At 46.9% G+C, this 144179-nt stretch overlaps 1 protein-coding gene across 1 annotated transcript; it reads left to right on the top strand.

The window, feature by feature from the left end:
• The first annotated feature begins 31714 nt into the window (after positions 1–31714).
• LOC119372218 (saccharopine dehydrogenase-like oxidoreductase) lies at positions 31715–119803 on the top strand. Its single transcript, XM_049420151.1, has 13 exons — positions 31715–31918; positions 73668–73774; positions 74623–74703; positions 77934–78063; positions 83133–83182; positions 87432–87574; positions 94260–94377; positions 99292–99412; positions 104457–104509; positions 105918–105974; positions 112559–112682; positions 115443–115524; positions 119497–119803. The coding sequence occupies exons 1-13, from the start codon at positions 31741–31743 to the stop codon at positions 119597–119599; spliced, it is 1347 nt and encodes a 448-aa protein (XP_049276108.1). The 5' UTR covers positions 31715–31740; the 3' UTR covers positions 119600–119803.
• Positions 119804–144179: the final 24376 nt, after the last annotated feature.

Here is a 144179-nt window from a genome sequence, read left to right as displayed (position 1 = left end):
CAGCAAGTTTTAGATGCGAAGGCATCTCTTGCTCGGTGGTATGTTCCGCGGTGTGCTAGTCCGCACTCACACTACGCATGCGCAACTCTCCTCCTTCCCTCTCTCCAACAGCTGCGCGTTACTCTCTCCACTTAGCTAGCAGGACCTGCTTGCGCTTCCCCTGCGTTCTCGCTTCTGCTCTCGCGGCGCATGCGCTACTCTCCTCCTCTAGTCTCCTCTCCTGTGGTAGAGCGTTGCGCGTGTTCAGTTTCCGTTGATTCCTGTGAAATGCGAGCTCGACATGCCGAAATTCCCTCCTGCGCAGCGCCGCGATGAGCGCCAGCGCATGCGCGTCCGCTTCCCCTCTCTCTCCTCTCTTACGCTGCAACCCTCTCGCACGCCTGTAGACCGCGTTCCCCGCTCGCCCTGTGAGAGTTAACGGCCAGGCTATTGGGAAGACACGACGCGCGTAGTGTTCCTATTCGCGTTCCACGACGCGAGGTCGGTAGCATTCCTAACGAACGCAATCGGAACGCGATCGTGCAAGTGCTCGGGCTTCGCATCGCCTCAGGGGCCCCTTTAGCGGGAGATGGTGTAATTTTTTTGACGTATGCCGCGCCAGGTGATCCTTTTCCTGATCTTTTTTTTTTCATCTCTCATTGGTGCTTTCGGGAATACGAAGTAACAGTCACGCAATCGCCGCAAGACGAAGCGAACGCTCAGCTCGAGGCCCGTTGGTGGTCATGTCACTTTATGCGGAGGCACGTGAATTCTTTTTTCAATTGTTTCGTCACTCGAACGCCGCAAACACGAAGTGATCACGCTCACAGCTCGTGAGCCTAGAGTCTAGACGCGCGCGGTTGAGTTTGAACAGCCGAGCTGTTTAAAGGGCCCCTCACCAGGTTTGGCAATTTTGAGCTGACGAGCGCAATGCATGCACTAGGCGTTCACGATTACGTCTGCCAAAATTTGCAACGCTACGCGCCGCGTAAATGGCTCAAATTTCAAGCTAAACGCTGCTTGCCCTTCTCGCGTCCACGCGCCCAGAGAATGAGGGGATGACGTACATGAGAGAATGGCCCTACGTAGATAGTAGTGCTGTGACTTCGCTCCTCTACGTAGATGATTGTGCTCTGACGTCGCCAACAGTAGCACGTGACACTGCGATAATTATTTGACACGACGCGTAGTTTTTGTAATTTGTTGCTTGAATGGATGAATAAAACTTGAGAGCAATAATAAAACACACAAACGGAATGTGTGCGTTTTCTTTTTTAATTTTTACTACGAATCGCAGCGAAATTCGAGACTAATCTACCTCCGTTTCGCACGCGTTCGTGTTCTCGCGCTTTGCGCATCGTGCAGACGCCACCCTTTACAACGAAACTAATTTTCTACCGCGTTCCAGTGCTCATTAGGCTCATTTATCCTCCCGCGTCTAACTAGATGTTCATGCGACACACCGCTAGTCTCGCGTCCGCACAAATGTTGCAGCTTTCGTGCTCAGTAATAGGTTGAAAGCCAAGTGATCGGCGAGGGCGCATTCGGCATAACTTGCAGAGATGAAGCGCAAAGAACGCCGCCACAACACCGCTCGCGTCTCGGGGGCTCAGGCTGGTTCGGACGCGTCATGCGCTCGTGACATTTTGTGCGCATGACGTGTTCATGCGTAAGCGTTATGTGATCCTTCCGCTCGCGTGCCGAAGAGGGCAGGGAAGGAATTTGGCTTGCGAAGGCTACGCGGGGCGAGCGGCAAGGGTTTGCAGCTCGCCTCCTCGCATCATGGTTTCGCGCCGCTACAAATTATTGTTTTTCTCAGCTTCTAACCGACCGATTAGAAAGATTTTTGTGGCATAATGTTCTTTATTGGGCTCGCAACAACTTGAAATGTCTAACTAAAATTCGTTAGGTCACCTGGTGAGGGGCCCTTTAAGATTTGAGTAGCACTATACGTCGTCCGCTTGAAACACGGCGGGTATGCGTCACAGAAAGCGGGTTTATGCCAAGCAGCTACTACAATAGCTTAGTCATTCAAATTATAGTGTAGCGTCGTTATGGGAAAGGGAAGTGAGGGTGAAGAGAAGAGATGTGGAGGTGAGGAGCAAGAAAAATCACAGCATATCCACGGAGTGAATGATGATGAGTGGGCGAAGCTGCGGAGGTTCATCGGTAAACCGTGAATCTTCCGTGAATTCTGCCCAGTACATCATCACCGACGTGAGATCGGGCGCGTTTATACTAAAGGTTCGATGAGAGTTATGACGACTTGCCGCTCACTTTAATTTTACATGTACGCTGTGAATTTTCATTGTTTAGAAAACCATTGCTTTAGAAAACACCTGGCGTCTTTCGTCAAGCAGCTGGCGTCTTTTCGTTTTGCTTTAGAAACATCTGGCGTTCTTTCGTTTTGCTTTTAGAAAACATCTGGCGTCTTTCGTTGGTTTATTTCATCAATCAACGGCGTTTTGAACAAAATTTTTATTGTTTAATCACGCACAGGAGAAATCTCACCAGGCACTACCTTGGAGGTAAACAATGGCTGCTAATGGGAATGAGAGACAGAAGAAGTCGGCTTTTAGCTAACACTTACACTTCTACTTCTACTAACGTTTGCTACTGGAACATGCCAATGGCTGCTAATGGGGAATGAGAGACAGAAGAATTCGGCTTTTAGTTAACGCGCACGCTGCGAATTTTTTTATTGTTCAACAACGCACAGGAAAAATTTCCCACCGGCACCACCTTGGAGGTCAAGATCTGGTACTAGCGTTACGACTGGTTACGCACTACTACGACGACGAGGGACGAACCGGTGCCGCCTTAAGGAGCTTCACCCCTAAAAAAGACAAAGAATACCGGGCACACCTCGCATCAGACGCCTCCTGTGGTAGGAGACGCAGAGGGTCACTCTACGCGCCGCAGTTTAAAAGAAGAAGAAATATCTAAGAGCGTCGAAATTGTAAATTCCCCCACTTATATTAACCGCCGGTTTCTTGGCCAATCCCCCGTAGTGGGTAAGAGCCAATAATTAAAGGCCAACTCCGGCGATTATTCGAGGTCGATGGATCTCAATGAAATTCGCTGGGTACGTTCCTTTGCACGTTTCCGTCATTTATGCCAAATTACAGGTTTGAGACATGCGCAGATTGTTTGCAAATGATTTTTAAAGATTGTCTGCAAACGCCCTCCTCGCTTCCCACAATTATTGGCAACATTGCGTCTGTGACGTCAGTATTGGGAAGGCGGCGGAAGTGACGCAGCCGAGGCCACCGCTAGCTTCGGCGCTTCGGCCGGTACAGCGAGCGTCTGCTGTGCACAGGGCGACAGACAGCGTTGGTTTGGCCGGCGCTTCGCTGGTCGTCCCGACTGTCACAGTTTCCATACTCCGCGCCGGCGTGACCGGCATGCCTTGCACGACTTCCGGTTCGTTCGTAACAACGTCTACGTCATACGTAGACAGTACACTTGGTTGGGTTTCGGTTTCGGTGTTGCGCTTTTTTGCTTATTTAAAATTATTCTCCAATTTGCCGAGTATTTCTGCTATCGGGCCCGTAACAGGAGCGTCTCAAGAACATAAAAGCACCATTACTTTGACATGGCCAAAAAATCGCCGGAGTTGGCCTTTAAGGGTCAAGCAAGCAAGCGAGCGTCTGATTCTCCATTGTCGACAGTTGCAACGGGTTGCTCAAGCACATAGGCGTAACAACTGTGACGGTTGTTAGTTCACGCTTACCCTGTGCATGCCTGTGCGTTCATTTAGGGTGTCCTTCTTTGTGCTTCAGCGGCACGCTGCAAGTGTCGAGCTGCTTGTGGTTCTTCGGGTGACATTGCGATTTCTAGCTATCGCATTCACTGCTTCGCCCTTGCGGTGAAACTGACTTTTTAGATGCGAAGCACATTATAGCAGAGTTCAAACCCGTGGTGGTGGTGGTGGTGGTGGTAGTATGTGGCGTGACCACCCTTACTGCCCAAGCGCAAACCCTCTCCACTCTCCCCTTTCTCCCTCTCTTCCTTATCCTCACCACTTACCCTCCCCCTCCCCACTCCACCTCTAAAACAGGGGCTCGACATGCCGAAATTCTCTCCTGCGCAATGCCGCTATGAGCGCCAGCGCATGCGCGTCGCCTCCCCCTCTCTCTCCTCTCCTACCCTGCCCCTCTCTCCCGCGCCTGTCGACCGCGTTCCCCGCTCGTCCTGGGAGAATTAACGGCCAAGCTCGAGGAAAGACACGACGCGAGTCGCGTTCCTCTTCGCGTTCCACGACGCGAGGTCGGTAGCATGCCCAAAGTGCGCCAATGGAACGCGATCGTGCAAGTGCTCCGGCTTCGCATCGCCTTATGGTCCCCTTTAGCGGAAAATGGCGTTTTGTTTTTCTATATGGTACAATGTGCTCTAACGCTTGAAAGCGCGCAGCTGGCCATAATAAAGATCACAATGCTTACAAGCGACAGCGGACTGATGCACAGTGCTGATGGAGCCAGATTATCCTTCATCAAGGCCACAAGTTATCAAACAGAGGCGCAGCAATTGCTTTGGTAAAAGTTGCAAATATCTCATAACTACAAATCGAAGGTATGATCAATCATAATCGCAGAACTGTCCTTGTGATCGTGACAGCGCTCTACGAAAGCATTTTAGTATTATTTGTCAGGACGTCGCCTGAAGACGTCATCATATGTCATCGTCGCTTGCTCAAAGGTGAGCCGATCGCGGAGGCAGTGCAAAACCACGTCTGGTGCAGAAACCTTTCGGAGAGTGGGCGTGGTAGGGTCAATACATCGACTGGGAAGAAAAAGAAGATGGCTTTCGCCTTCGAGTCGTCTTATAGGGAAATGTATGGCGCACCCTGTGATTTTTTGCTTTTTTTAGGGGCGAAGCTCCTTAAGGTGGCTCCCGTTCGTCCCTCGTAGTAGTAGTAGTGCGTAACCAGTCGTAACGCTAGTACCAGATCTTGACCTCCAAGGTGGTGCCAGTGGGAGATTTTTCCTGTGCGTTGTTGAACAATAAACAATTCGCAGCGTGCGCGTTAACTAAAAGCCGAATTATTCTGTCTCTCATTCCCCCCATTAGCAGCCATTGGCATGTTCCAGTAGGAAACGTTAGTAGAGGTAGAAGTGTAAGTGTTAGCTAAAAGCCGACTTCTTCTGTCTCTCATTCCCATTAGCAGCCATTGTTTACCTCCAAGGTAGTGCCTGGTGAGATTTCTCCTGTGCGTGATTAAACAATAAAAATTTTGTTCAAAACGCCGTTGATTGATGAAATAAACCAACGAAAGACGTCAGATGTTTTCTAAAAGCAAAACGAAAGAACGCCAGATGTTTTCTAAAGCAATGGTTTTCTAAACAATGAAAATTCACAGCGTACATGTAAAATTAAAGTGACCTGCAAGTCGTCATAACTCATCGAACCTTTAGTATAAACGCGCCCGATCTCACGTCGGTGATGATGTACTGGGCAGAATTCACGGAAGATTCACGGTTTACCGATGAACCTCCGCAGCTTCGCCCACTCATCATCATTCACTCCGTGGATATGCTGTGATTTTTTCTTTTTTTGAACATGCTATTTACACACCACATAGATATAGTAAAGTGACTAAGATAAATACATTTTCATTACTATTATATTGTATGGGCGCTGGAATTTTTTTTTTTGCCGCGGAGTAAGCACCCCCAGAAATATATTTCTCGCTACGTAAGTGAACCCCGCCACACCAAGATCTTGATCGCCTTCATGCATTTTGATTCGTCGGCCGGACCGGCTCATTATACGGTGATGTAATTCCTAATCCAATTAATATTTCTTCATAACAGGTCACAGTTTCCCCACAAGCACGAAGAAATGAATGCGATAACGAGAAATTGGAATGTCACACTCAGAACGAGGAGCAGCTCGATACTTGCAGCGCGCCGCTGAAGCACAACACAAAGAAGGACGCCCGAAAAGAACGCACAGGCACGTGTCGCAGTTGTTACGTCTTTGTGCTTGAGCAACGCGCTGCAAAAGTCGACACTGGAGAATCAGATGATGTTGTCGTTGTTGTTCCATAGACACTTTGCGCAAACCACTTCGGCGGATAGGCGCAGTGAGATATCCCTCCCCGCATGTTAATCAGCCGACAGGGACGTGTACTACGGAGTGTCAATGGAGCCAAATGAATGAGCGCAAACCTAACTCCCGTCATCCCGAAAGCCTCTGTGCTCGATCTGGTTAAATCGCCGAATTGTGATATCTATTAAAAACTCTTTGCTTGTAACTTGCACAACGAAAACACAATGAAAATCTCCATGTTGTAAGAATTTACTTCCATCGCAACGTATCCCACGGATTTAGATAGTCATTGCTCTGTGGGGGAAAAATTTAGCGCTGCTTCCACTAAGTCGATCAAGGCGGGGTCACAGCACAGGTGGTGAACACTTAGCTGGTCATGGCTTGGCTAGGCTTTTACCCTCACACCTTTCTCTTTCCCACCCCTTGCTGTATTATGCTACACATGACTATGCTAGCTCTATTTTTCTGTTTTCTCTCTGTTTATTTCTGCTCCTTTATTTCTCTTCCTTCCATTTCGTTCTTGCTCTCTGAATTGCGCGCTTCCTATTTCTATCTCCTTCTCTCCCTCTCTCTATTTCTTTCTGTCTCTCTTTTTTTGTTCTATCTTTTTATTTCTTTTCTAGGCTTAACTCTCTACCCTCCTCCTTTACCTACGCCTCATCCTAAAAAACGCCAGGCCTGCGCTGAAACCGCAGCACCGTCACAGCGAAAGCTGGAAGAGCGGCGTTTCTAAAGCACCGTTGTAAGCTCTCTTGGGGCTACTAATACAAGTACACTAGCAAGGCACCCATTCCGCCATAAATCACAATTTTTGTGAAGTTGGGAAGCACCTACTAAGCAATTATCCGTCATTCTGCGGAGAAGCGAGGCACCAGCTACAGGTCTGTAAGGCATTATGTGCACTTTGTTGACGCGACGACTGATGACGATGAAGAATTATGGCTCATCCCTTTGTAATGGGTTGGAAGCTTTAAACGGCCCACCAGTTATGTAATTTGCATCAGGTAACGCCCGGTCGCTATGTCCCTCTCCCGCCATGCTGTATAACATACGTTGACGTGGGAAAGAGAGGGGGGGGGGCGAAGCATTTTACTGAGACCCCCAAGAAATGGATCATGCGCTTATGGGCTTCCTTGGCAACTAATACAAGTGCACTTGCGAGGAACCTGCTATGCTATAAATCATTGTAATTTTTGAGAAGTAGGAAAGCAGGCATTATGCCATTTTTCGTCATTCTACGGAGAGCCGTGGTACCTGCTAAACGCATGTAAGGCATTATGCGCACTTTGTTGATGCTGTGCCTGATGACGATGAATAAATATGGCGGAGCCCTTTGTAATGGGTTGGAAGCATTCAACAACATTCTCGTTGTGTAATTCGCATTGTGTGACGCCTGATTACAGAATTCGCGTTGTGCGACGCTTGGTGTTTATTTTACTCTTCTACCACGCTATATTGCATATGGTAATGTGGTTCCTTCACGACATGAAGCCTGTATAGGACCTTTTTGCAAAGCAGTTTAAAGCACCGGCATGGCTCAGATGTTCAATACTGGGATCCCGCGCAGAGGGCCCAGGTTCGAACCTCGTTGCATCCTGGAATTTTTTTCTTATTTCGAGCGATAGTGGTTACGGACACCGGCGGCGGCGGCGGCGGACAACTACGGCGGCGAAACGGCCGGTTAAACGATCTCATAACAGCTTTCGCTGTAAAAGCTCTCCTCATCACCCTCAATTGCCTCTCCAACCCCTAGCTATACTATACTACGCAAGGCTATGCTATGCTCTGCTGGTATGCTGGATAGCCGAGTGGTTACGACTCTCGCCTGCAGTTCTAAATCCTGCGCCTAATGCAGCTCCACTATCGGGTCACCTGAGGAAGGGCGTTGCACGAGCGGCCCATCGGGTGCCTTGGCAATCGCGCCCTCTCTTGCGTTGCGCGGGTTGCAGCCGTATGCTACCGATGCGTTTTTCGCGATTTTCGGCAAATTATTGCGAATGATTGTTGGTGATTTCTGTAGTTTATATTATTGTAGACCTTGATAGTTTATTATGCACTGGTTTTCAGCATTCTGAGCCTTGTTTTAGGTCTGTATTGGCCACTGCGTGACGGTTGATGGGCGACAAGACGGGCCCCAAAAGTACTACGCGTCTAAAAGGCGAAGATGATGACTTTCGCCGTCCAGTCGTCTTCGGGGAACGCGTCAGGTTAAGTGCCACTTTTTGAAAGCGCCAGATTGAAATGCAGATTAATCGAAGAAAAAGTAAGCATCGATAGTCATCAATGGCTCAGCCGGTGAATGGTTAGTCGTTAATCGAATAAAGAGTTATAAGGCCATTCCTGGGTCAGAACGCTGCCTCGCGGCATATCGCCGGGTTCGCTCTGCCTTTCACGCTGTCAGGGAGTTGGGTGCCTTCTACTGAATCACCTTCCAACGTTCGGTATACGATCGCTCGTTTTCCGATCGCTCGATTTTCTAACAGCCACCTGCACGCCCTCGAAGGTAACGTATTTTACATTTCCTGTCGAACACACTGAGCCATTCAATAATATTGCATTACCGCAGATAGGACTCACGGTAGTAAGTTGACGACTGTGGGAAAGCAGTGAGATATCCCTCACCGCCTGCTAATCATCAGATGCGATTCTGTAAGCAAATTGAGAGTGGAGCAAAAAAAGTAAGGGCAAACCTAGCTTCCGTCACCCCGATAAGCCTCTGTGCTCGATCTGGCTAAATGGCGGAGTTGGGATGTCTATTCAAATAGCTTTGCTGGTAACGGGTACAATGAAATTACAGCAAAAATAGAACTACGTTTCCATTTTAACCATTAATGAAAGGAATGCAAGATAAAGAAAATGATGAAACGGTGCCGTTTAAGTGTCTGCTCAAAATTCCTCATCATGCAAAATAGTAGGTTCAACCAGAAGAAGCCACGACAGCCATAGCAATGAATCGATCGATCAATCAATCAATCAATCAATCAATCAATCAATCAATCAATCAATCAATCAATCAATCAATCAATCAGTCAATCAATCAATCAATCAATCAATCAATAAAAAATCGAAGCAGAAGCTCCTTTGCGAGTTGGCTAAATGATGAGTAAGCGTGTAGCTTTATTGTAGGTTACAACATTCCCCAGAAAGCTGTATCTAGGCGGCATCGCTATGGCGCCTTTGATCTTCCTAGCATGCGTGAGTGTCTGGAAGGGCTCCACTGTAGCCGCAACCCGCGACCACCGAAACGAAAGTTCGGCGTTTTAGCGAAGTACAAAAGTTGCCTGATATGTAAAATCCCCAATGTCCGCTTGAGATCTTGTCCTAGAGAGAGCCTTGTAAATGCGTAAGCACTTCTATGCCGACTCAGCGAGAAAAACTGTCTCTTCGTCCGTTCCTCTGTCACGTAGGGGGATCATGGCTATTGGCGGCGAGATCGAGCACAGTCGGCACCTAGCGGCGAGCGGACGAAGCCCCGCGGTCTGGATGGCTCCTTGCGTCGTCTGCTAGCCCCGCCGTGTTCGCATGTGTGCGTACGCCATGCGCGTCCTTAGATTTGAGCTTATTTCGTTGTGCTAGCACAGTATCAAATGCTTGTACGTATGCCTACACGATATAGATAAGCATTTCGTGTTAAGAGACTTGTATGCACTCTAATAAGTGAGTACATGCCCGTGTCGGTATGGCGCTAGGTCTAACCATCGTACTGTCCATTCGCCAAAATCATTTCAATGTGGCTTCCGCTTTCACGTTCAAACACGTCACATTGCTCATTCGGCGTCGTCCTAAACGAGAAAAAAGTACTAAATGTCGAGGTGTGAACGTAGAATTTTAGCGACATCATCTCGTGATGTGTTGGCGATTTGCAAATCCTTTTGATACCGCAAAGCATGAACTAGCGTCTGCAGAGGATGGTTAGCGGTAAAGAAAGACCTGAAGCCACGCATTTCTACAGCAGTACGCGTATTCATCCAAGCAGAAAAGCAGAGTGCACAAAGTTTTACGTAATCTAATTACGCAGAAATACAGGCTCCCTTTCTTTGTAGCCGCTAGAGCAAGAAGTAAATACTTCATTGGCTCAGCCGCGCAACATAGTTTATATTGTGGTATAGGCAAAAGACAATTTAAACATGCGCAAATAAACCAAGAAAAGAATTCGGCAGATCCCACGTACCGTGGGAGTCGATGTAATGCGAAGCATGCGGCGGGAAGGTGACTGTGGCGTAATTTTTTACTGAGCGAAACGTTACAAGAGGCCGCTAAAGATTTTTATAAATTTTATACGCACACATATACGTTGAAGAGCTGCATATTTGTTACATAACCAGTTTATAGTTGCGTAACGCTGCCAACGGCAACGTGGGTATTACAACACCAGAAGCGGTAAGCTAGTATGTAGTGCTTATACTTGTCCCTTATGAGGGAGAACGCACGCACGTTTCACGAACCCGTGTGCCTGTGTGGAAGAAGTTCTTAACAGTTCTTGAACAAGGTAATCGTCGCCGTGATCACTGCGAAATCGCAGCTGGTGATGACTTGTTATCGGATCCGGTCGTGATCGCAGGGACGAGGGGTTTATGTGTAGTGAAGTATGAGGTATAGTACAGCTGCATGAATTCGTGGATGCCATGGTCATTTGGTCGAAAAATTGTCTGTCGATAGAGCCGGCGACATGTCGGAACCTGAAGCCACCCTTGCCGTTGGTGAGGCTGGTAGGCCTGGCTAGTTCTACGTAGATACACATCAGTGGGTGGCGCTTGTGGTATTCGTAGACTACCTGTGCGTATGTGGCCTATCTAACCTAGTCTCCTAAGCGGCTGTCAATCAATCTGACATCACCCTCAGTCAGCATGAGGCCATTGCCCAGCCTCGTAAGAAACGAAGCGTCGTTCTGGCGGATTAGGTGCACTTTAGGGTGCGGTGATGTGAAGATCATACGTAACTTTCGTTAATGTATCCCTCCTGAGTCGAGCAATGCTTCAATATAGCTTGCTGAATTATAGGAATGCAAATGTAATGTTTATTAGACTGCTCTAAAAGCGGAGCCAACACTGGAACGACAGACGTTAATCTGATATGACGCCTGTATCGCAGGGGTACACTCACAGATGTAGAGGGAGTACTGCAAGAGTAGAGCGACTGTATTACTCTCGCCAGAGTTTTTTAACGCCGTGGAGGAGTAGTGGAGAGTTAGCCGCGGAACTTACCCTTTCCTTGAAGGCAGAGTAAAAGAGACCGCGAACTCTCTGCTACTCAGATAGTGTTCCCAATCCACAGAACTCCCGCCCCGACGTAGCGTGAACAGGGTTGGGAACTCCCTCCTAAGCAGACGGAATACAAACTAGCGTGAGCTTCTGGCCGACGCCGCACAGCGATATATAACTGTCTCTTAACCATAATCCTCCGAGCGTAGACGCCACAGATGTCACTTTAATGTGCAAGTTCATAGGATAGCTTTCCGTAATAACAAAAATAAAGTGTTTGTGATCGTGAACCTTCGGTTTCTGAAACGCCAAGAGAGGCATGCTTCGAAGCCTCAAACATCGGCAACTTCTAACGCATCGCCAAATTAGTTTACGACACAAACTAATTGCCACTGGAATAAGGTAGACAGTAAAGCATTATTGCAATAAAAAAAAAGAGCCGTGAAAAAAAAAAAAAAAAAAAACGTCCGGCAGGAGGAATCGAACCTGCCACCATAAGATTCTCAGCCGAGGTCTCTACTACAGCACTGCACGGGCCGGATTTTACGGCCCGGGCCCGCTTCATGAAGCCCGAGCCCAGCCCAGGCCCCTGGTTTCAAGCGTGGGCCCGGCCCGGGCCCGGGCGTACATGACCGAACCCAGCCCGAGCCCGGCCCGGGCCCAGGCGTACTTGACCGTACCCAGCCCGAGCCCGGCCCGGCCTGGGCCAGGGTGTTCATTACTAAACTAATCCAGGGCGTGCTTGTTCATCACAAGGCCCCACCTGGGCCCGCTAGAGGGTATTAGTTGTTGATGATGAGTATTAATGTTGCCGTGTGCTTTGTAGCGTGCGATCGGACGGAAAATCCGGTGTGTACATGCATCGAAATGTTGCTTTGCCCGCGGTGGTAGCTCAGCGGTTAAGCTGTTTCGCTGTTAAGTCCTAGGACGCTGGTGCGATTTCCGCGGCCCCGGCGGCCGCAATTTGATGGGGGCGTAATACAAGGACACCCGTGTATATACTTATCCTTAGGTGCACGTTAGAGAACTCGAGGTGGTCGAAATTGATCCGGTGCCACTACGGCGTGCCTCGTAATCATATCGTGGTTTTGGCACGTAATACCAAGGAATATAAATGGAATGTATCGTATGTGCCATCCTCGAATAACAGACCGAAATCTTTATTCCTCCCATGGGAACAACCGTGATCTGGCCCATTGTTACTGCTGTTAATATATATATATATAGATATATATATATATATATATATATATATATATATATATATATATATATATATATATATATATATATATATATATATATGTATACGTGATCTGGCGTGTTTATTAGGAAACCCACCACGATGTACTTGTTACTTTGACAAAGCCTGGCCCAGCAGACGAAACGTTAGTGAAAATATACAGTGCCAATCTATATCTATACTGGTGAAAAAAATTGCACTTCAACTGTTTTGCATGTTTTATTGCTAAGCTTTACAAAGAGCCAGCTCTTTGCACGTGTCACTTCAGCTAGGCACAGTACCTTAGACCATGCAATGCATAACGTTCGCGTGTGCTCGAAGGCCCGACTTACGCATTTTAATGAGCGGGTCAGAGCCGGACCCGGCCCGCAGCCTCAAGCCCGGGTCCGGCCCATGCCCTAGGCTTTAAGCCCGGGCCCGGTCCGGGCCCGCACTTTCAAGCCCGAGCCTAGCCCGGGCCCGCCGGAAAACTCTTCGGACGGCCCGGCCCGCGGGCCGGGCCGGGCCCGGGCTGTCGGGCCGGCCCGGGCCCGTGCAGTGCTCTAGTCTCTACCATTACGCCACGCTCCAACGCAACGCTCTTGCCGTAAAAAGACTAGTCAAGACAGAGCTCACCGCTCGACTTCAACTTTACGGGTCGCATACTGAAGATAGACGCGATTTTCCTTTTCAAATAAAATTCGCGTCTTCATAACACACAAAACAGCTGACGACCACGAATGACATTCAATAACGCGTATTTTCTCGCGCCGTCGACGATACACCCGCACAGCGCCCGTGTCAGTGTACTGATTTGCATCTGAATCGATAGGTGCAACTACATACATAACCGATCGCAAACACCAAATTGAACGTGCAAGAAAGTATGCCATCATGTTAGTTCAACAATGCGTACTAATTGACAAGTCTGTGTCTGCAAAATGCCGGCGAGTGCGCCCGGCGGCTTTCGGTGGCTGCCGGGGTGCGTTTGCTGAAACGGGCGTCGCAACGATGCCCATCGCTTCTTGTACGAACACCTTACGCAAGAAAAATTGGTTCATTCAGGTTAGCCGATACTAAAGCTCTACTGTACACTCATTTTTACACGTCAGAATTGCGTATCCTTAAACCCAGAAGCGCCGAAAGCATGTACACACGGACTCGGCAGTTGCGCTAGGCCTACCTTCGCTGGGAGCCGTACGGGTCATGTTGAGTGCGACCGATCTCGGCGCAAGTGGCTGACGAAGGTTGAAGAATGCGCATTTTATCGTCAAAAGCTTTTCCCTGTTACATTAAAGTGCAACCGAGGTTGAGCGAAAGTGCGAGACTCGCCATAGATGCGTTTCCATCGTGGTTATGTTGACCGGCGTTGCTTTTCTGGCGTACGTGCTGCGCCTGCAGCGGCACCGCATGTCCGATCGGGCGCCAGATCGTAACGTCGTAAGGTTATTCATCAGGCAGCCATGGTAAAAGATCGTCGCAAGTGTATTTGTAAGCGCGTGGCTACAACTCTCAGACTTGGGCATGAGCGGCTGTACGGCATTGAGCCGATATCGTAGTCCCAGCTGATATTTGGAATTTACGAATGAAAACAGGTTGAATATTATGCTGTTTTATAGTAAAAGGTCGATGTGCCAACAGTATCCCAATAGATCATTAGATATTTACACGTGTTCCTTGCATATTTGCTGTGTAAATACGCACAGCAGAGCTGTTGCCACCGGCACTGGAAGGGGGGCAAAACACCATGGATATATATACCGGTTACCGGGTGTGTGGTTGTGTGCTGCGCCAGTAGTGCATATGTTCAGTGTTGCTGTGTTGTGTATGAATGAGTGCGGATGTGAGTTCTGTGTATGTGTGAGGAAGGCTTGAGGCATTTGAGCCAGGTTCACTGTTGCATTGAAGAAAACGCACGAAGGTTTTCTTTTTTTTTCCCTTTTTTAAACGTTAGTTCTAGCAGCAAGAGTGATTCTACTCTTGGAGGGAGTTCACTCACTCTAGGCCTACCAGCATTGTGAAACTCTGCGAGGGAGTAGCGTAATTCCAGCCGAGAGTGTATGTACTCCATTTCAAAAGCATGACATTACTCTGGCGAGAGAGCTTGTTCACTCTCGTTCAGCCAGAGTACCAGAACTCTGTCGAGAGAGTGTACCTACTCTGGGCAGCAGAGAGTTCCCAGCACTCCTGAAAAGGGAGTGAAATATGGGACAAGCGTTTACTCTCGCAAAGAGAGTTGCTAGCACTCTCTTGCCGCTGTGAGTGTACACATCGTAGGAATATCATGTGGTGTTTATTGCTTTGTTGTAAAATTAGATAGCAAGCACCACAACCACAATTGACGTTGCACCGGTATTACGCCTGCATAGGCTGTTTTTACAAACAAGTTTTGAGACCTGACGTGGCTCTGTGGTAGAATACCTGATTGCCAGGCAGAATGCCTGGGTTCGATTCGCACTGGGATCCTCATTTTCATTTTTCTATTCGTCGTGTAAACACTGCCGATGTCAGTTTTAGATGCGAAGTATCTTAAGGCGGAGCTCAATCCGGTGGTGGTGGTGGTGGTGTGCGGCGTGACCGCCCTTACTGCGCATGCCCATACCCTCTCCACACACCTCCTCTCCACTCACCCTCTCCCTTTCCCCTCTGCACATACCCTCTCCCCTCCCCTCTCCACTGCCCTTCTCCCCTCCCCCTTTCCACTCTTCCTCTGAAACGCAGGCTAGACATGCCGAAATTCTCTCCTGCGCAACGCCGCGATGAGCTCGAGCGCATGCGCGTCCCCTCCCCTTCTCTCTCCTCTCCTACGCTGCCCCCTCTCGCCCGCCTGTTGACCGCGTTTCCCGCTCGCCCTGTGAGATTTAACGGCCAGGCTAGGTGGAAGATACGACGCGCGTAGCGTCCCTCTTCGCGTTCCACGACGCGAGGTCGGTAGCATGCCCAATGAACGCCAACAGAATGCGATCGTGCAAGTGCTCCGGCTTCGCATCGCCTCATGGTCCCCTTTAACGGGAGATGGTGTAATTTTTTCTTAACGCTCTCGCATTTAAGTTACCAATGTATGTTCTTGCCGTTCCTGGGTAGATATAAACTCTCTATCACCTGTGGTGCATACCCGTACGCCGCGGCCCGTGGTAAACGGGTATGTGCCACACGTGTCTGGAGGAAAGGGTTTGACGACGTACGCGACAGGATTTTCAGGTTATTCATGTCATGACCCGGCAGTCATATTCGTGAAATGCTCTTACCCTCCCATGCCAATTTTGGTCTACACCAAGTTAAGGAGGCGATCATGAGAGCACCCAGACGTAGGCGGCTAGATAGATGATAGACAGATAGATATATACGGAGATAGAAACGCTCAAAGTGCCAAAGGTTCGCAAAGAAATGATTTAAAAAAGGTGCGGCAGTTGCGTCAATCTGAAACACATGGGAACCAGCGGGAACAGCTCCGTCCACGTTGGCAGTAGTAGACGTACAGCCACGCACCTTTATAACAATTAACAAACAAAAAACGAGGGTTGCGGCGTGCGCGAGACGCTGTGTCCTGTCATGTAGGTGCATGCCGAGGAGGCGCTGCATTTCGAGGTACACTCGAACGACAAGAAGCGATGTCAACATCGGCTACTACGAATTTCGACACTGAATGTCGAAATTCGTGGTAGCCGACGTTGAATAACGACACTGAATATCGTTAAGGTCCAAATGATAAAATAAACGATCATAGTTTTTGAAGAAAGTAGTACATCCAGGGGATTCATTGCCAAGTGTTCCAGGCTCCTTAAGAAAGAACACAACGACACCTGTGTTCTCTGTAAACAAGCTTGCTGCGTGCTGTCTTGTGGCGCCACAGCGGAAATGGGCTCAAGCAGGCGGCTCGCGCAATTTTTGGGGCACGCAGCAGGCGACACGTTTTCTTTTTACCCACTGTTCATGAAAGAAGTTAGGTCTTAACATAAACATGTGGTAGTGCGCGCTGAAGAAAAATAAGAGGCCCTTAACCTGTCGGGAAATGGCGGCAAGTAAAGCTACGCGTGCGCGTGCTCACCCAATTTCTTCCTTTCTTTCTTTCTTACTTTCTTTCTTTCTTTCTTTCTTTCTTTCTTTCTTTCTTTCTTTTGTTTGCTACTCCCGAATTTATCCTTCCTACACACTGCGAATTAAACATTCACACATGTCCTTTGCAGTGCCACACTTCTGTTGCTATTGGCAGCAATGCCGGACATGCGTGAACCAATGAAACGCGAGAAGAATGACATAAAACGTATAAATGACAAAAGCACATGTGGTAAATATTTACACCGGGAGGAGGCGTGTATCTCTATCAAGAAAAGCAGGGAAATGAAGTGCACTGCACCGCTTTGCAGTTTATCTGAAAGATTCGCCGTCAGATCGCTTTACTGCACTTTTGTTGGGAGGTTGGCATTTGTCATATGATTGCCCAACTTTGCCAGAAAGAAAAGGTTCAATGAAACAAGCCATGAAAAGTATTGAATAAACCCTGCGATAAACATAATTTTTTACAAATGTGAACATTCGCGAAAAGTGGCAAGGCAATTGAACGCTTATGCGGTCTCTAACAAGACGCGTCCTCGAGTGCATTCTAGAAGCTCGCCCATCGATTCCGGTTGCGAAACGCAGTGCATGAGATGCCACGATAGAATGTGTTTCGCATTCTGTGCGCCAGCACCAACAATGCATGATAGAAATTCATGCCATGAATTACGGTGTGATGCGCATGGAGCAATGGTGTTCAGGAGCGTTTGGCATCGACTATGCGACAACGTAAACGTCATCAGATGCAATTTTAATAACTTGGAACACCTAAGGCCCGGTCTGCGAAAGCTCTGCAGGACCACCAGTAAAGTTGTTACCAACCAACTGTTGCAGTTTTAGGATGCTCTGCATGACCCATATCCAGGGATTTCTTCGTCTCCATTACCAGGACAGTCTACTGAAGATCACACACAAATTAAAGCGAAAAGTGACGCTGGTCCCATACGAAACATGCAATTTTTCATGAAAATTACGGAAGGAAGACATACCAAACAACAGTTTGCACCAATGAAAAAGCAATAAAAGCATCCAATACCAGTAGTAGATAAGGCATGTTCCGGAACGGGAAGTACATTGAAAGGAAACAGCGCAATAGAACGTGGGCAAAAGAGAAGAAACACAGGACTAGCGCTCATCTTGTGTTCCCTGTTCCTTCCGCTTCGTCTAGGTTATTGCTCCTTTGTTCACGTTCATCATGTACCAATTCGCCCAACCTTCCATCCGAATGTGTAGTACGTAACATTCACCGCACGCTTTTCCCGTTAAATATTACGGTCCCAGGGGCTGCAGTTGTCGGGAAGTGGCAACTGTCGCCTATGAAGCAAGTAGGGACGTTACCGCACTTTGCAGGCGCCTAAGAGTATCTCGACTCGCTTCCAAATAACGCGGAATGCTCGCCAACATGGCATGTTTTTCGCGATAAAAATTGCGGGACAAGAAAATGCAACCACGAACAATGACCCTGTGTGAGTAAACGGAAAACTAAAAGCAGCAGCGATAAAACACAAAAAGCTTTGAGGTTACAATAAATGACGTCACGTGCTCAAAAAGTGCATCGTTTCTTCACTCACCTGAAGCAGTCCGTTTTCCAAAGGCACATTATCTAGCCCCAAGAAATACCGAATCCTACGCACTGTGGCCGGAAAGATTGGCATATCAATAAAACTCACAGGGTGCCTTGTGCATTTGCCTAAGACGACTACAACAAAAGCCGTCTTCTTGTTTTCTCTTATTTGATGTATGGACCCTCCCGCGACATGAAAACTCTTCGTACCTTCCTTAGTTTTGCACTGCCTCCAAGATGAGGGACATCGCAAACTCACTGCACGTCATCTGGTTTTGCACTCCTTCTATGATCGGCCCAATTATGACCAAGCAACGATATCGTGTGATGACATCATCATGTGACTTCACGTTATGGGACGTGATAGTACCGTCATCATCATATGACGCCAAAGCAAAGGTCATTTTTCCTGTTTGATGAGGCATCCAAGGCGGTCGCCTTAAAACCATACCTAACAAAGGATGTTCATGTGATTGGCACGCTTCTTAGTCCAGAAAAGTGCGCCATGTTTACCGTGATATAAAAGTGTGATTTTAGATGCTTAGCAGCTCTTTGACTAGCCTGCGTAACGCTGTCCGTTCGTCCGCACAAACGCGAGGCAACGCGCTTCCCTCGGCGCAGGTGTTGGAGCGGTGCCAAGTAGGTCACGCCGCAGCTTGGCGTTGACGTCACGCACCCCTCGCACGCTTCTCTCGCAGGTGCGCGCGTACGTCACTCTCTCGCTCACCCGCTGGAGCGCCGCAGCTGCCGGCTCCAACGCCCGCTCACCTGCCGTGTCTGCGTTTGAAACAAACGTTTTAACCAGTAAACGCTACACCGAGTTTCGCTTCAAACGAATCTTCCAGCGCTCACCGCAGCACCCGCGTTAGCGCCGTTCAACCCGTGACGCCACCCGCGCGCAACGCTACTGCTTCGCATCCCACCAGCGTTCCCTTCGGGGAGATGGTCCAATTTTTTGATGGCCCTCGAAAGCAGGAATTTGAACAGGTGGCCTGAAACGGCATTGCATCAACTGTGTTAGGGATGTGCAGGGGTTGAATGAGAAATATTTGTAGGAGTTAACATTTGGACCAATAAGTTATTCTTAGTGCTACAACAGTGATGGATTTAACTGTCGTTGCGATGTGTTCTACAACTACTATGATTCACCAGCACACTCTGTTCTACAGTGCTGCGCCCATCTATGTCACTTTCAACACCCTGCGCCGTTGTAATTTTACCGCGTTTTATATTTGCCCCAACATTAGACAGTTTGTTAAGTGTCAGCATGAAGTTCCCTTTCTACATCTTTACCATGCAGGAGAGTTGCTTCGCTCTTATGCATGGTATAGATAAGAAAACAATAAAAGACAGACTGTCATGAAAGTCATTCCAAAACAGCTTTGAGAGGTTATGACACAAACGGAGAAAGTAAAGCTATGCAAACACGCAAGACTGAGACCGTCAGAATCTCATATATAATGTCTAAAGAAAAGTAACGCATAGAAGCCAGAAGAAATAAAAGTCACTCTGATGTAATCTGGTGTTTCTTCAAGCAGTTGCAGAAATACTTGTCATAGGTGAGAAAAAAACAATGCAATGGGTGCAACGCTGTGCATATTTCAGGATGCACTTGTCTGCAATGGGAAAAGTGTACTGTTTAGAAAAACAGGGGAAAAAATTCGAGTATTTGTTAGCGCTGTACTGTGTAAGAGAGATGTGAGAAGTTTCCTCTTTTAGGTGGAAGAATACGGAACTCGTAGAACTTTCTCGCAACGTGCTTCTTTGGGTGGGAAAGGCAGGGGGGGGGCATAAAGATCACTAAGGTCTCTATTGTGGGAGAGGGATAAGCGGCCTCATCAACAAAATTGTTTAGAAAGTGACTGACGGTTCGCAGTACTATACATTGTCATAGGAGAGAAGGGCAGGCCCTCCAGACTCTAGATTTCCTCCTTGAGAAACGTTACGGCATTTGTTCAGAATGAAATGTGAAAGACTCGATAAGAAAAGTCGCTAGGGATTTACGAGGATTCAAAACCACAATGTGATTATGAGGCACCTTGTTGTACGGGGCTCCAGGTTAGTTTCGACCAATTGGGACCCTATGAAGTGCAGCTAAACCTAAGCACATTAGCCTTGTTTGTATTTCATCCGTATCAGAAATAAGGCCGCCGTTGCGGGAATAAGATGAGGGATTCACAGTAATACAAACAATCTATGCCGTGGGAGAGCAATAAACTGCAACTGAATTGTTAAGCGGTCGTAGCACTTGTGGCCGCGGAAAACGAATTGTATTGCCGATTACTAGGTGAAAGAACAGTATAGGGCACTGTGAATGGAGCCAGATTAACGACGATTCCCAGGTAAGGGTCATTCGTTTCCTGTTGGAGCAAATTCCGCGCTCATGAAAACCCAGACATTGCCACACTGGTCGTAGGAGGCGCGACTTTCGGATCAGGCCTTGGGAGGCCAACTGGCAACCCTAGACCAGGCGTGGCGAGCCGATATAGCCAGTGGAGTACTGGACGAAGGGCCCCGTCAACTTTAATTGCAAACAGGAACTGCTAATAAACGTTTACGCTCTCTCTCTCTCTCTCGTTTTACTCCCAAAAGTAAACTATAACTGGATTCGTAAGCGGTTGTCCCACTTTTTGTCGCGCAAAACGAATTGTTTTTCTGCTTACTAAGTGCATGAGGCTCCGTGAATACCCTGTGAATTTAGCACGGTGAAAAGTATATAATCTTTAGGTAAGGACACTCGCGAGACGCGAGACTTCAACACAAGAATGTGTTCCTTTAGCGACTGGAGCTTCGCGGGAAATCTGAATTTCCTAGTCGGCGAACGCGGTTATGGCATGCCAGCAACTCATGTTGGGAACGCATACCGCGTTTTTCACGATGACAAACGAGACATGCGGCGGACACCGGCGTTGCCGCCGAACACGTCGGTTGCTATAGCAACGTTGCATAAATCATTTTCTCTCTTAAAGGGCCCCTCACCAGGCCACATAGCAAATTTTAGTTAGACGCTGGAAGTTGTTGTGTGCCGAATGAAGAGCAGTATGTCGCAAGTATTTTTCAAATCGGTTCATTACGAGCTGAGAAAAACAATAATTTGTAGGCGCGCAAAACCACGATGCGAGGAGGCGAGTTTCAAACCCTTGCCACTCGCCCCGTGTAGCCTTAGCAAGCCAAATCCCTTCCCTGCCCTCTTCACTTGACACATACGCATGAACACGTCATGCGCATGCATGGTCACGTGCGCATGACGTGACCATGCATGCCATGACGTGCCCGAGCCAGCCCGAGCACGCGAGCGGCGTTGCACGGCCGCTACCTTTGTTTTTATGTAGCGGCCGTGGGCGTTTTGTCGGCGTTCTCTGTGTACTGCCTGTTTCTGCGGAACGGGCATGAAAGTTGAGACATTTGTACGGGCACGAGAGTGGCGGTATCATGAGCAAGTGCCGCATTAACGTTTACTTGGACGCGGTAGAATAAATGAGTCTAATGAGTGCTCGAACGCGCCAGAACATTACTTTCGTTTCCAGGGCAGGCGTCTGCTCGATGCGCTAACCGCGGGGGCACGAACGCATGGGAAAGGGAGGCACATTAGCCCCGCATCTCGCTGCAATTCACGAAAAAAAAATGAAAAAGACGCACAAATTCCCTTTGTGTGTCTCATTATTTCTCTCAAGTTTTATTAATCTGTTCAAGCAACAAATTACAGAAACTACACATGTCGTGTCAAGTAATTATCGCAGTGTCACGTGCTACTGTTGGCGACGTCAGAGCACTGTCGTCTACGTAGAGGAGCGACGTCTCAGCACTACCATCTACGTAGGGCCATTTTCTCATGTACGTCATCCCCTCATTCTCTAAAGCGCGCGCCCGCGAGAGGAAGGGCAAGCAGCGTTCACCTTGAAATTTGGCCCATTTCCGCGGCGCGTAGCGTTGCAAATTTTGGCAGACGTGATCGTGAACGTTCAGTGTATGCATTGCGCTCGTTAGCTGAAAATTGTCAAACCTGGTGAGGGGCCCTTTAAGTTGCGTCGCCCCGCCGGTAGACACCCGCTGCGGTCACCAGACCAACAGACGCGCGCCGTTGTTACTTAATCTGGTCGAACGCGCTCTGCATGCAAGCCGTTGTTGTTGACCCGTTTTTATTCACATTTGTGCCCTTGGAGGGCTGCGGTGAATATAGGGAGAGAGAAGGAATAAATGCAGAAAAGCATCTGTACAATGGAGCCAGCTCTACGAGAATTCTCAGGTAAGGGTCATTATTTTTACTACCAGTAGTGGTACAAGCTTCTCTACGATTTGTTTGTATACTAGAAGCCTAAGCTTTGCATTAGCGCCATTTTAGGAAACCGTGAGGTGACATTAGTAAAGCAAGCACTCACCTATATAATATGGTCTTCTACCTGCGATCCTAAAGCACGCTTTTTGCCTAACTATGACGCCTCAAAACTTATCAACTCCTCTTAAAATAAGACGAAAAATTCGTCAACAGGGGAATCTTTTCGCTAGAGACGGCGCGGTCGATTAAACGCAAGCACCGACAACGACGCTGTGAAAGTCAAAGCGAAACTCAACTATGTAGTTATGACATCTGATGAAGTACGGGGTTACTATTGACCGCTAGATCGAACTATAGGCGGCAGCAGGGTCGCCGCGTTAGTGTGGAGAGGCGGTCGGAGGCGCGTATACAAATGCACCCAGCGGCGCTTCGTTGATTGCTGCTTACTGGTAATATATACACTCCTCATTGTTGAATTGATGCACGAAGATCATCCAACGTTCCTATTACTAGTGAGAGAAGCGCAATCTGCAGATAAAAGGGATGCTCGCCCTGGATGACAGTGTGCGCTTACGCACTATATATATATATATATATATATATATATATATATATATATATATATATATATATATATATATATATATATATATATATATATATATATATTGTGGTTTTCTCTGTACCTGTTTAGCTTGTGTTCTGTGTACTACGCACTGCTGTAGCACGACTGAACTCCTCAAGTGTTTACTTTTTGTTCAAATGTATACCAGCCCATATTCCTGTGTAATGAGTTCAATAGCACTGTTCACGTGAAGACGCATACGCAGGTAAGAGTTTAGCACAGAGCTTTCGTCGATTGATTACGTGCGCAACAGTGATGCAACAAAGGTCCGGTTATTTTCTGGAATAAGTGTCTGCTTTTTTTTTTCAAAATAATAATCTCCGCTGCCTTGCATCAATTTATAACAACTCCACACAAACGCTCAAGATAATGAGAAAAAAAGGATGAGGTTTTGCGTGAAATGATACGACAGAAATGTAAGGCACGTCGTCGGGATTAATTTTGAACATTTGGGTTCTTCAAAGCGTACCTAAATCTAGGCACACGGGTGGTTCTGCATAAATTTCGCCCCAAGTTCAAAATGCGCGCGGCAACACCATTTTATCACTGCCGTGTCAATCCATTGTCGTTTTCTTAGGGACAGTTTGAGTACCGAAGTCTCAGACGTCACTCGAGAGAAATATTTCGCCGTAGCGGGATCACGACCGTAAAATAAAAGGACATCTTAAGCGCAACTAAAACTCGTCATGAACTATATACAGTGCCACAGTTATACACCTAACAAGAAGGCGAAAGTGCATGAGCCTCGTTTTTTTTTTTACCATGGAGTCGCTAAAAAGCTGCATTCACACACAATTTAATGTTCCTCATGTTTGGGACTATGCCAAGCGCACTTTACGATGTGCTTGAACGAGAAAGTGGCACCAACACTGAAATGATTCTGGCAAACGAAGGGTACGACAGCAATACACAGCCCCCTCGAACGTCGCACTCACTGATCTTATTACAATGCGCATGCAGCCGAGCAAGCCCATTTGCTTCTGTACACAATGTTAGGTATACGTACGAGCAGTTAAAATCACGCTAAAATAAAAAATTCGGCAGATCCCACGTACCGTGGGAGTCGATGTTATGCGAAGCATGCGGCGGGAAGGTGACTGTGGTGTAATTATTTTTACTGAGCGACACGCCACAAAATGTCGATAAATATTTGTATAAATTTTAAACTCACACATATATGTTGAAAAGCCGTATATGTGCTATACAACCAGTTGTTTACAGTTAGGTTACGCTGCCAACGGCAACGTGGGTATTACACACAACAGAAACGGTAAGCTGATATGTAGTGCTTATACTTGTCCCTTATGATGGAGAACGCACGTACGTTTCACGAACCCGGGTACATGTGTGGCAGAAGTTCTGGACAGTTCTTGAATAAGGTCATCATCACTGTGGTCAGTGAGCACCAGCCGCTGGTCATGACTTGTTAGAGGATTCGTTCGTGATCGCGGTGACGAGGGGTCCATGTGTAGTGAAGTATGTGGTATAGTAGAGCTGTTGGAATTCGTGGATGCCTCGGTCATTTCGTCGACAAATTGTGAGTCGATAGAGCCGGCGACATGTCGAAACCTGAAGCCACCCTTAGCGTTGGTGAGGTATAGGCCGTCGAGGCTGGTAGGCCTGGATAGTGCTACGTAGACCAACATCAGTGGATGGCGCTTGCCGTATTCGTAGACTACCTGGGCGTATGTGGCCTACGTTGCCCAGTCTACAAAGCGGCTGTGAATAAATCTGGCATCATCCTCGGTCAGCATGAGGCCATCGCCCCGCCTCGTAAGAAATGAATAGGACACTGCGTCATTCTGGTGGACGAAGTACACTTTACTGTGCGGTGATGTGGATATAATATGTAAATTTCGTTAATGTATTCCTCAGGGGTCGAGCAATGCTTCAATATAGCTTCCTGAACCGTAGGAATACAAATGTAATGTTTATTAGACTGCAATAAAAGCGGAGCCAACACTGGAACCACAGACGTTAATCTGATATGACGCATGTATCGTAGGAGTATCATGTAGTGCTCATTGCTTTCTTGTAAAATTAGATAGCAAGCACGACAACCACAATTGACGTTGCACCGATATCACGCCTGCGTAGGCTATTTTTCCAAACCAGTTTCAAACCAGGCCTGGCTTGGCTCTGTGGTAGAATACCTCATTGCCACGCAGAATGCTTGGGTTCAATTCCTGCTGGGATCCTAATTTTCACTATTCCCATTCGTCAAGTCAACGCAGGCGATGTTGGTTTTTCTTAACGCTCTCGCGTTTAAGTTACCAATGTCTGTTCTCGCCGTTCCCGGGTAGATATAAACTGTCACTCACATGTGGCGCATACCCGTACACCGCGGCCCGTGGCAAACGGGTATGTGCCACACGTGTCTAGTGGAAAGGGTGTGATGACGTACGCGATAGGATTTTCACATTATTCATGTCATGACCCAACAACCATATTCGTCAAATCCTCTTACCCTCCCAAGCTAATTTTGGTCTACACAAGGTTAAGGAAGCGATCATGAGAGCACCCAGACGTAGGCGGCTAGAGAGATAGATAGATAGATAGATAGAAACGCTCAAATTGGCAAAGGTTCGCTAAGAAATGCTTCGCATTTAGTAGAACAAACCGCCCTTTGAGAATTTGCAGGACGTACGCACACATGCAAACGCGACATGGCTAGCAGACGACGCAGGGAGTAATCCACACTAGGCGCGCTTCAGCCAGTAGCCGCCAGGCGGCGACTCCGCTCGATCTCGCGGCCAATAGATATGAAATGGTGCACGTAATTTGGAAATGAGCAAGGGCCTAAGCGCTAAAATACACTAATGCAGCTGTGTACTAGCGGTCACAGGTCATATTCGGCTTGAAAGTAAATACAGTGGTTTCAAAATAATTTCCGCCCAAAAATATCCTCTCTGATCCATCTAAATTAGGTGTAAGAGTTTGCAACTAAACGCCAGTTCTTCCGTCAACGCGTGACGCTAGGTTTGCTGGAATTGTTACGTCATTGTTAAGAGCGAAGTGAGCGTGATAATGAACTATGATATCAGAACAAGATCCAGTTATACTCGGGGACAACTTTCTGTGACAATGAAGGGAGAGCTACGGGGGCGGAGCGTCTGCACATGTACTGCTACGCGATGTAGTCCGGTTTGGCGCGCGTCTCGTAACGCCGTGGAAAGTTATGGCTAGCGTTGCATTTCGACGCAAACGCTGCTTAGCGTCTAAGGTACGGGTAAAAGGCGCGACTTTTTCACGCACGCCAAAACGCAAAGTGACAACGCATAAAGTAAAAAAAAATACATATATCCCGCTGGTGTGCGCTGCGTTCCTTCTCAAAAAGCTACATGTAGAAAATGAAGGAGTATTTTATATATCTCACGCAAAAAATATGGACGCAATTGTGGGACTACATTCATTAGCGGTAGGATAGCTGCATTGTGGCTCTGTAGCTTTCCCTTCATTGCCACAGAAAGTTGTCCTCGAGTATAGTGTGCCCTTTATTGCCGACGTCACCCAGTATCACGTGCTTGTACTTTTCACGTATATTTTGCGTCGCGGCCTTCAACAGAACAGAACAGAATGTATATATATGTCATGCAAAGGGCGTCTTTCGTCGTGTCGTTGGCCTTCGTTAGCGTCTTGCTGTGGTTGCGCCGGTGCAGAGAGACAAGTAATTCTTGGTGGAGAGAGGAACTGGAAATACCTTCATCGTTACAATACGCGCACATGCTCTGCACCTTCAGGAAACGAGTGCGTCATGGAACCCAGTGCGCAAGAAAATCGATTTCGGAGCATGGGCTCGTAATAAGTTGAAACTGATTACCGCAATCGTTTTGTGCCCTTTAATATACTGCGGTTTGTGTTGAGTTGAGTTGAATAAACTTTATTTGCCCAACGGTGGATATTGTGCCCGGGACTAGGCTGCCAGGGATCCACCATTCGAGGAACATGTTTCGAGGACCTCGGCGACGGCCCTGGCCCGCTGGACGGCCCACCCCTGGTCTTCCGGGGCCTCGCTGAGAAGGGCGGTTCGCCATCGCTAAGCAAGGCACCTCGCTTCAGAGGGTTTTTCAGGTGTTCTCATCCTTCCTCGCAGTGTATCGTCATTTCCGTCGCATTCCCAAAGTACATGGGTCATATCGGCCCGTCCGTGCTCGCACCACGGGCAGCCAGGCGATGGGTGCAGCGCGGGCCAGAGGAGGTGCAGGTGGTAGGGGTTGGTGAGAGTACCCGTCTGCAGCCGCCTCAGGTCAACCACCTGCGACCTGTCCAGACGCACGTGGGGTTTCGGATATATCTTGCGGTCTTTCCTATAGTGCCCAAGCACATCGTGGTACGTGGCCGGGAACTCTTCGGCATTTAGCAATCAGCGTATATCTGGTCCCTTGCTCCTTGCGCCACGACTTCGGTTGCCGCAACAATGGAGGTGGTGGTGGTGTCAATAGCGGCGGCGCCGGAGCCGGTGGCCTCCACCGCCGTTCCTCCACCGGAGTCCCTCAACACAATGGCGGCGCCTGCTCCCTTGGTGACCGCGTCGCGGCGGGTAAGTTGCCTCGCTACGAGGTGGGCGCGCTCATTGTGGTTGGGCAGGGTGCCGGTGGGTCTTTGGCCGTTGGCATTGCGGCTGTTGCTTTTATGGCTGCTGGTGTAAATAGCTGCAATGTCCCCCATGTGTGCGGGGAACCACTTGAGGGCTTTGTCCGTAATCGCGCCTGACCTGAAGTCCCCAGCCCTGGCGTTTAGCATGCGAGCCACATCCTCGGACGCCCAGCCTATGGTGTAGTTGCGAATCGCTGATTTTGAATCGCTGATAATCAACGTGTCTTCCGCACCTCCATGGAGTACCACGAGGGCTATGGCCATCTCTTCCGCAGCTTCGGCCGACCGCAGCCTCGCAGATGCCGCGACCCGGACCTTTTCCTTCGTATCCACGACCGCCATGGAGAAAGCAGGTACCGCCGCTGTTGGCTGGCCTTGTCTTTGATGTTGGCGCTGGCGCTGTTGCCGTTGTTGTCGTAGCAGTAGTAACGGTGATGGTGGTGGCACCCCAGTTCGTCTCGCACGTTCTGTTGGAGCGGTGGTGGTTGTGGTTGTTCCCCGTTGCCGTCACCGGAGTGCCGTGAATACCTGGCCGCATCGACGAAGAGAACGCCCTCTCGTCTTCCGTGCTGCTTCAGGATCGCTATCGCTCTGCGTTTTCGGCGTTGCAAGTCGTGCACGGGGTGCATGTTCCTGGGGATGTTTTCTGTCAGTATAGCATCCCTGACTTCTGGTAGCAATGTTTCCTTTAGTCCCCGCGCCTCGTGATATCGAATCCCGAGCTGGTCCAGAATGCGTCTTCCGGTTCTGGTGCCCGACAACCTCTCGAGCTGCGCGATTCTCTGCGCCTCGGCGATCTCGTCGAGCGTGTTGTGCACGCCCAGCTCGAGGAGCCTATCAGTTTCCGTGTACTGGGGCACACCCAGGGCTGTCTTGAAGGCCTTGCGAATCGCCACGTTCAGCTTGAAGGTTTTGCTCCTGTTCCAGTCGGCGTACGCGGCGACGTACGCTATGTGGCTCAGCGAGTACGCATGTAGCAGCTTTGTCACGTTGTGTTCCTTCACCCCTTTCCTCTTTTTCGCTACCCGTCGCACAAGGTGGGTGGCGGCGGCCACATTTCTTCTGAAGTCGCGCAACCAGCTCGCTTTTGGCGCCGTTCTCTTCCAGCCACAGGCCGAGCACTCGTATTTTGGACACCATCGGTGTTCGGGTCCCCTCCTTCGTCTTGACGTGGATTCACAAACGACGGGCGTCCACTACAGCCTGCGGGTGAGGTCCTTTCTTGCGCGGTCTATGTAGCAGGATTTCCGATTTATCTGGAGAGCAGACGAGCCCCGTGTCTTCGAGGTGCCGCTCCACCTCCCGGACAGCCCGCTGTAGTCTTTCTTGCATTTCGCCGACGCTCGTATTCTCCGTCGTCCACACGGTCACGTCGTCTGCATAGATCGTGTGATTGATACCCTCTATCGCGTCAAGACGCTCCGGTAACATTAGCTTTTCATCAATGGTTTTTTTTTATTATACAGCTGGGCAATATACAACTTTAGTACAGCCCAAGAAGGTAATAGGCGACAAGCACGTGAATACGTCCTTTTAATAGTGTGTCCGGAGGCGCTCTGCCGACGCTCAAATAACACGGTCTAATATCGTTCTCCACGTCCGCGATTCTTGGACTCCCAAATAACAGTGATATTACCGCTGATACGTCGACAAGAAGGAGCGGAAAAATATTTAATTAGAAACACCCATGTAGCAGAGCAGAATTCACTAAGTCATTACGACTAATTCTTTTAGATGGTTCCGTACCTCACACGCAGTTGCGCATTTGTTTCTTTTTTTATTAGGTTTTAGCAAAGTGCTTGTTGCGTCTTTGCGCTGACGCGCGACCCAAGTTTGGATCCAAGTAATTTTTGGTGAATTCTTTTCGCTTTCATTTATTAATTTTTCATTTTTTCTTTTTTTTTGCACTTTCTAATGTGTACATGAACATACATGACCTGTATTTTTGATGGCTGGCTTGCTTGGACGTGAATACTTTGTCTGTGAGTGTGCGAATATAAAATTTTCACGTTTCAAGTGAATTCGAATGATGAGAACCAATTGTAAATCAAATGAAAATTTTTGAACGCTTTCGCATACGAATATTGCAACTACAAACTTCTTCGAAAACATTTGTTTCGCCAACCAGATACCTAAAAGTAACTTGTTGCTCAGCAAGTAATGTACAGGAAATATCGTGGAGAGTTGTTACCTTGGGGGCTCAAAGCGCTGGGGAAGGCAAATCGCCTAGCTGACAATAAAGCGCAAAGGAGTTGATGAGAAAGCGAAGTGGGTCCCTTTGGCTTGCCCCCAGGCCATCCTCTCAGGCGCGGTACCAGGGAGCATGCGCGCCTCCTTAGGAAACGACCAAATTGCGAGGGTGAAGAACGAGGAAAAGCGAGCAGGTCAGACGATGGAAATGCGGCCGAGGAATGACGCAACCATGCTCTATTTTTTTTCAGCCAGCTCTGGAAACCGCAGGCGTACCGGCCGTCTCATCGCGAGATATCCCAGTGAACTAATCCTGCCCACCATCACTCTCTGCATGAAAGGCATAAGGAAAAAGAAAGAAAATACCCAAGGCCACGATGAACCTTCGGCGCGCGCCCTTGGCCTTGTAGCTGCGTGCCGGAAATGCTATGACAGCAATCTCCAACTCCGTTTCTACTTGATAGTTTGGAAACATTTTTGTGGCATCACTGATGCCGTGAGGCGATGTTTTCGAGCTGCGAGATTATTTCAAGGCTGCATGGCTCCAGGGCTGCTTCAACGCCGATACCGCGGAGCTATTGCAGCACCGTCGCTACATTACGTTATCACCCGCGTAAAATGTGTTTGCCGCAGCAAAAGCGTGCCCATGCCGAGACATCGCAGTTTGGAACTAATACCGGTTTCAAAATTGCCGTACGTTTAATGCCGGGGCACTACGTACCACGATATCATGCGACTCACGTGGTATTGGGACACTCTGGATTGATTTTGACTGAGTGGAATAGGTGGATAGCAAAATGACGTCTTCCGGTTCTATGCCTAGCTCTTCGATGTTTCAAGGTGTGTGCCGTTCAGTGTAATCGGGGTAGAAAACACGTACTTTCTGCGACGCGGTTGTTACCAGTTATCTTGCCTCCTCCCCGATTACACTGAACCGCGCACAACCTGAAGCAGCGAAGAGCTGAGCCTTGAAGGTTCCGTGAACCGGAAGTGCTGTTGCAGACGACGCGTCCGTTTTGCGATCCACCTATTGCTTAACGTGCAGCTTATTCAAAATACAGGAGTGTTTTCGCGCTCGTCGCAGCGCAGCCACCGTGGTCGGGAATGGAACCGGAGAACAGCGCAAAACCACAGTAGCCTAGATACTGCGGCGTGTGAGGCGAAAAGAAACCTACAAAAACAAATAAATTGCTCAATTTAAAAGGAAAAGAAATGATAAAACAAACCACTAAAGGTAATGTGAAAATTTAGAATAATCTTACTAGAAGCAACAGGACTGGATGTACGGTTATAGCATTTCGACAACTTGACGGGACTGTATATACTCACCTCCCTAACTCACCATTGTCATTCATCAGTCCTTTTCTTCCCCTTTCCCCTCCCCCGGTGTAGAGTAGCAGGCTAGAGTATAGGGTCACTGTGGCCGACCTCCCTGCCTTTCTCTAAATAAACATCTCTCTCTCTCTCTCTGAAGAATAAAAGAAACAAAATATATTTCAAAAGACTTATAAAAGCAAATAATGCTTACGCAGTTGCCTGTGAATTCGCGCGCAATATTATTTATTGACTTATGTTACCAGCTGCTTTGGGCACGTAATGGTGTTATGAATATCTGTGCAGTAAACGAGCTTCCACGAGCTGCCAGCTCCGAGACTGCTCAGCTGTGCTGAGCGCTTGTCTCTGTTGCTTCACTTGTGTGTTCCCGAGTAGAATATCGCGCTGTTACTATTGCACATCACACAGCTGCGCTAGCCCTGATCGTCACAGATGCGTTCACCCGTTCATTGCCTCAGTGACAGAGCTTTGCGAAATTTAGGACACGTGTAACAGCCGACTGCCTCGTGTGCATCCTTCTACACAAACAAGCAAACGACGAGAAATTCTCGAGGGGCGCTGCGCTTGCTCAGGCGAGAGGTTTGCGAGTGGGACGGTGGCGATAACTTCCGCCATCAGAGCGAGCGAAGCGTGCCAGGCAGCAGGATGCATGCTTCGCGGGAGCTGGATATCGTCCTTTTCGGAGCCACCGGTGTGACGGGCACCTACGTGGTCGAGGAGCTGCACCGCTCGTCCGAGGGTCTTCGCTGGGGCGTCGCGGGAAGGGACGCCGACAAACTTCGGCGCACTCTGCGCGCTGCCGCCACGAACCTCGACATGAAAGGTAGGAGACTCCGGGTCTGGGCAGAGCTTCGTAGACGTTTCGACGACTGAGCAGCACGTGCACGCGCATGATGCGGCCGTTCAAAATTGCACGTTCAAAATTATAGTCACCTAAGTGTGCTGCCGAAATCACCCGGCACGGTGATATAGTGGTCATGATGCCCGACTGCTGACCCGTATGTAGTGTTGTACGTAACGCATTACAAGTAATCGATTACCTATAATAAATTATATTTTCTTGTAACTTTGTAATATAGAAGATTACTTTTTTTCGAAAGCGTCACATCCTGAGTAATTCAATTATATGTTCTTGTAACTGATTACCCTTAATCAATTACTTTTTTTCCAAAATCACGTTGTAACTAGTCTTCCGCGGCAGTTCTCATCCAGAAAAAAAAGCGACCGCTCTGTAGGGACCTGACGTCCTGTTAGACGGGGAGTGCCTGTGGAGAGCCTATTTTTTCACGTTATAATTGGCGTTACCTCAATGCCTTACCCGAGCCCCAGCAATAGCGAAGCGCGTCACCTCAAGTGGACATGGACACTACCACGGAAGCACTGGGCAACTACGAACTGGTGCGCAAGGTGTTCCTGTGTTATAATACCGTCCTTCCCTGCAGTGCATGCATTGAGATAGTCATCATTGTAGCAGCTGGCCTCTTAAGGAGGAAGCGTAAAAGAATCAGCGATGACAACTTTGAAAAGCAATTGCCTTTGAAAGTAAATGTGTAGTACTATATCACAGAATCCACAGCAAGCCTCCCAGGCTTCACGCAAGCATCCAGTCTTCTCTTTACCATGCAAGCCAAAGTAGTTCGTTGTAGACTCGTAGTTTGAGTAAAGTTGTGTTATTGTGTTGCGGCACTTAATTTTCAAGGAAAGTAACCCAAAGTGATCGGTTACATTTCTGTATTTGCTGAGTTTTTTTCCTGGGGCCGCAATTAACCTACGTAGTCGATTACATTTTAAAGCAAGTAATTGTAATTATAATCGGTTATTTATTTTCTGTAACGTGTGCAAGGCTTCCCGCAGGTCGTGCGATCGAATCCCCGCTGTGGCAGCCGCATTTCGATGAAGTGGCGTAGGCAGGCTATGCTACACTGGTCACGGGCCCTTTCCACCGGAAACAAATTTCTGCTTACGCCACTGTTTGGATGGAGGCTAATGCTGGCAGCCCGTGTGCTTAGATTTAGGCGCACATTAAAGAACACCAGGTCGTCGAAATTTCCCAAGCCCTTCACTACGGCGTCTCTCGTAATTATATCGTCGTTTTGAGATGTAAGACCCCTACACTTGTTATTATTAGTAACGCTGCTCAAATCACCCGCTGCGTAAGAGGAGAAGAGCCAGATTTATGGTTGTGCACCAAAGTCTAAGCGGAAAAACATCTACAGTATTAGGCGCATATTATAGAAACACAGGTGATCAAAATTAACCGTAACCGAACCCCACCCGACTCCACAAACACGGCGTAATCTCGGCAAGCGAAACCCGGCAATATTATGTAAACATGACCTCGAACAATACACCACTTTGTACTATAAACCAAATGCATAGCTGCGAAAAACTACGCCAAATAAACAGGGACAGGTAAGACACACGCACAAGCGCAGACTAGCAACTGGAAGTTTATTGAAGGAAACACAAATATAAGTAACAAGAAACACCACGTGAACGATTAGAGGTTGGCGGTTAGATAATATATCTCTAGTTTGTGTAACATAACCGAAGGCCTTGCAACTCACATGCTGACTTGTGGATGTAGAATGCCTCAGCCACTTCTCGCGTTGTCCTATCTTTATGCCTAGACAGCACCTTTGTTTCAAGAAGCAACGGGTGACATTTGCAAACTTTGCAATGCAAGTACAGATTTGACGAAGGCTGAGCCTTCAGCGAAGCCCCGTGATCCATTAGACGATTGTTCAAACACCTCCCGGTTTTGCCGATGTAGCACTTTCCCCAAGATAAGGGGCTGTGATAGACAACACCCTTGCCGCATTCAACTAACCCCTCCCGATGATTTACTTCACATTCATTCCACTTTTTTCCTTTGCCTTCGACTTTCCTATCCACTGCTGCGCAGACTTGGCCCAACTTGTTCCTAGAGGAAATAACCATCTTAACACAAATGCCGGTTTCCCATCTTTTTCATACGTTGGGAGAAAGCATGAAGATACGGAATGCAGGCGATGGCATATTTTTATCAGTGGCCACCCTGTCGCCACCGCCCTTTCGTTCCTGTTTGAGTTTGTTCAATAATCTTTCACTAATACAGGCCAAGTTTCTTTCAGGGAAGATTGAAAACCTAAGTCTTTCGATCTGCTTATCGAAAGCCACCGACATTTGATGCGGGCACGACTTGCACAATACAGATTCTAAGCACTATGCGGCGATACCGTTCCTTACTAACTTGGAGTGACAAGAATGGAATCGAGAATGCGCTTAACCGACCGAGGCGAATACAACCAACACGTGTGCTCCGGCCCAATCTTGATTTTCAAATCCAAAAATTGAATACAATCATCTTTTGAAACCTCAAAAGTAAACTTCAAACCCCGCCCCTTCACCTTGAACATTTTCAGCAGATTGACTCTAGCATTCACGCAATTGTTCGTTTCAATAAAAACAAGAAAATCATAGACGTAACGCATAGTCTTAAGTGCTACGCATCCCAAGGCCACTTCGAGGTCACGATCAATCCTACCTAGGTACACAGTAAAGTTGAAAGTTGGGCGAGTGGGTGATAGAAGCTCATCTGAAGACCTAGTGTCTTCAGATGAGCTTCTGGCAAGACGGTACCATCCAGGAAGGCTATTTTGGCAGATGGTCCTTGGGCTTTCTTCTTTTTCGGGAGCGTGGGCTGCAGAGTGTTCCAAAGGAATTCCGTAACTCGGGACCTTGTGTCACACAATCCTCGGTAAGCTTGCGGCTCACGGCTACCTGCCGGAACACCACAGTGGGTCCGAAGACAGTCTTCATATAGCCTCGCTTGCCTCCACCACTCGGACTTCAGTATCTTACAGATGCGCTTGGCATGCCGTGGTGACGGTTCAAACCTACCGCACAACCTCTGAACGTCTTTAGGGCAAGCCCCCACTTTTACGTACCACGAGGCGGTCCTGGCTCGGCACATGCACACAGCGTAAAGTGCTACCAAAACTGCAGGGTTAGAAAAGGGAAAGTTAACACACGGACAAGAGCCCATACAACCAGTAATATACTTTACAATATGCAACTGTTTACAATATGCTGCTAGTAATATACCTGTCCCTGTTTATTTTGCGTGCGCAGTTTTTCGTAGTAATGGAGCACCAACTCGCCCAACGCTCAGTCCTTTTAAAATGTATAGCGTAGCCGCATGATGATCCATTGAAAAAAGTCGAAAAAAAAAGCCCTTGTTGACCTTTCCGTGATAGAAATCGGTATGAGACGAAATTGAACCGTGTCTTCACAGGAGTTCACTGTTTATTAACGCGATAGCGTTACAGAGTGCGTTTCGCGAAAATTCGGGGGTCAGCGTTGTTAGTTGTGATCGAAAAATCAGCGTTGTCCGTGAGCGAAAAATCGCAATCGGCGCAAATAAAATAACAAAATTGTTCGTTTCATGTGAGCATCGTACCCAGGACTTCTGTGTGGCAAGCACGTGTTCTACCCGCGACCACCTCTATAAACTTCCGACCTGCTCTTGCCGCGGCTCCCCGTGTCACCAGTTTTCATTAGTTATCCAAACTGCCGCCACCCGCCGTGGCGCCACAACTGACCTCCACCTAGGGAACCTAGATGCGTCCGCCTCCTCGGCTACAGAATGGAGACAGCTTTTGTGGGCGCCATCTTCGCTCACACGTTCCCGTTAACTGGCACTGCCTAGCATGCAGAGATGGAACGCTTTCAGTAAAAAAAATGCCAGGCCTGCGCGGAAAGCGCAGCACAGTCACAGCGAAAGCTGGAAGAGCGGCATTTCTAGAGCCCGTTATAAACTCTCCTGTGGCTACTAATACAGGTACATTAGCAACGTACCCACTACGCCACAAAGCGTAATTTTTGGGAAGTTGGGAAGCACCCAGCACGACATTATTCGTTGTTCTGCGGAGAAGCTAGGTACCATATGTAAGCGATTATGTGCAGTTTGTTGATGCGGCGGTTGATGACGATGAATAATTATGGTTGCGCCCTTTGTAATGGGTTGGAAGCTTTAAACGACCCACTAATTACATAATGCATATTGTGTGACGCCCGGTCGTTATTTTAACTGTCCCACCACGCTTTATAACACACTTTAACCGGAGAAACGTAGAGCGAGAGAGAGAGAGAGAGAGAATTGACTTTATTGAGACCCTGAGGAAATGGATCATGGGAGCCTTATGGGCTTCCTTGGCAACCAACAGAAGTGCACTTGCGAGGAACCCACTACGCTATAAATTATTGTAATTTTTGAGAAGTAGGGCAGCAGGCACTGTGCCATTTTTCGTCATTCTATGGAGAGCCGTGGTACCTGCTAAACGCATGTAAGGCATTATGCGCACTTTGTTGATGCTGTGCGTGATGACGATGAAGAATTATGGCAGAGCTCTTTGTAATGGGTTGGAAGCATTCAACAACCTACTCGTTGCGCAATTCGCATTGTGTGACGCCTGGTTACAGAATTCGCGTTGTGCGACGCTTGGTGCTTATTTTACTCTTCTACCACGCTATATTGCATATGCTAATGTGGTTCTTTCCCGACATGAAGCCTGTATAGGACCTTTTTGCAAAGCAGTTTCAAGCACCGGCATGGCTCAGAGGTTGAATACTGTGCTCCCACGCAGAGGGCCCAGGTTCGAACCTCGTTCTATCCTGGAATTCTTTTCTTATTTAGTTTTTTTTCTTATTTCGAGCGATACTGGTTACGGACACCGGCGGCGGCGGCGGCGGCGGACAACTACGGCACCAAAAAACGCCAGGCCTGCGCTGAAACCACAGCACAGTCACAGCGAAAGCTGGAAGAGCGGCGTTTCAAGAGCCCGTTGTAAGCTCTCTTGGGGCTACAATACAAGTACACTAGAAAGGTACCCACTACGCCATAAATCAAATTTTCGTGAAGTTGGGAAGCGCCTACTAAGCCATTATTCGTCATTCTGCGGAGAAGCGAGGCACCAGCTACACGTCTGTAAGAGATTATGTGCACTTTTGTTGACGCGACGACTGATGACGATGAAGAATTACGGCTCAGCCCTTTGTAATGGGTTGGAAGCTTTAAACGGCCCACCAGTTATGTAATTTGCACTGGGTGACGCCCGGTCGCTATTTCCCTCTGCCGTCATGCTGTATAACATACGCTGACGTGGGAGAGAGACGGGGGAGGGGTGCGAAGAACTTTACTGAGACCCCGAGGAAATGGATCATGCGCTTATGGGCTTCCTTGGCAACCAATACAAGTGCACTTGCGAGGAACCCACTACGCTATAAATCATTGTAATTTTTGAGAAGTAGGGCAGCAGGCACTGTGCCATTTTTCGTCATTCTACGGAGAGCCGTGCTATCTGCTAAACGCATGCAAGGCATTATGCGCACTTTGCTGATGCTGTGCCTGATGACGACGAAGAATTATGGCAGAGACCTTTGTAATGGGTTGGAAGCAATCAACAACCTACTCGTTGCGCAATTCGCATTGTGTGACGCCTGGTTATAGAATTCGCGTTGTGCGACGCTTGGTGCTTATTTTACTCTTCTGCCACGCTATATTGCATATGCTAATGTGGTTCGTTCCCGACACGAAGCCTGTATAGGACCTTTTTGCAAAGCAGTTTCAACCACCGGCATGGCTCAGAGGTTGAATACTGGGCTCACACGCAGAGGACCCAGGTTCGAACCTCGTTCCATCCTGGAATTTTTTCTTATTTCGTTTTTTTTTCTTATTTCGAGCGATACTGGTTACGGACACCGGCGGCGGCGGCGGCGGCGGCGGACAACTACGGCGCCAAAAACGGCCGGTGAAATGATCTCATAACAGCTTTCGCTGTAAAAGCGCCGAAACTTGCCTCAGTTTATCCCTTCTAATAGTAGGGCTTGCACATATATTGGTTGTTACCGATAGGTTTGGCATTTATTAATAAACGCGAAGCATTTCATGGTGAAGTAAAGACATTTTGAGCGTGCCTTTCTACCTATCTAACCGACCGCCTTCGTCTTCGTGCCTCGCGGTTGCTTGATTATCTTGATGTGTATCAAAATTGCACTGGCATAACAAGAGCGCATGACAAACATAAATGACTGGTCCTTACATGAAAATCATGCCATGCATGTCATGTCCGTCATGACACATATGACTCGGTCATGATGCTCTAGCGGCCGGTTTATTAATTTAATGTGCACCGAAACTAGCCTTGCATGACTGGCATGACAAGAGCGTATGGCTGAAAATAATGCTTAATCATAAGACCAAAAACATGACATGCATGTCGTGTACGCGATGACATACATGACGCCGGTGATGGTGCTCTAGCGGCCGTTTTATTTACTTGATGTCGACCAAAACTGGCATGGCATGACATGAGCACATGACGAACATAAAATACTGATCATAACATGAAAGTCATGTCAAGCATGTATAGTACGACGTGACAAACATTAGCCGGTCATGGTGCTCTAAAGGTTGTCATAGTGCTCTAGGAGTCGAAGAGTTTTGGCGGGACCTGGTCTCGTGGTTAGCTTCGCGATGACATGTCTGAGCTTTGCGCAGATTTGGCGGGAACGGCTGTCTAACTTCACAGGGGCCTGTAAGTGATGCTTTGGTCGGGTCGCTCTGTATTGGCTTAACCTGGCCATCCTCAGTCATAAAACTGGCAAGCTAGGGTTAAGCTCGGCAAGTTGGTTCATTGTGCAAAGAAGGGAAAACAGCGCTGAATTTTTGGACGAAGACAAAGGAAGACAGAAGACGACAGGCGCTGTCGTTGTCTGTCTTCCTTTGTGTTCGTCCAAAAATTCAGCGCTGTTTTCCCTTTGCAAAACTGGCAAGGCAATCTCAACTCATTCAAAAGTGACTTGCACGGGATTAGCTTAACCCAGATAAGCTTAACTCGGCTTAATCCAGATTCGCTTAATGTGACCATACTCAATCATCCAACTGGCTGGGCATTCTCAACTAACTTCAAAGTGACTTCTTCAAAACTCGCTTAATCCACATTATCTTAATTCGGATCTGCTTTATCAGGGTTAACTCAATGCAGCCCAGTGTAATCTACCTAACGACTAGGCCATTTTATCTTGTCCGGATTAGCGTAATCCGATATAATCCACACTAATCCGGCCTAACCTAGCTTAGTTGGTATCGATCAGTATTGATTGGTACCGACTACTGCTGATTTACTTCTGAAAGCTTAATTAGGCCGCGATTACTAGCTTTACTAGACTTTTTTAAGCTTAGCTTGGCTTAATCTGGTGGCTTAACTGATATTGATTAGTACCGATGATTATTGATTGGTATCGGTTGGACTTGATTAGCTTGACTAAGCTTATTAGCCTGAGCGATGAATAACTTCTCTACTAGGCATAACTAAGCTTAAATTGGCTTAAAGGGACACTAAAGAGCAAAACGATTTTTCTCATATTAGTAAAGTACTCTTTCACGATGTCAAAAACACCAGGCGTCGCTGCGAGAAGACGCTTAGTAAGCGAGAAAACGAGCAAAAACAAAATGTAGGTGGCGACGCCACCTTGAAGTTTCCGCACCATTCAGCGTGACGTCACAGGTTTTGACGGCGCCTACTAGGGAATACGTAGTTTCTAATCGGTAAAAATGAAGTACATTGTCCTTTGAGAGGGCCATAGACTTAACATACCAAGTTTCGGGTTATTTTGTTGAGCCAATGTCGCCGAAGTACGATAAATACGCTTTGAAATTCGTGATGTGACGCGCGGAGATTTCGGCGCGAAATTTAAAAATGAAACTTCGAACTTAATTTTTTCCTGTGTTACAAACCTATGATGGCGAAATAACGACATTAGAGTTGACTGAGCACAGTTTATCGACCTAAACCGATTCCTTGTTTCTCTTTTGTGTCCCTTTAATTCGGCATAGGCAAGTTGGGCCGAGTTTCTGTTGACTCCGCACGGTCTGCTTTATAATAGCAGCTTCACACAACAATCATGCTATGCAGCTATAGCGAGACAAGTATTTAATTCGTGTAGAAATTCGTTCAACAGCATGCTCATGGTCAGTGAATAAAAATGCACGGCCGTATGCTACGTCAGCAACTAAGCTGAGCTCGCAAATGATCGTGCTGTCTGTCGGATGTCAGTGGTTGCACTCCTCATGTACCTCCCATTTTTTCCTTTGGTCGCTCTTACGAGGGAAGAGAAACATCCGTTGTCCTTTCGCATGAGAACCAGTACAGTCACACACAGCAGCCTGCCATAACGGTCAAAGAACTGATATAATACCCTAATTAAACACCAACGCGTTTGCAGCACCGTCCCGTTCTCTTGTCGGGGTCTTTCAGCAATGACCGTGGTAAATTGCGAATATATATATTATATAAATCGTATATATATATATTATATATATAGATATATATATAATATAGGAATGAAGATGACTCTCAAGGGCAGCGTTTTTCTTTTTAGACACAATATAATGAGAACTATTGGACAATAACGCCCAGTAAGTATGGGTGTTATTTGTAGTATTTAGAATATAATGGGAAGCAATAAAGTGACGAAGTAACTTGCCGCCGGCAGGGACCAACATGCGACTTCGAATACGCGTCCGATGCTCTACCCTGAGCTACGGCGGCGGGTCGTCCTCCAGTCCACTTATGGGGTAATTACTTTCATTTAAACCTTGGAGTGTTAGTCAGCGCCATTCACACAGCCATGGCGGCGCGTGTGGCACTCTTTTTCTGCCTTTCTGTCGAACGTAGCACGTGTCTTTTTACGAGCTATCAGCTACCAATAATCCCTCGCATACTTCCTGAGGCATCAGTCTGGCCAGAACCGAGACCTTGCTAGGAATAGAGGAAAGAAGAATGCTCTTACTCGTGTTCTTTGTTAGAAACAATAGTTAATGATAACTAACAGACAATAACGCCAAGAAAGTGTGGTGCGTTATTGTAGTATTTAGAATATAATGTGAAAGAAAGAAGTGGACGACAAAGATAACTTGCCGCCGGCAGGACCGAACGGCGACCTTCGAATACGCGTCCGATGCTCTAAAAACCACTAGATACGGCGGCGGTCATCCTCCAGTCCCTGATGGGTATATACTTCATTTAAACTTGAGTGTTATCAGCGCCAATTCGCAGGCATGGCGGCGAGTGGTGGAACACTCTTTTCACATTTGTAACAAATAACACCCCCTGTACTTTCCCTGGCGTTATTGTCTGTTAGTTCTCATTATATATATATATATATATATATATATATATATAGTTGGTAGAGCATCGGGACGCGTGATTCGAAGGTCGCAGGTTCGGTCCCTGCCCGCGGCAAGCTATCTTTTCGTCCACTTTTCCTTCTGCACAATTAGCTTACATTTATTACTTAAAAACATGCCCTATACATTCCTTGGCATTATTGTCTGTTAGTTCTCATTCATATTGTGTATAACAAAGAAAACGAGCCCTTCAAATTAACACTTCTTTCCTTTATATATATATATATATATATATATATATATATATATATTGGCGCTGACTAACACTCCTTGGTTTAAATCAAGATATATACCCCAGAAAGTGGACGGGGGGATGACCGCCGCCGTAGCTCAGTGGTAGAGCATCGGACGCGTTATTCGAAGGTCGCAGGTTCGGTTCCTGCCGGCGGCAAGTCATCTTTTCGTCCACTTTACTTTCTTCACATTTATATTCTAAATACTACAGATAACACCCCCTATACTTTCCTTGGCGTTATTGTCTGTTAGTTCTCATTAATATTGTGTTAACAAAGATAAACGAGCCCTTAGAAATCATCTACTTTCGTTCATATATATATGTATAAACAGGACATTTACAATCTGCGGAAGAGTATGTATATATCGGTCAAATATAGAGGGGAGCCTAGTCATGTCAAGCAGCTTTACCGTGAATAGCCACTGTAGCAACGCAGCGGTGGGCCGGTGGTTTTGCATCACGGTTTCATCGTTTGAAGGTCGCTAGAGCAAGGCGGTTTAAACAACCACTCCCAACACTATCTTCTACCGTCATCTGTGGACAGTGTACGATAACGTTACATTGCCGCGAAGCATTTTACTGTTTGCATTGTGGATGCCGATAAGCGCCGGCTCGCAGCTTTATCATCGAAGTTCGTGATACCAGATGTGCCGCGCTTTATCTGGAATGATCGCCGTCCCGCGCATTGGCTTCGAGATAGTTGCCGAATGTATTGGCTGTTTTAGGGGGCGTATCTCGAACGTTCTATGCCGTCTTTAAATTGAGCGCTGGCGACTACAGCGGGCATTTCTGTTCGTCACCGATATCCGTGCACGTTGCTTGCTGCCGCCGCAGCAGAGTTGTAAGTACAGTTTCGTTTATTCGGTGCAAGTCGGCCTAATAAACATGTTCTCTTCTTTTCTCTTACGAGCCTTTCAGCCTCCTGTCTTCCGAATACCGTCATTGCTACGTGACTATCATTAAACAGTAGATTTTTCCGCGATAATGCACCGGTCAAGAAGACTATCCCAGGCGACCACTCATGTAGTGTTTAGTCGTCGTGCAGAATCTCGGCTTTTCAGATGAATCCAACGACAGCCCCTGGACGAATTACTTTTGCACGTACAGTGTCAATTTTTATGAAAGGGAACACGCGAACGCGTGGCCTGCGCTCTGCGACGGCTGCCTTCAGCTCCGTCAACCGGCAGCTAACGAAATCTCGCCCGCTTTGGCGTCATCTATTGGCAAACAAAATAACAAGTCATGGCCGGTTGCGAAGCGCTTTTAGATAACGCTGCATCTCGGCTCGCGTAACGGGCAATGCAGGCAGCGCGTCGTCTGCCTGTCAACAAATCGAGCGTGGCGCGCCTGCACTGCGTAACGCGAGCCGAGAGGCAGCGTTATCTAAAGGCGCTTCTCAACCAGCCATGATTCGTTATTTTTTTAGCCAATAGATGACGCCAAAAGCGGGCAAGCTTTCGTTAGCTGTCGGTTGACGGAGCTTACGGCAGCCGCCGGAGCGCGCAGGCCATGCGCTCCCGTGTTCCCTTTCATAAAAATTGACAGTGTACAGCTTCACAACGATGTTGTAGGGCGTCACTGCCCGAAGAAACCAAAATAATATAAAAACTACATTCTCCAGGTCATTCTCCGTACATTATGTTTGATTAAGTTTGTTGCCTACGCGTTCCCGCTACCCGCACATCGGCGGAGGCGTAACTGAAAGGCGTTTGCGCGCTTAGATTTTGGGTCAGGTGGTCATCATTACTGAGGAGCCTTCTACGCACGCAGTGTAGTACGAAACGGCGTTCTAAGGAACAACGTTACAGAAACTCATTCCTTTTGGGAAGAACGGAGGAAAGCCACCGTTCCATTCAGGCTCGGTAAAACTGTAACGATAACTCGTTACGTTTACGAAGGAACGGCAGAGGGAATGGCGTTACTTCCGTAAAAGTTCCACGGCATTGAACAAGTGCACGTACGCAGCACATAATGTAGAACAGGGCGGATGGGCGACCACGCGAGGTGCAAGAATCTACCGCTTGCCTGTCACGTGACTACACATGACTCATCCTGGTTTTCACCTAAAAGGCGACCGCCGGGGCCATTGTGATGAGCGTGACGCCGAGACCGACCACATGCGGGAGGAACAGATTTTTTTTTCTTTCTGTCTGATCCAGTGTGACAGGAGCCTTTCTTGAGTGTCTACGCACCGTGGAGAACTTTTACTGAGTGTTAGAAAATCATCGAACCTCACTGTAACGCCGCCGCCAGGAAAAGGCGCGCTATTTTTAACTGCGAAGCATTTCTTAGAGAACCGAAGGCTCTGTGAGCATTTCTATCTATCTATCTATCTATCTATCTATCTATCTATCTATCTATCTATCTATCTATCTATCTATCTATCTATCTATCTATCTATCTATCTATCTATCTATCTACGTCTGGGTGCTCTCGTGATCAGCTCCTTAAAAAAACTTACACCATCTCCCGCTAAAGGGGACCATGAGGCGATGCGAAGCCGGAACACTTGCACGATCGCGTTCCGTTGGCGTTCATTGGGCATGCTACCGACCTCGCGTCGTGGAACGCGAAGAGGGACGCTACACGCGTCGTATCTTCCATCTAGCCTGGCCGTTAATTCTCACAGGGCGAGCGGGGAATGCGGTCGACAGGCGGGCAAGAGGGGGGCAGCTTAGGAGAGGAGAGAGAAGGGGAGGGGATGTGCATGAGCTCGAGCTCATCGCGGAGTTGCGCAGGAGAGAATTTCGGCATGTCTAGCCCGCGTTACAGAGGAAGAGTGGAAAGGGGGAGGGGTGAGGGGGATGGGAGAGGGAAAGTGGAGCGTGGAAGGGGAGAGGGGGAGTGGGGAGGAGGTGTGTGGAGAGGGTGTGCACATGCGCAGTAAGGGCGGTCACGCCGCACACCACCACCGGATTAAGCTCCGCCTTAAGATACTTCGCATCTAAAACACACACAAATTTGTGAACTGATGCAAGCTCGTATACAGTAGCAACTTAGCCTTAGAAATATTTTGTAACGGCAGGTTTTAATACACTAGTGAATATAATATTGAAGCTGACACTTTGTCAACAGCTTTTACATAAAACTCATACATAAATATCAAACAATATTCGTGAGTAAATGTCCTCATGAGTGTGATGATGAAGGTAGTGGATTGAAGACTGTCGCTTCGGCGACACTGGAGTTTTAAAGGGGCCATGACACGGCCCCCCAAAAATTCGAGTTTTTCACCGATAAATAGAAGTATAGGGTCCATTGTACCTACACATATATGAAAAAAAAATGGTCTGTAAAAGAATATTTCAGTGCAAGATAAGCCCTAGAAGTCGCCGGCTAATAACCCGACGCACCACCGGGGACCTCCATTTTGCCATGGCGTGTGTTACGTCGTGTGCTGCATGGAACGAAGCCATGATCTTCCACCAAAGTTTCAGCCGCTGAAAATCGTGAAATTTCAATGCCAAGCTCAAGAAACGTGAAGTAGCTCGATTTCGGGCGCACCTGACCAGGGGACAATATCGTTCGCCGGAACGCTGACACTCGCACAGCAAACAGCTTGTCGCGTCACGGTTCGCAAGTGCACCAATGTTGCCCAGCTCTCAGGCTGTTCGCGTGCTTATAAAAATATTCGATTATAATTTAAATGCTCGACCGAATGCGCTAAAATTTCGCCAGCTTTTTTGTGAACGCACTAGAATTCATCCACATAACACAGATTATGATAAAAAGTTGGGTGTCATGGCCCCTTAAGAAAAAGCGCCTTCATCCTGTAATCAAGACAGCGTCGATGGTCGCTTTATACCTTAGGCTGCATGCATGTTGATAATTCAATGATTAAAAAAAACGTTACCCCGAAATATTGCAAAGCGTCCTTCCTTTGAAGCTTTTGCATCGGAGCTTATTATTAGAAAAATGCTCAAAAAATATTGGTATCTTCATATTCACTATACGATTCGAGTACCGTATCGGCTAGAACTCTATTAGACTCGAAATTCTCGAATATTCGCCCACCCTTACTCAAAACCAGTGAAAAATTAAGTAACATGGTCTAAATTTATGTAATCTTCAGAGGTAACTAAGAATTAATCGCAATAATTTACCTGAAATTGCGAAAAACGCGTCTGAAACATCGCGCTGATAGCCGCGCCGTGCTAGAGAGGGCGCCACCGCCTCGGCAAGAGTGCGATTGCCGAGGGAATTGCTGGGTTGCCCTTGCTATGCACTTCCTCGGGTTTCACGGTAGTGGAGCTGCATTAAGCGCAGGATTTATAACTACATCAAGACCCACACAAGAACTACATTATCGCAGGATTTTTTCTCGTCGCGTGGTCTTTAGCGGCTGGCGCGTTCGTCCCTTTAGTATCTCGTGCACGACGTCGATAGCTGCCGAAAACTCTGCCTCTGACCCCCAGTTGCGTGGATGGCAAGGTAGACGACCGAAACGCAGTGGACGCGGACGCCGCAGAGGCGCCTATTCGGTGCCTTCAATGGTTGGGTTTGGGCAGGCATTTTTTCAATAACAGACAGCTGAGCTAGTTGGTAAGTGTTCATTCTAAAAAAAAAAAACACGGCGTTTGTGGTGCCCTGACTTCTTTCTTGTGTCCGTGTTTGCACGCCCTGTCTTTTTAGAATGCATTCTTTCAACATGCGAGTTATCTCCGCGGCTATCGGTCTATCATTTTATTATTGTTCAGTTCTACAGCCGCCGCACGGGTAATGTTTCTGTCGTGCGATAAACGATAGGCGAACATCCAGCGCTACATTATTGTTGCGCCCGCATGCAGACCCTGCTCTTGCCCCTATGATCTCGGTGGACTTTGTCCTTATTTGTGTATAACACGGCAGTAGCCTCAAGGGCTTCCATGGAAAGGCTCATCAACATCGCCAATTAAGTGCTGAGAAGAAAACAGGCTCGTGTTTCGAATACCAACATCGAGATGCAACTTTTGCTGAGTGCGGACAATCTACTTGATACTAAGTTGCGAACGTGTATCCTGCACATTATTTCTACTCACACTGCAATACTGAATCAGCACTCATTAAACGCGTATATGTATTGTTCATTTCGATACGGTTTCCTGCGCAGGAAAGCTAAGTATATTGTTGCATGTGTGGAAATTTTTATTTGAATATATGAAGTGCAGTACCTTGACTGCGCATTTAAAGACCGATGTGAAAAGTGCCACATGTGTTGCACTTGTAATAGACCAGCACGAAAGTTGCAGTTAGACGTGCCTGTACTAAGGCCGGTGCTCTGTAAAAAATTCGTCTAAGAGCGCTTCATTTGATTGTTTTTATCTATATATAACGTGCTGTCGGCGATGTAGAATTTATATGACATCTGTAGCTCGATGTAAGCTTTAGAATATTCACCTGATTTTGCCTCAGGATTATTCGACGCATTATTTTGCTTAAAAAGTCAAATCTAACGTTAATGTAACGGCACGTTCCAACTTTCAAAATGGAACTGGAACGCCTTCCTCTCGCCATAAAGGAACTTGCAACGGGAACTCGTTCCAAATGGGAAGGAACGGGGAGCGAGCTCTCGTTCCTGTTTTAGAGGAACGTGTAGAACACTGCACGTACGGTGCTACGGACAGCCAGAGCGTTGCTTTGAGACGTTAAAGCACTGAATCAGTAAGTGTCTACGCTTGAAACTTGAAGTAAATCAACAATAACGCGCGCACTAGTGCGTCAGGACCGCCGTGCGCTCTATGTAAACGAAACCGCAGCATCGTTTGCTATTGGCGTACACTCTAAAAACTGAAACTCCTGCAGTGAGAGTTACAGAGCTGTGTTACTCCCGCAGATCACATTATACTCTCTCTCAGGGAGGCGCTTTACTCTCTTTTGCCAGGAGGAGTGAAAAGGCCTTTCACTCCTCCTGGCGAAAGAGAGTAAAGTGCCTGTTTCACTCCCGCATCTCACGAGAGAGTAAAAGGTTCTTTTACTCTCTTGCCATATAAGAGCTTGTTTCAGAGCTTGTTTTAGTCTTGCAGCTCTCCAAATATATGGAGCTGTAAAGAAAAGTTCGTGCAGTCTAAGATCTTTGGCAGTAGCTCAATCGATGAAGTGACGGCGATACATTCCTCGTCAACTTATCGCGACGAAAACCGCTGACACGCACAAAGAATCTGCGATCATAAATGTACGCGATTATACTCACACGTACGCACACTCTGAGTCAGGTCCTAGTTATAAACTGACTAGAGAGGCACGCTGCGGCGTACGCAATAAAATGCTGTGGACAGAAAGCCCGAGAAAAAAAAAAAGAAAAAAAGGGGGGGGGGGGATTCTTACGTTTCGCCTTTAAAACGCGACAGCGATATCCGTACACACGCATGCGCGCGCGCGCACGCACGCACGCACGCACGCACGCACGCACGCACGCACCACACACACACACACACACACACACACACACACACACACACACACCACACACACACACACACACACACACACACACACACACACACACACAATATCGCCTTCTCAATCGCGTTAGCTTGCCTTAGCTTCTCGTTGGAGACGTGTACACAGTGCCGCAAGAAAAGCCAAAGTGCAAACGCCCTCTCTCTCTCTTTGCATCTACCTCGAATTTTCGCTCACGACCAAGTTCCAACGCTGCCTCTTTCGCTCAGAACCAATGACGCCGACGCCGCCGACACCGGAATTTCTGCGCAACGAGCTCCTTGACGCTCTCGCGTCAAAAAAAAAAAAAAAGATATATATAAACGCGACTTCCTTCAAGCGGCCGCTAAACGGGAGGGCTGTTACATGAGGCGCCGAGAGAGATATACGATAGCGCAACTTTACGACGCATGTGCGAGCGAGAAAAGACAAATAAAAAAACACACACACAGACACACACACCGACGCGCACACCAGGAGAGGAGAAGCGCGCGTGCTACAGTCGAAGTCTCGCCGTCGCCCGTCGCTGCCTTCGCCATTTTCTTCCGTTGCCCGGTCATCGAAGTTTCCGAATCGCTCAGCTGTGTCGGCTGTGCGTGCCCGTGTCCTGTGTGTGCGCGACTGTGATCTCAACGCTGGACGTGAACGGCATTTAGCGACGGCAGTGCAACATCCCGTACTGTGAGCGTGTTCGCGTTGGTTTCATGATGGTCTGGAGACTCAAGCGAGCTTGCACCTTCGTGTATGCGTGTTCGGCCAGCACCTGGTTAGGCACAGTCGCAAATGCGAACGGTAAGTGGTGTTTCTGTGTTCTCAGTTTTGCGTCGCTCACGTGTGTAGTCCTGCACAGTGTGTCGCGTGGAAAGTACCATAAAAAGCAGAATGGAAAAGCATTTCGCGCATATACGTGTGATGCCTGATGCGCGTTTAAAAGCTTTTGTGAAGGCACACGCTTCGCACGGCCTGTCTATCAAAGAGCGCGTACGCCTCAATGAAGACAATTTGTGCTATATAATTTCTTTGCTTGCCATAAAGCCTGAGTGCGGCAGCGTGCTTTCAGAAAATATAAACAAGCGAGAGACCGCGGTTATCACTCCGTCATGTGTGCATTAAGGCTAGCTTTTGTTTTCATTTGGTGCAGTTGAAGTTGTCAGCCTCGGTTGTACGATGGTTGCGGTCAGGGGCGTAGCCAGAAATTTTTTTCGGAGGGGGTTCAACCATACTTTATGTATGTTCGTGCGTGCGTTTGTATGTGTGCGTGCCTATATACGCAAGCAAAACTGAAAAATTTCGGGGGGGGGGTTGAACCCCCCCAACCCCCCCTTGGCTACGCCCCTGGTTGCGGTGCTCGATTGCCGACCCGGAAGTCGCGGCTTCGATCTCGGCCGCGGCGGTAGCATTTCGGTGGAGGCGAAACGCTAAACGCCTGTGTACTCTGCGTTGTCAGTGCACGTTAAAGAAAAATAGATGGACGAAACTTCCGGAGCCCTTCGTTGCGCCCTTCACGTTTTTAGAAAAACGCCCATTTTCATAATTCACTTTCGGTAAAACACCCCCCTCCATCAGAATTTCGCTCCCCCCCCCCTTCCCCTGTGGCTACGGGCCTGGCTTACGCTATTCCAGAACTCCCTAATATTAGTAAGTGGGAATACTTTTCGATAACAATTTTGCATTGCGCACTTTGTTCGTCTTTAAGACAAAAAAAGAAACAGCATACCATAGGGTAATTACGTCATTAGGTTGGACTGGATCGAATAATTTATGCTGCAGAGATATGATTATGGCCATACTATGTGAAAGTTGTCTGCTATGTGACAGCGTTTATGGTGAAGCACGCGCATTTTACGATATTGTCACTTAATTAGTGACAATTTCGTGACATTAGTGACATCTTGAACTCTCCTGGATTTCATGCGAATATTCTCATCGAGTTCAAGATGTGTGAGGTGTGCCAGGCTTATTCAGTCACATCAGTGCAAGTCAGCTCAATGCAATACTTATGGCAGAGGGACAATCATTTAAAAAATGTGACTCTCATAAGACTATTATGAAGCTTTGAAGCAAGGCTAAGCAGCCATTAAACATTATCACATTTTAAAAATCTAATGTTCAGCAAGGACAGAACACCTTTCGTCATTTCTTATGGTTTACTTCTGTAAGTCTTATGTAAGCTTCCTACCTTCATGCTTCTTGATGAATGTAAATATTGTGTTTAGTGCAGCACCAGAAGCAGTAGACAATGGCGCGCAGATCACCAGATGACTCTATCGCAAATTCTCAAAGGATGTGCTGTTGTGCACCTTCTCAGTGCTTTATCGTGCTTTGCTTGGAGCTCTTTCATTAGAATGATACACGGCAAACAACTTAATTTATCAGAAACTCAAATGCTGTGTTTTTGACGAAATAGTAAGTGTGGAGTGAACTTGAAACCGCAAGTACTTGCTTTCTAGTCTTGCACAGGCAGTGAAATTTGTGGTTGGCTGTTGTTGTAGGTTATGTTGGCTGTAGGTTGGCTGTAGGTTATGAATGTTTGTGCAGTTGGCAACACTACACTACTGAACTTGATGTGTATATATGTAAATGCTGCAAGACTTAAAATGAAGGAAGGAAAGAAAGAAATAGATGGGGAAGACAGGCAGGTTAGCCACTTTTTAAACTGGCTGGCCATGCTGTGCAAAGGAAGAGGGTACGAGGAATAAAGGATAATACAAAAGAAACTTTACAGAAAAAGAACAAAACAGGAGAGTATGGTGCCTCGTAAAGTCTGTCTTTAAGCTCACTTTTGCATAAGAAGCACAGCAGCACTTTCAATGCTAACATCAAACGGGAGCAGCAGTGAAACAGCTCTGGAATCTGTTTTCCCTGAGATAAAAAAAACGCTTTATCTACCTGCCAGTTTTGTATTATGTACTGAATTAGTTCTTGGTGTTCGAGTGCATTAGGATAATAAATTTAGAGTTAAAAGATTGTTAGATTGTTTCATGCATGGACGTCTAACTGAATTTATGCCGGTTATCTGAATTGGGTATTGGTGTGCTTTACAGCTGTTTAGTGCAGCATGAAATAGTGAGTCACTGCAAAAAATCTGTACATTTCTCTTTTTCTTTGCAGATGGTGCTCAAGATGGCACATGCAACGCTATGCAGCTGTGGACACCAGCAGCTTGATAAGAACTCTCGAAGCTCATCTGGATGCTTCACAGAACCTGGGTTGGTAGCAGCAATCTCGTTAGGACAGAGTGATCAAATAGAATCCATTTCTGAATTGTGCAATGCATCCCTGTGTTTAATGAAGCAAGTTATTGATACATTGGAAACATTGAGAGTATCACTATTTTGAGTCCAATTTCATGGTAGCTCTTATCTCAGTCATCCGATACAGTATACAGAATATGCACCTGCACTCTGTCACGCCTATAACACTATATTGAACTTATAGTGGAGTGCCTCGATAATAGACACCTGTGGCATGATAGCGACTGTATTGTGAGGGATTCATAGTGTTCCTGGCGAAATGGTCAGTACTTATGTAACAGCAGTGCTAAGAAGACAAGGACAAGAAAGTGCACAGCACAAGCGCTTACTCACAACTGAAAGCCTTATTGCTTCAGCAGAAAATATATACCTAAAGTTGAACCTCGCCTATTACCCGCCAACTAGCTCGCATTCCCGTTTTGCTTCAAACGGTCAGTATTGTGATGCGTTACCTTAACAATGAAGTGTCATGTACATCGATATACATTGAAGCTCACCAGCGCATTGTTATTATGGTGTTTAACTTTATTTTTGTATTCGGTAGTTGCAAAACCGTTCACAAATTTGCGACACAAATGTTAGTCCTGTTGTGAGTCACAACAGGACTAACATAGGATGGGCTGCATGCGCCTTGTGATTTAAGTTATCACTGTTAGGAAAATTTTTACATTCATTTCCACTTGATAGTTATATTAATTGGTTGTCTAGTTTGTGTTGGCTAGGGGAGATTTAAGGTAATAGCAAGCAGTAAGCAGCATAGAAAATTTTCAGTGTGCACGCATTTCATAGTTGGCAGAAGCAGGATGGTGCAGTGCTTACAGGCAGGTGCTATGTGCACCGCTGGTTTAGTCCGAAGTGCTGTGAGAAAGACATCTAGATGCTGCTTTGGCATAAACAGAGTTTGATATTTAAATGTAAATTAAAAAATCGAGGCTGTCCACTGTGGCATGCCTCATAAGTACTATATATCTATATTTTGTCCCGTCTAGCCTAGGGAGAACTTGCACTAAGTTTTGAGGATAAATGAATTATTTTTGTAATAGGAGTTGCCTCCACAAAACAACAAGCAACACTGCACACTAGCTATTGTACCTTGTTCTCTTGCTAGGTGTATAAAAACATGGCAGCAAAACATGGACAAGCAAATGAGCCTCGTCTTTATTATAATGCTGCGTCTTTCTAGATATTACAAGAATGAAAGTGTGCTGCACACTCATTGCACATCTCACAAGAAAATACTTGGCAGCTTCTTAATTTTGTATTTTTGTGTTTTTTCGGAAAAGTCGTAAGAGAAGTCAAGTGGGTATTTTGTATGGATGCAGGAAGCTTAATGGACTTCTTTGCTTGATATCTTTTTCAGGAAGACTGAACACTTTTGGCAAAGCAGCAACAGTTCTGGCCCATCTGTTTGTCTACAAGACGGTCTCTTCCGTGAACACTCCTGTGCCTTACAGTATACTATACTGTTGATCTTGTACATCTCTCTGTATTTAGGATTGTCAGCACATGGACTGCTGCATTGTGTTATGCACGGTGCCGAGTCCAAACTTTCCAATAACAGTGTGCATTTGAAAATTTTACATGCTTTGAAAAGATGCTGAATGTTAACGCATTTAATTTACTGAGCATGGTTCTTGACTGTTTTACAGCCATTATTTATTCCCTGTTCAATTTTTATTCAACCTCATGGCATGTCCAGTCCTTGGCTCTAATGTGCCAAGCCACCACCAGTATTGATGGGCAATTTTTAATTCAAAGCATGTTATTGCCTAACTCCGAGGTAACTTTCCTGTCACGGTATTCGGATTAATTTTCAATGTGGTACTTCTGCACGAGCCATAAATTGAGCTGTTGAAGGTGATGAAGAACCAATTTTCCGGTCGAATTGGATGGCACCAGCTGGCATGTAAATATTGTAAGCATTGGTCTACTACCTATGCATAATAATACGGGTGAATAGGGTTGCGAAATAATGCCATGTTCCCAAGCTTAACCTTATAAATTTACATTATTTCTTAAAAATATGTGAATAAAGGCGACTGTGTTTACAAACCTTGGCAGGTGGATCTATGGTCGACACCACAGGTCTTTATACAAAAAATTGAACTGCACAATCATGTGTAACATGTTTTCATGCCTGAGGGCAAACTAATGCAATATACAAGAAAAATGGTACACCACCATGCCTAAGTGTTGCAAGCCTTTATTACTTATCGAGTTGCCTTCATGTGCAAGCAGACACCAAGTTCTCTGTGCATCAGGGGCATAGGCAGAAATTTTTTTCGGGGGGGGGGGGGGGGTCGTCTCCTTGATTTGAAGTGGGAGCCGGGCAGGCAGATGTGTTCAGTTGTCATTTTGGGCTCTGTATGCCATAGCAAAAAAAAATTTCGAGGGGGGGGGGGGGGGCGAGGGAGGCCCGGATGTGCCCCCCTGGCTACGCCACTGCTGTGCATGCCATCTCATTGGATTGTACTTGCATACTGGCATTTCGAAGTGTGTGTGTCTTGCTTTGTGATGAATTTTCGAACTATACTTTCATAATATTTTACTGCTGTGAATTAGTGCTCAGGTTGCATTGTGTATGTTGTTTCATCTGTTCACTAATGAGCATAGGATCTGTGGTAGATGAAAATGTATAATTTACATTGACATTGTGAATGTTATTGTTTTGATTCTAATAAAGTGCTACAACCAGCATTTATTGTATCATTTTAAGAATTTGTAATGCATTCAAACAAAAAGTTTTAAGAATTTGTAATGCATTCAAACAAAAAAGTCCTTGTACATGTAAAAGAAATTGTTCAGGCTCTGATATATAGGTCGTGGTTCTCAGCCATGGATGTTTTGGAGACCCCTTGTGGACTGGTGGAAGTGATGAGGGACCCCTTGCAGTGAGAAGTAAGCAGGGGGGGGGGGGTGAGGGCTTATAAATTAGCACAACATGCAGCGTGAAATAGGTGCCTTGCGTTTCTCCGTGGCAAAGAATGGTCAAACTAAAGTGCCACGCCAATTCAATCTCAACAGCTTGTCACTAAGCTGTGCGATCTGCCGCCACACTTCAGCTGTTTCTCACTACGCTTTCTCTTCAAATATGCAAGCCTGGAAAAGCACATGTGGTAGAAAATTGCAGTAAAAGCTTTACAGCCATCTCATGGAAAGCATAAGTCAGCTCCGCCGCAATGCATAACCGTTATGCGGTGAAGCAAAACAAAAAATAGTGGGGGCCGCTGTCATTGGACATATTGTTTCTTCAAAAAAGGCGTATTTTCTTTTTTGTTCGAAGATGCGTTTCGTGGACCCCCAGAAATGGCTTCGTTGACCCCCCCCCCTCACTTCTTGAGAACCACTGCATGCTACACATAATGCTTGCATTACTAGATGGGTTTAACCGATGATTCTTGCAAAACATCGTGCAAATAAGCGACAGGCAGTAAACGGAAACAGATCAACTGTGATCGAACATTGATGGGTTGATCATTTATCAATGGTCGCATAATTTGTAGATTTGAATTCAACTACAGGTACACGAGGTAGTAGGAGTGCACATGGCACCCACTTTTTTCAGTTTTTATTTATCTGCTGCACTCATGTTCGTGCTATGTGTAATCATGAATCACGAAAAAGTCAAGTTGTGTCGTGCGGTGACAAAAATATCCTAAATAAAATGACACCTTATTTTCTGAAGAACAGCTGTTTCACTCAGGCATACAATAATGCTTTTTTTTTTAATAGGTACTGCACAATCTCTTCAGGAGTAGTGCCAACTACACGCGGACGTTCGCAATACAGAGGCGCAACAGTATTATCTTTTATTTATTTTAAGGGAGACATGTCACTCGCGAATTAATGGACATCGTGCTTAACCTTGGTGGACGCCTTCGACATACATTTTAACGGCGGCGTGATACGGAAGAGTAAAGGTTACTTAGTAAAAGGTAGCCAGTCTCCGGGTATAAAAGCAATTAAATACTGACTATGACTAATTCAGAAGCACTGTATGTCGTGCTTCAGCGCGCGTAAGTGCTCATCACGCAAATATTCGTCTAACTGCTCAGAGGTGCCGCTGACCCTGCGTGCAGATCGCAACAGCACCTACACGCGCAATAAATGCACATGCTTGTATAGGTGCACGCTAAAATACCCTTGGAACTCTGACATCGACGTATGTAACAAAAATATGCGACATATGATGGTCTTCGAACAGCTGAGAACGCACTGCCGACACTTGCAGCTCGCGGCAAAAATAACCAAAACTGCTCCAACAGCACACGCTCGTAGAATACACATACGTGAGTTTCGCTATCTAAAGGTACTTTTCACGCCGGTATGAGCAAATTTTTGGGCGAGCGAGACATCCACGATGTATGGTGAACACGCAAAAAACACCCGTTTATCATTTCTCTTGCGGCACGACAAACGACGAACAGAAGTCGGAGCTGAAGGTGCTAACGGTGGCCTTCGTGAGTTCATGGCGCCACGCTAACTATTTACTAACCTAATCCACGCGCAAACACACGCCGGTGATGCAAAAAAAGAAGTAGCAAGCTCCGTCCTCGCGTTGCAAACCACTTTGTAAATATATAAGGCCGTGAAAAGTCAACGAAGCATGCGGTGGTTCTGTGGCGTAGTGATTAGAGTGTCTGCTTGCGGTGCTTGTGGTCATGAGTTCGATTCCTGTGTCGTGTGCGATTTGTATGTGTTGTCATATGTGCGTGTTTACATTGATGTCCATTTTCTAATTACCCCTAGAGATAAGCATTACAGAAGTTATTCCGTGAAACGCTGTTAGAGTGCCAAAATTTTTCTTTTTCGCAGCCGCTTTGTGTGCCGTAGCTGCCGCCACGTCAAGTTGCGCCAGCTATGGAGGATAAAAACAACTAACCGACACATAATGTATGACCTTCGAGATTCCGGGATTGTCACTCGCTAAGCCTACATCGTTGATTATTTGAGTATGGCTCTCGAAAACGGTGCCGAATCGACACGAATACCTTGCTGTCGAAGCTTAAGGACGTGAACCTAAAGCAAATAAAAGCATCAGTTCGGCGATAACGAGCGACAGAGCGTGCGACGGCTACTTGATAGATTCGAGGTGGGCGGCTATCGCTTTCGGCGGCGCGGCCATGTTTACCGGGCGTGCGTATGCGCAGTTCACACCCGGTATTCCGGTGCAGAGCATTTTGCGTATAGCGGTGTGCCGGACAGACTAAAATCCTCTAATGTATGCGTTTCGGTTGCGAGCTCTCTACGTGTTTTGGTTGCGTGAATGTGTGCGCGTATGAATGTGCCATTTTTTGTGCTCGATTAATTTTATTTCAAAGCTGTTTCAACGTGATAGCTTTACTCCCTCGGAGGAGTGCTTTCACTCTATCGCAGACGGAGTACTGTACTCCATGAGGAGGCGTTGAATCACTCCCTGTCTAGAGGGAGTTGTTTCACCCCAGAAAAGGGAGTGCCCAGCGGGACAAGCCAAAACTCTCATAAAGGGAGTGCCCCGACGCCCTTTGTTTTAAGAGTGTAAGTGCTGGCAGCACCGTCGGTCTCTATCCGCTAGCTTTGAGGACCGCGCGTTTCCGTAGAGGCAGCGCCGGTGAACAGGTCGTAAGCCTATAGAGGAGGTCGTGGTTCTATCACAGAGCCACGCCACTGCTTGAAACAGCTTCAGAAAAACAAAAACTCTATATGAATGTCATGTAGTTGGAGGAGGCTCCTTAACGCACGTCATGTTGCGTGGCAAAAGCTTAGAATCGCACCAGACCTCAAAACATGTGAATTGCGCAAGGAGTGGGTGTTGTAAAGGCCCACCCATTTCAAAGCGCTCGGGCATAATTATTCATTATTGTCCGCAGCAGCATCAACAAAGTGTGCAGGTGCGCGTGGCACCTTACGGACGCGTAGTGGGTACTTCGCCGATTAGCGAAATGAAGACTTAAGGCTCATTCACACTGGGGAATCCGCCTGCCACAGCGACCGGAATTCGCGCGCCGCCGAAATTCCACATTGTTTACATTACTTAGCAACCGCACCGCCGAAACTAGGGCGTCTAGTTGTCATCGTCCCTTCGCGCGAAGGAACGCTGGCTTTGACGCGCTCCGTGTTGCGTACGCGTTTCGTTATGGCGAAGCGCATTAACAGGAGCAGGGTCGTCGAACTGCTGGGCCTGCTGCAAAGCTACTTTCTGGCGATGTCTGACGAGGATAAACATGCATTCGCCAAACAAAAGAAACGACGCAGGCAGTTGTGGTTGGTTCGTCCTGATTTGCCAGACGCGAGAAGCTTGGTCGAGCCGAGATAATGCCACCCGTTTTGCGATATCGCGATGATGCTAATCGCGACAACACTTGGCAGTTGTCGAGAGCTACAGGATGATTACGAAAGACTTCGCTGTTGCTGCGGGCTTCGACGACTGCGATATCGCAAGCGCGCCGCCATTTTTTGAATGTTCGACTCGCGTTCCGATTGGTTCGCGGTGAGGGAATCCGGCGGCAGCTGCCGCAAAAATCGGTCCAGGACCGATCGGCGCGGAATGGGCTTTTCCGGCGGATCTCGCTGCCGCCGAAGCAGACTCCGCGCGCCCTCGCTGCCGAATGTCTCAGTGTGAACGTGCCATTACGGCGTAGTGCGCAGTTCGCAAATGTTCGTGCAGTAAGTTTCTACGATAGTTTCAGACGGCTAATGTTAGGATCGCGGACGTTCGTTTTCTTGCTACACGGTTGAAATGTCCACCGAGAACGGAAGCCAAGTTAGCATTTGAGAAGGCGATGCGCACGGGGTCCGATTACGCTATCGCGACCTGCTCTTGAAGGCGAAGCTCCAGCGTCCTCCAAGGTTTTCGTACATTGATGTATGAGAGCTTGCACAATGTCTATTCGTGTATGGCAGCTATAGAGCCGTTTGACTTAAAGGCACCCACGTTGCGCCTAGTGGCACGTCTCCACCCTGACGACTAACGTCCCTGATCATGACTGAAATCTTGTGGTAGCTGAAGTAGTAAACATACACCTGGGCACTGCATATTGTGAACCCCGCACAAATAAGGCGTCAACAAGCAATTAATAAACACTGGTGCTCGATATGATCTCATTCAAAGCGTCGTCATTTGTCGAGAGAAAAGCCAAGGTGTGCTGTCCCCGGTAGAAAGGTAACCGTACGCTTGTGGTCATGCGCATAACACACAGCGCTTGAGGGATGCGAGAGGCACAGTTCGTAGCTTGAGTCGTGAACATGGAAAGGCCTTGTGTTTTCCGCTGCCGTGTGCCTGGCTTCACCGAAGCACGCACTGCGTGACATTCGCGCGTCGAATTCATTGCCTTTCTGTGGCACCAATGACAGCAGTTTTATTAGTCAGGGCTATCGCACTCGAAGCAGCCGGCAACGAAAAAACACCGTAATTGCATGTAAAAAGTCATGTACTCTGGCGACGAGGCGTCACTCGGTAACATGACACGAAAGGTAAATAACGTAACTGCGCCGTCATGTGGTAGCAACCCGTCATATTGTAGCGGGTAATAAAGGTCATTTAGAGCAGTCGGGACAAGGGTAAGGTTGATTTCCAAAACCAAGCAGTGTTAAGCTTGTGAAGTTTCCTCCATTTGGTGCGACGTCATCTAGAATCCCTTTATGTCCAAGTAAATTATGATGTTTTATTCAGAACAAGGATGTGTGTATCAGGTCGTGCAAATACACTTTTGTGGAGCGACCTGTCTCTATAGGAAAGCGAGAGAGTCTTACAGCACCAGTTCTAAGGAACCCAAGTTCTGAGAGTCTTCAGATATGGGGACGATTTCCTAGTTGTCTCACGGTGTGGTGCCTCGGGATTGCAATCTGGGTTGTCAAAATTGTCAGAATATTTGAAGAATGTCTATCCCACCTGGTCATGACACATGATATTCCACTCAAGGATTCCACCTGGTTCGTTAACCTGTGGAGATAGGCTTGCACTAGGCTTACCTGCGAGCGCGACCGTGTAGGGACGCGACGTTCTCCACCGCCGCTGCGTGCGACGACGCTGCGGCCGGGTTCGTCGTTTTCACCGACACGGCGCAGAAACCACGCACGAGGCAGGGTAACAGCAACAACGGGTTTATTAACCCAAGATGCAGCACAGTACGACACTCACGGGCTTGGAGGCCGTATAGGGAACTCCGCAAGACCGAGCAAGTACGCTTGCCAGCGGCGCTACGACTCTCACACAACGGGCCGAAGTCGAGCACACGAACGAGAAGCCGCCTGCTAGAGCAGCGCGTCAACCTCTCGTGCTAGCCTGAGAGCATCTGCCGCCGCGAGCGAATCGTCGGGCGCATCTTAGCTCGTAGGAGAGGAGGATGTCACCAGCGGCCCAATGGGGAATGGCGCTGCGTTGTGACGTAGGCCCGCGCAGCACGCCAGCGTAGCGTGCCCAGACATGCCAGCGCGGGACGGAGCCGACGCTTGCCCAGACAAAGAGGCGCCCTGGCCGCCATCTCGGCGATTGCCGGTGCCTAAGTGCGCCCGGGCTACGCGGCCGGCACGCGCGCGGCAGCTGGGGAACGAGGCGCCAGGTAGGAGGACGCTCTCGATCCCCACAGACCTTATGCTCGCTTTCACAGTTGATCACGTTTACTGGAAATATGAACCATGCTCGAAAACGCCAATTCTAAAATTCTCATCTGCGCGCAGTAAACTTTCCAAAAGGGTTATTGTTCAGGCTTGCTTCTCTAACGCATTAAACCAGTCCCGCTGCCACAGAGTAGACGCCAGCTTTCAGGCACAGCTTACTCGCCTGTGTCAGGATGGATTGCTAATCTCCGTGGCTTAGATAATCCGCAGAACAGGAAGCATTGACAACAGCGAGACTGCAGTCCCTTGAAAGCAGACGGCGCAAAATAACTGAAAGGTCGCTGTGGTTGCGTAGTGAGAGCAGCATTTTGAGCAATTTGGTAATTCAGAACTTCATTACGACTGCACAGCAGATAAAGACGCGGACAACAGAGAAAAAGAGACGAGCAGCGCAAACTTTTAACTAAATTTATTGTGCCACTGAATCTGTTTTATACTGACAAAGTATACATTACTCATGCGTGAACATAGACGCAATAAAGACTGCACAGGGGTGTACGTTGAATAAAGAACACGTTACGAATTGGAAGATACCGCTGCCAAGAAGACAAGTCCTTTGTTGGTGAGGGCCAATGAAGGGGAATGACACACTTATCACCCAAATTCACAATCGCCAAATCCTCAGTGACTTCGCGAATCAGCTGCGTTCTGGCGCGGGATAAAATCCTGCAAAGATTAAGTGAAAGTAGCCAGCTACAATCTCATAAATTAATCGCCAAAAAAACCAATGGTGCCACTTCTCACATTATTGTGGTGTTCAAGAAGCCGGTCAGAGGCACCGCCCGGTTTGCCCAATGCATTGCTTCCCACAAGAAAGTTCGAGGCTGTACACTGCACGTTCGGCACACTCAGTGAATTTGTTTCGGTGCCGCTTAGTAACACTGTTACAGTTACAGTTAACTAAGCCAAGAAAGTAACTCTGTTACAGTTGCAGTCACAGAGTTTTCAAAAGTAACCTGTTACAATAACAGCTGCTGTGAAAGAGTAACTTGGTTACTTTTCCGTTTCTGCATAAAATAAGTAATACATCACAAACCAAACGATAGAAATTTTTAAATGAAAACTTACGAAGGCATGCGGGTAGTGAACATTGCACGCGGTAAAACCCTAGACGAAGCAAACCGAAAATGGGCGCCCGACACAAGCAATCGCTGTGTAAGCCTCATTTTGCGTCAATTTTTGACGGCGAAGCTGCTTAAGCCGGCCGTAAAAACTATGGTGTGTACAAATGCCTACAAAAAAGTATCATCATCGTGAACGTGTTGTGCCGCCGAGATTGGGCAAATGCCCCAACTCACCGCTCGTCCGCTAAAAATGAAGAAGGCGCAAGACGTGTGGAAAACACCAATTAAGGTTTCCAGGCAGACGAAACCAGTATTTCCGACGAGCTTCAATAAACCGTCGGAATTAATCCAGTGATAACCAACGTGGCCGCATGGTTCAGCTTCGCTGAAACATGTGTACGGAGTGTTTCAGCTGTTCGTACCAACGAGAGCATACTAGGAAACGGGAAAGGCAGCGCCGGATGCGAGAAGACCACGAAGCGATGGAAATCCTATACGCGAACGACGACGTGCCCGTAGATCTATGAGAGGTGCGAACTCTCGGTTTCAGCGCGAGTTTCTATCTCTGGAGTTTGGACATCCGTGTAGTGTCTATGAATGCCTGTGGTTTAACTCGAACCTCTCTGCGCTGATGATCAATGCAGAAGCAACCTAGCATCACCTAGCTAAAGCCTAGCAACGACCAAGAAGCAACCAGATTAGAATTCAGAATCGCCTAGCTTCGCTGTTTCAAGACTTGCGCGAGTTAGTGCACGCTTCGCAATTATTTTAGCTCATGCTCCATTGGTGAAAAGGGAATCTATTTGCAAAACTCGTTACAATTTAGAATTACTTGTTTCTGAAAGTTGGCATCGTAGAGCTTCCCTCTCTTGGTGAAGAATACGTCGCGTCTTTTAGTGAACGTAAGTTCAGCCGGCGCGCTGGAAGGAATTCCCGAATTTCGTTGGATAAAAATCTTGATCTGGGGGACTTCGCCGGCTTGATGTAATTTCGTTAAAAATTGTTGTGTTAAGTTGGAGAGAATCAGTTCCAAAGAAGCTTTAAAAAATCGCTTCGCTAGTTCACGGCATTTATGGACCTTAGCCGTTTCGCGCTCTGCTGCTTTCAAGTCACCGGTCAAACATGATTTGTTCGGAGCGTCAAACCAAGGAGACTGTAAACTTGGTGTCTAAATGATCCACCGGTACACCAAGAACAGAGCTTGATGCTAAAGTGACAAAAAGAATACATATTGCAAGAAAAAAAAAAAAAACGGGCGCGAACTTGGCAAGCTGTTCAACTGCAACAAGATTGATTTACGTATGTAGTTTACCAGTTAACTTGAAGTTGCGTTAAAGCCCGACCGCCGTCATAGGTCATCTGCCGGGAACTTAATCTTCTTAGCAACCTCTTCTCGCAAACTGTGAGGGCAGCCGTGTTGTAAACAGGTGAAAGGTGTGGGGGATATGGGAAAACAACTGTATCGGTATTTCCCGTTATAGTTGCTGTGTAAAAAGTAATAGTGTAACAGTTACAAGTTCATCTAACTCAAGAGTAACTAGTTACAGTAACAAGTCACTGAAAAAAAGTAACTAGTTACCGCTAACGCGTTACTAGTAACTACTCACTTCCCAAGACTGGCACCGCAGAGACCCCGCTTACGGATTACGCAAGCTCGCTTCACTCGGCACGCAACAAATTCCGCCGGGAGTTAACGCGCGAGCATCTTGACGCACGTGTCGCCGGCGGAGGCCCTCCTCCTCTTCTCCCAGCAACTGGTTTCACCCGCCGCGAGCGCGCCTTCCTCCTCGCCCTGAGGACCGGTTTCGTAAAGTGGCCCGCGGAAAGTAAACATCATGTCCGCGGCGCGGCTGCACCGAGCTGCACCGATTGCGGCTCGGTGGAAACAGCGTGCAACTTTTTGTGATTGCCCTGTTCTCGATGATGCGCGGCAGTGGCTCGTCATGAAGTACTGTTTCGTCGGACTGACTTGTGTGACACTGCAAGACGTCCTCTGTCCCACTGGCTTGCGAGGACCGTCGCCGCTCTGCCCTTGCGACCCTACCCTGATTCCTTGTTGGCGCGACTTTCCTGAGCCGCTCGCCACGGTGAATAGGGTGCTTTTGCTGCTGCCTTCACGCGAGTTTTTACCTTTTTTAACACGAAAGTGTTTTATGCCGGGGTCCACCAAGTACATCCGTCACGGATATGACGTTGATAAAATGGACGCCAACGGGTTAGAAAGAAACCAAGAAAAAGATACCCCCGCTGGGAATCGAACCCACGACGTTGCGGCCACGACGGCAAGCGCCCGACGCGCTACCGACTAAGCTAACTCGGGAGATGGTAGACACGGCGCGAACGCGCCTTATATCTTTCACACATTCTCTTTCGCGGCGGGCGGAGCGGGACGGTGCCGCCGTCTGTGAGATGTGAAAAGAAGTAATGCTTCACGATCGACACTTACTAGCGCTTACTCCGAGATTGCATGCGATATCGGAGGTCATGGTTAAAGCGTCTCGATACCAGAGAGCTAGACTGGCCGCGCTGGCGTCGCCGAGGCACCCTTGACGCAGTTAGGTTCTTTGCCTTTGGCTTCGTGTTAGCGTGCGTCGGCTCATCGGAGTAGTGTAGCTTCCACGTGCACGAACGGGATTTCTCTGCCGCCGACTGCTTCAATTGCGAGAGCACCGACTAACAAAACTGCTGCAATATGCGTCGCAGAAAGGACGCGATTTCGACGGGCGAATGTCGTGCCTTGGTGGAGCGAGAGCAGCGCCTGCGAGACAGAGGTCAGCGAGACGCACGCGTTTGCAGCTCAGGCTACGAACCTCTACCTCCCGTGCTGCTGAAGCGCAATGTGTGTTATGTATGCATGAGCACCGGCGTCGGCTACCCATTACTAGAAAGCGCACGCCATGCCGTTTCTCTTCTTAATTGACGACGCTTTGAAGAAGTGCATACCGGGTACCAGTGTTGATTATGAGCTTGTTGATATCATCCTTACGCGGGATTCACGATTCGCTGTGTCCAAATATATGTTCACACCGTCAGCTACCACAACGGTTTAATCACGATCATGGGCTTTAGTCGTCGCGATAGAGACATGCTGTCAACATGGGTGCATCCACGTCAAACGGTGCTATAGCTGCCAAACACGAATAGACATTGTACAAGCTCTCATATATCACTACACAATAAGCACTACTTCTGTGAAGACACGTTTCACTTTCGTGTTATACCGATTCCTATGTCGGAGGGATCAGCCATGTTTTTTCCTCCCTGTTTTTGTTCTTGTAGCGAGAGACGTAATACGACGTTTCGACCCCCCTCTCCTCACCTTGGTTTTTCACGTCCCATTCTGTTATTTTTCCTCTCGTACCTTTTTCTTTTAGGTTACTCTCTTTTCTTCACTCTCACTATCCTTCCAATGCCCATTCCTCAGCGAGTGTTTCGGTTGAGGTGTCCTCACTTGAGTGACAGTTATCAGGCACCCCCCACCCCACCCAGTCAAAAAAATGGAAAGAAACAAAGGCCAAGTGGCATGAGAAGCGCATGAAGAGATTTGATCGTCTGATGGATATACTTTCGAAGCATCAAGGGGCACGATATGACCATTAAAGATGTATAAAGAAGTGAATTTTGAGGCCTCGGTTGTGTCATTAAACCTGTGTTACACTGGCGGTACATAATCCATTTGGTCCATTACAAAATACTGGATCTACAGGCGACAATGCACTTTGCAAAACATTTCCACACTCCTAGCACTGTTCTAGCATATACTCCTAGAAATGTTCCTTTGCGATGAACTCTTGCAAAAACTGACTGTAGCCACGGATACTGCAGTCAAAACTATATCCTTTAGGTTCATCGTTGCCCACACCATCTTCTCGTGGCAGTGTTGCGAGTTTTTCAAGGAAGTCCCTCTCATCAACTCGTTGTGCAACCCACATGCAGTCATACTTATGCAGCAACACTGCTGCACGCCACAGCCATCTGCACGATACAGCCTCCTGAAGCACTATTTGAGCAGTTAAAAGGTGCTTTCTATTGACACTCGTTGCTGCCTGCGTGATTCCCTGAAACTCTTTCTTTCGTACTGGAAAAGAGCTTTCATTGTCCCTTAACGGTGACATGAGCCATGGAATTATTGCATATGCACTGTCTCCAAGTGTATAATTATCCCCGCATTCCAGCGGCGCCTGCATAAAAGTGACACTCTCTGATGACGTGGCGTCGTGTACCGAATCTGGATACCGAACGAACAGGTTTGAAAACTTGTTGCTGTCATCACAGATCCCTTGGAGGATAAGGGAAGGCCTCTTTTTGTGGTAGAAGTGTGACTGTGTAGATTCACTTGGGGTAAGTATATCTATGTGCCACCTCTCGATTAAACCGGTGGTATTCCTGGGCCTTTATTTTGCTTTTGGTGAGAAAACCGTTCTTTATACGGTTCACTTGATCGGTACTGGGCCAGCAAGTGTTATCACCATTAATACCGTGCAGGAAGGGAATAACCAGTGTCATGCAAGCATGAACAGACGCCTCGGTGACGTCGAACTTGTCACCTATAGCGTGTATCTACAGTTGTGATCCTGTGTACACGACCGCAATGAGGTACTTATTTTCATCAGTTATTTGTTGGCGGCCTCGCACTGCACTCGGGTGCAAGACCGAAGCACTTAATTTGACAGTGAACTAGTCGAACGTCTCTCTAGATAATCTGAAGAGTCTGTTGAATTGACACTCATGATACCTGCTGATGATGCTTTTGTACCCAGAAACACGTTTGGCGTCGTAACGCACCAACGCGCCGGCGACCGCATCACCTTTCTCTTCCTCGTAGTCACTGGAGGATAATCAAACGTCACTGCTCTTGGAATCAGGGGCATGTTCTGAAAAGTGACAGCTGCTAGATCGGGCAGCTGTTCTACGTCTACATGACTTGATGTGACATCTTCATTTTGGCTGCAGACGTCGCGCTTTTGTGTCTGCTAGAGTCGAGGCTGCACACTCACGGCACCGGTAGGGTAGCCAGAAAATTTGTTCGGGGGCAAAGAGCTCGCATGTCAACGTCGATATATATATATATATATATATATATATATATATATGGGAATGAACATATTAACCAAATAAAAAGAAAGACCGCCTATGGCGTTCGTGTTCTGCTCAGAGCCCGCCAATATTCTGCGCTTCCTACTCTAACTTCTCTCTATTTTGCGTTCCTTCATAGACATTTCAACTACTGCATTGAATCTTGGGGACTTACATATAAAACTTACTTAAGCCCATTAGCGCATATTCAAAAACAGGCGCTCCGTATAATAACGCACAGTAATTATCACCCTCATTCGGCTCCACTATTCTCTTCACTAAATATATTTTCCAGTTCAAATATTAGCGTCTTTAACATAGCCGTAATTGCCTACCGCATGGTACGTAATCCGAATCTGCTGTATGTCGTAGGTAAGAAATTTACGACTTCCTCTAATAATACACGTCTCTCCCTTCAAAGCAATATTTTTCCGCCCAAGGCGCGCGCACACTATGGGCAAAAAACAGTAAGCTTCTCCGCAATCAATGTGTGGAACACTCTGCCTTTGGAGGCCAAAACCTCGCCCTCTTTATATGCTTTCAAACATTCCGTTCGCCTTTTTCTGAACCATCCTTTGGATATTTGAACTATACGTAATCACTGTCGTTATTTCATCGTCGCTTTCACAATGCTTCATGTATTCTTTATTCACTTTCATTACGTTCTTTTTCATGTGAAATATTTATTTGTATACTGTCCTAAAGATTGCATCATTACACTTTGTTAGCTCTTACTTATTTTGCTACCTTTCTTGTATTTTCAGTGTCAAATAGTGTAAATTGTCTTTGCATACCATAATGCCACTCCTAGTATTTTGTGCGGATTCTATCCTTGTTTGACGCTATTTCTGCTCATGATTTTATTTTCTTATGTATTCTATAACAAGAGGTCCCATTGCAGTGTTCGCACTAAGGGACCTCTTTCTGTATACTTCGACCCATATGTAACCCCCCATCCAATACGTTCAATAAACTGAAACTGAAACTGAATCTTTTGCTGAAAAACAGCTCTTTCATCTTCATGATATTCTCCAAAGATGAAACTATTGTTGCTGCCCTCATCGCCTTCCTTTCAAACTTTTTAAAACTCGGAATCGTTTTATGCCGGTGTACACCAAAACATCACTGGCATAATTTCCGTCACGGAAATGATGTCATTGAGATCTTAGTGCACACGACAAAAACAATTCCGAGTGAGATTTTACAGACGTGATACCGTCACGGAAACGACGTTGGTAAAATGCTAAAGAACAGACTGCAAAGGAAAGCGAGAAGCTCATTCCGTGCCGGGCGTCAAACCTACAGCCTCTCGGCCGGCGACGATAGGTTCCAGGCGCTGCATCCACTTCGCTACCGGCACATATTCACGGCGCTTCACAAACGCGCATTATATCCTCACATCTTCTCCCTCTCACAGCGCTCTTGGATGGTGGAGGAGGTGTCGCCGTCTAGGAGGGTTGAAGTGAAGTAATGCATCCGACACTAACATGCGCCAACAGGAGGCACTGGTAGATTCATCGCAGCGATGGCTCCTGGTGCAATATTTCAGGAAGCTTCCACATGCACAGACAGTGTTTTCAGCCACCTACTGCTTCGAGTGCGAAGGCCCGGACTAAGAAAAGCCTGCATTAAGTGCCGCAGAAATCCAACGACGTCAACGGGAGAAAATCGCGCAAGTGAATGCTTTGGTACAACGAGAGACACACCAGCGATAAGCGGAACGCCTGCACGCGTTCAGGCCTTTACCTACTAACTCTTCCCCTCGCGTTCCTGAAACGCTGTGTGGTAGTGTATGCATAAGCGGAGACGTAGATAACGCGATGATTCGGAGCGCACACCTTGCCGTTTCTTTCCTCAGATGACGACGCTTTGAACGAGTGCATATAGAGTACCAGTGTTTATTATGTGCTTGTTGATTGCATCTTTGCGCGGGATTCACCATATACTGTGTTCAGGTGCATGTTAATTACAACAGCTAACACAAATGGTTAAACATGGTCATGGACGTTAGTTGTCGGGATGGAGATGTACTACCTGGCGTCAAGAAGGAAAATTTGGGGGACGCTTGAGCTTCGCCTTCAAGACTAGAACGAGGTAGCGTAAGCGGTCCCCGCTCGCAACGGCTTCCCAATCGCTAGCCCGGGTTCGCTTCTCGGCGGACACCTCAGTCATGCCGCAAGGAAAGGAACGTCCGTATGCCAACATAGGCCCTTTCAAACTATCCTAGATTGCTACTGCAAATTCCGTTGCGAAATGCCCACTGCGCCATAATTCTTCGATTTATACACCATAAACATTCTTAACCTTAAGGCGATTTCAAGCAAGCCATACACCATACTGCCTAACTATAATTTGCAAACCTTGAGGTGTAAAACTTTTTTTCTTCACCGAATCACCTTTTGGTTGCCGTAGGGGTCAACTTTGCCTAAAACACCCTGCTGAGCTAAGGGTGTTTGCGTTATCGAAACATCTGGGGCCAGCTGATAATTGGAAGTCGCTATTTATAAGGGTGTTGTATATTAGACGCGTTTAGATTAACATTTCTGTATGTTTTAAAGGAATTTACGCATATTCGGTGCATGTTTATTATTTTATTACGGAAAGGCGAAGTATCCGCACCGGTAATGAACGGTGGCTCAAGGTACCATAGCTGTATATACCACATGTTTGGTGTGTGGGCGTGCAGTGTGAGCTCTCTCCCCATTTGGTGCGTTACAATCACATGTGTGTAAAATTGGGCGTGAATATGCGCCTTCTATACTGACTATAATGCCATTTGACGTTCCCTGTCTGGTAGTCTGTATTATTCACTGTTTTTCAGTAATAAGGGTGCTTAGATGATTGGCAAGCCGCAATGATCGGGTGTTTTGATTCGCGAAAATACCTTTTTCCCGAGTGTGTAAGGGTGTTTTTTCTAGACAAGTAAGAGCCCCTTGGGTCTAAACTGGTTCACTCTGTATGAATTAGGGACCAGATTTTATACTTTACGATTTATTGTTGTGCCGATAAGTAGCCTCGATTTCAAATTACCGTGAGTCGAAAATTTTAAATAGAATAGTCGTCGCTATAGTACAATTATGGTGGAGCGGAGCTGTGTCATTTTCCTAAGTTTGTTACAAACAATTGTCAAGTAGTGTATATAGTCACGGGCATTTCCTTTCTCTTATTTCACAGGGAGCGGCCTTTTCAGTTTCTGTTGAAGCGTAGGGCGCGCTTCAACTTGCATGCTGCTTCGGGAATGACGCCGACTGTTTAGATAGATTACATGCCAACGCTTATGTTTGTGTACATTCCAGATTGTACGCGAGCATCAGTGACAACATTATAATGTGCCGTGACGCATGTGTAAAAGCTGAAGCATTTCACCGTCGATCAATTCTTTCTGATTAAGCACGAGCGACAATTATGCTTGAAGCTATCGTTGCACTGCGTGCGTCACATCTTTCATTTCTAGGAGCAATTTCACCCAATAAGTAAACGCATCCTTACCAGCTGGAGTTCTTTTTGCTTTGCCGTCGCAACCACGTGACAATACCTAGACAAACGGTTTATCATATAAATGCGGCGACTTTTTTTTCTAGGAGCCAAATCCATTTTTAACAGAAACTGAGAAAAACTCAGCTGTTTGATATTGACACTATGGTTCGGCCTGCCCAAGAGTTTCTTGCCAGTGTGCTCCTCCTCACCAAAATACCTGAAACCTATACTGCGGCTAAATAGGCATTGAAAAGTGAAATTTGGATTTGGCACTTAGAGACTGGAACATTCATTTGGGCTTCAAATGAGCACACAAATGTAGTTTACTGGCAGTAAATGAACAATGTAGCAAAAATTTGCGACAATATTAACACCATATTCATATTATGCTTTCATCGGTGCCGTCCTTTTTTGCGTGGGTGTAATAGCGATGGCTAGACTTGAACAGCGAGGGGTCCTTCCTGCAAACGGGGGCATTATGCTGGACTGTCAGCACCGCTTTCTGGTCCGTGATATTGAAGACCTCCAAAAATGCTTCAGCTCTTCATCTTCGTATTCTCAGATTTTTAGCTGGGTTGATGCCACGCCATTTGGGCTCACTTATCATTCAAGTAATACATAGGTGACCAATAAATTCACTTCCGTTGTCCTCCGTGTCAAATATTCCGGCGTGGAGCGAAATCACAATATGAACTATAGCGCAAAACTAAAGAAAGAAACAACGACAGACAGCAGGAGTAGGAAAGCCGGCCTATGACTCTATTTATTCGAGTTTGCCCTGCAGTATCATATCCTTCAATGAGCACCAACTCGTCCCAGAAAAAGAAGTGGAGCAAAACCATGATAACACAGCAACTAGGAGGCAACAAACGAAACAGATTGGATGCGGCCATGGTGCTTGTTTTGGTCACGATTGTTGACGCAGCGCTGGTTTAATGGATCTCGCTCAGTTCGATTCAAAGAGATCCAGTATTTTACAGCGAAAGCTGTTATGAGATCATTTCACCGGCCGTTTTTGGCGCCGTAGTTGTCCGCCGCCGCCGCCGCCGCCGCCGGTGTCCGTAACCATTATCGCTCGAAATAAGAAAAAAAAACGAAATAAGAAAAAATTCCAGGATGGAACGAGGTTCGAACCTGGGCCCTCTGCGTGGGAGCCCAGTACACAACCTCTGAGCCATGCCGGTGCTTGAAACTGCTTTGCAAAAAGGTCCTATACAGGCTTCATGTCGGGATGGAACCACATTAGCATATGCAATATAGCGTGGTAGAAGAGTAAAATAAGCACCTAGCGTCGCACAACGCGAATTCTGTAACCAGGCGTCACACAATGCGAATTGCGCAACGAGTAGGTTGTTGAATGCTTCCAACCCATTACAAAGGGGTCTGCCATAATTCTTCATCGTCATCAGGGAGAGCATCAACAAAGTGCGCATAATGCCTTACATGCGTTAAGCAGGTACCACGGCTCTCCGTAGAATGAACAAAAATGTCACGGTGCCTGCTGCCCTACTTCTCAAAAATTACAATGATTTATAGCGTAGTGGGCTCCTCGCAAGTGCAGTTGTTTTGGTTGCCAAGGAAGCCCATAAGCGCATGATCCATTTCCTCGGGGTCTCAGTAAAATTACAATAATTTATAGCGTAGTGGGTTCCTCGCAAGTGCACTTGTATTGGTTGCCAAGGAAGCCCATAAGCGCATGATCCATTTCCTCGGGGTCTCAGTAAAGTTCTTCGCCCCCCCCGTCTCTCTCCCACGTCAACGTATCTTATACAGCATGACGGGAGGGGGAAATAGCGATCGGGCGTCAACCAATTCAAATTACATAACTGATGGGCCGTTTAAAACTTCCAACCCATTACAAACGGCTGAGCCATAATTCTTCATCGTCATCAGTCGTCGCGTCAACAATGTACACATAATACCTTACAGATGTGTAGCTGGTGTCTCGCTTCTCTGCAGAATGACGAATAATGGCTTAGTAGGTGCTTCCCAAGTTCACAAAAATTGTGATACATGGCGTAGTGGGTACCTATCTAGTGTACTTGTATTCTAGCCCCAAGAGAGCTTACAACGGGCTCTAGAAACGCCGCTCTTCCAGCTTTCGCTGTGACTGTGCTGCGGTTTCAGCGCAGGCCTGGCGTTTTTTTCTCATCCTCGGTGGGAAACAACTTTTCTGAGTCCACGTTACAATAAGGAACTGCCCCATGTTGATTACAAACGGTTTAAATGTAAAAAGTACTTAGGCGTGCTTTACGTTTCCATGAAATTTAGCCCAGTTTCGGTTCCTGAATTTCGAACTTTTAGAAAAAAAAACCCTAAAAAATAGAATACTTGCGACATGTTCACTAACAAGATTTTTTTATATGGCGCCATTCTGTAGCTTCTGCTCTTAGTGGATAGTTATAGCCATCATTTTCGAACATTCACATGTAGATTGCAGTGACTGTAGTGGCAAATACCGCGTTAGTACTTTTTACGTGGCAGCGCGCAAGTTTTCGCCGAGAAAAGAAATACAAAAATCCGGCAGATACCAAGCACTGTGGGAAACGATTGATTGCAAAACAGTCAGCAGGAAGCTGCATACATCGCATTTTATGTATTTGAGGCAAATGAGAGGATTGTGACATGGAGTTCACAATCACATGTTTGTCGTGCATGCACGCATGTACTCTCGTATGCACCATATTGCCACGCCCCCTTCTTGTTTTATTTTGATGTATTCGGGTTTGACCCGCAAGGACGGTTAGCAACGCTGAACGCTGACAGCGCCGCAGTGTGGTAAAAGCTTCGCGACTGTAGTAGATCATTTTGTTGACATTGTGCGCAGGACGCCAATAGTCAAGATTATTCCAGAGCTTGCGCGACCACCAGTGATAAGGCCGGAAAGTTTGATAGGTGATGTATAAAAGCCGGCGCGCCCCAGTGATGACCAATTTTACGAGGCCGACGCTCTGTTCGCCGCTATCAGTGTACAGTGTGTATTCCTGTAGCTTGACTTTCCGTTTTCCGGCCACAAGTTCGGCCAAATAAATAGTTTCATGCTGAACACGCCGACTGCTGCCTTCGTCGACGTCACGACCCCGTGACAATTTTCTAATCAAATGTATATTATGATGTATACGATGCATGACCTGCCATTTGTGTTCGTCACGCACTCATGTAATGCCGCATCTATTTTATTATATATCAAGCTATCGAAACGGCTGCGAGCGCACCAGGAGCGTGGCATGTAAGTAATGTCGTACATGAATTGCAGATCTTCATTTTTTATGTTACCACCAGTCATTTACGTTCGTCATGCACTCACGTCGCGGAACACCAATCTTCGTAGCTATCAAGCTAGCGAAATTGCTGCTAGCGCGCCATTAGCGTGGCATGTAAATCATGCCGTATATGACATGCATGTCATGGTATTATTGTTCCAACCTGTCATTTATGTTCGTCACAGTCACGTTCTGCAATACCAAATTTCGTGTATATCAAGATAGCGAAACGGCCATAAGCGCACCATGAGCCTGGCATGTCCGTCATGAGGCCGTAATTGACATGGGTGCCATAATTTTTATGCTACCATTTGTCATTTATGTTCGTCACACAGAAATGTCACGCCATAAGAATTTTGATATATATCCATTTAATGAAACGGCCGCGAGCACCCCAACATTGCGTCATGTAATTCGTGCCATACATAATCTAAATATCATTATTTGCCGTTTATGGCGTCTCAGTTATGTTCGTCAAAAAGTCTTGTGACGCCGTACCAATATTCGTAAACATCAAATTAACAAAATGGCCTTCAGAGCATTAAGCCGGCGGTATGTAAATCATGCCATCCACGAAATGGACGTCATAACTCATGTTATGACCTGTCATAAATGTTAGCACATTCACTTCATACCATGCTAATTTTGGTATACATCCCACAAACGAAACATCCGCGAGAGCGCAGAGCCGTGAGCGGCAAGATATAGAAATAGATACGCTCAACGTGGCAGCAGCTCGCTCAGAAATGCTTCGGATTTAAAAAAGGGATTCATTGGGAAGTGATGGAAAAAATAGGACGCGAGTAGGCAGATGCTTGTGTCTGAAGGACGCATTTATAGCCGTGAATCTGAGGTGCTCAGGATAGGCTCCAATGACCGGCTTCGTGATACTGCGTAGACGGGTACTCAATGCTCCGTGGTTTCCTTATTGTAATGTGGCAACAATATGGTGCGCAGAGGATGCCCTAGACAGTGTGCCCATCATCGTGGCTAACGTGGAGGACAATGCCTCACTGTTGGCCATGGCCCAGAGAACGCGCCTCGTTCTCAACGCTGTCGGACCGGTAAGTCCCGTAGCAGCGAGTTTGTGCGCAGCGCGCTTGCGCTTGCTGCCCACAATTGGCACTGCAGGTTAACCATCACTGCACTGTGACAATACGTGTGGGGCTTAAAATTCCCACTTCATTAGGTGACTATCTCTACTGAAACGCTCTATATAACATTCAAAGAATGGTTTGTTTCCACATTATTCTTACGGAAATATACGGCAAAAACTTGGAGCCTACCCCGAGGGTTTTTATCGCGATAGCAATTAAATTGACACTCTCGGCGGATTTTCGCATCCCCGTTGGCATCGGCGTCGTCGTCATGTTTCCGTATATATAGGGTGCCCCAGCTATCTTTAGCCACAGTTTAAAGATAGGCCAACGTACTCAATGACGACGCAACCAAATGTAGGTTACTGACTATGGCCTGGAGTAATTCAGACTATATTTGTGTTCTGATTAATTGTATAATTGGGCCACTTTATTAACTAACTTTTGAAGCCACGAAGCTGGGCGAAAAATTCCAATGGGAAAGTTGTAGATCGGTTTGCAAAACGTCCGATTAAAAAGTTTCTAACTTTCTGTTTATTAATATTAGTGTTATTCTGCTTACTACAGATGCCCGCGAAATACCAAAAAATACCGCGTGAAATGCCCAGTTGCGTGCCAGCGTGTGTGTATATATATATAAAATATATATATATATATATATATATATATATATATATATATATATATATATATATATATATATATATATATATATATATATATATATATATATATTTACCTTCGCCTCTGTAGTCTTTCTAATTACTTGTCAACGTTGGCCTTTCACAATAAATGTTTGGTGTTTTTTATTTCAGTACCGATTTTTTGGACGTCCGGTGGTAGAAGCGTGCGTCAACAGCGCTACACATCACATCGACGTCAGTGCAGAAGTACAAGTAAGAGTCAGTGCGTTTATCTTATGTGCCAGTGTTGGCTCCACTGTTCTTGCTATAGCCGAGTGCATCCCGCGGAATTCGTTCGCCAAAGCTAAGACACCAGGCCGAAGGAAGAACCTAGACACTCCCCCACTTACTTCGAGGCGGTGAGATCGCCAGCTTGCGTGACACCTGCCAGTGTTGTCGCGACTGGCCTACGTAGGCACTGGAGCCTCAAGGGGCAGATGCAGATACGAGACTGGATAAAAAGAAACTTAGCAGCACGTTATATGTACAGCATAAATAATGAAATTGTCGGGCCGAGAGTGAGCTCGACGGCTCATTATAAAGCGTATAATAAAGAAATGAGACACGGTGAGAAACGAAATGTAAGACGAGACAGTACAGTAGTGTAGGCCTAGCCAACGAGAACCTCAACAACGTGTAGCACGAGCCACTCCTGCGTAGCGCTCACTACCAGACTGTGGAGCTCTGCAGGGTGCACTTTTTCTTCATTGCATCTTCGCCCTCGCTTAAGGCGGAGCCAATTACGTGGTATAAGTTGCCGTGAGAGCAAGGAGTTCGTGATATGGTTTGAGGCGATCCACGTAAACAGTTTCACGCCTCGGCGACGCAGGTCCGTAGTGGGCGTGAGGGGTTCGATGAGGCATTTGACGGGAGAAGTTTGCTGTACCACTCGGTAGGCCCCATGGTACCTACTGACAAACTGCGAAGAGGCACCTGCGGCAGATGTGGGAGGCACCCACAACCAAACAAGAGAGTTGTAGAAAAACTGCTGGTGTGGCCTTGCGTGGCCATGTAGAAATTTATGTAGCCCTTGTTCTAGAGTTGAAAGGAAGCGAATTAGTTGCCGGCATTATTCTACATATCGAGCAGCTTCGGAAACTGGCGTGCCCACTGATGAGACGGGTCTGTAGCGATAAATGGTGTGTCATAAGTAAGGGGCATGAGGCACGTGTCGAAGGACGAAGAGTTTCGATGGTACGGGATGCTGTGCGAGGAGCGGAAAAGTCCTCCGTGGTAGGCGTCTCTGCCACGTCCACGTACGGGAATAGTTGAAGTAGGGCTTTAGACACGCGAGCCGAGCCGTGGTGAAAACATTCGGGGACCCTTGGGCTTCACCTCTTAGAGTTGAACGCGACAGCGATATCCACACACACACACACACACACACACACACACACACACACACACACACACACACACACACACACACACACACACACACACACACACACACACACACACACACACACACACACACACACACACACACGTACGTGGTCACGCGCTCACAAACATATACCATCGCCTTCACCATCGCTAGCCTGCCTTCACTTCTCGGTGGAGACCTAAACACCGCCTGAGGGAAAGCCAGAGTGGAAACGCCCTCCGGCTAGTGATGCAGAACTATCGGTAAACAAACTATCGATAGTACTACTACCGATAAACTATCGACAGTCGAATCCGTAGTAGCATCAATATATTGCTAGCGATATTGCCACGCGTGTTTATTGCTTTGTTTTCATGTATTCGGGTTTCGCCCACAAACTGTAAGCAGCGCTTGACGCATACCGTGCCGCAATGTTTGAGAAGCTTCGCGATTGTTTGACATTTTAAGATTACGCGCCGAACGCGAATATTCAAGTTTATTCGAGAGCTTACGCGAGCACCAGCGATAACGTTCGAAGGCTTCATTACGTATGTATAAAAGACGAAGCGTTCCACCGATTATCAGATTACTCGACGGCCGGCGACTGTTCTCGGCGCTATCAGTGCGCAGCGTGTATCGCTTGTATTCTGAGTTTTGATTTTCTGGGCACAAGTTCGACCAAATAAACAGCTTCGAATTTCCCAGTCTTGCTGCAGCATTCTTCACCGTCACAACTACCTGACAAACTATCCATCTTGGTGCGAATAACGATGCTGTTGCTGGCTGGCCAAATTGCCAAAATATTCGCGATAGCCTGCTATCAGCTTCGCTTAATTTATGAGCAAATTTTTGGCGAGAGCAATTATCTGCGCAGTGAAAATGGCGGCATATGTCCATCAATAAATTGATATTTAAAAGCAACCAGTTACATCTTACAATTAACAAACTTAGTTCTTGATATTTTTTTTCAATTTTGAAATCGCCAAATGCAATATAAAACTGAAGCCGCGCAGTTCCACCCTTTGTAACGGCTTCCTTTCCGCTACAGCTAAATAGTTTGACTTTATGATCATGATCATGTGTCAGCGAAGCACTCTGGTGAAGAACACAAGCATGTCACCTTTCTTGCCCTGCAGCCTGCTCCTCCGGCTCCACTATGTACCACGCGCGCGGGGAACCAAATTTATTCTGCAATAAATTCGCGCTGTTGATCTTAAACTATTGATAATATTTACTATCGATAACACTATCGATAGTATCTTTTACCATCGATAGTTCGATAGTGACTCAGCTATCGATAGTATCGATAGTACCATCGATAGTTCTGCATCACTACCTCCGGCTCCTTTATTTGCTTCTCCCCGGAATTTTCGCTTACAACCAAAGACGCCATCGCCGACGACGCCGACACCGGAATTTCTGCGACAAGTGCTCTCTAACGCTTTCGTGTCAAAGCCTAAGGAAAGAGAACGGGACAAAGAGTAAGGATGCTTCATTGTGGACTCGACCGAGAAGCCAATGTGGCCACACTGCTGTTGCAGTGAAGACTGAGCTTAGCCAAAGCGTTCATTGGTTAGCGTTATATCTATGTATTGTTTGCCTGTGTGATTTGTTTAGTGTAGAGTTGGTTTGCATTGTTGTTTGAAATAAAGTGGTTTGCATTTGGCGCCACCGTCTCCAGCGAGTTCTTGAGCCGCATTGCAAAAACCAAGCGAGTTCTCAAAACCGCATTGAAAAAAGGCACTGTGCACTCACGTCGAGCAAGGTGCCTCAAAAAGAGATGATATTGCATGACTGAAGCGTTGAATTGCTTCACACGACACGCTATGGGAAATGCGCACTGTGGGTGGTTGAAAGAACCCATTCCAATGAGCTAAATATATTTCAGCAACATCGTAATCACTGTGATGATGATATTCGTCAACCACTTCATTAACAAAGTGACAAAGTGTGCAGCTACTCACGTGACCTCTAAAGCCATGATGATGATGATCAAATAGCCACAGCGGATGGCTTTCGTTTTCGAGTCGTCTTTGGAAAATGCATAAGTGGCCCTTCTCATTTTTTTCCATTTCAGTACATGGAAAGGATGCAGCTTGAATTCTACGACGAGGCTAAAAAGAGAAATACTTTCGTTCTGACGGCATGTGGATTTGGGAGCATTCCTGCCGAAATGTGTCTCTCCTTCATGCGAGAGCGTTTCCGAGGTGAGCTGTTGCATTGGAGTTTCACTTAGCTCATTTGCACTCGCTCCGTGTACACTATATAGAAAAACCAGTGATGTGACAACTAAAACAAAAGAGGTTTTACAAAAATTTGATGAAATTCCGAAGGGTGTCTTGTTCTCAAACACGTAGACAGCGGGACACATGCGGCTCGTGGACATCTTGCTGGCGGCCAGCCAGGACACGAATGTCTTCGTCCCGCATTTTCTTCTTGAAAAGTATGTTCATCAGCTACACAGGTGGGACGGGTCTCAAGCAGTCGGCGCCCAGATATCATTCATTCTCATGAGCAGGATCGACATGTTTCTCAAAACATGAAGTGAAATTGCCTTCAGAAATTGCACATATTAAGGCCGTGATTGGGAAGATTTCAGAAGCAGAATCACTAGTCACAGCCGCTGTCTCAGCGTAGCTCATCAAATGATCAGCAGCTGTCACGATCCGCCAGTTGCCAGTGGCAGTGACTGGAAGGAAGCCATAAAGATCGACACCTACCACTTCAAATGTTGTCGCTGGGCACGGAAGAGGTTGTAGTTTACCGGCAGGAGCAGATGTTGGGAGTTTTCGGCTATGGCACACAGTGCAGGATACGACGTACCTGGCTACGCTATTAGTAACTGCAGGCCAATAAAAAGGACTTTGAAGGCATTCGTAGGTTTTACAATAACCAGAATGACCTGCTGTCGGATCATCATGAAAGGCTGTGACGACGTGAGAGCGAAGACAGCGAGGTATAACGGGCACCCAGCGATGAGCGTTAGGATGGTACATTCGGCGGTACAGCGCAGAGCTGTGCAGCCTAAACTGCGAGAGCTGGCGGCGGAGCCTCGCTTTAGGTGGACGGGAATTTTCACATCGCTGGCCTTTGATACGCCGACAGCACAGGTCCGCCAGCTGGCGAGACGCGAATTCGTGCTCGTCGTCCGCAGGTAGCTGGTCTGTAGAGGCCAGAGAGGGAACTGATGTAGAAGTGGACTCCGAGTGTTTGTTGTGCAAAGCCAGGGTTTAAAGTCAGGGGGACCCGGGGGGGTATGGGCCGGCCAATCTCCATTTTTAGGGAGGGGCTCGGCCCCCTCTCGGCAGTCCAATGGTGGTACTGTGGCATCGATTTTCCTAGTGCTGGAGTTGAATATTTTGGCTGTAGTGCTGTGTGCGGGGAAATTGTGAGTTGGTGAGAGCACGGGGACACCACAGCGACTTTATGGAAAGAAGAATACCATCAATTAGCACGCGGGCAATACATAGAGCGGAAGGGCAAATGTTATTGCCCTGTAACCAGGGCAGGTCCATCGAAAGGCGTCCTGACATTCTTGAGACGGGCGCACAAACTAGCACGAAGAACAGAAAAACTAGCACCAGCGTCCACCAAAGCACGCACGTGTACACCGTCAACTGTTGCCGAAATCATGTTGCCCGGGCGCGCTGCAGAAATTTCAGTGCTACATTTGAATGCAGTTTTTCCTCCACAAGTTGCATCGTTTAGTTTTCTGGACGATAGTCAAAGTTGAGGAAGGCAGGCTGAAGCGGAGACGAGGGGCGAAGGAAGGGCGAAGGTGAACAGCGTCTGGTTTACGATGAGTATCGCGCACTTCACTCGATGCGGGCGGAGATGGAGGCCGACGTGGAGGTGACAACGGCGGCCTTGATAAAAGGCTCCTTCGGGAAAAGTCACGTGTCGTACTCTCGACGCTCGTCTTGCTGGCTCTTGCGGCAAAAGTGTGAGATGTGGCCGTGATAGCCGCAATAATAGCACGTAGGGCGTGTGACGACCGCCATGGAGGGTACTAGATAAGGTCAGGTGCACCGGGATGTAGCGCAGTCAGATGGGCAGTCCAGGGCTCAGGCGGCAGTGATGGGAAGTTCACGGGGGGCGCGGTAGCAGCCGACACGTATTTCGGTGGCGGCAACGTCGCGTCCACGCTCCCTGAAGGTGCGAAGGCAACTTGTGTGAATGTTGGTGGGAGGCTAAAGACCGTGGGATGCAGGTTTCTCTAATGGGTCAATAACGCGAGCTCCTCTCTGATAGCACCACACAAGGCCGTTGCCGAAGGCTGATTGGGACACACTGAAGAAAGTGAGGAACCAATTATTGTAATTCTTCTACTATGAGCGCCCTTATCATGCTTCGTAGGTCTGAGTCCGCCTTATAACTTGTTGCGTCACTGTGCGGTTGTAGGCGAACAGACTCGAGTTGGTCGAGGCGCTGACACGTTGTGACAACATCAGCAACGCTAGCCGGATTCTTGATGGCTGGCAAGATCATTGAATGCGACAGTTGCAATACCCTGATAATGTGGCGCCATCTTTATTTTCTTCGCTATGAGGTCACGCGCTCTCCGGTTTTGTTCGCCGCCCCAAGTAAGGCGCTGCAGGGTCTTGGGAAAACGCGAGCGCAAGAGTCCGAGGGTGGCTTGCGTTTTGCGCATGCGTCCTGGAGGCTCGCAAATTTCTTGGGTCCCCAGTTCTAAAACTCTGTAGTGTTTCACTTGAGTTTGGATGTGCGCCTCCGAATTGTACTTTGACATACACGGCGCGGTTGACCATGCTCGCGCGATTATCTCTTGAGGGGGAGTTTCGAACTCTTGCGCATTCACCGCGATGTTTGAGTTAAACCTATACAACACACAAATGTCACTTTGCTCACTGCAGTGACCGCGTTTGCGAAAGAAGTGAGCTGCTAGCTAAAAGAGCCAAAGTAGGCGCTAGTTGAAATAACAACTGTGACCGTTCGCGCTCGTGCTATTTATACCTGTGCGCTCTTTTTGTGCGTCCTTCTTTGTATTTGAGCAGCGCACTTCAAGTGTCGAGCTGTGAGAGTTGTTAGTTCGCGCTCGCCTTGCGTGTTTTCTTCTCTTCATCATTTGTGCTTGAGTAGCGCGCAGCAAGCTTCTACCTGCTTGCCGTTCTTCCTGTGACATTCCAATTTCTTGCTATGGCGTTCACTGCTTCGCCCTTCAGGCGAAACTGTGACTTGAGTAGCTACAAAGACCAATGTCCCAACAGACTGTCGCTTGAAATGCTTCACGTATTGAAATGACTCATGTGAAAAATAACGCAAGGACCACCGCTTTACGCCAACAATTATGTATAGATCCTTCAGTATGTGTTTTGGTCCACCTCAATGGCACAGTGGTTACGATGCTCGGCTGCTGACCCGAAGGTCGCTGATTCTACCTCGGCCGCGGCTGTCGCATTCTGATGGAGGCGAAGAGCTAGATGCCCGTGTACTTTGCGTTGTGAGAGCGTGAAACAGCACCAGATGGTCGAAATTTCCGGGGCCCTCCCCAAGTGTGCGTTGTAATCATGCCGTGGTTTTAGCACGCGAAACCCAAATTTAGTTATATGTATCTGCTGTGAGCGATGTTTTCTTGAACACTGAGTCACAAGAGAAACTGGCACTGTTGTTAATTTTTCAAGCAATTTTAAATTCGAAGAATTTCTTACCGAACCAAAAGGATTTTGAACGTATCTATCTATCTATCTATCTATCTATCTATCTATCTATCTATCTATCTATCTATCTATCTATCTATCTATCTATCTATCTATCTATCTATCTATCTATCTATCTATCTATCTATCTATCTATCTATCTATCTATCTATCTATCTATCTATCTATCTATCTATCTATCTATCTATCTATCTATCTATCTATCTATCTATCTATCTATCTATCTATCTATCTATCCTGCGTCTTGACTCCCTCGTGGTCGTGTCCTGAGCTTGGTACATACCAAAATTGGCATAGGATGACGTGAATATACGAGGAATACGATTCAGAGGTCATGTCACGAGTAAAGTGACTTTCCTGCCCTGGACGTCAAGATCTCCTTTACAGCGTTTACGTGCGGCCCCGTGGTATGCGGGTATCACCAGATGTTATTCATAATCTACATCAGCGCAGGCTTTTGGAATATTAACGCGACAGCGTGAAGGAGCCCGTGTATCAGAAAATGCGGTGCCGGCGAGATGTTATCGATGGATAAAATGTTCCCTTGGAAGGGAAGAATAAAAATAATGGCTCGAGCCGGAATCAGTTCTACGCATTCTGCATGGCGGTCAAGTGTTCTACACAAAACAAAGCGAGTGCTTTACACCACATGACAAAAAAAGCCTACACTAGCGTCATGCCAAGACGCCTATTGAGGCTGCAGCGCTGGCTATCCATTTTGGTATAAAAGTACGACCGCTACCTAACTTGCGCATCAGCGCACCGTAGCGTGCACTTCGGGGCGGTGAAAATGATACATTTGCTTTATTGTGAGTGCCAACGTTACTTCGGACCAAGAGCTATCTCTTACACTCCAGTGTACTTGGTATGCAACACTTGGCTGAAAGCGAAAAATCCGGCGTAGGGTGCTACTCGCTGACTGCTTTGTACGAAATCGATTCCCGCAGTGCGTGGGAGCTGCCGAATTTTCTTGTCCTCCTAACACTAGTAACCCTTTCCCTAGCGTTAGAAACGGAGAAACTTGTACCAAACTTTACCGCAATTTTTTGGCCCAATTTGTAGAGATTTTATTGCTGAACAAAAAGCCACCATTATTTTGATTCAGTCTAGTTCTTTTACTTCACTAATTGCCTAAAAAGAGAGCACCGCATGGCTATACGATGAAAAATGGCAATGCAATGACAGTCGAGACCCGCATGACATAATAAGGACAGGTGTAGCCATCTAGCGTCAAGAAACACAACCGTTAAGAGTATAGTCGTCATTGCTCATTCGGTCCAAGTGGGACCAATTTCTGTTGACGATGGGTATAGTCGTCATCGGTCAGTTTGGTACACAATCTCATGCCGAATATACTCGTCAACGCGAGAGAAATGGTTAAGGGTACAGACCAACTACATGTCCCGAATTAGGCACCTACAGGGACGGTTGCATCCGAGTTTTTGCACCGCGGTATCAGTTCACAAAGAAATGCGTGCGCATGCGTTGAGCGGCTGTTTTATTCTTCCTCATTTTTTGACGCTGATGACTTCCTTGGAAGAGTGCTTCTTTAATTTATGTCAATTCCAACAAGTAATGATTTTTATGTTTTCCAGCAGGTGATTTGGAAGAGGTTGAGTCCTACATGAGGATAAAGCAAGGTCCCTTGGTGAGTGAGACGAGAAATTGTAGCTCATTTCTAAAGCTTCCGTAACATGGAATGTGTGAAAACAATGTGGGATAAATGAACAGAATCAGACCATTGTGAGTTAGGCTAGTTGGAGAAAAACAGTCGTAATGGCTCGACGTTCTCTTGTCGATTTTGTGTGTTTGCCATCAAAACCATTTGAATAGAAGCAGCCGAAGTAGATACTTATATTGTAGCATCTTTTTTTCACGCCATGAAAGGATGACCTGTTCATAAGCTACTGCTTACTGTGGGAAAGCTGGTAAACGTCAAGCTGATAGGTTCTTGTGGACGAACGTTCTTGTGCTCTAGCCGAAATGCTTCCGTCACGGGGATGATATCTTGATTTGTTTCCCACATGAGTGTTTCGCGGAACATAGAACAGAGAAAGAAACGACTCGATTTCTCTGTCAATACGCGATGTAACAACCACTTCCAACTTTAAGATTTGCAGCTAAGTTTCCACGCGTCTCATACTTGCTTGGAACATGGAACTAGGAGCAATATCTCACCGCTTTTGCACGGCTCGGATCACACCAAACATGTAAAGAGAGCCTTTGCTTCCTCATGCTTAGCACAGGCAGTCAGAAGGTCATGTGACCACAAAATCAGTGACAGTATCCAGGAAGAAGCGACAAAGCTTTGGAATAGTGGACACCCGGCTTATTTAATAGCTATTGCCACAGAAAAGTTTCGAAAGAATTTACACTATAATAAGAATTAAGCAAAATATGCAGAGCAAGCTAGGAACGTATCTGAAGTTCCATTTTTAGATGCGAAGCATCTTGTGGCGGAGTTCAAACCGGGGGTGTGCGGCGTGACCACCCTTACTGCGCATGCGCAAACCCTCTCCACTCCTCCTCTTCACCTTTTCCCTACCCTTCCCCAATCCACTCCCCTCTCCTCTCCTCCTCTACACTCCCCCTCCAAAACGCGGACTCGACATGCCGAAGCGCTACTTCGCATCGCCTCATGGTCCCCTTTAGCAGGAGATTGTGTTTATTTATTTATTATTTATTTATTTATTTATTTATCAGTACCTTGCAGGGTCCCCGTGGGTCTCTGTGTAAGGGGGGGAAGGGAATACAGCGAATACATTATAGAGATAACTATACGTAAGTAAAACATCGATTAGGGCAGAAGATGCAACCGAACTCAAGAACATAAAAAACGAACGCAAAATATACTACAAAGCAAGGTACAGTGTGTTATAACAGAATTAATATAAGGGCAACTAATTAATCAGCAAGAGTGCAACGGAATATGAAACCTGGCCGAAAAAAGTGACAGAAGAGTGTTTCCCGGAAATAAGTGTATACAAAGGAGGTAAAAAAATTACACCATCTCCCGCTAAAGGGAACCATGTGAACCAGCTAGGACAGCATACGGCAGCCCGGGCCCCTAAAGTGCTCTGCACGTATCATCATCAAGGCGGTGGAAGAACAAGAGGAAGAAGACTTCTTGGCGCGAGCTCAGATGGCTATGCTAGGTGGGACTGTCGCCAATGAAACTACGGACATAGCCTAGCGCAAAAGCTGCTTCGCATCTAAAAAATATGTAAGAATATATAGGTAACAGTACGATAGGCCTGAATGAATGTGAAAATGCCGTACGTCAGATTTTGGAGCACATCGGTGGCTACATAGTAAAGCGTCCCCTTCCAATGCGGTACGTACCGGGTTAGTCGGAAGCCCACCGGCTATTCGTGAAGGGTGGCGGAGCGCCCCGGTCTGGCTCTCGGTTGTTCTTGGGTACTAGTCTCGAGCGGTGACCCCATAAAGTTCTGTAAAGGCCTGTGGGCGCACCTTAGCCCACCACAGCCTTAGTCAAACAGTCGAGCACCACATCTCCTGGCCTCTTTTTCGGCTAATCTTTCGTGCATTTTGCTCAGCGCAACTAAAGTAGAAAGTTCTACCTGCTTTGGTTAGAATGCGACCAGTGAGAGGATGCCCCGCTATAGCGTTCCTCTTCACTTGGAGGAAACTTTATTGAAAATAAATGGGAGTAGGAATGGAGGAGCCAGAGTGGACGACAGGACAAGCAAGTTGACAACCAGCTCCATCTAGTAAAACCGCAACTAACGAATATACTCCGTCAAAAACTGAACTCATTCACCGAAGTAACCTTTGCATGGCTCAGGATAGACCACACTCACGCCACTCATAAACATATTCTCACAGGTGCTTATCCACCGACGTGTATACATTGTGCATTTCGTCATTAAATGCCTAGGACATCACGGTGAGCGAGTGAAATTTTTAGGCAGCTTTGCCTGTATCATATGCCACCTCATCCGAAGTTATTTTTATCACCGACCCAATTATCTTGCAGAAGTCAATTGTTTTTTGATTTTGTATCATTCCATCCCGATCACAAGGCTGTGCCTCAGATTTGAGGCACTGCCTGTTGCCAAAATAAGTACGCCTGAGCACTCGCAGTTCTTGCTCCGGCAAGAATGGGACAGTGAGGACTCGGACTTCCCTGAGTCATTTACCATTAGAGACTACAGCCAATGATGATGGCTTTGTATTAATTATAGCATTCATTTTTAAACACACGGCATTTATGTCATATGTTTTATACAAACTGCCCCGTACAGAATTAATTTTAAATAACAATTTTTGGACTACTACTTTGCCGTAACATGATAGTTATTCTGGCGCTCTTTGTCATCAGATTCCCTTGCGCAATGAAAAGGAATTGTGGTAATAATAACACCAGAATGCAAGGAACAACGCGCATGATGCCGTTCAAGGTGGTGTAAGGAAAGAGCTTAGCAACGACACTTGATGCTGTGCTGCCGACCTCCAGCCACGAGCCGACCGTGAGCCACGAGGAAAATCTGCACGTTGCAGTATAACTTCAACGCGCTAAAGAAGCCAGGCAACTCGCCCGTATGCGCCTCAAGAGCCAACATTTAACCGCCAGCCATCGTTACAAGCTTCAACGACGCTTCGTTGAATACCAGTCCTGCGATCGTCTGTGAGTCTGGACGCTGATACGCTGACGTGGCTTCCATCACGGTGCTTTGCGCCATACAAGTTAACTAGACGTATCGGCGCACTGGACTACGATTTCTTCTCGACCCCAACTTGAAGACATACCTCGGATTGTACACGTAGTGCGCCCTAAACCTTATTATGGGCTTTGACGAACTGTGTCACTTTATTTCGAACGTTGTTTAAATCTTTGGCATCAATTTGTATTTCCATGCCTAGCTTGCAGCATCAGGACGACGCTTCTTCAGGGGGGGGGGGGGGGCATTGCCACGCGCGCATTTAGTTTATTTTTATATGATCGGGCCGCCGCCGAGACATCCGGCGCCATCCATCCTGGCGCACGCGCCACAGCTGCGAAGACTGAGAAATTGAGACATCACACAATATCAAACAAGGCGGCTACCGCCGTGGACCATTCGCCGTGGACGGTACCGTGAACAAGCCAGGTGAATATAAAAAGTCATTTAGTACCCTGGAATATCCTATAAAACATTAGTTTGTATATGCAGCGCTAGTCGATTAATGTCCCAGCTTCTCTTAGACGCAACTTAGCGTTATTGTGACATAACCAGGCAAGTGCGAGTGCCTCTACATGCTAAGTGGTTGTTCTTGCCCGAGTTGCGAATATACGCTTCTTGTTTGTGAACTCTGGATTGTAACTTGGTCCTTGGACCACAACCCACGCTCGCTGGCGCATCAACCGACCCGCTGGTATATTGGCCGTGCTTTCTTGGTACGTTTAAGGGCATGAATGCTTCAGTTCTTGAAATCCATGCAATGACTGCCTCCATTTAGGGGTTGTGTCGACGATTAATGCGATTCGATGCTAAAATCTAGGACGCTGATTGATTTACCCGTACCGGCGGTGCATAAGGCTGGAGGCAAAATGCAAAACACCAAGACACTTACCTTTTCTCGCCCGCTAAACGTACTCAGGTCGTCAAGCTTAACCGGCAGTTTCGCGCGAAGTCATGCCTCATAATTAAATGATGTACGTGAAGTAACCTAACTGAAAAAAAAATATGTCGTCTGCCGCTGAGCAACTACCTACACCCACTGATGTACCGTTCTAGACCCAGTCACCTATTTTTTTATGACAGATGTAAGCAATTATAACATGAGTGGGTAATTAAACGTATGCGCTAGTTAGTAAGAGAATTTAGCCATCCTACCTTTGCTAGTGCTAAGAATTGTCAATTCCCAAAGATGAAGGTGCGCAAATGTGGGTGCAGGGCATGAAAGTGAACTGCGGCACTTGGGAGAGCATCATCCACATGGTGGCGCACGCGTCAGAGCTTGTAAACCTTCGGCAGCAGAACAGCGAGAGGGTCTTTACCAAGCCGCTTCCCAAACGCCATTCTCGCTTGGCTCGAAGGTAAGTAAACTTCAAGGTGACCGGTCGTTGGTTGCACAAACTGCAAAAACACGAGTGGTCAAGTACTGAGCTTTTGAATGGCTTAATACGAAACTGTGTGGATTTTATGCCCATTCGACTCATTGCATGTCAGTTGTCAGTGCGAGGTGGCTTTCGCAAACTACGTGCTTTATTTTTACAGGGTTGAGGAGATGGCCCATGCCTTTGCACGTGCTCTTTTCGCAGCTCGGTTTGGACGAAGCGTTATACAGCACAAAGGTCGCTTCGACGGCTGCTGCCGGCACTTTCCCTTACGCTGAAGATCTTTAAGTGCCCAGGACTTTAAGGACCGGCTTGTCGTCCGTCCGTACATCCCATGTGGCAGGGTCACGCTCACAATCAAGTGGTCAATACAGGCTTAGAACATGGCTAGGAATGCTCAAAACCAGGTTAATATAAGCACACGAGTTCTGAAATATTAAAATTTGCAGCAATAAGCAAGTAGTAAACGAAACACTCAGGTAAAATTGCGAAAAACGCTTCGGAAAAATGTGGCTGGCACCCGCGCCGCGCAAGGAGACGCAAGAGAGGGCTTCACCGCCTCGCTAGGTGCGCGAAAGCTCCTCCCACCAGTGCTTCGCCGGCGCCGGTGTTACGAACTCCTGCTGAAGTGAGCTAGGTCACTCTGCTCTTGCGAGAGATAGACAGAGACCAATAATAGAGCAGCGCTAATCGCTTGGTGCTCGTGCTACGCACTTCCATGGGTTTCACTGTAGGGCAGCTGCTTTTAGCGCAGGAAGTAAAACTACAGCAAACAGTACGCGAGAAGGACATTAGCGCTGGATTTTAACTACTTTTAGCGGTGGGTGTGATTTCTAGCGTGTTTCAGTGATGCTAGCGACTGACACCAGAATTTTTTACTGACACCGGGTTGGATGAGAAAGAAGTTAGCGTTAGTTCGATGATTCGAATGGATATTTTTCCAAACTCGCGTGACTCTGTAGAAACGGCCGACGTAAGAGCCCGGATGAAAGCTGGACGATCCGTTATTGTGTGCTACCGCCACGCGTGTAAATGGTTGTCGTGAAAGATGCCAGCTTTACGAAGAATTTTCTCGCTGTTTTAGGTGTGAACTCTTAGTGCACGAGCTGCCTGCTTTCTTCCTATATGTGCTAACGTTCTATCGTCATGCTTAGAGGCTCCAGACATCAAATAAGTCCACAGTTTCTTTGTGCGTTTCTTAACGAAACTGCGTTGCCAGAACGGTCATATTTTTGTTTAACATCGATTTCGCGCTTACCGCAGCTCCGTTCGTGCTCAAATATTGGCGGGGGTCCGCGTATTTTCGTCAGGACCTTCCGAAGTAGCAGCTATTGTTGTTGTTGATTAGTTTGTCAGTAAAACACTGGAAACTGAAAACCAGTTCCCGGACACTAATCTCGAAGGCGATAATTTACCTCCATGCAAATGCACAGACGTTCGCAAAAAATTCCAGACTTTGCGTAAGCTCTGCATTTTCAGGTTTGAATCCTTCAATATCACCTTCAGGGGCGAAGGCTATGATTGTGTACGCAACTTGTTTATGCTAGTTGTGTCAACCTATGACCAAAAGACGGCGAGATACATAGCTCATGAGACGAGTTGAACCTTCTACATAGTCAATATGCCTTGACTTAACTTGAGTGTGCTTCTTATGATTGCAGTCGATCCCTTTGGTGAAGGCACTACAATGTTCGACGGGTCACTCGACCTTCCGCGCTGCGGAACCTACGTGAAAAGTATTACTTTTCTCTTCTTGAAATGAATGAAACAAAAACTCATTCCGCATATATTTGGAGCCTGTGATTTCATTCTTTTTTTATGTCAAAATGGAACATGACTGACTGCAGAATAATGAAGTATTTAATCGAGTGATAATTACAATTATTTATTGAAACCCTAAAAAAATAACAATGTACTGCAGAAGAATTGACATTTGGGCAAGTTAGAATTGGTTGTGCATCTTTGAAATGGGCAGCGCAAAAAAAAAAGACAACAGTAAAAGTACAACACACCACAGAGCGCCTTCTCACAACTAATTTTATAAGAAAGAACATTAACTATTTAAAACTTCACCAATTACCACGTGCTCTTACATCATTGATAGCCAAAACAAGAAGGAAAAACGTGCGCTCCTGCAAAGATTGGAAACGGTTACAAAGATGATTTTTTTCTTCAATCGTTTCATTACAGAGTAAAAAAAGTGTACATGTGATCATCGGTTTTGTAACCCTTTCTAATCATTGCAGGAGCACATGGTTTTCCTTCTCGTTTTGGCTATGAATGATGCAAGAGCACGCGGTACTTGGGGAAAGTTCATATAGTGAGTGTTCTTTCCAGTAAAGTTAGTTGCGAGAAGAAACGGTGGTGTGTTGTACTTTTCCTCGTATTCTTGTTTTTGTGCTGCCCATTTCAAAGATGCATAACAGAATAACACATTACTCCATTTTCTTTCTTGGTATGCAACATTGAGTGCCCTGGAATTCTGGCCTGTGAATTTGACACATACGTAGACAGCGCATCATCTTCAGATTTTTTGGCGCTGACTGAAATTATGACGCCGGAGCGAAGCGGCATGGTGACATCATGCTCGAGGATGTTCAAGGCATGGTGACATTGCTTTGTATCCGGCGGTGTCGCTTTGTCCGCTGATAGAGTTATCGACTTGGTTCGCATTCGATGACGGCGCCGTGACGGTTTAAGAAGTCTGTGCGCAGTATGACGTCCCTGGAGTAATGTTGCAGGAATACGAAGAACACAGGATAAGTCAGATTACTGATAGTGATTCTTGCTGTGCAGACTCCAGATGGCGTTATTAAATAGCCTCCAGCGGTTCGGATTTCGGGGTCTTCCCAGGCGACCTTAACTATCTTCAACTTCAGGGGGAAGAGCCCACTGACGATGGAATAGTTGGCTCTAGTGTCTTTGCCGCCGTCGATAAGAATGTTGAGACCACCAGTTTCTCGTCTTGCGTTGCGGTTAGGTCGCGGCGGCGGATCACAGCTGTGCCGCCTAGTTCCGCTGCTTCTACGTGGTGTTATGACGGTCCGTCGGTGGCGACGTGGTGACTATGAGAATGGACGGGCGATGTTTTGTCACACTACTGGAGCACATGCAACCATCCCAGAAACGGACTCCCCATGACGGGAAGCGCCCAGCAATGGGAAAGGCCTCGAACGAGCTCCGTTGGGCGGCAGAGATACAATGGATTAGCAGAGAGATGTCAAAGTTGGCGACGTATTCACAATGGGCCACTTTGACATTATTTCGTATGGTATGCTGTGGTGCCGACCGGTGCTGTATGTTTTGAGAGGAGCCATTAAGTCGCCGTAAACGCTTTCCCGCCCTTTTGGGGAAAGGCAGATGAACTTGCCCGAGTATCCTGTTCTCCCGGCGGACCCCACAAGCCAGAAGCCAGGCTGAGGGGTTATAACGACGGTACTGAGTGAGAAAAAGGGCTCTGCGCCTTGGGTTAAAGGCTCATCCAGTTGGCTCGTCGCTGAACACTTACCTCTTCACTTTGTAAACAAGTGTACAAAAAGTGCCAGTAAACCTGCTTGTTTTCGTTTGGCCAACTTGCTAGCATCAGTTCCTCAACCCGGCGACTCTGTCACGCTACCAAATGGAGTCCAGGCCCGACGGAACATCTACGCCGCACCAACAAGTTGCAGCGGTGGGACGGATCTAAACCCCGGTCGCAACAGTGGCGTCCCCAGGTATTCTTCCGACCGCGAAGTTTGGTCGTCAGGCCTATGTTCGGCTTGCGGCATGTTCCTAAGATGTTGACGCGCGTCGCCTTCGGAGGCGAAAAAACTTCGGTATTTCGTCGTACAGCAACCGCAACTGCATCGGGTGGTGCCTTTAGTTTTCCGGATATGGGCTCGTTGAACGGCCACGGGTAAGGCCACTGTACTGCGGGCGTCGCTGAGAGGACCGGTAGCATCACTGCGTCGGCGAACGCGACGGACCTCGATAATGTAGCGATGCTGAAGCACAAAGGCTAATAAAACAAACGTATTTATTAAGGGCGAACCTGTGCCCACAACTCAAAGGCACTGCGGTCGTAAAACTGCGCGTCAGTCGAACACCAAAGATGTCGTTCAGCCGTTATCCTCTTCTTTTTCCCCCGAGAGGCACACGAGCGCGTGGCGTATGCGAGCCCGGTCCGGCCAGGTGCTCGTGCCACGATGGTCGCTGCGCGGCACTACGATACGGCGCGCAGTGTCGGATACGCATGTTGACGGCGCGCTATTTGAATGCGGCCAATATGTCGCGGCAATATGCTCATTAGGTGTCGCCGAGGTAAATGGCGTTGTCGCGTGGCCGCTCACCACGCTGTCAACGCGGTGCGTTGAGAGCAAAACCACGTTGTGCCATCTGGTGGTACTGGCACCGGCGATAGGTATGCCAGGCTACTCTTCAGTGGTAGCACAGTGGGAGGTTGTCAGGGGCGCGCCAAACGTCGGCTTTCCTTGGCGTGTAGCGCTGGCCAAAAGGCGGATGGTATGGCGACGGTAGCGGCGGGGGTGTCTGGCGACGGTACTACGGCGGTGCAGCGTTTTGACGTGTGCGCGGAGGGGAAGCGGTACGGCGGAATGCCTCAGCGTAGCTTATCGCTTGTGGCACAGTCTACACTGGTTCAGGTGCTCCCAGATATCTGGATTTCCTTGCGTACGACGTCGGCAAACGGGTCCACTTGAGGCTGCGAGCATGGCAGCAATTTACTCATCTCCTCCTGCACAATTGCTCTGATTGTCTTGCGCAGGTCGTTGTTTTGCAGCGCTTTAACCCCCCTGTAGGCCCTCGTGGGAATGCGCCGGTTGAACTGCCTGGTACGCATTTCAAGTTCGTTTTCGATCGTCATTACCTCCAAAACGAATTGCATGAGGGTGTTCGGTGGGTTGCGTACAAGTCCGACAAGCAGTTCTTGCTCGTCCGCATCAAGGTGCGAATCTTCTTCTCCTAATAATAGGAGAATAATAATTTCTTCAGTGTTATGCCCAGTCCAAGTCAATGTAGAGCATGCGAGAAGCCAGCTTTAATCTCTGGGGCGACACCTTGCGGTGCTGGCGTTGTCTGACGTGTTTTGCCTAGGAGCAGGCGTTGCCTAGTAGACATGCAGACCTGTGTGTTACGATTAGCAACGCTGAAGAGTGCTGTTGTTTAACCGAATTTGCACTGAGCCTCAGGGCGCTTGCGGCATCTCGATGCCAAAGAATGACGGGTTTGGTCTGATGATACGCGCACGATCATTAAAGAATAAACCACGGACGCTTTGTGGCTGTTTTTAGATATGCGGTCACATGAAAAAGTGATAACCTCGGGTCTGCAAACATCAGGCAGAACAAAGGCGCTTTGCGATATAATTTTTCGTTTAAAGCAATATGTGCAGTTCTGCATGTCTATAGTAGGCCGCGCGTACTCTTGGGACACAAAGTGACACCCCGCAACTACCGTCAGGTGCCACCCGCATAGCCAAGGTGGTTGGGTTAGGCGCTCCACACAGACGCTACGCGTCTGTGTGGAGCGCCTAATGTGATCACGTAGCGCAATATTTCACACTGGACAGTAGAAGGGACGAAGACGAGCGCTTACTTCCAGCAAGGCTTATTTCGAGGAGCGTACACATATATAATCACTAAATGCGAAAAACAAACAAATCATTCACCTTCTATTGTCCTTCTCTCGTCCACATTCTCTTGTCCAGTGTGAAAGTTCGCGCTACGTCATCAGTTATAAATCTTCTATGGTTCGCTGAAAGGCTATGGCTTTCTACTGCGTCTTTATGTGGCGTGTTTAAGACTTGCCACATCCCTAATAACGGGGCTTTATCGGTGAGTTTCAGCGCTTTATGGACTAACCGTGATGTGGCGCTGCTGCAATCGCTTGGTGAAGCGTGTGCGTTAACAATGAAGGCGCTCCCATACTCCATTTTTGATGGAATCTCTATAATCGCGATTCATGTCCGTTACGAAGATGTACTTAAATTCATGTTGTATGGCAGCAATACTTCGCTAGCCCAGAGTTACCGCAACCAGATGAATGCCTCTCTGTGGATGCGCATTAGCTGGTAAATCTTCTACGGCACTCGCCGCTACGATTTGGCGCTGGCGCCCTCTCAATATGCAAAAATGATGATTCACCTTGTACAGAAATATTGGATCTCTTTTTACACAAGGTAATCGGCGGATTGCAGACGCGTGCATGAACAAAGAAGGCTATGCTACGGGCTTCTATAATCAACCGCGTTATTTTACACTTACTGTTATTAAAAATAACGGCGTTCTTGAATGTTGATTTGCCGCTGCAATTGAAACAATTTCGTGCCGTGTGAAGCCGGTCGTGGCTTTTCTGTGTCTCCGTGTCCTTCACCGCACTACGACGATTTAGATAATAACTAACCAACAAGCCCATGTAACCACCCTTAATGGTACAAAGCTCATTTCCCACAGTATTCAAATGAGCCATGTTACGCATAGAGCTTTCACTTTGTCCGAGTTAATCTAGCATATAGTTTTAAACACTGAAAAAAAAAGAGACGAAACTAGAAAAGTGCGGCTAACATACCTTCTTCAGAAGCGTTCTCCAAAAGCGATACGCACTTCTAAAGGGGATCAGGACGAAGTCGTTTCGTAGGTCTTTTAAATGTATCTGGTGTGCTTTTCAGGAACGCATTGTTCTGGAGTGATGCGGCTGAAAGCTGGTGCGTGCCGTACTTCGGGTGTGATCGGCCGGTGATGACTCGCAGTGAAATGTTCCGGCATCAGCTATGTGGCTCGAAGCCGGTGAGTAGGGAACTGGTCTGTTCATCTTTATTATGTCAAATGCTTCCTGTGGCGTACTGTTGTCATGCGTACCACGATTCAGTGACGCGCACACTCGGCATTGTGCTTTTAAACAGCAGTGATGGCTATATTTGCCACATACAACAACGGCATCATTGCATTTGTTTTCATCTGCATCAATGTTAGATTACCACTGAGGCATCTCACATCTCAACTTTTTGGTCCACTATGAATGAATGAATAAACATTATTTAGGCGATGCGGGCGAATAGGGGATTAACCCCTGTTCTGTCATCCCACCATCCGTCGATGCTGGTGGCGGTGCCTAAGGTGACTGCCTGTAGTCCTTGGACCCGGGAGGCATCTCCGGCTTGCCGGATGACCAAAAGCTAGTCGGCCAGCTTGTCGCTGGTGGGTTCCATCTCCAAGCGGCGACGACGCCGACGAAGGCGATCTCCAGCAGCGACCACAGCGGGGGCGGGACGATTGAGCTCGTAGTGAGCGGCGGCAGCGATATTAACTTTTCCGACACATTCCCAAAGCACGTGCCACAGCATAGCTCTGTCCCTGCACGCTTTACACGCGTCCTTGGATAGCATACGCGTAGGATCGCCAAGGCTTGGGTAAGTTTGTGTTTGTAATAATTGCCAAGCTTCCGCCTTTATTTTGTTTATTTGCCATGTGGCGGCTGGTATTTGCATCTGTTTACTCTGTAATATTGGATGATGTCTCTTAATTTTGTCAAGCAGTCGTCCCATGATCATTCGGGTGGCTGTGTTTATGATGTTGCCATCGCCCCGCCTTCGGGGGTGGAAGTGGCCACCGAATCGGCCGTGGCTCAGTGAGTGAAATGGACCCCGAGTAGCGGCGTGGGCCGCCTGGTTGCCCGCACGCGGGATGCAGGTGTGAGCCGGGGTGCACAGGAGGAAGACCGTGGTATTTTCGGTTTTGAAATGCTTTACGGCATAAAGGCAATCGTTTGTCGAGGCTCGCCGCTGCACCCGCTGCAATAGCGAGTTTGAGGCATGCGGGCCGCCTCCCGTCAGACGCGACCGCACGCGAAGCCGGGAACGGCCACCTGCGAGTCACGACCGCGCGCTTCCGGCGCCGTGACCATTGCAAAAGCTATCGCGGCCTCTCCGGCCGCCTCCGTGTGTCCCGTCCACAGCGTGGCGCTCGCGATGTATTTGCCCGTACAGCACACAACTGCGATCGCGTGGGCACGCCTTACTTCTCGGTATCGCACAACATCCACGTACACCACCTCGTCGCTGTTCTGAAATGTTCTTTGAATGTCGCTCGCTGATCTCCTGCAGCGTCCGATGTAGTGCGTCGGGCACATGTTCTTGTGGAGCGGTGGGACGACATGGTGGTCCAGGACCGGCATCAGAACCGCCATTTTCTTGTCAGCTAAACTATTGGCTCTGGATTGTTTCTTGACTGTTGCTTATTGTAAAGCTTGAGCCTAGCACGGCGCCGAGGAAGTACTTGATTAGAGACAAGTGATTTCACTGTTACTGCATAACAACCACGAGAACGTGGCAGTTTACAATTTGTTACGTTTTCATGGTTCTCTCCGACCACGGTTATTCTGCTCAGGGTGCCAGCAACTGCTGTAATTGCAAAGTTCAAGCATTAGCACGATGTGGTCGATAAGCGGGATCACAAGGTGCCCGTCGACAGGCTTCACATGATGGCTTTATTCGAGGCATTGAAATATGTGGCGGAAGAGCGCATGTAGCCTAAATAAGCGAAATACTTCGGAAGTACCTCCTTCCTCGTTTTGTGCTCGCCTTTCGTTCTCCAGTTAGGTTCCTGCGCATTTGCGGTGCTATTAGCAAAAAAGCGCTATACGAGGTTTTAGTGTGCATCTAAATCATGGAAAATTAATACAGGTGTGCGAGTAGCAAATTTTCTAGCAGAGTCAAACACAAATCGAATACCGACGACACCGAATGGAATACGAATAAGAATCGAATACTATTCGAATAGCTTTCGAATAATAATGCAACCATTTTCCTAAGAGTCCTAGAATGGTTATGTAATCATTTTTAAAACAGCCCAAGAATTCCATAGCATCATATTTGAGACAAATATTCACTCGCTTTAACAAAAGAGCATTAGGATGACTTTTAACTCACAAAAAAATACCAGAATTTGGTAAATTGAAGCAAGCTCGTATACACTAGCAACTACAGGCTTAGACATATTTTGTAACAGCAGGTTGAGATACATGAGTGGCTACTACAATATTCAGTGTGACACTTTGTTAACAGCTTTTCAATAACACTAATATATAAATATCAAACAATGTCCGTGAGTAAACATCATTATTGGCAGGATGAAGATAGTGCATTGATAACTTTGTGGCTTCGGTGACACTGGAGTATTGAACGAAAACTCCTTCAGCATGCGATCAAGATAGCGTTGATAGCCCCGTAGAACTCTGGGCTGCATGGAGCTTGGCAATTCAATGAGCAAAAGAAGAAACGTTACCCCTCTTCGTTCTAACGTTTCGTTCCTTCGAGGCTTTTTCATGAGTGCTTATTATTAAAATAACATTCCGTATTTCTAACATGTACTATTCGATTTGAGTTACAAATCGAATAGAACGCTATTCGATTCGATATTCAATATTTTGGCATATACGCACACACATAAAAATTCAGCGTCAGAAAGAATTTGTGAAGTGTACCTGAGGCATCTTGTAGAACGTTCGTACACTTTACTGCATGTTTTATATAGGGTAGGCGGCTCGTTGCTTGAGCGTGCACCTTAGAGAGCAGCACAATGACTTAAGGACGGATAGATCGCAAATCTAGGTGCTCAGCTAATATTGCCGCTAACATTATTACTTCTAATGCAAACTGAAAGAATCTGGCCAGGCTGCTGACCCTTGAAGTTACTAATTTTATTTTAAATATGGCGCGAAAATACGGTACCATGGCTAAAATATCCCCTTCAGGCGCAAATTATGATGCATGGTCTGCAAATGTCTCGAATTCGCACAACGTGATTCTAAGGCACTCAATATTACATTCCAAGAAAGAAAATAAAGTAATACCCTGTTTTGTGCGAGTTTTGCTAATTATTCTTAATTAGCGGATATTTGAATATTTAATTACCCTGCAGTCAGTCATGTGCCATTTTAATATAAGAATAAGGGAAGTGTTGGCTTAAAATGCATGCGCGATTTGCTTTTGGTTGTGCTCATTTGGTGCGGAGAAAAATAATACTTATGACGTTGGTCTTGGAATGCGGCACGTCGAACAGCCCGTCGAACATCGCAGTGCTTTCACAAAAGTGGTCGGTTATGGTCATTCTTAGCACATTGAGGTTAAGTCAAGACACATTGACTATGCAGAAGGTTCAATTGATGCTATGCGCAACGTATCTTGCCCTTTCTTTCCGACTAGTCCAAAAAACTGGCAAAAACAAGTGGCGTCCACATATGTGGACGTTGCGCCTGAAGGGGATATAAAAAGGACTATTTTTTATTCTTTTACTTTTGTGGCTTGCGGCCTTGTAGCAGAATGTGCCAACGATACGGTAAGCTGCTGACCGGCGTTCATTGTTCCCATTGGGCCCGCCAAGCAAGCTCCCATTGCAGATCGAATTCATTGCTCGTAGCCTTGACATCAAAGCGACAAGACTTTCGAGCGCTCTCCAGCCGCTGACATATATCTCGCATCTTGCCGCTTTCTGTGACGAGTGTCAGCTGCTTCGCGAAGTGGCAATGCAAAGAAATGCTGGTCGCGTTCTGATGGGCAACATCAGAAATTATTATCTTTCTTTAAAAAATGCTTCGATTAGACTTTATTCATTGCTTAGCGATGAAGTGCTCTATCAAACGCCGCATCGTGAGCATTTTTACTTGGACGGCATCAGTACAAAAATTATGGTTAACTGTGCGACAAATCGCATATTTTCACGAATTTCACAATTTTTTTTTGGAATATTTTAAGGCGTGTAGATAGCTGGGCCAGTTGGTATGGCTCCATGTAAGTAAGCAGCGCGGAAAGCAAAACGACACACACAAGGAGGAATGATGATATTTGATGTCCATTACAGCCCTAAACATTCTTGAACAAAAATACGCTTTCCTGAAAACCAGACGAATATTAAGATTGCTTAGGGTGAGGAGGAGTTAGCTGAAAAAAAAATTGCCAAGTTCGAAGAATTTCGTAGTTTTTGAAGGTACGTAGCTCGCAGCTAAGCAAAAACTTTCGAAATTGTAAATAGCACAACTACGCAGAACCTCTGTAGTAGCGCAAGCGCTGTTTCGAAGCTCAACACGCGAAAATAGATTTTATATGCATTTTTATTGTAGAAACAGTTTGACAATAGCGAGCGAACTTTGAGGGGCGCCACGGTCTTGAAAAAAGTTTCGAGAAAAAATATTTTTCCACAATACTTAATGGGGTATACGAAAAATGCCTAAATTTTGTAACCAAAAGCTGCGACGTGCGAGCACCACGTCTCGGACACTTGGTATGAAATGACACACACACACACACACACACACGCACACACACACATATATATATATATATATATATATATATATATATATATATATTATATAAAAGGCATAGCGAAAATACTGCTGTGTAAAAGATCATACAAGAACTCATGATAACGTACAGTCCAGCTGCTACTTTTCGCCGTCGCATTTTTAATGGCAGCGCCAGTACAGATAATAATCAGTGTCATCATCCGAAGTCCCTGAAACCTTTCACTGGGAGGTTGTGTCTCGACTGCGCGTGCGGGCTCTCCACACATGCAGGACCTCTAAGCAAGAAGATCAGAGCAAGTAAATAAGTTATCACCCATACTCTTTTAGGAACGCTGCCTCAATTTGTTCCAGCCTGTTAAGGTTGCAGCGCACTACAGTGTATCAATGTCGCGATGCAGGTGCAACTTCAGACGTACTTTTGTGTGCCAGGCGTCGTCCAGGGTGTGGGACTCGCTCTCTTGGCCTTGGTTTTTCTCCTCTTCAGCTGGTTCAAATGCGGCCGCTGGCTGCTTCATGCGGGTGAGTACAGGACATTTGTATTCATGAAGTATGTCTAGGAAAAGTTTATTATCCATTCAGTGGTGACAGCGCCACTTAGATTCACAGGAAATCGGCGGTTCGAGTTTGTCGCCTTGCCAGAATGCGCCGCACCAAGAACATTGTTTCCAGTAGAAGAGTTGGCACTGATCAAATATCGTAAATCATGCAAGATGAAATTGAATGCAAAGCCAATGGTTTGTTACTGATGTGTGTTTATTTATTTATTTATTTATTTATTTATTTATTTATTTATTTATTTACTTATACTGGAGCCGTGCATGGGCCGCATTATTTGTTTTCCTCTTTTTCTGGCAACAGGCAGAAAAATAGTGTTCGACGGTCGCCGCCATGGCTGCGATCGGCGCTGACTAACACTCCTAGGTTGACGTGTACATACCCCATAAAGTGGACAGGAGGATAACCACCGCCGTAGCGCAGTGGTAGAGCGTCGGACGCGTTATTCGGAGGTCGCAGGTTCGGTCCCTGCCGGCGGCAAGTTATTTTTTCGTCCACTTTACTTTTTCACATTTATATCTTAATTACTACAAGTAGCATCCCCTATACTTTCCTTGGCATTATAGTCTGTTAGTTCTCATTAATCCCATGTGAGTTAGTCATGCGAAGCCGTTCTTCAGCCGCCAACCGATAGCATCTTCATACGCGTTGTTTATCGGGAGACCGAAGCTGTCTCTGCTGCTCCGATTCCACCACCCGTTTTCACAACGAACGCCAATGACACAACGCATCTATCGGAATCCACATATCAAGCTGTGGCCAGGCAGGCGTCTTCAAATCTCGGTCTTCCACCTACCTGCCCACTAACTTGTTCTAACGTACAGTTTTACTTTCGAGGAAATACTCGTCAATCGTTTCCTTCTAGTTTGTCCTTCCGAAAGCCTGCGGTGCGGAGAACATCTGATGTTCAGCCCATCTGGTTCTCCTGTCATTAGTCTGGGCGCATTTACGGATATTGCCGTCGCCGATGAGCACACCCAGCCCACTAGACCTTCTCTACCTACGTGCGACCTACCCCTTCTAGACGTTCAGCCATAGCAGTACTAATTTCTACTGGTCGTCCTCCTACGAGCCTTTCACATCTGGTGCTATTTCTTTTCGACACTACTACCGCTCCCCGCCACCGCAACACCATCAATCTCCGCAGCGTCGCCGCTTTCCCTCGCAGACCTCTGGACGCTCGCAGGCGATTAAGTATATATTACAGTTTTTTGTGCTGAAGCGACAACAATACCATCACCTGAAACCTTATACTGACGCTACCCACACACCACAGGATTCTTGAAGTAAAAGTGGGCAATGTAAAAGTCGCCACCTGCCCAAGATTATGACACCGTCTACGACGCCGGTAATACGTGTTGCCGGTGGTAGTACTGTTGAGGTGGTTGGAATGCACACTGGTAGGGTCAGCATTGCTGCACGTCACACCGGTATGTTTTCACCGTCCTTGCTCGCTCACCACTTCTCCTCATACTTGGTCTTGACTTTCTTTCGGCACACTGTGTCGTCGCTTATTCTTCATCTGGCATACTCTTCCTCGATCTTCCACCTCTATTTGAGGCTTGCTAAACGCCCGGCAGCCCCTTCAGCCTCACCATTTTCTTTAGACTTCCATCTCAAGCCTTCACGTAAGTATGTGTAAAATCGCCCCCTCCCTCCCCAGCTTATGACAGCGACTGCATTGTCGCACCCATTGCTGACGCATGGTTCAAGTGCAATGTTACTGCCATAGCAACAATAGCCGGCACTTGTGTTCTTTCCGGCCTCAAATTTTGTCCTCATTCCTCAAGTGTTGCCCTACAAGTTATCACTTGCCAACACACTGCCATCAACGTTGTATCTATAACTGCTCCTAACCAAGCTGTTGTCTGACGTTTACCAGGTTATCAAAACGCCATCTTTCAGAGAATGATTGGAAGAAGACTTTTCCTTGACTAGGCATTCGTTTCCTGCCGGGCTTTTGTGTCAAACAGCGATATCTTTGACATCTGTGATCCACCCTTGGCCCAGATTTAAACTCCACGCACCGAATCAACACTGCTGAGTGGTTACCCATTCACCATCGGCATTACCATCTGGGATGCGCTTGAAAAGAAGTGACCAAAATGCTTGCGAGAGACATCATCGACCCATCACCTAGCCTTTGCGCCTCCTCCGTCGTATTAGTAAACAACAACGAAGGCTCCTGGCGTTTCTGCATAGATTATCGGCACCGAAAGAAAACCACCAGGAAGGAGGCATACGCTCTCCTACGGATTGACGACACGTTAAACTGTCTCCATGGTCCCGCCTCCTTTCCATCCCGTGCTCTTCTATCTGGCTACGGGCAAATTGCTGGAGACGACATGGATTGTGAGAACACCGAACTCGTTCCCCCTTACGGCCTTTATCAATTGAAGGACATGCTTTCGGTACCCTCAACTCCCCAGCAACCTTTGAGAACATGATGGACACGCTGCTTAGATCATTCGAGCAATGTTTCGATGAGCTCGCCTCCAGCTGTACTACCCGAAGTGCTAGTGCGGTCTTCGTCAAATCACCATGCTGAGCCACCTTGCTGACGCTTGCGCTGTCCGACTAGACCCAGCAAAAGTACGTGCTGTTACCAACTTCCCCGTTCCATGCCCTGTCGATGATGTTCGTAGTGTAGATATTTGTATTTGTACTAAAGATATCAGGTGTTTGTACTAAAGCGCTTCATAAACTGTAGTTTTTAAAAAGGAGGTCAAAAAGATGTCCCCTCCAGCACAAAACCTTCGGCCTAAAAACTTTTGTTCTGTCTAAACTAAATTATACGGCAGTCATATGTGGTCCTTTTACATCAAAACATATTTTCTTCCACCTTCACGAAGTACAGCGTAAGCCAATAAGAATAATATTTAACAAGTATCGAAGAAGGCACACTCCTACTATATGCAATTACACAACATTCCCTTGTTAGAAACACGAAGTGAGCCGTTTACATTTTTTTTACAAAATTATGCCGAGAAAATGTAGACTAAACGTAATATGCTGCGTAAAATACAGCCACTGCACGAAAACCCATAGTAAACATGATCATTCATTAGGACTCAAATTTACACGAACTAATTCTTACAACCACAGCTCTTTTCCCAGAACAGTCACAGACTGGAATTCTCTACCCCAGGAGATTTCCTCAAGTGAAGATTTTGCTCTAAAACATGAAAAATTTCTTTTCAGCGTGCAATGTTACAAGGTGTTGTATTCTTGCTGTTCCACTGGCTTCCTCATACTTTTCATGTGTCGGTTTATATTGCTGGTAATACACTCTTCTTATATTTACTGTTACTGTTACCACTGATTTGATGTTTCTTTTGCCCCTCCATCTTGACCAAAATATTTGTCCGCAGTATACTGAAACAAATAAAATAGAGTTTCGTGAACTGTGCTCCTACTTTCGTCACTTTGTTAAAAACATTGCGGCAATAGTGCGACCATTATTCTCGCTCATTTTGACTCAGCTGCCACCGCAGAAGTTAGCACAGACACTAGTGGTCAAGGCACCGGGGCAGTTTTGTCCCGAACTAAACGAGGAACTCATCGCGTTGTCTACGCCAGGCGTGTTCTTTCGAAATTTGAACGCAACTGCTCTCTTACAGAACGGAAATGTCTTGCCCTTGTCTGGGCAATGTCTCAGCGTCCTCCTTTATGGCATGCCCGATCTTTTCGTGGTGCCCAGTTTTACAGCGAAATCTGTTATGAGATCACATCCAGGACCGTATTTGACGCCGTGATTGTCCGCCGCCACCGCCGGTATCCGTAACCACTGTCGCTCGAAATAAGAAAAAAAACGAAATAAGAAAAAGAGTTCCAGGATGGAACGAGGCTCGAATCTGGGCCCTCTGCGTCGGAGCCCAGTATTCTACCTCATAGCCATGCCGGTGCTTGAAACTGCGTTGCAAAAAGACCCTAGACAGGCTTCATGTCGGGAAGGAACCACATTAACACATGTAATGTAGCGTGGTAGAAGAGTGATATAACAACCAAAGGTCACAGAACGCGAATTCTGTAACCAGGCGTCACACAATGCGAATTGCGCAACGAGTAGGTTGTTGAATGCTTCCAACCGATTACAAAGGGCTCTGCAATAATTCTTCCTCGTCATGAGCCACTGCATCAAGAAAGTGCGCATAATGCCTTACAGGTGTTTAGCAAGTACCACGGTTGTCTGCAGAATGACGAAAAATTGCATAGTGGCTGCTTCCCTACTTCACAAAAATTATGATGATTTATAGCGTAGTGGGTTCCTCGCAAGTGCACTTCTATTGGTTGCCAAGGAAGCCCACAGGCTCCCATGACCCATTTCCTCAGGGTCTCAATAAAGTTAATTCCCTCTCTCTACCGCTTTCTCATGTTAGCGTATGTTATAAAGCGTGGTAGGAGAGTGAAATAACGACCGGGCGTCACACATTGCGAATTACGTAACTAGTGGGCCATTTAAAGCTTCCAACACATGACAAAAGGCTCTGTCATATTTCTTCATCGTCATCAGCCGTCGCATCAAGAAACTGCACATAATTCCTTACAGATTCTGCACATAATTCTCCGCAGAATGACGAGTAATGTCCTGGTGGGTGCTTCCCAACTTCACAAGCATTATGATTTGTGGCGTAGTGGGTACTTTGCTAGTGTACTTGTATTAGTAGCCACTAGAGAGTTTAAAACGGGCGTAGCAATTCCACTATTCGAGCTTTCGCTGTGACTGTGCTGCGGTTTCCGCGCAGACCTGGCGTTTTTTGAGCTGCACCGCTTCTCGAAAAATAATTTTATATGCGGTGTACCTATCGCAATGTCGCATAAGATTATGTCTTACCAGACTAGCCGACTCGCGCCCAAACGTGCCATTAATTCGCGTGCCAGCTTAAACCTATACGTCTGCGACACCTTTCATCACGCTTGCTGTTGTCTGAGCCACATTTCATGACAACACGGCTCGAGTGGGCTTGGAAGCTTTCTTTATCAACAAGGATTCAAATTTTTTCTGCAGTGAAACACCTATTTCTTCATAGAGTCGAACTGCAGCACTTCGTGAGCTCTATGGTATGAGGCGTGCTACTGTACTCTTAAGGAAGGTCTGTTACTTTAGGTGTTTGTTGTTGTACATTGCTGGTTTGTTGCCTAAGGAAGGCGCTTGACTTATCTGGGTGAAATCACTTCATATATTGGAGGGGTGCTGATTGAAATAAACAGCTTCTTGCAGCGATCGCCCTCGTCCGCCGTGTTTCATCTGTATGCGTTAATTTATTTCGCGCTAAGCCTATTTATAACGATGTTGTGCTAACGGCCCCAATAGACTGCTGTGAAACGCATCTCTTATCTTGGCCCATCACAGAGCTGTTTTAGCGCCTAAAAGAACTATATTTTTCCCACGACTTCGACGCCAGAATATTGCTACTATACATCCCGTAGTTATTGCTATGATTGTAGTAAGAAATCTGAATGAGATCATGAGGGTATTTATGCATATTGCAGGTGACTATCTTGGTTACGTCTGCCAGTTTTGCTCCTGTTGTACTCGATAACGTTATTTTAGCATATGTCAGACGCCATGTACAGTATTTAGTTGAAAATAGAGGGAGCACGAAAATGGTCGACCGCTATATGGTCTCTGCGGAAACAAAAACAAAAAAAATAGATTATTCGAACAAAAGTCGACCTATAACTATTGTAAGAAAAAAAAAATTTGAATATGGCACAACGTTATTTACAATAAGCAGGCAAAAAACCCAGGACGTCTTAGATTCCCATGAGCAAAAGGATGGCCTTTGACACATGTATTTTTTACTATAAGATGGTACCTGTGAAGCAGTGGCGTTGGCAGAAACGTTTTTCGGGGAGAGGGGGGGTAAGCGGAACGCCCTTCATAGGTAAGTGTGGTCGAGTGTAATTTCGTGCTCTGTAACACATGGCAGAAGAAATTTCGGGAGGGCACGGGCCCGATGTGCCCCTCCTCCTGGGTACGCCACTGCTGTGAAATATTTCACGCACTTTACAAAATGGAAGCATCGCACAATCGCGCCTTTGTCTAAAGCTATCGCGATGGCATAGGCTTATACTCACAAGGGGCTCTTCTATGTTCCCCGCGATTTGATAGCGTTGTCTTTGTTAATTGTGTCTGCAAGTCGGCGGCAAGTATGCTGTGCATGTTTAGTCCTTTAACATCTCCAAATAACGGTTAAAACGGAATCACGTACAGTTATCGTGGTTGTGTGGATGACGCCGTTCTCATTTCCGACCTTTTATCTGTCCGCAAAAGATTTCAGTGTGTGCAGCCCCTTGGTTGACTGGAAACTGTCGTCGGCAGCATTCAGGGTTACCTCCAAACGTTTTTGTTAGATTTCTTAATGCTCTACCAGTCGCTCTACTAGTCGTAGTGAGTGAAATCATGCTGTGGGGATGCGGCGTTGCTGCAGGGACGCTAATCGCCTGATTATTTTATTTGCTGCAGTTTCCTGGAGTCTTTTCTGCTGGCTGGGTGAAACAAGGCGGACACTCCAAGGAGCAGGTGTGTAAAGTACTGACTCGTCTTATCGAATATTTCTCTCATTGCTGTTTGTGCCGACTGGTCTCTTACCGGGTACTATTAAGAAAGGGAAAATATACAACCACCCATTTGTAGCACGAAGCCACAAACCCCGGACCAGGACGAATTTTACGGCGACTATGAGGCTTTATTTCTGAGAAATCTGTGTGGATTTGGATTTCCTTGTGGCTTCGTGCTACAAATGGGTGGTTTTCCCTTTCTTAACCCTTCCGCCACCTTGCGGGATTCCGCAGAACTGATTTTCAACATGGGTACTATTAGGCTTGTAAATTAGGTACAACCTAATTAAACGAAGAGGCAATGAAGCCAGGGAAATTATAAGGGATAATTGCAGTGTTCAACTGTAATGAGGTAATTGCAATATAACCATAAAGAAACAAAAGTGGATGAAAAGGCAGATCACCGTTGGCAGGAACTGAACCTGCAACCTCTGGTTAACGTTTAACATTGTCCGAAGCTTGTAGTGTGTAACGTAGTTAGGAATCACGTCCACATACACGGCAGAAGAGCAAGAACAACGGGCGTCACACAATACGAAATGCGTAACGAGTGGGTGTTTTGAAACTTCCCACCAGTTACAAATGGCTCAGCTATAATAATTATTCATCGCCTTCAGCGAGAGTATCGACAAAGAACACACGATGACTTATATATGATTAGCGGCTACCGCCCTTCTCCGGGGAATGATGAATGATGAAATACTGGGTATTTCCCTAATTCTCAAAATTACGATTGTTAATGGCGTAGTGCGTCATTTGCAATTGTGGTAGAAAGTCAATATGAAGGTAAATGCTATTTGCTTCAGAAGTAGCTGCGCTTGCTCGAACAACTGGCCCCAAATGGGGTCACGGGGACTGAATAGCTTACACGTGTGACGGACCGGTTACATAAAAATAGCAAAATGAATGCTCATGACATTTCTGCTCTGAACATGCATCATCTAGATGCTTGTAACAGAACATGGAAGGAGAAAAAGTGCGTACGCAAAGACAGTGCATAGCGAAAAGCAGAGTCATCAGGTCCAATAACGCGTATAAAACGATTTTTTTGGAGGCGCTTGAATAACAAGGTCACAGCTGTGAGGCACACATAAACCGAAAACGAAAGCCGTGTCCTCGTTTTTGAAGCGCGTCCCAAAAGGAAGCGCACAAGAAACAGCACTCCTCGATTATAAAATGGCTTACGGCGCCAGACATGGACGACTTTAGGCCGTGCGCGGCGCCGCTGAGAGTTCGCATTGCCATCCGTGGTAACCTCATAGTCTAGTGCACCGAGACGTGAAACCGCCTTGAATGCCCGAAGTATTGCCAAAGAAGTCTTTCACTGAGTCCAAGTCGGCGTATCGGCATCCAGGCCCAAACATGTTCGCCGGACTCGTATTCTACGTCGCGTCGTTGAAGCTTCTGACGACGGCTGTCGGTCTTTTGCTGGCTCTTGATGCGCAGACGGGCGAGTTGTCTGTTTTGTTTGGCGCGCTGAAGGTCGACAGTAACGTCGACGTTTGCTTCGTTGGTGGCGTCGGGTATGATGGCATCCAGCGCCGTTGCTGGGCTCCTTCCGTAGACTAACTTGTATGGCGCCATCTGCGTCGCTTCTTGCACGGCAGTGTTGCATGCGAAGGTCACATACGGAAGCATGACATCCCACATCTTATGTTCTATATGGACGTACACGGCCAGCATGTCGACGTGCACAGCCAGCATGTCGACGTGCACAGCCAGCATGTCGACGATGGTCTAATTAGAAGCTCCGTGAGGCCGTTGTTCTGTGAGTGGTAGGCTGTGGTCGGGTGATCGCTTGTCAGGTTGTATCTCAAAATCACTTGAGTTAGGTCGTCAGTAAAGGCCGTACATCTGACAGCGATGAGGACCTGAGCGGCACCATGACACAGGACAATATTCTCAACAAACAACTTGGCTACCTCGGCGGCAGTGCCATTGGCCAAGGCCCTTGTCTCGGCGTAGCGGTTGAGATTGTCCGTAGCTACAACGATCCACTAATTTCTGGAAGTCGGTGCCGCGAACGGCCCCAGTAAGTCAATCTTGATTTCGAATCGAGTGCAAGCGGTGTTCTTTTAGATGGAGCCGGAGAGGACGACCCATTACACAATTCTTAAGCTTCGCTACAATTATCCCGGATACGAAAAGAAAGCCATCCGGCGACCTAACAGCTTGTCACTATGAGCGAGTCATGGTAGGTCTTGGAGCGCTCCACGTTGGCGATGTTGCGCCCTCGACGGCGCATGTCCGAACATTGATCAATGGTTTAAACAAGGTAATGGACAGGAAATGTGCGTTCGACGACATGGTGGAGGCCTTCGTATTTGGGCAGCAGTTTTGGAGAGGCCAGTTGCAGTGGCAGGGAACGAGAGCAATACGAGTGTTCCAGGAAGGAACGTGGACGCAGAAGTGGCTGTGTCACGGCGAATGCTCCGAAGGGTTGCGCAAGCTCGCCACACTCTCCAGCAAGTCTGGATGTGGCGGCTATAGACGCGCACTCAGATGGATCCGGCTGATATAGAATGATCGTGTCGATTATGTGCGCCGGATGCCATTCGTAAAATAAGAAGGGTGAAAAACCAGTAGTGCTCTGGAGGGTGGTATTGTAGCCTAAGGCGACGAAGGGAAGAATGCCATTCCAATTTGTGTGATCGGCGGCGACGCACATTGATAGCATGTCGCCAAGCGTGCGGTTAAAGCGTTTGGTGAGGCCATTCATCTGCAGGTGGTAAGCAGTAGTTTTACGGTGCACAGCATGGCTCTCCTTGAGAACGGCTTCGACAACTACCGACAAGACGACACGGCCTCAATTGCTGAGCAGCTCCTGGGGTAGACTGTGACGCAGTTTGAATCGATGCAGCAGGAAGGAGGCAACATTGCGCGCTGAAGCCGCTCTGATGGCGGCGGTTTCAGCGTATCGCGTGAGCTGGTCAGCAACGACGATGGCCCAGCGGTTACCAGGCGACTCCAGAGGAAGGGGCCCATAGAAATCGATGCCAACGCGCCCAAACTGCCAATTAGGGTAAGAGGAAGGGTGTAGACCTGTGGGCGACAGACGCGTTGAAGTTTTTTGGCGCTGACAATCGAGGCAAGAGCGGACGAAATTTTGCACGTAGTGGTACAACCCTCGCCAGAAGTGTCGTTGCCGAATGTGATGGTGCGTTTTGGATACTCCAGAGTGGGCACACTGCGGATGAGTGTGGAGCGACTCGCACATTTTAGAACGCAGACTGCAGGGTATCTTTAGTAGCCACTGGCGTCATCGGCGTTGTAATAACGCCAGTGAAGTAGGTTGTTGCGAATGGCGAAATGGTGCACTTGATGACGCGATGCGCGTGTTGGTGTTGGCGACGTATCAGTGAGTAAGTCTATCAGCGAGGCGATCAATTTACTCTTACGCTGTTCGGTAGCGATGGTGTCAGTGGCGATGGAAGAAACGGCAAGGCAAGATACTCAACAGCGGGCATTGTCATCAGGCAAGGGGGAGCGCGAGTGGGCGTCGGCGTCAACATGGGGGTGTCTATTGCGGTACAGCACGCGAACATCGTAGTACTTCAAGCGAAGTGCCCAGCGGGCGAGACGGCCTGAGGGACACTTGAATGACGACCACCAGCATAGTGCATGATCGTCGCTAATGACATCAAACGGGTGACGATACAAATAATGTAAACTTCATCAGGGGCCAGATGATCGCCATTCATTGCTTTTTCATCACGGCGTAATTGGTCTTCGCTTTACTAAGCGTACGACTTGCATATGCCACCAAATATGCAGGGAATCCTGATTTGCGCTGTGCAAGGACGGCGCCGAGGCCAACGCCGCTGGCGTCCGTGTGTACTATTCGCGTCAGATGAAACCCGAACAGCGGCAAACATTCGCAGTTGATGCTCCGCGCCGTCCAGTTATCTCCAGGGGCAGGCGCACATATATGCGCAGTGCTGCTGAACCAGATGTGCGCGTCTGTCCATGCTGATGACTGGAGGGCACATACTATACCACTGCGAATGCTTGCCGCTGTTCGGGGTTTCATTTGAAACCGATATCACATCTGTAGAGGCCGTAGGGTCGTAGTGGCATTGCATGGCAGGAGCCGTCAACAAACGACGACCACGAGTTGAGGGATCCGTTATTTCCAAGGAGCTTCGTCAGCGGCGATATGATTGTGGTGAAGATTCGAATGAAGCATTGATAGTAGGAACACAATCCTATGAAACTGCGCAATTCTTTGACGGACGTATGTTTGGGAAACTTGGCCATGGCCCGAAGCGTTGCTGGATCGGGGATGATTCTATCTTTTCACACGACGTAGCCTAGGATTGCCAGTTGGCGTGCTGCCAATCAGCACTTCTTTAGATTCAGTTGTAGGCCAGTATTTCTGAAATGGGTCAAAACATGCCGCAGGCGTTCAAGATGCGTAGAGAAATCAGGAGCAAAAGGGACGTCTCGAAGGTAAGAGGAGCGCATGTGCCATTTCAAGCTGCACAGAAAGGCGTCCATTATGTGGCCAGAGGTCGCAGGCGCATTAGACAGTCCAAATGGCATGACGTTGAATTCGCACAAGCCGTCGGGCGTGATAGAGGCTGTCTTCGGTCGAACGTCATTAGCCGTGGGTACTTAGCCCACGGCTAATGAAGGTGACTAATTAGCCAGCACCCTAAGCGCAAATCCAGTCGTGAAAAGAATTCTGCTCCTTGCAGGCTGTCAAAGGCGTCGTGTAAACGTGGCAGGTGATAAACGTCCTTACGGGTGATCTTATTGAGTCCTGGGAAGTCCACACAGAAATGCACAGAACCGTCTTTCTTCCCTACAAGAACGACAGCAGACACCCAGGGGCTGTTTGACGGTCGAATGACATCGCGGCAAACCATGTGGTGGACATGCTCATTAGTTACACGACGTTCTGCGGGAGAAACGCGATATGGATGATGCCGCAGTGGTGGTTGGGTGCGGAGATTTGGTCAGGACATTTTTGAAACACAAGTTTGTGATGCCGCTCCTAATGAGCTTTGAGTGCGTGGAAACGAACAAAAGAAGAGGCTTAATTGCTCGCCTCTCGTACCACCAGCACGTGTGGTTTTCTGAGAAAAATAACTTGGTATCCAAAAAACGAATAGAGCCCCGTTGCGGAAGTTCGTAAGTGACTTCCAGGGCCGCAAGCCATTCCTTAATCACGGGTAACACCTCGTCAACCCTTGCTTCTACGTCAACAGAAGCGAAAAACTTAGCACACTTTCGTGTTTGCTAGCGTTTTAGACAACGTAATGCTAAAACCAGATAAAAAGAAATCGCGACGAATGGGTGCTATACATGAACCGATACGCACGCCCTTTTTTGCAAATACATTGCCTTGCTCGAACAAATACACACCAGAGGCGAAGGCAGTGCAGCACTATAGCGGCTGACGTTGTTGAGAATGTTGCTGCAGTTCCTCGAACAGGATCTGGAACTGAGAATAGGTCTAACCTCGTCTCCAAAAACTTTTTTTTCGCGGGCGATGACATCACGGCACCCGCAGGACGGCTGCGCGGAACCCCATTTGAGAACCACTGAATCGGACGAAGTACTCTCAACCAGCTGGCGTTGTGGTAGTCAATGCGTTCCTGTCGTGGTTGCATCCGTTTTCCGGAGTCCGTGGTGCGGTTGAGACGACGAAAGTGGCGTAACGACCACAGGCGGCGGTGGGCTTGAGGTATGCTGTGTAGATGGAGACTTGGTCATAGGGGCGCACGATGCTTTCAAGGCGACGTTCTGTGTTCCGCAAGGCTTACTCGTCGGGGCGGGGGATGCTGTCGGTGTGGTATTCTTTTTGAGTTAAGCTGTGTTGTAGACTGACTGTGTGCTGAAAGTTGCCCAGCTCAACCTACTTGATTCGGAGCGTAATTCGCTGAGGAATCACACCAGACAGATGATGTCGCATGTATCGGTCTCCTGAAGCATGGATGCGGATGTGGCTTGCAACCAACGACACACCTTCAAAGCTCAGATGAAGACCATCTGCTGCCAGGACGCGTGCGGGAGGTAACCACTGGATTTCATGATCGAGAAAGCAAACTAGCTCAAATTATTGCCACAAATTTTGAAGCAAGTTGTTCAATACTGCTCCTTCTTTGTTGCAACGTCGGAGGTATACCAGGTTACGGTTTTTTTTTGTCAGTGGTGTCCACTTGTAGGCTGTATCAGTATGGCGTGAATTCGTCAAATTTCTTGCCGGTGAGTGGCAGTGCTTTCACATAGATCGCGGTATTTTGCAAACGCCTGCTTATTCTGAAGAAGGCCGTGCCGCGACGGCAATGTTAGTGAAGGTATTTTTTCCTTTTTAATGTGTACTACCTGCAACTTCATTTATTATCTCTCTCTCTCTCTCTATATATATATATATATATATATATGTATATATATATATATATATATATATATGTATATATAATATATATATATACATAATGTGTGTGTGTGTGTGATTGGAAGCAAATATTCCTCCTCTTGCGAGGAATCTGTCAGTTTTCTATATTTATGAATTATTAACTTCGGTTCAACATGCTTCAGGCGTTGGGCTGTTCCTTCAGCCTGACCGTACGGGGCCGCGGGTGGAAGGAAAAGCTGGCTCATACTGACGACCGCCCCAGGGGGAAGATGGACCATTCCGTCACCATCCGGATGGAAGGGCCAGGTAAGATTTCTATTAGAGGATTGCTTCGGAGGACGCAACTTGCCGGATGGCTGCGATAATGTGTTTAGGAGTTCACAGAACAGTTGTCATAGTTACCCATAAACAATACCCATAAATAATTGGTGCTGCACCTTCGTAAATTTATTTGGCTCAGCGAACCCTTCGGCGTCCTCGGCTACGTTTGACATCTCTTGGTATCCATTTTGTCGCTGATATGGGCGACATATCGTTTGCTTTCTGTCACTTGCGAGGTCCACTTTGCTGCTCTTGTTTGTTCTTTGATACACTCGGCTGTCTTCCTATATCTTTGTGTTGCACCTATAATTTTCAAGCGTTCCATCTGCTCATTTCTCAACTTCTTATAGAGTTTATTACTTATTCTGCAAGTGTGTGCCCAATATATGTTTCTACTGCAATATACAACAGCTGTACACGTTCCGCTTCAGACACAGCGGTAACTTACTGGTGGGAAATTTCTCCTGTGCACGCAACAAACCGTGCTTATTCTTTGGCTAATTTTTCTTTTTTTTTTGCACGAGTAGGTTTCCTATTAACAACGGACACAGATGTGCAGGCGCGATGGCAAAAAGCGCGAACAGTGCGGCTTCTATGTTCTGTACCGTTTCACATTTTGTTTCAAGCGGTTTTATCCTAGATGGCAATAAAACGTGACTAGATTCATCCGTGATGCAATGAACGACCACTCTAGCATTGTTTTATTGCCACGAAGGTTGGATTAGGATGTAAGCAACGCGCCACTCTGTTAAGTTTGTTTACATCCCCCCTGTACAAAGTCGTGTACGGATTCCGTGGTCTGCTTGGGAATCACTAACTCTTGATTTTGACGAGACCTTGCTAGCATGTTGTGACGGTGCAAATAAGGGGAGGTAATCCCTCATCTATACAAATATTTGTTTGTAAAAAAACACTAATTATTCGTAATAACAGTATATTTGCCATTTCCTCATATATGTCAGGCCTACGTTAACGCTTTTTCACTTTAAGTATTCAATCAGTTCTTTGCAATTGGTCGCCATCATTGCAGAAGAGCGTGATGGCCTCTGCAACGAGCATGTGGTGTATTCTGCATCAAACTTCATTTCTAGCTGTTCCAAAGCTAGTGGTTCGAATACTTCTACCCATGCAGTGAACAACCCCGCAGGGGTCACGAAAGTGTTAAGCGCTTAGGTAATATTGCTGGATTACGAGAACGGAAATCTGGGCGAGTTTGTAAGAATTCATCATAGAGCAGGTAGCGCAAAAATGACGGGGACACAAGGCAGCAACATATACACGAGACGAGCGCTAACTTCAAACTGAAATTTATTCTCAGAATCCACGCCTATTTAAAAACCAGCAGAGATCAAAGCAGACATCGTCACCCAAGAACGTACATCGTAATCCACAATGAATAGTAAGAAAACATCTTGATCGGTTCTTACAACACATATGATACAAGCAAAATGTGACGCAGCCAAGATAAGCTAAAAATTGAACGCAAGCGAATCGAGTACGCGTGCTCAAACTAGAGACTTTTATTGCGCGGAAAGCGTATGTGCAAGTTTAGCTGTTAGGAACGCTAACTCACGAGGATGTAGGCCCAGGGAAGGCTGGCTGACACACTCGAGATCGTTCTTTTGAATCAAAAACGCTTCCAAGATATCTCTGGACACCTTATTACGGTTTCGGTACACCACTGTAGTGTCATTTAAAAGCGGCTGACAGCCGCACTGCCGACAATGCATCGCGAGATGCGAGTATGGTGTACCGAAACAGTAGTGTACCGAAACCGTAATGAGGCGTCTACAGAAATCTAGGAAGCGTTTTTGATTCAAAAGAACGATCTCGAGTGTGTCAGCCAGCCTTCCTTCAGCCTACAACCTTGTGAGTTAGCGTTCCTAACAGCTGAACTTGCACATACGCTTTCCGCGCAATAAAAGTCTCTAGTTTGAGCACGCGTACTCGAATCGCTCGCGTTCAAGTTTTAGCTTATCTTTGCTGTGTCACATTTTGCTTGTATCATTTTTGTTGTAAAAGCCAATCAAGATGTTCTCATAATGTTCATTGTGGATTACGATGTACGTTCCTGGGTGACGATGTCTGTTTTTATCTCTGCTGGTTTATAAATAAGCGTGGATTCTGAGAATAAATTTCAGTTTGAAGTTAGCACCTGTCTCGTGTTTATGTTGCTTTCTTGTGTCCCCGTAATTTTTGCGCTACCTGCTCTTTAATGTATTCCTGGATGTTTCACTTTAGCGAGTGATTTGACACCTCCAGATAACACTAACATTTGTGCACTAACCATATACACACGCCTGCAATCATAGTATTTGAAGCTACTGAAGTGACGTGATTGCTGCTGACTGCATGCGTTCTCCTTTCACTGAAAGGCGAACGGAAACGAGCACATGGATTGTGTAGCATTCAAAAAAGACAGAACTTCTTTTGCGGACTGTACGAAAGAGCACCCCATCTTCAATGGCGTTTCATGTTGTCAGAAGATGACTTGTGTCGCTTGGAATTTGTGTCCCCGCCATCAGATACTAGGCATGTCTCTTCTAAACAAAAAGCTAACTGACGCCCTTCCCGTTTGTAGCTTTTATATTACATTTTCGCTGAATACTGCCTTATGGCCTGCACATCATGGCATCCGTTGCTTTTGCACTGACGAAATCAACATAGAAGCGTTTTATGCAGCAGTGCACGGAACTTCCCAGGAAAGGAAGGTGTGCCTCAATGGTTTCCTCATAAAAATTGCAGATCCCGCATACGTGACTACAGCAGTGTGCATGGTGCAAGCCGCAGTGGTGGTGCTCAAGGAGAGAGACAAGATGACAATGAAGTGAGTGACTTAAACTGCTTTCTATAGACTATTTTACGTAAGACACATGGGCGTCGCCATCTTGGGCTGCTAAACGAATGTTTGAATGTTTTCTGGCTATTGTACCTCGTAACGTGAACTGATGAGGTCAGGAAACGCCAAATGCGCCAGCCCAAACTTTTTCATGTGTATACGCCCACCGTAGCACAGTTCGCTTAGTTGTTCAAGATAAAGAAGCGCAAAGTTAACAGCCCAATATGGCGCACCGAAAACCATCCGTAACATGTTCTATACTGCTTTAAACACACACGATGGCAGTCCCGAACTAAAGTTCTTTTTGTGATACTTTAGTTATGGTTAATGAGCTGATTTGCTTTTTCATGACCAACCTGCAAGAAGGCCAGTACAATGCAGAAATTTACACGTGAGCATGAAAAGCATTCATTCCAAAAAGACAGGGCGCGCAAACATGGACGCAAGAAAGAAGTCAGGACACCACAAACGCCGTTTGTGGTGTCCTGACTTCTTTCTTGTCTCCGTGTTTGCACGCCCTGTCTTTTTGTATGAATGCTTACCAACTAGCTCAGCTCTCTGTCATTATGAAAAGCATGGCAGTGTCTATGATAATCAAGCCGAAGTTATACCACCGGGCTCTTCAGTGTTAATTTTGACATTCATTTTAAGTGCGTAAGCATTTCTACGCCTATTCAATTCCGTCTGTCTGTCTCGCGAGACAATCGCTGCTGTAAACGAAAAACTCACAGGGTTCCTCATGCATTCACCTTAGACTACTTGAAAGCGAAAGCCATCTTTTTCTTATCAGTGTATGTATTTATTCACCCCTACACCTGTCCGAAAGATTTCTGCGCCTCACGTGCTTTTGCGCTGCCTCCAAGATGAGAGTTGTTCCAAAACTTTCTGCACCTTACCTGGTTTTGCACTGCCTCCGTGATCGGCCCATCTTTGACCAAGCGACGTCATGTGATGATGTCATCAGGTGACGTCATGCCATGACAAATGATGTCATCACATGATGTCTTGATGACGTCATAATGACGTCACATAATTGGCCTATATGTGACGTCAAATGACACCATCACGTGGCATCATATTGTGACGCCATCACGTGATGGTGGTTCTTGCATCAATCGTCGCTGACGTGGGATGCCCACACCGCCAGTGGTCAATTCGGGCGCGTCATGAGGCGTCTAAGGCTTTCGCTTTAATTAAATAGAGGAAATAAGTTTTCACTCTGTTGCTTGGGTTTGAATACCGGCCGTGACGATCCTAAAGCGAGTGTCTTGAAAGGCAATTGTGGCAGAACAGCGCAGAAAACGGGACGAAAAGCTAACACCACACAGTGCTGACTAGCTGACTGACTGACTGAAAAACATTTATTTATAGAAGTTGTCTACAGGGAGGGTGAGGGAGCGATGATTACGGGGCCGCTCCGTACCGCTACCAGGTGGGCTTCTTTATAAGGAAGTCCATTGGCATCGGCCGTGGCCCGGGTCCGCTCTACCAAGCCCCCTCTGGCCGTCAGGTTCGAGCAGCCGAGCAGGGCTGCCTCCGAGTCCTTCCGGGAGGGATAGGCTTGGGTTTTTTTTTTTGGCACGCCCACACCATGTGGAAAATGTCTGAGTAAATTTCCTCACAGTGCGCGACACTTCCCCGTGCAAGCGGGTTCGAGGTTTTTTTAGATCAACTGGTTTCTTTATTGGAAAGGCAGAGAATATATAGGCAGGCGAACAGAGACAAACGAACAAATGAGAAATGATACAAACGCTATCGTGTGAATTGGCTGGTGGGCGTCACAATAAAAAAAAACTAAATGGAGAGGTGGGGGCTGCGACAAAAATTGTGCATGTTGTTTTCGTCGCTTTTTCTAGGACTGTGGAATGCGCCGGTATCGTTGCGCCTGTGGCAACGCCGAAAACGAAGCTGCTATAAGTTTGTTTCACCGGATAAACTACCTTGACTTAGTGCTGTCAACCGTAGGGTAATTTCCCTATTGTATGGTACTTTCTGAATTTTTCGGTCAGCGTAGGGCGGTAATACGATTGTCTTATCAGTCGTCGCGTAATTTCCACTTTTCTCTTGACATCCACCAGGGAAAAATGTAGATGATCAACGTCACATCTCCGAGAGTGGCATTCCTTAATAGATCCGAAAACTACGTCTTTTTTTTAAAAATAAACTGGAACTCTTTGAAAGCACACCTCACCACGATAGGGCAGAGACGAAAAGGTAGTGCGTCACACATCCCCATGTATGTTTTTTCCCCCTGTCCTCCGTCTCCCATTCGTTCGTTGCGTGAAGAGGCTTTTATATTTTACAACGGCGATCACTCCCGTCATCTTAGACCTTCGAGTCATCTTTGCTGAATGCATAAGGGACCATGCGAGTTTTTGTTCGATGACAGCAGATCGATAGATGCTAAGAGATGCGTCTCCTTTACATCGACGCGGTGACCTGCGCTCGACCAAGCTCTATATTTTATTATTATTATTATTATTATTATTATTATTATTATTATTATTATTATTATTATTATTATTATTTTCACGCTTTGGCCTGATCTTGTCTAGCTAAAATAAGACTCCCTTCCTGTAAAAAAAACACCCCTATAAACCCACAGCCCAACATTCTGCCCCTTACGCAGCTTAACCTTCCATGTTTTCCTGCTATCTTTTTGGCTTGCTTTCTGCCTACCTCTTCCCCACCTACCCTAAAGTCGTATATTACTTATTTTTATCACCGACCATTTTACCTTTCCAATGTTGTTCCTAAAACCCAAGCCGTCACGCAGGCTAGTGGCCCAACATACGCCCGAGTGCATGTCCTCACATTCAACCAAACCATGCTCCGTCGTTTCCCCACGCATGCGCATTTTTTTTATTCTTTACTGACTCTCACTTCACAGCTGTGCGTTCTACGGCAACCCAACTTCACTTAAAACAGCTTCCACTTGAATTATCATAAGATATATCCTCGCTTCGTTAGCCTCTACAATATCGGTAGTTACTCAAGCCGATATTCTTCCCATCGCTGCTATCCAAAAAATATTGTCCGCCTCTCTGACTCTTCACTTGACGCTCTTTGTTACCATTTCGTTTACACTGCCAGCCGTATACACGCTGATGAGTCTCCTAGCTCTATTTGTCAACTGTGTGTCAACGCTCTTCTCATACAAATACCGGAACTCTTTCTGTTTCCTTTTGCTGTCTTTTATGTTCCATAGTTTCGCTTTAAATCTAATTTTTAAACCGCTGATGTCACTACCGACTTCAGCGCCAACATGTCTGTATGTCGTAGAGTGAAGTATGGGCTATGCCTTATTATTATTACGCTGCGCTATTTTTAGGCGTAGGGTAAAATGTAGGGTAATAACAAATTGCGCAGAGTAAAGTAATCTAACCGTGATGTAGGGTATTTTCCAAAAATTTGTTGGCAACGCTGGCTTGAGTTTGGGCTACATTGACGCATATCGACTATTTTTGTTATGGGAAGTGACGTTTGGTCAAGTGGCAGTGACGACAAAGGCCGTGCTCTTCTGATTGGCTTGACGCGAAAAGTAGCACGTAATATCGATATGGTGGTGGAGAGGCCATATTAATGAGCGCTAAAAACTAGAAACCTCTTCTTTTGCATTTTCTCAGAGACAAATTATTTCTCAATTTATATGATGTGTTTTCAAAACAACGGACACGACACTAGGTGCGCTGTGCAACAGGTGGGAATAAAGCCCTTCTACCCTTGGAAAAGTACTCCGTGAGCTCTCTCCTCCACCAATCTCCTCTCCTAAAACTCTTCGTTTCTTTACAGCGGAGCTCTTATGCTTTTCGTTATGCCGTTATGCTTTTGCATAAACTATCATCATCATGTATGAGCCCAAGCGCCTGCAACAGATAACTGGGCCGGCTAGTCCAGTTTCTCCTTGCGGCAAAGAGTGTATTCAGGTGTTTCTCCAATAAACAATTGTGTGATGTGCAGGGGCGGAGTGCTGAGCCCAGGCGTGGCCCTAGATCGGACATCATACTTGAAGAGGATCCAACAACGTGGGTTCCATATTGCTGTGTTATCCGAGCAACACTGAAGAGCACACAACGCCAGTACCAGGGTTGTTCCGCTTGCAGTCTTGGTGTGATGATGTTGACGTCTACAGCGAGCCGGTTTCGCTTGGCAGTCATAGCCTGCGAAAGTGCCCTGTTCATGCATGCGAATGCACCTGATAGGCGTGAACGTTAAGGAGGAGAACGAAGCAGGCGTATGTCACAAGACGCGGTTCTTTTTCTTTGTCTTTTTTCTTGCTTCTGCTAAGCGCGTATCGTGACCTCTCCAATTCGCACAGGTGGCGGTGCTCGTCGAGAAGGTCACGGTGAAAACATGCCACAAAAAGAGTGGTTGTACTCCATGAAGTGATCAACATTACCTCGGAGCCATTGGATGGTGTCACGGAATATGTCCGTAGAACTCAAGTGCGCTATGCACCGAGTTTGGTTAAACTGAAGTGAGTAAGAATTGCAACACTCTTTCAAGTAGCCATCTAATGGATTCCATAACGGGTATTTTGCCTCATGAATGGACCACCGAAAAATGTTTTACAATCCGTCAAGTACGAGCAGACTACGTAAGTACTCTGGTCGTACATGACGCAGCAGTAGCAGAGTACATAAGTACCCTGCTACTGCTACTTTGCTACTACTGCTACTGCTACTTACGTACTACGAGTAGAGTACTTACGTACATACGCACTTGCGTACTTACGTAGCAGACTACTCAGGTAGAGGCAGAGTACTTTCAGTGTGATCGCGTGCGCTCGCACGTGACGGCCTGCCGTGGCAATCGCTGTAACTATTTTGCTAAAGATTAACCATTTTGCACAAATGAGCCAATGGCTCTGAAATTGGGTATATGGAACGGTCATCTGGGTATATGGCATCATTTGTAGAAAGAAGAGGCAACAATTTCTAACTGACTTTGAGAATGAATTGTAAATTCCTGCCCGCGTGCTGCGCTATAGTGCTTGAATCTTGTTCTCTAAGGAGCCTCGACTACCCAACAATAGCGTTTCCTGACCATACTGAAAAGGTGTTACGGGACCCCTTTAAGGGGTGCTTGGGGCGGTGTAAATGCAGTTTAATGAAAGGAAAATAAGGTAATGGCTTCGAGCCGTCTTAGGCGAACGTTTGAGGGACCGTGTGACTTTTTTAAATGCGAATGCATTTCTTAGTCGGGCTATGTGAGGCATCCGGCGTTGTCCGCGCACCTCCCCGCTCTCACTCCCTCTCCCATAGCAACAGCTGCGGGCGCGCGTGCTTATCCTCGCCCCTAGCAACCGGAGCAGGTGGTGCGGGCGGAGTCGCGGAGAGTGAGTGGAGAGGAGGAGCGCGCTCTGGCGTGTGAGGGCGTACGCATCCGAGCTCCCGCGTATGTGGAGAGTGTGTAGGAGAGGGCAGGTGCACTGCTTCGGCGCTCCTTCTCTCGCCGTTCGCTCTCTCTCCTACCTGCGCCACCGCCTCAATGCAGTGCGTTTGAAACGCGTTTGTAGCGTTTGTGCTGCCTTGGCACAGCCTGAAAACAGCGCGTCCTAAACGCGTTTGTGCTGCATTGAAGGCGGTGGCAACATCCCTGAGGTGATTACGAACGCACGTAGGAAGCGTTCGTTGAAAGAGGCGCCTAAAAGGGAGACACTTGAGCGCGTCGATTTGTCCAGCTTTACGCGATTAAAATTACTACGCCGTGTACTCTCGGCGCAAGAAATGCATTCGCATTTCCTCCCAATTACCTTTGGGGAGGTGGTGGCATTTTTTTTCTTGTTGTGGAGGACATGTAATGAGAACAAGGACGGATGAAAATGACCTTTCCTAATGTCTTGATAAAGCCGCCAACTCACAGCCTCCGCAATAGCATGAATCTGAACGCAATTAAAAGGTTCAAAAGGGCGTTAGAGCAAAAAAAATTACTCATCCTGTTGCGCAGTAGCGCTGCCAGGACGGAACTGCGTTAAAAATAAAATAAAAGAAAGTTTTTCACTCAAAAACCCTTCATTATGCTGCCCACGAGTTTTTTTCACATACCAGGTTTTAGCAAAGTACTTGAACAAAACTCTCAAGGTTTGTCAGAGCGATTTGCGCCGACCCTATAGATGAGACGTAGGGCATGACATACCCACCTTGGCTCCAGAAGCACTCACGTGTCAACTTTTCCTCTAGAGCTGTAATTGTCTTCATTCCGTCATGAGCCAACGAAATGCCCCATTCCATGAATCTCAACTGCAGGCTAAGCCAAAATCAAGTCAGGCGAAATACCGTCAGCGAAACACCAGTGCGGTAGGTTCGCGAAAACGAACAGCAGCTCAATGCGGGTCTATCGTGCAGCCAGCGCCAGAGTGACTAGCGAGTCACTAGCGTATTGCATACAGAAGAGCGTTGCGTTTTGTATAGTGCGCATGAGCAGTTCTCCGCACACATTTTATGCGAAACCTGGCGTTCTTGCGTACGCAACGCCGCTAGCAACGCTACGTACCCAGTAACAAAACTCGCTACTGGCTACATCCGGTTCACTGCGCGCTCACGCCTAGAGCGTCTGCGTGTTGAGTTCAGCTGTGATTCAACACGTTGGCTCACTTGTTGCGGCGTGTAGTCAAAGTGCGTAGACTTTTCGTCGTCCTTGCCGACACCAAGATATGCAGTAATGTTAAACCTCTGCAAACCAAAGGTCTTGTTCTTTCCCATAACCAAGCAAAACCGAGCTATCGCTCGACAAAATTGGTTTAACCGCGTTTACTCACGGCAATTTTTGGCCTATAGGCAGTCTCCCATAGTACGGAAATTATAGTTCTCTAAATCATTAAAATTTTGATCTAAACACTTTTTTAAAACAAGTGTTTTGATATAATTTTGTATAGGTACAGCTGCATACGTCTCTCTTATGGTAGGGTACTTTATATCATTGATATTTCGTGCAATATTGCTTGTGCTTGCATTCAACTGCGATAGCTTTACGGACATCCGCATGCAACTCTTACATGGTAAGGCAAAACGTAAGCTAAGTCATTTAACTGTTTTAATCGAACCACACATTATAGCCACTTGTGACTAATTGCGGACAAATACTCGTACGACAAAATCAGTTCCATAGTCGAGTACATGTCTTCATACGCTGCAACCAACAATTAGGGCTGAGGCATATCAAAATAAATTAATAAGTAAATAAATAAATAAATATCAGGAGCGCAATGCTTCCACCTAATTCAAGCCCCAGCGGGGTTTCTCCGGGCATTGCGCTGTCCACGAAATTGGCCTATGATCGCCTTCATTATTTTTTTGCGTGAGGAGGACCGTTAAAAAATGCTGACTAACTACAGATTAAGAGCATCGCAGTGAAATCACTAAATAAACAGTTTAACAGCCGCCTTCAATGCTGCCTTTGTATTTGGATGCCTGAATGCACTCTCTAAGTGATGAGTAAATGTACTGGGTTTGCTCGGAGATCGAAACTCAGTGCAAAGGGACATAACATCGATAAAGGTATGGTGAACAATAGAAACGGTGAGTGCGTATCTCCAACTGAAACCAGCCATGCGCGTGGTGGTGCGCACGCTTGAATTTTTCTATCGAAGTAAACTGTGAACGTTTAGAGCGTACTACGCTGTTTGGTGTCGTTGTCCTCTGATGGGCCCATTCACACTCTATGCACCGCATAGAGAAGCATTCAAATAAAATTTCAAAATTGCGTTGTGGCAAAACGTGATCTATCATGCAGCGTGATTTCTTTCCGAAAACGCCCTTCTGATATATTTAATGTTTTTTAACACCAAAATGATTTGTGCCGGGGTCCACCTCAGCTCCACTGACGTATTTCCGTCAAGGATATGACGTTGTAAAATATACACTAACAGATGAAAAAAAAAAACTAGACGAAGAATTGCGTCGCGGGAGTCAAACCTACCACCCGCTCTTCGAATTGCACGGCACGAAAAGACTCGGTCCCAGACGGCACGTTCTTCAGTGTGCTAACGGCGAGCTCTTGATATACACCATTTACCGTTGGCGGTACTCAGAGATCAGTGGCACTTTAGCGTGTTTTTGTTATCACTAGCGAGATGGCGCGAACGGCTCGAAGAGCGCGCTTTAAACGTCGTCGCCCCGCGCATTGCGATGTGCGCGCGCCTCCACAGGGCGTGGTCGCTCGTGCGCGCGCGCTTAGCTCATGATGGGGGGTGGTTAGTACGTATTCTGCTCTCACCACAAGTTTGTGTTGACGTTACTGAAAGCCCGAAGCTCACTTCGGTCACTCCAGCAGCAGCTTTTGCGAAAGGAGCGCGCTGCTCACACACAAATAAGTTGCAACTGTGGCAGTTAGTTTGCACTCATGCTGTGTATACTTGCGCGTTCGTTTCGTGCGCCTTCTTTTGTGTTTGAACATGGCGCTTAAACTGTCCAGCTGTGACAGTTGTGAGTTGGCGCTCATCATGTGCAGGTTCTCTCCGTGCGTCATTTCTGCCTGCTCGAGCAGTGCGTTGCGAGGTTTGAGCTTCTTGCCATTCTGCACAACAAAGGCTCAACTACGTCTGTGAAGACACGTTTCACTTCCGTGCTATACCGATTCCTATGACAGAGGGATCAGCCATGTTTTTTTTTTCGTGACGCAGAGACATGAAGGTGGTATCATGGCAGTACTTTTCATCACGCGTTGGAGAGGTACGGACTAAAATAGTTGCCACCGAGATTTACACCTAAATCAAAGATGGGGTGCAAGAAATTGGTGCTGAAACCTTCATTTCAGGCGGAAACTAGGGGAAAATAATTAATTTATGGCGTTTCTCACACACTGACGCGTCTAGTGACTGCGCCGTAATCTAGAGGAGAGGACGTTTGATGGCGTTTAATGTCCCCGGAAGCGTGCGGGCCAACAGAGTATTTTAGCAAGTTACGGAAACACGGCACGCAAATACGGCAAGGCAGTGCGATAGCGCTCACCCACGCTCACTTGTGCTGAAGCCGTGCCTAGTTCCAGTGACAGCGCGTCCCCCGAGCGATAGGTTCCTCGTTAAGAGTGCGTAGGCTGAGAAGCAACCATGAGCCGTGACCACCACACTGCAATTTTTGAAAAAGCGTTTCTGCTGTGGCGGTGCCTTCACTGAAATTAGAGCAGCAAAGGCACAACTGCTGGGAAAGGAGGAGTGGTACCGTCATACCGTACCGTATTTCTGTAATTTGCTAAAAGACTAATCTGGCCAGCCATTGGTCGCGCCTCTCAACCCACCCCGCTCCCACTTCGGTTCCTAGAACCAGCAAGATGGGTACTGACAGAGAACAATGCTCCCGGGTGGAGTCAAGACCCTAGAGGGTGGTGCACGTCTCAGCGGCTTTGTGGAAGGAGCAGAGTGGGATGTAAAGAAGATGTCGAGAAAGAGAACTGGTACGACAGCAACACGTGCACCCTGTATCCACCGCGGGGACAATTGACGTCACAGCCGTCGATGCGCAGCCCTGCGTGCGCAGGCGTGCAGCCACCACGCGCTGACACTCCTCCAAAAATAAAGTCAGCTATTCAAATATATGTGAAATAAACACGGTTAACCTGAAAAATCCCATCTTCTGAGTGTAACTTCAATGTTTTCGTCATTTCTTTATTCTTATTTTTTGTTGACTACCGCCTAAACGAAGTCCATGGGAAGAACTCGTTAGTTTTGCTACAGGGGTTGCTGTAGATATGCTAACTATCAACGAGGTTTGGGCATACGTAATTGGCTCCAGCAAGACGACTGCGGGACTGACATCACAGTTACAGCCGATTTGTCCGCATACTGCGTTTTTTGGAACAGCCCAGCGTCTTAGGTATGCAGTGTAATATACTTATAACGATACTTTCACAAGCGAAAAATTTCATCAATATAACCGACCACCGTTACAACCAGGCTGGCAAAACACAAACGAATAACACACCCGCATGTTTCCCATGCATGCATGCCTACATATTAGCCAGCTATAAGAGGACTGGGTCGAGCAATGCAAGTCATTGCAAAGAACAATGAACACTCTATTATAGGCTTTATAAACAGCCGTATAAGTATTTAGGCATTATTAAAAAGTGGCAAATCTGCAGGGAAATGAAATGTTCAAAAGCGCGTTAGCGCGAAAACTGAACTATGATAATACGTCGTTGCCTTCTTACGACGCATTGCTAAAAAATTTAAATTTAAGGGATACTTTTTCATGGAGGGTGACTAAGTAATGCTGTGCCGTCATCTCTGCTTATCAGAGATTAACGAAGTACTTGTGCAAACTCCAAAGTATATTAGAGCGACTACTATGGTGGTCTTTGATGAGATGTAGGAGATGCCATACATACATTGTCTCCAGCATCAGTGAAACAACGTTTTGAAGTGTTCTTGAGTGCATATTAATTTGAACCGCTAACCATTTACAGCCTCATTATTAAAGTACCCACAGCTCTTTGAATGGTTTCTGAGACGATCGTCTATTTGATATTAGTGTATAGGCCCTGCTGCACATATCTCTTGTATATTAGGGTGCTTTAAATAAATCGCTTAATATGCTGAATACATTGCGCTTCCATACAACTGCGGTAGCTTTACGCACACCCGCACGCAGCTCTTCCATGGTAAGGTACGAGGCAAATAATTTACCTCTTTTTCTCAATTCGCGCAATAAAACTACTGCTGACTAATTGCGCCTAATCACTCCAACGACAAAAGCAGTTTCATAGTCGAGCATGTATTTTGATAATGTACAGTCCACAAGTGAACATGATGCGCGTGAACCTAAATAAATAAATGAATAAATAAAATTTCCAGAGATCGCACGAATTGTGAGAATGAATTTATTGCAAGGCAGATAGCGAGTAGCGGCCTGAGGCCGATGTTTGCTGTTCAGCCAAGTGTTACGAGGTGGATTGGCGTCTTTGTATAAATTCACTTGTACGCATATCATGGGCTTGCCAAAGCATGTCGACTACACTGGCGTTCAAAGGGTGGATCATGCTGTCACGTAACGTCGCACTCACGTTGGTAAAAGACGTCACCTTTATCGCAAAGAAATGCATGCTACGGTGTGTATATACGCATATCGTAACTAGCTGTCTTCAGCGTATTGGAGCAACGCTTGACTATAGCTTGCAGAGTCATATGTGCGCATGTCCTTACCCAGAGACTTGAAAACAGGCAAGGTGGTTCCACCTAATAACTCATAACTATAGACCACCTCATACAACCATTGCACCTCATAGCAACCCTCATAACTATAGACCTATTTCCTTGACATCCGTACCTTGTAAAATATTTGAACATGTCATTTTATCACACGTAGTCAATTTTTTGGAATCAAATAGGTTTTTTCATAACATTCAGCATGGGTTCCATTAGTCGTTCTCATGAGAAACGCTATTACTAACATTCTGCAGTGATTTCCACGGATTTTTAGACGCCGGCTTTATAGTGGACAGTAAATTTTTAGATTTCGCAAATGCTTTTCACAGAGTTACCCACCGCTAGCTCTTACTAAAACTCAGCCAGCTAAGTCTTGATCCCTTGGTTTTTAATTGACTTCCAAGTTTTTCTCTGACCTAACCCAATATGTCAGTACTAATGATACTGACTCTCCTGAAGTACCGGTAAGCTCAGGCGTACCTCAAGGCTCGGTCTTAGAACCCTTACATTTTTTAATTTCCATCAGTAACCTTCCTAACCAAATCGCAAGTACCATTTGTCTGTTCGCCGGAGATTGCGGGACATATCGCACGATTGAAAGCTTTAACGATACATCAACACTCCAGCACGATCTAAATAGCACTTCAACATGGTGTAAGCTCTGGCTAATGGAACTTGACACGTCTGAATGTAAAACAATTATAATTTCCCGTAATCAATCAGCCTGCGCTACTTAGTTAACAACACTCCCCTTTATCATGTACTATGATATAAACACATCGGTGTGCATATTACTAACAATCTTTCATGTAAAAACACATCAAACACATAACGTCGAAAACTAGCCGCATGCTTGGTTATCTCAAACGAAACTTTTTTTTTAGCTCCACCGAAACTAAAACAACAACTTTGCATCAGCTATGATAGATCTAATTTTGAATAAACATGATCGATATGGGACCCTGGCGATGCTACTCTGAAAAGCATAATCGAAAATGTGCAAAATCGAGCGGCCCGTTTCATCCTTAGCAATTACCATAGATCTGCTAGCGTCACTAATATGAAACTAAGACTTGACCCTCCTCTGCCTTCTTCTCGTAGGAAGTTATGTCGTCTTTCCCTCTTTCACAAGATCTACTATCATAATCATGAGCTCAAGTCTCGATACATTACACCAGCACCCCAGGTGTCGATCATCCTTTCAAAGTTCAGGTACCTTCACAGTAACCTGCCCAGCCACGGTGGTCTAGTGGTTATGGCACTCGACTGCTGACACGAAAATCGCGGGATCAAATTCCGGCCGCAGCGACTGCATTTTCGATGGAGGCGACAATGTTTGAGGCCCATGTACTTAGATTTAGGTGCACGTTAAAGAACCCCAGGTTGTCAAAATTTCCGGAGCTTTCCACTATGGCGTCTCTCATAATCATATCGTGGTTTCGGGACGTTAAACTCCAGATATTATTAATATTCATAGTAAAATACTCATATTCATGCTTGCCAAAAACGTATCACGACTGGAATCGCCTGCCTGCGTTGCTCTCAGAGACACAGATTAGAGAGTTTTAGTTTGGCGTTTTTACGCTCCGCTCAGCCGCTAAGCGGAGCGGGAACGCGAGTGCACATGCGCCCTCCGCTACGGCAGTAAGCGGGTTAGCGGAGCGAGGCCCATGCTCCGCTTACGGGCTGCTTAAGCGGAGCGCCGAGCGTCGCTACCGTTTTCGTAAGCGGAAGGGGGACGCAGCGCGCGTCATCTCTTGTGCGTGCAGCAACATGGCTCATTTCAAGATGGCTGCCTCCGATAACGGCACGCTTTCAGCGAGCGCTGCGGGTTCCCCATCACCTGCTGAGCGGAAAGCGCGAAAACAATTCCGAATCGACGAATATTTGTGCTTCTTAAAGGAGGTTGTATCTGCGGACCCCTTCGGCAATCCCGCCGCGTGGGAGGATGTGCTGCAATGGATCTGCAACGCCATCTTGCTGGCTTTCGGGTGGCTATTATCAAGTCAGTGCTTGCTTCTCTGTAAAAAAAATATACACCGTCAACATATTTAGGGCGCACTTCTAAATACGTCGTTAAGAAATAAATTCATACGTTCTCATTTCGGATTGTAAATGCAACTAAATGTTTTTCTCTTTTTTCTTTAACGACGCTGAACATCACCAGAGGGCGCCGTAACTGCTAAGGATCCGTTACGCTATTCCCGCTGCCAACAACGCACAACTAAAACGAGAAAATCATCCACCGCTCCGCTGCGGTTTAGCGGGCCAACTCGGAGCGGAGCGGGCCGTCCAAACGCCAAACTAAAACTGTCTAATGTTTCCGCAAAGCACTAACAAGCGCGTTATAAGCCTGCACCAGGCTGCTTCACTGTTGCATTGGCGATTTAGCGTTTGATTGCCACTTAATTTTTGTACTGCGCCTCTTTTTGTTGTTAGCCAATATTGAATTGTGTTTTGCTTTGTTACTTTGTATTCATTTTCTTGTCATTCTTGTAATCCGGTATGTTTTCGTTCCTCTTCCTGTAGCATTATTTTTTGTATCCATATTTATGCACCAAAGTACATAATTCGATTCTTGTGTTTTAGTGTGCACTGCCATTCTTTGTTTATCACTGTTTTTTTAATCTTGCGTCGTATTTTCGTTAGCAGATGTATAAATATATTTTTCTTTGTGACCACTTGTGGTCATTTACCTGCACTCTTATGTTTTCCTCCCGTTATAATGTTGTTTTTTTCCTTTAGAATTCGTTGTGTTACACATTTTTTTGCATGTATCGATGTACCTTAGCCCCTCCCCTCTATAATGCTTCTTGTAAGCCCTGAGGGTATGAACAAATGAATGCATAAAAATGTGTGTGTTTTTTTTTCTAACATCGAATAGCCAACACTGCAAACACGATAGGCGTTGTCCCGAAATGAAGCATTTGTGGGGTCCTTTTTCTGAGGCAGTTTGAATCGCAATCGTGGCTATGTGCTACATTGCTTGACTTCCATGCATAATTCATCTTGAATTTCGTTACAGTGCTACGCTAGACACGGACAAAAGTTAGAAAACCAACAACACCGCTGAGTCTCAACTGATATTATATTAATGAATTGTAAAAGATATGAGTGCACCAAGTACAAAAACCGTCACATGCGCAAGACAGAAAGATACATCAAGGCAGCATGTTCAAAATTACACATAATCTGAATTGGCAGAGCTAAATAAATTACATGTCATGAAGAGTGACCGACGGTTAATTGATACAAGTCTTGTGCCTAATCGTTATAATGTAGGCCTCACCGATTTCTCTCGTCAATTAGTTCGCTTGTTTGAAAATGACGCTGGTTTTGGTAAAACCCCCGAAGAGAATTTGCATTCGCATTTTCAATGTGCATGTTATATTGTATTAATTCCCCATTTTCTACCTTTTATTTAAGTGTATAAGACCACGCAATTCTTGGCAATCTACAACAGTGAGTGTGAGTCAACTTGACTAAGCAAGCAATAGCAAAACTACACCATTTTCCGCTAAAGGGGACCATGAGGCAATGCGAAGCCGGTGCACTTGCACGATCGCGTTCCCTTGGCGTTCTTTGGGCATGCTACCGACCTCGCGTCGTGGAACGCGAAGAGGAACGCTACGCGCGTCTTGTCTTCCCTCTAGCCTGGCCTTTAATTCTCACAGAGCGGTCGGGGAACACGGTCAGCAGGCATGAGAGAGGGGGGCAGTGTAGGAGAGGAGAGAGAGGAGGAGGGGACGCGCATGCGCTGGTGCTCATCGCGGCGTTGCGCAGGAGAGAACTGCGGGATGTCTAGCCCGCGTTTCAGAGGAAGAGTGGAAAGGGGGAGGGGAGATGGGGGATGTGGAGAGGGTATGCGCATGCGCTGTAAGGGTGGTCACGCCGCACACCACCACCACCACCAGCACCGGATTGAACTCCGCCATAAGATACTTCGCATCTAATAACTTCGTCAGTAGGCGTTGGTGGGCTCGCCGCGTTTTGCGTTGGAGTTCCTTGAGGAGCACCAAACTGCTGTCGGGAGGAGGACATGTGCATGCATCGGCTGACATGTAAGAAAAGCTTGGAAACAAATGGTGGTAGTTAGACTTGCTTGGTAATTTATCCGCAAATAATAAGAAACATGTCTGCTATTTGCGACAAAAAATGAAGTTCAAAATACCCACAGTATAGCTTTAGCGCCAACCTGAAATTTTCATCGCCAGGCGGGTTCACAAAGTATCAGAATTTGCGCAAAGTAGCCGCCAAAGGCAACGCTATCAGAGGATATGCGTAATGGTTTCTTCGATGCTGCATTGGTCATAGGCAGCACACTCTGCCATTCCTATGTGGCATGGAGATAGGTTATATTAACGCGATAGCGTTAAAGAACTCGTTTTTTAGAAATTCCGGTGTCGACAGCGGCAGCAACGGCGGCGGCGGCGGTGTCTTTCCTTCTCAGAGATAAAGTAGAGTTTTACGTGAGCAAAAATTCGAGGTACATGTGAAAAATTACACCATCTCCCACTAAAGGGAAATCATGTGTGGATGCGGAGCAGCAGGGAGATGGTTCGCTTGAGCGTGAGATGGTGTAATTTTTGGTTGGAGCTGGCACGCCAGGTTCTTAACCCTGTAATGCCCAAAAGGCGTTATGCCTTGAGAAAAATTTTGAGAACACACTCACAATATTTACTCTTCTTGTAGAGTTCAATTTTAGAAAAAAAGGGCGAAATTTTATTTTGGGCATAACCTAATTACTCTTAATTATAAATAAATAATTACGCTGATTAAATGAGTAACTCAGTTTGATTTCATTATAACATGTTAAATATGCAATAACGGCTTTTCCATGAAGCTTTGACGGTTTTTTTACCTTTTTTCAGGCATTTTGATGATTTTGAGACATGAAATCTGGCATCGTCGTCCTCGAAGGGGCCCATTCCATGACTGGAAACCGCATAAACCTAAAGGAAAATGAAATTTGTGGAATTGCCTTACTGCATAACCAGTCATATTGCGTTATCTTATCCTAAGACGCTCTGCTTATATATAAGCATTTTCTTGATGGCGGAAAGACCGAGCACATTGTGACAGTTCGTTCTTGATCAGACGTTAACAAAGCTCATGGGAAGAACTCGTCATCTTTCAACAGTGGTTGCTGTGAGTTGTCTAAATGTTAAAGAGGCTTTGGCATGCGTAATTTGACTCCAGCAAGACCACTTCGCTATTGCAATCACAGTTACGGGCCAGTTGTCCGCACACTTCTTTTTAGCGTTCTCCCATATAGAGTGTCTTCCACGCAAAATTCGGTATTTCTGATTATTGTTATATCTGGACCGGCCAAACAAAAAGGAATAGCGTACCTTCAAGTTATCCAGTGCATGTAGGAATAGTTATTCAATAACGAGCAGTGAACCGGGTTGAACAATGCAAGTCATGGTTAAAAACACTGAACACTCGTTATACGATTTATAAGTAGCCATAAAATTATTTAACGGGCTCCTAAACAACCTGTGGAAATACAACGAATGAGCGCATTATTTCCCGTCGTTTGCGCGCACTTCGGCAGGCAAGCAGTCTGTTCCCGTGACGTCATGAGGAAATAAGCTCTCTATTGTTCCATATACCAGGGATATCAGTTGAGAATTGTCTCCGGCGGCGTTCCGCCATTCAGTGGCACGGCCGTTAGGCCTTGTCACGCCTGAAAATAGTGCGCGATTAAATGATTTCTTGCGTTTTGGGCATTTTCGAATGCACAAGCGGAGATAAGAACGTGCCACCGAATAGCGCGAACTTCTTTTAGGCACTGCACTTAGTGCTGTCATTGCCAACTAGTTTCATGAGAAAAAAAATCACACCATCTCCCGCTAAAGGGGACCATGAGGCGATGCGAAGCAGCGTTTCGGCATGTAGAGCCCGCGTTTCAGAGGGAGAGTGGAGAGGGGACGGAAGAGAGGCAAAGGGGAACGAGAAAGGGGGGAGGGGGAAGGGGAGAGGGGGAGGGGAATGAGAGATGAAAGGGGAGAGGGGGAAAGTTGAAGTGGAGAGGGTAAGGGTAAATGGGAGAGGGTGAGGGGAAATGTGAAAGGGGAGGGTAAATGGGAAGTGGAGAGGGGAGGGGAGTGGAGAGGGAGAGGAGGTGTGTGGAGAGGGCTTGCGCATGCGCAGTATGGGTGGTCACACCGCACACCTCCACCACCACCACCACCACCACCACCGGATTGTACTCCGCTATAAGATGCTTCACATCTAAAAAACTTGGCTGATCGCTCCGTCATAGGAGTCGGTATAACACGAAATTGAAGCGCGTCTTCACGGCCGTTAAAAAGGCCTTTACACATTCTTTATTGTTCATCAATATATGAGGTTCACGCAAAAGCCGTTCACGTTTCGCAGATACAGCACCACGATTGATGTGGATGCACCAACATTGACGCCTACTGGCACATCGCCGTCCCTACGAATAACATCCATGATCATGAATAAACCCTTGCGGTAGATGAAGTTTAACACGTACCTGAACACACCATATGGTGAATCGCGCACAATGATGGCATCAGCAAATACACAATAAACACTGGGACTCGATATGCACTCCTTCAAAGAGTCGTCATTTCAGAAGAGAAACGCCATGGTGTGTGCTCCCCAGTTATAGGGTAACGTAAGCCTGTGCTCATGCAATATACCACACAATGCTTCTGGAACGCGAAAAACAGAGCTCGTGGATTGCGCCTGGAACGCGGGCAGGCGTTCCGCGTGTCGCTGGCGTAGGATACCAGCGTTCCTTGGTGCGAAGGAAGGCTGGCATCGAGGCACCCTAGGCTAGCGTGTCTCTCGCTGCACCGAAAGCTGAAACTACCGAAGCGCTCACTGTCGGCACTCGTTAGTGTCATGATGCAGAACTACACTTCACCAATTCCAGAGCGCGAAACCACCCCACACCAGCGAAGGTCACTATGAACGGAATAATATGAGAGAGATATAGGGCGAGTTTGCGAAGCCTCATGCAAGAGCGTTTGTTGCGCCGTGGCTAAAGCGCAGGCCAACTGTTGTCTTGGACCGAGAGGTCGTAAGTACGACTCCCTCTGGGGGGTCATCCGAATGACCGAAACTTTTGCTTCTGGTTTCTGTTTGTCATCTGTATTTCGGTGTCGTAAAAACGTTAGTCATGTCTCGGTGAACCCATGAGTAAAGCACTCTCGTGTTGTTAAGCGACGACGAAGTTATAGCACCTTTAGGAAGGGTTGTGAAAGCGAGAAAGAAACAGCTGTCTCCTCTTTCCACTCGAAGTCGTTTAGGGGCCCTTTAAGCATGCTTCAGAAGAAGGAAAACTGCACAGAAACGTAATGTTAAAAGGGCATTACAGCACATTTTGGCCCGTGATATTATGTTGTGGCCCTCTCAAAACGCATTTCTAACGGAACATAAATTAAAAAGAATTTTTGCACGGTGAATGACTTAATAATGCTTTCCCGCCATTTTTGTTGGCCAGACTTTAACGATATAGCTGAGTACAGCTCGCCAGGCTTGTCAGAGCGGTTTCTACGGATGCGCTTGATGAAATTTAGGAGATGACTTGTGTACTTTGGCTCCAGCAGCAGTACCAGTCCAGTAGGTAACTTTTCTAGTTATTTCACTATAGCAGAGTACCCATACATCCCTAAATCGTTTGAAAGGCAAGCGCCGCCTTTATAAGTGTGTGCAGGTACATCTGCATACGCTTCTTCTATGGTAGGGTTATCTAAATAATCAGCTTGTCACGTTAAATAGATTGTATTTCCATTGAACTGTGATGGCTTTACACACACGCTTAAAGCTCTTCGATTATAAGGTACAATTTAAGCTCAATCACTTAACCCTTTTTCTTTAACCACATTATCGCGCAGCAGGCGACTATTTCCGCACGATCACTCAGACGACAAAACCATTTCAATAGATGAGTATATATCTTCATATGCTATAGCCCACAATCAGGACTGCAGCACATAAAAATAAATAAATAGATAAAAAGTGACAAAAAAATGTAGGCTTGACTGAATCTAACGAATTGCATTTGGTCCGTTTTTAACAAATACCAGCGTGCACACATTCCTGAACTTTAGAATATCGCTAAACTGCCCTCGTTAGAATCTAGAGGTTATTTTAAGACACTAAAGTTTCTTGTTATTATTCTTGATCTTATTAGCAGAAATCAGTATAACTAGTTTAGCAAACACCCAAACACCTATTTCAGGCACTGACGCAGCACGTATATTCCACCTCCTTCTATCTTTATCCAATGCTTTATATATGGTTTTACAGAGGAGCTATTACGCTTTCCGCTATGCCATTACGCGTTTGAATAAACTATCATCATCACAAATAGCCTCTACCTATCTAGCTCGTGCGGCACGATAACTCGGCCGGCGCACGCTGTCTTTGTCATTATCTTCTTCTTAGGCCCTCGAACATTAGTGCCCGGCGCGCGCTCTCCGGCCGCACAGCTTTGTCCGGCGTGGGACGCAAAAACTCAGATGGTGGAAGACTGAGTACAGAGAGAGAGAAAGAAGGAGAAATAGCGAAATTCTTCGCGAAAAATATGTCTTGACGGTGCGGAATTGAAGCCCGAATTCCCACTGTCCGACGGCGAGCATCGTAACCACTCGGTTGTACAGGCGCTAGGCGAGCGCAATGTAGCCTTGTAGAGCACAATATTGCAAAGGAAGGGAAGTGGAAGTAGAGGTAAGTAAGAGGCGAGTGAGAGTAAAGTATGGTATCCAAAGAAAGAGAGAAACAAAGAATAAAACAGAAAGAGAAAGAAATAGAGAAAGAGAGAGAACTAATGAAAGAGAGAAAGATTTGGACACAATGAGAAAACGACAGAAAGTAAGAAGCAGCAGAAAATAGTGAGAGAGATAAATAAAGTGAAGAAAGAAAGCAAATAAATAGAGAGAGAGAGAAAGAAATAGAAATAAACACAGCCAAAAAAGAAATAGAAAAAAAACAGAGATAAAGAGAGAAAGGGAAAGAAAGAATAAAAATATTACACCATGTCCCACTAAAGGGAACCATGTGGGGATGCGAAGCAGCGCATGGGTCGACTTAGAGTTCTGTTCATCACGGGGACCTTGCCCGATGTTAACGCGTCCTTGCAAGTAGAGCACACCATCAATTCACTGTAGTTGCTGTTGCTGTTACTCGTCCCGCACTCTTTCTTGTTGGAGCACGCCATGCGGGCGCGTCGCGCATCTCCTTCCTCGACGCCATCACGTGATTGCTGAGAGCGTGTAAGGGGAAGATACCACAGTGTCTTAGGTGGCGAAGCACCTTAGCGTCTCGGCGTGTCGGCGGATATCGTCGTCTCCTTTCACGGCGTGCATCGTTGTGTCCAGTCCATTTTCTTTAGCGCCAGAGAAGGCGCCACCGACTCAGCGCTCGCCGTGTGGCGAGAGAGAGCGAACAGAGCGCGTTCACTATAGAAACGCTCTTTGTGCGATAAATGCTGAACTATACTCGCGGACAACTTTTCTTGGCAATGAAGCGAAGGCTACAGCATAGATTTTCGAACATCACTGCCAGATGCGCTCGGTGCCGCATCTATGGCTGCGGTGGCAACTACTACTCCTGCAGCCTCTGTAGTGGGAACTACAGACCATGGCCCTGCAAACAAGCGGCTACGCGACGAACAAAACGGCTCCGATCCTTCGGATGGAAATACAGATGATATGGACCAGGCATCCTTCACGATGGTGTCCTACAAGAAAAAAAGAGGTACTGGTGTTCCTGTCGTATTCCGGCCTACCATAGATGGAGGGAGCTTATGGAAAGTCAACCCTAACATTGTAGCATCAGCGGTCATGACGTCGGCTCAAGAGAAAGTTCTTAACCATCGCCTCAACAAGGACGGAAGCCTGATGGTTACAGTGTCAACACTGCCCGCCGCCAACCGTTTGCTTACGGTGACTGAACTGGCTGGCGTAGCTGTAGAGGCCCGTGTTCCATACTCTTACACGGCGAACTATGGAAAAATACAAGATGTTCCTCTGAGCTACTCAAATGAAGAACTACAAGACTATCTACGGGATCAAGGTGTCGTTTCAGCGAGGAGGCTCACCACCTTTACACCCGAAGATGGAGGAAATGTCAAAGAGGTACGTCGCCGATCTGTCATTTTGGAATTCGACAGATTCACCATTACCTAAACGAGTTACGCTTGGGTTCTGTAGTTACCCGGTCGCCGAATACATCGGGGCAGCTACGCAGTGTTACAAGTATCAAAGACATGGTAACATATCGAGACACTGTACTGGCCCGGTGCGCTGCAAAGTGTGTGCTGGGCCTCACTCGCACAAGGAGTGCACCTCAAGAGCTCAACCTAAATGTGCAAACTGCGGTGGTCCACACCCTGCTTCATATGGAGGATGTATTAAAAAGAAGGCTGCTACACTCGCACGCACGTTGGAGCAAGCACAAGGAAAACCACCGAGGCGTAATGAACCACCGCCTAACCCTGAAGTGGTATTCACGAGTATGACAGACGTCTCCCAGTAACAATCACCACAAAGCCAAAAGACATCTGGTAACACATACGCCGATGTTACTAAAAAGAAACGTGGTAAATCCATGGGCTTGTCGCATTCATCGAAACCACCGCAACCGGTCTCACAAGACCCACCAAGCGATTACGGCCGTCAACAGTCTCAGTTGCGTCAACAGGACAAGGTGAACTGCGAGAGGCAGCAACTCGGAAACACCGACCAAGATGTTACACGCATACTGATACCGATGTTGTTTGCAGCCATCAAAGCCCTTGCCCGCGGAAATCCCTCGTCAAGAAGTCTCCCAGAGGTGGAAGCAATCCTTACAATGGAGCCGCTGGTGTCGACGTTTTACGCTCCGCAGGGGCGCGCTCCCTCGCAGTATTAATCATGGCTTCCCCAACGACATCTTCACCTGAACTGACCATCCATACAATCTTTCGCACATGCACCATATTACAGTGGAACGCTCGCGGGCTTCGCTCGAAGCTTTCGGATTTCCGACAACTGGTGCGAGCGTACCAAATCCCTTTCATCGTCATCTCTGAATCACGCGTCGGACCTCATTTCAGAATGAACGGATATTATTTTCATCACTCAAAACGACCTGCCAATATCAGTAGGCTACTAATAGGCTTCCGCAGAGATATTCCGGCCTCCGAGATCGACATCCCACCCCACAGCGACAATGAATATGTGTGCGCCATTACATTAATAGGTAAACAAGAATACACCCTGATTGGAGTATACCTGGAGCCAGGCAGGCCTTTCGACGCTTCAAGACTTGAAAACTTGATTTCAAGGACACCTTCTCCACACATCATTTGTGGAGATTTCAATGCCCACAATGAAATCTGGGGCAGCTCACATACTTGTGCGCGAGGAGCCAAGCTCGCAGAACTACTTTCAAAGCATTCAATTGAACCTCTAAATGACGGCAGCATCACCTACCTACGAGGCACTACGTCTACCAGCAGCATCGACGTGACCTTCGTAACAAGCTCAGTTGACTGTAGAAACAGCGCTAAAAGACGGGACGAACGAGGAAAGGACACAAACAACGGCGCTGACTAACAACCAAATGTGTTTTATTCTTCCAGTCTGCATTTATATACTCCGCCACAATCTCAACAAAGCAAAAGGCAAAGAAACATAGAAAAAGATGATTAGCCTGCGCAGAGGCCAAAAAATCTTCAAACAGACAGAAATGTTAACTCCTTCGGAAGGAGGGAGATCGAGGGGAGGCTGACACATGCCTCTCCGCCATTATAGATATGATACGCTTCAGAAATGACACGCGCCCGTTCATCATGGTACTTCGACAGGAAAATGGAATCTTTAAAAGATGGCTGGCAACCACATTCATTACAGTGAAGCGACAATTGACTATCTCTGGCTTGTTTACGGACGTTGTTTGCATGCTCGCGCATGCAATTGTCGCTTCACTGTAATGAATGTGGTTGCCAGCCATCTTTTAAAGATTCCATTTTCCTGTCGAAGTACCATGATGAACGGGCGCGTGTCATTTCTGAAGCGTATCATATCTATAATGGCGGAGAGGCATGTGTCAGCCTCCCCTCGATCTCCCTCCTTCCGAAGGAGTTAACATTTCTGTCTGTTTGAAGATTTTTTGGCCTCTGCGCAGGCTAATCATCTTTTTCTATGTTTCTTTGCCTTTTGCTTTGTTGAGATTGTGGCGGAGTATATAAATGCAGACTGGAAGAATAAAACACATTTGGTTGTTAGTCAGCGCCGTTGTTTGTGTCCTTTCCTCGTTCGTCCCGTCTTTTAGCGCTGTTTCTACAGTTAATCATGAACCAACCAGCCCAAATGCGTACCTTATTGAAGCTCAGTTGCCCGTAATTTTCACTGGTGCACCGACTTGGAAACACGTGGGAGTGACCACTACCCAATAATGATATCAGCTGTGGGTGCGAAGACGTCATCAAGGAAACTAGTTACAAGATTTACAGATTGGGATGCATACAAAGACGCCGCTAGCAAAGGAATCACTGCTGCAACCAAGGACGACGAATTACTTTCTACAATGGCTCATTGCCTAAGAGAATGCACACGAGTTTCATCTAAGAATGACAGATTTCCGTCAAACGACGAGGAGTTTGAAAAACTGTGTGCCATTCGCAGGCGAGCTGAAAGGAAAGTATTGCGCACAAAGTGTCTTGAAGACCTTCGAGCCTGCCGACGGACACAGCGTCATATCCGACGTTACCTGGATAAACGTAGCTGGCAAAGATGGCGTGACTTTTGCTCTACGCTGGATGTTCGTCAACCGGTAGCTAAAATCTGGAGGGTCTTTAGAGGCATGCGCACGCCACTCCAACAGCTTCACCCTTTCGCCGCACTCTCTTTCCACGAACGAAAATCTCTCAAAGAACTCTCAGAAGGATACTGCGCACTGCTATCAGAAGCAACTTCAATGCCTTGGACCTCTTCCGCAGCCAATCAACCTGATAACTCACGAGCGGCAGTGCCAGCATTGGACTTGCCTTTTACAATTGAAGAACTGAACACTGCTATCAGTGAATCGAACAGGCACACATCACCCGGCCATGACGAAATAAGCTACGAAGCCATCGCAAAACTACCCCACACCTCCCGCCTACGACTTCTGGAATATTATAATTCTTCATGGCTGTCTGGCGAGGTCCCTGCAGAATGGAAACTCGCGAAAATAGTGCCCATTTTGAAACCTGGTAAACAGCCAACAAGCTACGTCTCTTTCCGGCCCGTCGCCCTGCTGAGTTGTGTTGGCAAGCTTATGGAGAGAATGATTCATAAACGAGTGACATGGTTCTTAGAAAGCCACGACAAATTTCCCCAAGAAATGAACGGGTTCCGCCAAGGCAGGGCAGCTATCGACAATGTCATCACCCTCGTCTCTTCACTCGAAGGGGGCCTCTTTGCTGGACGCATACCGATAGCTGTCTTCCTAGATATCAAAGCAGCTTTTGACTCAGTCTTTCACCATGCCATTCTTGCAGCCATGGACAGCCTTGGCCTCGGAGGAAGGTTGTACAAATGGATTGAGAGCTACCTAAAAGAACGGAAGATATATATGAGCACTCCAAATGGTCCCACACAGTTCTACTCAGTAGAGAAGGGCGTACCCCAGGGTGCTGTGCTCAGTCCGCTACTTTTCAACCTCACCCTGATACATATAACAAGGATATTGCCGCGAGGAGTGCATATCACGATTTACGCCGATGATATCTGTATCTGGAGCGCTTCAACTTCGCGTTACATCACCAAACAACGCCTTCAAAAAGCATTACGGAACCTCTCCATGTATTTGGCTCCCCGAGGTCTACACTTTTCTCCAGAAAAGAGCACAGCCATCGCTTTCACGAGAAAGAAAATGACCAAGTATCCGCTCCTCCTCGGTGGACGGCCGCTGACCTATGTACGGTCTCAGCGATTTCTTGGAATAGTCATCGACAGAAATCTTTCCTGGTCTCCTCAGGTGAAGAAACTTCGAGCGAGGATAGTTGCAGCAACGCAACTCTTCAAATTCATGGTGGGGACACGATGGGGGTGCAATTGCCGCTCAATGGTACTACTTGAGAAAGCGTATATTGAAGGTACCTTGCGCTATTGCCTACCGGTGCTTCACCGATTATCACCAGCAAACAAGAGAACTTTAGAAGCCGCACGAAACAATTGCCTACGAATCTGTCTAGGCCTCCCGAAGAGCTCATCAACCTCGGGAACTGTAGCGGAAGCAGGATGTCTTCCGCTAGAAGTTATCGCTACTCAAGAAACCATGCGCACTCATTTTCGACATCTCATACAAGGGAAGAAGAATTTTCTGTACCGCGCACATCTTACCCACAGCAATTCTGCATTCGGACAAGCCGTGCAAAAGCTGCAACTTACTGCTATTCGACAGCCACAGCAAACAATGCCTCCGAGATTTCCTCCTTGGACACTTTCACCTCTTGATATAAAACCATTTGTACCAGGCATCAACGGAGCAAAGAGACGCATCTCACAGACCGCACTGCTGCAGACTACTCTCCTCTACTTAGCCGAGCACTATACCCAGCACACTCATATTTATACTGACGCCTCCACCACTCAGGAGACGTCATCCTATGGCCTCTATGTCCCCTCCACAAGACAAATGCTATCTTATCGGCTACAGAGGAGGACATCCTCGACGACAGCTGAACTTCATGGCATCAAAGAAGCTATATTCTACGTCAAACGCCGAACCGATGGGTGGTCCTCACCGACTCCAAGGCAGCTCTTCAGATACTGTTCAACCTCTTAAAGAAAACAAATCATCATCCGATTTCATTTGATATAGCGTACTTACACCACTTGGCTGTTACCACAGGTAACTTTATCACATTTCAGTGGATACCAGCTCATTGCGGTATTCTGGCCAACGAAAAAGCGGATGAAGCGGCACGCAAAGGACTTCAAAACCGAAATTATAGGCGAACCTATTTCACTAAATCTGATGCTTCCCAGCTGGCTAAGAGACTTGCTTCCGAAGAAAACAAGAGGCTCTGGAACCTTTCGACACATCATTATGCTTTCCTCTACTCTATCGACCCACATCTAAGAACAAGACTCCCATGCAGAATTCCTCGACACCTCGAAACTCTGTACCATCGTCTCCGACTAAACAGTGCTTATGGAAACAGTTTACGGCACCGCTTCGGTCAAACCGAAAGTCCGTACTGTCATAACTGTGGCTCTATAGAAACTGTCGAGCATATTTTGTTGGAGTGCCGAGCGTATGCCGAAGAGCGTGCGCTCTATGAACATTGCATGCATATGCTGACCGAAAGAACCTTATCAATTGACTGTGTCTTGGGCCCTTTACCCTGCGCCACGCAACAGAGGCAAGCGATGAAACTACTCTTCAGATATTTAGAGAGCATCGGTCAGCTCGACAAACTTTAGTGACACTTTGAGAGCACGTAATGTCACTGTCAGCACACGTCCCCGCCCAAGATACAAAAAACTCAGTTTGTGTTTCTACCTCTTTTTTATTCTATTTTAACTTTTTATATTTTTTTTCTATATCTCTCTCTCTCTCTTTGTGTCTTTCAGTCCCCAATCCCCTTCCCCACGCAGAGTAGCAAGTCAGCGAATATACACACGCCGGCTCAATTCTCTGCAATTCAATACAGAGTTCTCTCTCTCTCTCCTAAAATTAACTAGAGGGGACTCTGGCACTGCGATCGATCAGCTACCATGGGAATGATGGGTAGTACACAAATTTGCCTAGTCTTCGTGCTTGCGGCTTCAAACGTACTTGTGGCTTTGCTTATTGCTATGTTTTGGTTTTCTTTCGGATAAAAGATTGGATCGTTGTGTACTTTGTGACCAGATTTGAATTGCTGAACCTAAAGAAATTAAAGTGGCGAAGTGAAACTGCTGACTTCTGCTGAACTTCGTTTTCCGACAAAGCGGATGCAGCCGACGCGGAGCCAAACGCAGCCGAAAGTACGAAGTTTACACAAATTTGTGTACTACCCGCCATTCCCATGCTGGCTGAAGCGTCATGCGTTGCAGCTCCCATAGACACTAGCGCCAGAGTTCCCTCTAGTAAGTACTGCAGGAAACTCTATGGGCTATAGAGCCGCAATGCCCGTATCCTACCGCTAATGATTGTAGTCCCACAATTTCGTCCGTATTTTCTGCGTGAGATATATAAAACACTCCGTCATTTTCCACATGAAGCTTTTTGAGACGGAACACACCGCTCACAAGCGAGATATTTGTATTTCTTTTACTTTATACTTGGTCACTTTTCGTTTTGGCGTGCGTGAAAAAGTCGCGCCTTTTACCCTTACCGTAGACGCTAAGCAGCGTTTGCGTCGAACTGAAACGCTAGCCATCAGTTTCCACGGCGTTATGAGACGCGCGCCACACCTGACTACTTCGCGTAGCAGTACATGTACAGACGTTCCTCCCCGTAGCTTTCCCTTCATTGCCAAGAAAAGTTGTCCGCGAGTATACCAGCTCGCAAGGAACGAGAACGCGCCATCGCCCGCGAGAGACAAGGCCGACGCAGGCAGCGTCTGCTAGAGAGTTTCTTGATTGGAAAACTGACTGCTCGCACTGCACAACCGTTCATCGGGCACGCCGTATATATGACCCTGGAGCTTGACCTGAAATGCAATGCCGATGGGCGATTTCTCTTGTGTGTAGTTGAACAATAAAGATTCCCAGCGTGCACGTTAACTAAAAGCGGACGGCGGGTTATTGTGTCTAACTGTTCATCTGTCTCTCATTGCGCATTAGCAGTGATTAGACTGTGGGAAACACCGGCGCACTGCATGCTTCGCCCCTCCACAGGTTTCATGATAGCGTAGCTGAAACAGCCTGTCCTACATGCTTCGCCCTTCCCCATTTTTTTTCTGATTGAAATTCTTCAGGCGGATGTATAGGCGGTGACCATAAAGTGACAAAAATGTTGGCTGATCCTTCTATCATAAGAATCGGTATAACACGAAAGTGAAACGTGTCGTCACAGAAGTAGTTGATTGTTCATAGAGCATTGGTATATGAGAGCTTGTGCAATGTCTACAGTTGTTTGGCAGATACAGCACCGCTTGATGTGTGCGCACTCACGTTGACGCGTAGTGGAGCATCTCAGCAAGACTTGTGTTTGGGCAAGTTGGTTCATACATGATACGGACATACGAGCGCTATGGGACGGGGACATAGACAAGAGGTACACAGGACAGGCGCTCAACTTTCAACTGAGGTTTATTGAGCAGACATGTAAAATTTATACAAGCAACCAGCTAGGGCGATAACAATTGTGAATCATCCACCCGATAACAAAAGTGCCAATACCTCACAAAAAACCGCGTCATGGCCACGCACCACGCCGAATCAAGTACCTACCGCTCAAAGGCGTTAGAAAACGTCCGATATTGAAGACCGCGACACACTTGCATATGAAAAAATATATATATGTACCTGGAAAGACGCATGCGCACTCAAGAAACCTT

The sequence above is a fragment of the Rhipicephalus sanguineus genome, chromosome 10 (assembly GCF_013339695.2).
Source record: "Rhipicephalus sanguineus isolate Rsan-2018 chromosome 10, BIME_Rsan_1.4, whole genome shotgun sequence".
In the NCBI taxonomy this organism is placed as follows: Eukaryota; Metazoa; Arthropoda; class Arachnida; order Ixodida; family Ixodidae; genus Rhipicephalus; species Rhipicephalus sanguineus.
The sequence above is the reverse complement of the archived record's forward strand: the minus strand, read 5'-3'. Positions and strand labels throughout refer to the sequence as shown.

Excerpts from the sequence above, each read along its gene's own strand:
- LOC119372218 (XM_049420151.1), top strand. The coding sequence starts at position 31,741 with ATGCATGCTTCGCGGGAGCTGGATATCGTCCTTTTCGGAGCCACCGGT. Across the intron at positions 104,510-105,917 it reads AGCACTTCGTGAGCTCTATG|TTTCCTGGAGTCTTTTCTGC; the intron begins GTATGAGGCGTG and ends TATTTGCTGCAG. Across the intron at positions 112,683-115,442 it reads CATCCGGATGGAAGGGCCAG|ATCCCGCATACGTGACTACA; the intron begins GTAAGATTTCTA and ends TAAAAATTGCAG.